At 43.0% G+C, this 139,218-nt stretch overlaps 14 protein-coding genes across 23 annotated transcripts; 7 read left to right on the top strand and 7 right to left on the bottom strand.

The window, feature by feature from the left end:
* Window positions 1-7,432: 7,432 nt before the first annotated feature.
* LOC105894160 (4F2 cell-surface antigen heavy chain-like) lies at window positions 7,433-13,692 on the bottom strand. The gene is made up of 9 exons (XM_012820634.3): window positions 13,567-13,692; window positions 12,643-12,834; window positions 12,360-12,550; window positions 11,133-11,306; window positions 9,982-10,073; window positions 9,730-9,872; window positions 8,960-9,269; window positions 8,509-8,577; window positions 7,433-8,229 (listed from the first exon to the last, which is right to left on the bottom strand). Exons 2-9 carry the CDS (start codon window positions 12,822-12,824, stop codon window positions 7,882-7,884), a joined length of 1,509 nt encoding a protein of 502 aa, XP_012676088.2. The 5' UTR covers window positions 12,825-12,834; window positions 13,567-13,692; the 3' UTR covers window positions 7,433-7,881.
* Window positions 13,693-19,425: 5,733 nt separating this feature from the next.
* snx15 (sorting nexin 15) lies at window positions 19,426-27,230 on the top strand. Its single transcript, XM_012820645.3, has 8 exons — window positions 19,426-19,664; window positions 20,155-20,190; window positions 21,592-21,712; window positions 23,027-23,142; window positions 23,679-23,991; window positions 24,493-24,654; window positions 25,169-25,375; window positions 25,912-27,230. Exons 1-8 carry the CDS (start codon window positions 19,560-19,562, stop codon window positions 26,040-26,042), a joined length of 1,191 nt encoding a protein of 396 aa, XP_012676099.2. The 5' UTR covers window positions 19,426-19,559; the 3' UTR covers window positions 26,043-27,230.
* A 2,960-nt stretch (window positions 27,231-30,190) lies between these two features.
* prox3 (prospero homeobox 3) lies at window positions 30,191-36,132 on the top strand. Its single transcript, XM_031585204.1, has 5 exons — window positions 30,191-30,550; window positions 31,678-33,364; window positions 33,657-33,764; window positions 34,440-34,640; window positions 35,258-36,132. Coding segments are annotated over exons 1-5 (2,187 nt in total). The 5' UTR covers window positions 30,191-30,548; the 3' UTR covers window positions 35,447-36,132.
* Window positions 36,133-36,990: 858 nt separating this feature from the next.
* Window positions 36,991-45,786, top strand: tmem179ba (transmembrane protein 179Ba). The gene is made up of 5 exons (XM_012820640.3): window positions 36,991-37,121; window positions 38,162-38,358; window positions 38,856-38,984; window positions 40,361-40,439; window positions 44,093-45,786. Exons 1-5 carry the CDS (start codon window positions 37,026-37,028, stop codon window positions 44,249-44,251), a joined length of 660 nt encoding a protein of 219 aa, XP_012676094.2. The 5' UTR covers window positions 36,991-37,025; the 3' UTR covers window positions 44,252-45,786.
* A 56-nt stretch (window positions 45,787-45,842) lies between these two features.
* On the bottom strand, window positions 45,843-52,804 carry adad2 (adenosine deaminase domain containing 2). 4 transcript variants are annotated; one of them, XM_031585017.2, is made up of 10 exons: window positions 52,710-52,804; window positions 52,244-52,329; window positions 50,972-51,493; window positions 50,556-50,684; window positions 49,527-49,677; window positions 49,139-49,306; window positions 48,522-48,736; window positions 47,810-48,047; window positions 46,930-47,062; window positions 45,843-46,647 (listed from the first exon to the last, which is right to left on the bottom strand). In XM_031585017.2, exons 3-10 carry the CDS (start codon window positions 51,483-51,485, stop codon window positions 46,537-46,539), a joined length of 1,659 nt encoding a protein of 552 aa, XP_031440877.1. In that variant the 5' UTR covers window positions 51,486-51,493; window positions 52,244-52,329; window positions 52,710-52,804; the 3' UTR covers window positions 45,843-46,536. The 4 variants fall into 4 exon arrangements, with proteins under 4 accessions (XP_031440877.1, XP_012676091.2, XP_031440879.1 ...); XM_012820637.3 differs by lacking the exon at window positions 52,710-52,804 and adding an exon at window positions 52,622-52,644; XM_031585019.2 differs by lacking the exon at window positions 52,244-52,329 and having other exon boundaries at window positions 52,710-52,733.
* Window positions 52,805-52,892: 88 nt separating this feature from the next.
* On the top strand, window positions 52,893-58,736 carry LOC105894169 (kelch repeat-containing protein). Its single transcript, XM_031585020.2, has 13 exons — window positions 52,893-53,064; window positions 53,531-53,692; window positions 53,773-53,854; window positions 53,948-54,001; window positions 54,507-54,783; window positions 54,980-55,111; window positions 55,311-55,498; window positions 55,968-56,164; window positions 56,420-56,511; window positions 56,870-56,924; window positions 57,308-57,405; window positions 57,925-58,019; window positions 58,242-58,736. Exons 1-13 carry the CDS (start codon window positions 53,003-53,005, stop codon window positions 58,374-58,376), a joined length of 1,629 nt encoding a protein of 542 aa, XP_031440880.1. The 5' UTR covers window positions 52,893-53,002; the 3' UTR covers window positions 58,377-58,736.
* A 330-nt stretch (window positions 58,737-59,066) lies between these two features.
* Window positions 59,067-65,894, top strand: dhrs4 (dehydrogenase/reductase (SDR family) member 4). Of its 2 annotated transcripts, XM_031585090.2 has the most exons (10): window positions 59,067-59,172; window positions 59,671-59,789; window positions 60,228-60,405; window positions 60,533-60,634; window positions 60,878-60,948; window positions 61,047-61,098; window positions 61,427-61,561; window positions 61,697-61,752; window positions 61,852-61,980; window positions 65,875-65,894. In XM_031585090.2, the coding sequence occupies exons 2-9, from the start codon at window positions 59,674-59,676 to the stop codon at window positions 61,964-61,966; spliced, it is 825 nt and encodes a 274-aa protein (XP_031440950.1). In that variant the 5' UTR covers window positions 59,067-59,172; window positions 59,671-59,673; the 3' UTR covers window positions 61,967-61,980; window positions 65,875-65,894. The 2 variants fall into 2 exon arrangements, with proteins under 2 accessions (XP_031440950.1, XP_012676128.2); XM_012820674.3 differs by lacking the exon at window positions 65,875-65,894 and having other exon boundaries at window positions 61,852-62,472.
* On the bottom strand, window positions 62,560-69,933 carry tinf2 (TERF1 (TRF1)-interacting nuclear factor 2). The gene is made up of 10 exons (XM_012820617.3): window positions 69,665-69,933; window positions 67,303-67,505; window positions 67,044-67,148; window positions 66,689-66,784; window positions 66,466-66,576; window positions 65,993-66,116; window positions 63,939-64,863; window positions 63,630-63,676; window positions 63,159-63,229; window positions 62,560-62,961 (listed from the first exon to the last, which is right to left on the bottom strand). Exons 1-10 carry the CDS (start codon window positions 69,678-69,680, stop codon window positions 62,839-62,841), a joined length of 1,821 nt encoding a protein of 606 aa, XP_012676071.2. The 5' UTR covers window positions 69,681-69,933; the 3' UTR covers window positions 62,560-62,838.
* Window positions 69,934-72,634: 2,701 nt separating this feature from the next.
* LOC116224671 (cation channel sperm-associated protein 4-like) lies at window positions 72,635-76,158 on the bottom strand. Its single transcript, XM_031585198.2, has 6 exons — window positions 76,069-76,158; window positions 75,719-75,855; window positions 74,374-74,542; window positions 74,015-74,229; window positions 73,355-73,517; window positions 72,635-73,021 (listed from the first exon to the last, which is right to left on the bottom strand). The coding sequence occupies exons 1-6, from the start codon at window positions 76,156-76,158 to the stop codon at window positions 72,899-72,901; spliced, it is 897 nt and encodes a 298-aa protein (XP_031441058.2). The 3' UTR covers window positions 72,635-72,898.
* A 4,880-nt stretch (window positions 76,159-81,038) lies between these two features.
* On the top strand, window positions 81,039-84,107 carry cideb (cell death inducing DFFA like effector b). 2 transcript variants are annotated; one of them, XM_012820670.3, is made up of 5 exons: window positions 81,039-81,215; window positions 82,062-82,176; window positions 82,404-82,553; window positions 82,884-83,098; window positions 83,273-84,107. In XM_012820670.3, the coding sequence occupies exons 1-5, from the start codon at window positions 81,190-81,192 to the stop codon at window positions 83,418-83,420; spliced, it is 654 nt and encodes a 217-aa protein (XP_012676124.1). In that variant the 5' UTR covers window positions 81,039-81,189; the 3' UTR covers window positions 83,421-84,107. The 2 variants fall into 2 exon arrangements, with proteins under 2 accessions (XP_012676124.1, XP_012676125.1); XM_012820671.3 differs by having other exon boundaries at window positions 81,043-81,215; window positions 82,902-83,098.
* Window positions 84,108-84,952: 845 nt separating this feature from the next.
* On the bottom strand, window positions 84,953-93,751 carry homezb (homeobox and leucine zipper encoding b). Of its 2 annotated transcripts, XM_031584942.2 has the most exons (3): window positions 90,810-93,751; window positions 90,533-90,675; window positions 84,953-90,328 (listed from the first exon to the last, which is right to left on the bottom strand). In XM_031584942.2, the coding sequence occupies exons 1-3, from the start codon at window positions 90,895-90,897 to the stop codon at window positions 88,475-88,477; spliced, it is 2,085 nt and encodes a 694-aa protein (XP_031440802.1). In that variant the 5' UTR covers window positions 90,898-93,751; the 3' UTR covers window positions 84,953-88,474. The 2 variants fall into 2 exon arrangements, with proteins under 2 accessions (XP_031440802.1, XP_012676127.2); XM_012820673.3 differs by having other exon boundaries at window positions 90,533-90,904.
* Window positions 93,752-94,767: 1,016 nt separating this feature from the next.
* Window positions 94,768-105,217, top strand: LOC105894159 (NEDD8 ubiquitin like modifier). Of its 2 annotated transcripts, none has more exons than XM_031584572.2 (4): window positions 94,768-95,969; window positions 104,241-104,288; window positions 104,412-104,494; window positions 104,594-105,217. In XM_031584572.2, the coding sequence occupies exons 1-4, from the start codon at window positions 95,232-95,234 to the stop codon at window positions 104,697-104,699; spliced, it is 975 nt and encodes a 324-aa protein (XP_031440432.1). In that variant the 5' UTR covers window positions 94,768-95,231; the 3' UTR covers window positions 104,700-105,217. The 2 variants fall into 2 exon arrangements, with proteins under 2 accessions (XP_031440432.1, XP_012676087.1); XM_012820633.3 differs by lacking the exon at window positions 94,768-95,969 and adding an exon at window positions 103,605-103,825.
* Window positions 97,224-103,423, bottom strand: gmpr2 (guanosine monophosphate reductase 2). Of its 2 annotated transcripts, none has more exons than XM_042710355.1 (10): window positions 103,126-103,423; window positions 101,477-101,599; window positions 101,260-101,379; window positions 101,036-101,119; window positions 100,298-100,471; window positions 99,919-100,000; window positions 99,530-99,636; window positions 99,098-99,140; window positions 98,845-99,004; window positions 97,224-98,283 (listed from the first exon to the last, which is right to left on the bottom strand). In XM_042710355.1, exons 2-10 carry the CDS (start codon window positions 101,561-101,563, stop codon window positions 98,097-98,099), a joined length of 1,044 nt encoding a protein of 347 aa, XP_042566289.1. In that variant the 5' UTR covers window positions 101,564-101,599; window positions 103,126-103,423; the 3' UTR covers window positions 97,224-98,096. The 2 variants fall into 2 exon arrangements, with proteins under 2 accessions (XP_042566289.1, XP_031440431.1); XM_031584571.2 differs by lacking the exon at window positions 103,126-103,423 and adding an exon at window positions 102,736-102,947.
* A 238-nt stretch (window positions 105,218-105,455) lies between the features above and the next one.
* slc7a8a (solute carrier family 7 member 8a) lies at window positions 105,456-122,842 on the bottom strand. 2 transcript variants are annotated; one of them, XM_031584570.2, is made up of 12 exons: window positions 122,522-122,842; window positions 121,831-122,025; window positions 117,713-117,917; window positions 116,400-116,551; window positions 112,609-112,734; window positions 111,603-111,756; window positions 110,904-111,027; window positions 110,425-110,528; window positions 109,808-109,904; window positions 109,200-109,349; window positions 108,421-108,598; window positions 105,456-108,279 (listed from the first exon to the last, which is right to left on the bottom strand). In XM_031584570.2, the coding sequence occupies exons 2-12, from the start codon at window positions 121,967-121,969 to the stop codon at window positions 108,134-108,136; spliced, it is 1,575 nt and encodes a 524-aa protein (XP_031440430.1). In that variant the 5' UTR covers window positions 121,970-122,025; window positions 122,522-122,842; the 3' UTR covers window positions 105,456-108,133. The 2 variants fall into 2 exon arrangements, with proteins under 2 accessions (XP_031440430.1, XP_012676093.1); XM_012820639.2 differs by lacking the exon at window positions 122,522-122,842 and having other exon boundaries at window positions 121,831-122,240.
* Window positions 122,843-139,218: the final 16,376 nt, after the last annotated feature.

Here is a 139,218-nt window from a genome sequence, read left to right as displayed (position 1 = left end):
GTATCATGTTTTTTCTGATTATTTGACATGATTGGTTCATTTCACTGTTGTCAGTATGGAGTATTGCTTACTCACGGTTATGCAAAGGAACAGGTGAGCATCGCTGTGCTTCGGCCTTTGAGTCATTTAATGAGCCTATGTGGATACGAAACAGCATCGCATCAGTTCTGCATCCAAAATCTAGTATCCAAATCTAGTATCCAAAATAGTAATTAGTAATAGTAATACAAATAACTAAAATCATACAGTGTGCTGAATTTGAAAGTCTCTCCCATGCTTATGCCAAAGTTATAAAATTATATTTTATTTGGTCGATTTTGATGTACTGCACTAAAGAGTGCGATCCCGTATTTCATTGTTCATGTTTTGGGATTTTTTTTCCCCTTACTTTGGTTTTACTACTGTGTTCCATTACGCTACGGTGGCTTTACTTGTGAAGACTTGAAAGTGCAGCTCTGTTGAAATATACTTAAATATGCTTAATGCTGGCAACATAATTCCACTACTTTGGTTTGCATATTTCATTCATCAAGGAGAACCTTCATAGAAAAATTACTCTAGCTAAAATGTTCTGTCCTTGCAGTCCCTTTACCAACATGCACACAGCAAACACTATTAGTTTACAACTCACCCTGTGTTTCAACACATTTGGTTCAATGTCAACAACTTTACCAATTCAACCAACGTATCGTTAATCTGGAACATAGCTAGTTTTTGAATATAGCTTAGTCTTCCCTATTCATGTGTCATATATCTTTCATTTCTATATTGAATGCTTTTTAAGCATCACTTTACTAGACTACCAAAATCACTTGTTGCGAAAGTCTGTACTTTGTTAAGGTACACACTGCTTCCTGTAACGTTACGTTAGAAAAGCCCTTTGTCATGTCCAGCCGGCTTTGCGAAGGCTGCAGTTTCACAGTCAAGCAATTCATAACGGTAGAAAAGACCAGACATAGTGGACATAGTAGACAACAGCTGAACTCCATATACTGCATGTGTATTGACATCCACATCTATGTTTCTGTTATCACATAGGTCTTTCTTTGTTCCTTAATGGTTTGTTGCACTATGTGTTTCACCCTGGACCTCAATGTCAAGGCTGCTGAATGGGCCTCTCCGATACACCAATAACACACAAAGCGGATAAGTCTAGCCAGAGCTGTGTTAAAGTGTTCTAAAAGCAAATGATATGCATTACAGTAGATGGGAATGTACATTTTTACATTTTTAACAAGCAAAACACAACTTGAGACAGAAAAACTATGATTTGCAAGATTTGCAAAGGACTGCAAGGTGTCAGTGTTACGAAGTGCCAGCTAACAAATGTAAGACATTGCATTTTTTTACTATTTTCTAACTGCCGTTTTCACAAACTTTCTACTCGAGTTACATGTACGTGAGGCCTTTGATGTGTGATGTTTCTCAGTGGCTGCAACTTACCATTTCCTTCTGTCCAGACGAGGCCACAAGCAACCAATAGCTCTGTGACGGAACTCCACAAGGTACGAGTGTGTGTGTGTGTGTGTGTGTGTGTGTGAGAGAGAGAGAGACAGAGAGTGAACGAGAGAGGGAAAGACAGACTATGCAGGGGCGGGCGGTGAGGTTTGTTGGTTGGCTTTGCCGGAGCTGCCGGTATCTCTGTCTCTGTGATCTCTCAAACACTTTGTCATTGTGATCCTGGAAACAGAAAATGAAGAGAAAAACATCGCAGAGGGAAAGGGCAAATGAAAACACACACACACACACACACATACATACACTACTCCAACCCAGACCTCACGCACACACTGCTCCGACCCAAACCTCACTGACATTTTTCATTCTGAGTAATCGCCTGCTTTCAGACACCTCTCTCTTCTTCACATTCTCAGCAAGTGCTTCATATGCTTTTTTTTCATTTTAGACTATTAGAAAGAAATGTGTGCATTGTGTGTCACTTTGGTTACACATGGCAAAAGCAGAACAATTGTAGTGAAGTACTCACAACAAAGATTCGAAAGAAATAAAAAACCACCAGTTCCAAAGGATAGATGTAGGTGCAGCTCCGTCACTCAGTAATTACACAACTTCAATGACTGACATAATACAGAAATCAGTAAAGATGATGATGATGATGATGATGAAGAAGAAGCTACTTCTGCTACTGCTGTTGCTGTTGCTGATACTATTGATGTTGATGGTGATGATGAGGAGGATGATGATGATGATGATGATGATTGTTATTATTATTTTTATTACAAAGAAAAAAGAATGTTTTAATAAGGCCAGTGATGGTGAGAAAGAAAGTCACATGGGAGGATCAGACTTAAGATGGTGACAATAGACTGAGATGGTTGCGTGTTTCTTGAGGCCGACTCTTCGAGAGGTAAAGATGAAGATGAAGATGATAAGGGTGATGAACCTTGCCCTGTGCTGGAGGGGGCGTTTGTAGTAGTGAAAGCCGGCGATGGGCTCGGCGATGCTAACGCTGATAACAGGGTTACTGGCTGAATGTCAGTGTTTTTGACCTAGTAAAACTGAGAAACAGGCATGACTGTGCACCGCTGAAGACCCAGTTTCACACCGGCAGAGAGAAAGAGAAGAGCGTGTGTGTGAGAGAGAGGAGGGGAGGGGGGGGGGGGGGTGGATACTCATTCACTCCATCTTCTTCTGAAATCTGGATGGTGTGAACATACAGCAGAGCTCCTAAGGAAGAGGCAGAGAAAGAGAGAGAAAGGGGGTAGAAAGATGGACAGAAAGAGAGAGGTGGGTAGAGAGACAGACAAAGGGAAAAGGGAGGATGTGGCAGTGAAAGAGAAAGCAAAGCTTGATCTTAAAACACTTTTATACATCTGTGGTATATGTGGAGATTCTGGTGCCATTTTTTGCTTTTTCATTTTTATCCAAAGAAATGTAAGTTGATGGTCACTATCGGATATAACTGCCACTGTTACAATGACATCTAATAATAGAAAGCTTTTGAGTAATTCGATGAATGGTTGCAATTTAGGTCACACATTCTTTGGATGCCCCCTATAGACATCTACAGATGCTCCGATTAGATTAGGGTTAGGAACTGGGTTTGGTTGAGGTGATGTTCAAAGAAAAACAATAAGAAAGACTGAACTTGAATTTCAAAGAACCATCTGTAAAGTCTCTGTAGGCAGACTATCCTATACTATAGTGTATAATTTTCTTTTGGTGACACTTTTGTAACACAAACTATGTAGACATTCTAGAAACAGAGAGTCAATCATTTAACTCTCAACTATCAACAATCGACCACTGACTCTTAACCTCCTGTCATAAAAACTATCAACTATCCCTAGTCCTCACCCTTAATCTAAGTGTATTGATCATCAACTATCAACAATCGACCACTGACTCTTAACCTCCTGTCATAAAAACCATCAACTATCCCTAGTCCTCACGGCTAACAGAGGGCCAACAGAGGCAACAGATCAAAATAAAGCAGGACCTTTCTTAGAACATTTGTAACTTAAAACACAGTCTCAGCTGACAAACGCAACGCACTGACACTTAAAACATGAATGCAAGTCATTCTGGACAATGTAGACTAATTCAGGTCCATTCAAATCGGGACATGCATTATCTAAACACAAGACATTTGCACATGGTGCTCCATTAGAATATGTAAATTGTATAGTATTCTTCTCTAAACGACTTGCTCTAGTCGATTGGATTAAAGCTCCACTATGTGATTTGATTTGAATACACAAAGCTTTGTTTACATTCATGTGTCAACAATAATTCAACCAATCTATGTTTAGATCATTGCCTTTGTGATCAAACATGTATGTTTTGCATTGTATTTCATTATGTTTGGCATTTGCATTCGCAAGTGCATTGTGTACATCTGACTAGCTGACAAAAAAAGTAATTCAGTAGTTCCCACCCCTCCATGTCACTAACATGGTTAAGTAAGTAAGAAGAACTAATAGTTAGGTGGATGGCTATCTAACTGTTAACTTACTACACTCACCGCATGGGTTTTAGTACAAGGAAACTACTTACATGCGGTGACCCATTTTACATTATGCTAAAACTGAGTCGACAAAAACAACATAAGATTCCTTTAACATTTGCTGCCAATATGGGGCAAAACAAACAAGGCACACGTAGAACTTTTTTTTATGAATGGGGTGAATGCCACTCAAAAGAAGAAAACTTGTGCTTGGACACTGACAAACTTCAGTGAAAATATGACTTAGCGCTACTAGACAACGCCTGACCCCCTACCATTTCAGAGAAAAAGGTACAGGCAAGTCTTCACGAAGTCAAGTCTTCAATTTGTCTCCATAACGGCACCATAAGAGATTCAGAGATATATGGAGCCCAAGAACAGTTTGCTGCGTCACAAAGAGGTTTTATTTCCAGAGGATATTTTGAGGCTATGGGGCTTTACAGCTGTTATAAAGTAGTTGTAGATGTGGGGGTTTGAGTAGCCTAGAATGTATTGCTATTAAAAATGAACACAAAATGAATGTTGTTGGCTGCACACTGTAACTTCTATGGTGGGTGCAGCGCATGCTCAGTCAGGCAAACAAAAAGAAAAATTCTCTGCCGTCAAAAGGGCCGCAAGTCATATTGAAACCCACTCCAACATAACATAGACAGAGCGAGCGAGGGAGAGAGAGCGCGCTCCGCGACCACATGTTGTCATAGCGAGACGGAGGTGCTGCGTTTTACCAGAACTCTACTGCGCGCTCGGTAGTAAATCACCCACCTATAACATTTGATCAAATATTCATCCGTATGATTACAGTAACAGTTGCGCTTACAAATTTTGTGGCCATTTATTTTATTTATACACGGTTTAATGGACCTATTTGATACGTAATTAATCAATTAACATAGAACATGATCAATGATCCATAATTTCAAGAACAAATGCCCAAACACTTCATTATGAAATAGACTGAGTTCTATTATGTTACACTTAAAAACATTTCAAACCCAAACCTCAGCCCCAGGTGATTAGAGATACTTGATCTATAACAGCTTTTATTATAAAAAATATATCCGGGAAATAAATTCCTTATAGCCTGACGAGACACCATCACTCAGCCAGGAAACCTTCAGTAGCCTGTAGCCTTTCGGCGCCGATGGAAATAAGCAACCTATAACATTGGCAACATTAATTAACTGTTAAAACCAAAAGAGCATGCACACGTTTTATACTTAAAATAGCAGTAAACTGGAATTGGTTATACAATTAACATGAATTTGATTTAACCCTAACTGATTTTCTGACATAAATGTATAGGCTACTTGTATTTGGATTAGCTGATAATGTGTGGAATGCTATTGAGAAAATCAAATGTAGGCCCACAAATGCAATCAATCATTACATGTCCAGATAACTGATATAGTATGTATATCATATAGTCCATATGACTGGACCGATAGCTTATAGGCCTAAGATGCATATACGCCTCATGACATTAAGATTTTCGAGTGACTGAATTGTGAACCAACGGTGGGAACCCGGCAGATTGGCCTTATTCAAGGTTGACTATGCATTCTTATGAACTCTTAGGCAACCTCAAGCAAAAACGTACGCGACACGTATGGCTACATTCAATTAATCTGAAGAACTGAGAAAGGCAAGCGTTCAACATTAATATGTTTTCAAAAGAAGGGCAGCAGGAAAATGTCTAGGCAAATCCCAAACTCCCTACTGTCAAACAGCCAAAATCATTTAATTCAGTTAAATGTATTTCAATAAACACTGGTATCTTAACTTATATTATATTATATTATATCAATATATTGTGTTCTTACAACCAATCATAGCCAAATGTAATTTGAGGATAATATTTGTCGGACGCACAAAGTGTTGCTTGCAAAGAGAATCATATCATACTTCATACAATCCAGCGGTTCATAAGAGCTTTGGCCTACGTTTTTAGTCATATGCATAATTTCAGAGAGCCGTCTTTTAGCAAATCAAGAACAAAAGAGATTTCAGGTTATCAAAGGCACACCTACACTGATGAAACTGCCATCTTATTTTCCCAACAGAAACACAAACTCACATAAATAGAGGGTTTGATCTGCTATCATTAAGTGGGTCATAGAAGCCAAATGGCTTTTGGGTTTCTCATCCATTTTGTTGAGTGTACATAAACAGCTTCATGTCGTGAGGGATCAATGTCAAAAGTAGATAAGTGTCATGTTTACCTCAAAGATCAATGAGCCTTTGTCTAAAACTAATGAAAGAGCATTTGTATTACCATAGACTGGGAGCAGTCAAGCTTGCAAATATGGAAGAAATGTTAAAAGTTAACAATGAATTGGCATTGGCATAATATGGCGTTGACCTGCAGAAGTGCATATACTAGATCAATTTGAGTCTTCAGTTTAAAAATCACACATAATAAATGAGGCTACTTGTGACTTTAACACAGTCGTTTGTCTCCTCCAGATTTAAGACCGGTGGTAACGGGGGCTGTTTCCGAACTTGGGGAAGTTCACACACACATAACGTTACTCGACGCAGGCGACAAGATGCGGGAGCGGCATGGGTAGGCGGAGAGCGACGATCTGACACACACGTGATTCACACACACACGAGCAGGAACTGCATGTGTACATATGAACATCATGTGGCTTTATAGCTGAATTACGCCATTTGGTTTCTTTGGGTTTATAAAGGATAATATGTACAATCTTCTAGATTTTCATTATTTTATAAATCAGAACATCTAACATCCCATTGAATAAAAACAATATGCTTGCATTATTACCATTATTATGAAAAGGGTGTGAAATATACTGCTTAATGCTTAGTAAACATATGAACAGTAACGATGATATTCATTTCAATTAGCGGCTCTTCACGGGTTTTACGCAGCACCTAGATGCGTCAGAATATTTTCTACTGTTACTTATAAGCCTATGAAACTATTCAAGGAACAGAGTTGTACATTTCCATAATTCAATTGTAGTTTAAGGGAGACAGAAATGTACATTTCCATAATTCAATTGTTGTTCAGATGTTCAGATGACAATTTTGGTCTGAACACAAACAGTTCTGAAGGTTTTATAGTAGAAAAGAAAGAAAATCTCTGGTGTGTATGTGTGGTGGTGTATGACACACTTTAAGACACCTGTAGCTCTATTCTTCTTTTCCGGCTTTGGGATGATGAGAGATAACGGCACATTGCGTTAAGTCAGTGCCACACACCGTCTTATCTCCGTAGGCCTGAACACATGCATACACACGCACGCACGCACACACACAAACACACACACAACCACACACACACACACACACACACACACACACCCACACACACACACACACACACACACACACACACACACACACACACACACACACACACACACACACACACACAAACACATACATACTGGTGTATTGGTGACAAACAATGACAGGAAAACAAGCCGGAAAAAACAGTGATCATTTGTGCCAGTGAGTTTTTTTTATTTCCTCTGGTTTAACTGGGTGACACAGGCCTTTCTCCTGCTAACTTTGTACCAAGGTAAAGTTGAAAGTACAAGGGCAGTAAAAAAGTTGGCAAATTAATATCGCTACATTTTCCCCTTCAATCGCTGAAACTTTTTTAAAGCGGTAGTTAAACTTACTACATTTTGATATTAAAATATAACCTTTTGTAACTCTTTCAATAAATGCTCTTTTTGTCATTCGCTCAGGAAACATTTCAGACATTTAAAAGGCCCAGTACAAATATGGCTACAATTTTCAGTAGATGCTCACTCTTGTATTTATAAAAGATCCCACCAGTAGATATCTTTAACTTTTCCAGAATCTTCTAGTCCTGTATGCCTTTCACACATGTCTAGCCTGCATCTATGTGTGTTTGCCTATGTGTGTTTTTCTCCTGTACCCTATCCTAAGAAGGGATAGGACAGCAGTAGGGCCTCTCCTGGCCCAAGCTCCAGACCGTCCAGCTCCACCATGGCTTCCTGGGCGTGCTGGTCCGGCTCGGTGGTGACGCGGACCTGGGCTTGCGCGGGCAGGTCCTCGTGGCTCAGCTTGAGCGTGACGGCAGCGGAGCCCCAGTTGAGCGCGGTCAGGAAGCGCTCGCTCTGGTCCCAGAGGCGCACGTACGCCAGGGACGAGGTGCCGTTGTGCAGGGCCACGTAGTCGCCGTGGGCCAGAGAGCGCTCTTTGCCACGCAGGTCGCTCAGCTGCCTGAACAAGTCCCGTCGAGAGTTCAGCTCCGCTTTCAATTCCTGTGGGTGAGGAAGCAAGGAAGAAAGAAAGAAAGAAAGAAAGAAAGAAAGAAAAAGAAAGAAAGACAGTGGGCCAGTTAAAGAGAGAAAAGGAGTCCAATAACAGACAGAGAAAAAAAGCAAACAGCGCAAATACAGAGTTAGAAATGTGTCCAACATGGATAGTCTCAGCGGTGAAAAAAAGTGAAACATTTAACATCATTAATGCCACAGTATTCCAAAATGTGAGTGACAGCAGTTGCTGGCCACTAAGGCAACAGAACAGAACCGCTCGAGCACCTTTGCTGTGGCGTTGTTTTCATCCGCAGGCTCCTCATAGTCCCACACCATATTAGGAACAATGGAACCCTAGAGAGAGAAGATCACACCATGACGAGAATGGAAGAATGTCATTTGGAAGAAGACGCTCTGTCGCCGATGGCATTGTCTAAGACCAACACGACAACAGAGCAATAGACTTCACAGCCTTGAGCTCCACTCATAGACCTCTTGACTTCATGATTTCATTTTCGCCCGCAACGTTGTTTTTAACCATTCATCTCACCCCCTCACATCCCCCCCCCCCCCCGCCCGACCCCAACCTCTCTTCTCTCCCACATATACGCTATCTGTCACACGTTTCCACCTACCACTTCTCTCCATCTCCCCCGTGACACCCTTCTCACCTCCCCTCTCTCTCTCTCTCTTTCTTTCCCCCTCTTGTTAATCTCTCCCCCTCTCCTCTCCTCACCTGGTCCTCCAGGCCGATCTCGTCGCCGTAGTTGAAGACGGGCGTGCCGGGCAGGGTGAACAGCATGATCTCGTACAGCCGCAGCTGCTTGGGCGTGACGGCGGTGGCCAGGTGGCCCACGTTGGCCCTGCTCAGGGACCAGCCCAGGCTGGTCTGGGGGTTGCCGGAGTACAGCGACTGGATGTCGGAGGCCCAGGATTGGCCGCTGGCGCTGGGGTCCAGCGAGGGCAGCAGCAGGTGAATGCCCGTGGTGTTCAGCAGCTCTTCCGTCTCGGCGATCGGGAGTCTGTCGGCGACACCGATCAGAGCTCTAACGGGGCGAAAGGTGAAAGACGGGAGGAAGAAGGAAAGAAAAAGTAGATAGAAAGGCAGAAAGAAAGAAAAAAAAGAAAGATTTAAACACAGCCTTGTATACACTTAAAAATCCACTGAACACTTCACACTTAAAAATATTCTTCCCCCATTCTGAATATTAGGAGTGTCATATATAGCACTGCTACTTCATTACCAACAGAGGGCACTGTTGACTATAGATCTGTGATTTGACCACAAGGCGTCAGATGTACGACACGTTTTTCCCTTAGCAACTATTTTACTGAAGTCAAGCTGGACACCAGTGAAAACTGGGCTGTGGTGATGAATTGAAATACTTCACAAACCGACTTTTCATTTATTTTCATATCAGAACTTCCCCTAACAGAAAGCCTGAAGGTTTGACTATTGTGTGTAGGTCCAGAGAAGACATGTAACTCAAGAGACGAGAAAACTACCTTTTCCTGGCCCCTTCTGTCATCTCCACCTGAAAAGCAGCTTGCAGGGGTTCCCACTGGGCAGGGTTAGCAGGGTGCACACGATCCAGTGAATGCAGCAGGATGCCATCCAGGCCTTTGCCTGTCCAGTATTCCGCAGCGGCCTGCCACACAAACAAACCAGGAAATGGAGTGACACAAGCTCAATTAATTGCTACAGCTGCCAGGATTGCCATCCTGTCCCCTGGCTCCATTCTGCATGCCTGCACTGACCTTGAGTTTGTCAGCCACTTCGGTAAATCCACTGAACCACTCATTGAGGCTGCTTTCATAGTTAGGGGTCAGATCCAAAATGATGGATATACCTGAACCAAAAAAGATGCAACAACATAAATAACAAAAAAAAATTCAAAAAGCTTTAATATATTACATAATGTCAGTGCTAGTCAATGTTTTTAGACATGGGTTAATATTTTAATTTGTGCCAAAAGTGCCATATATATATATACGTATGTGTGTGTATGTGTGTGTGTGAGTTTATTTTAGTGTAGTGTTTTTGAAAGCATGTTTGCTAGCTAGGACTATCAGGACCTCAGTTTGACAATATGGATTCACACGGGCAGAATCACCATTCTAATCCCAGGTGCAGAATCACCATTCTAATCCCAGGTGCAGAATCACCATTCTAATCCCAGGTGCAGAATCACCATTCTAATCCCAGGTTACTGCCCTCAGAATAGAGCCGACACTATCAACGCTGGTTTATAACCCAGGCCAATGACCTATGTCACTCATACACCACTGACTGTTCACCTCAGATTGCATGAAAGGCAAAGAAATATATATTATATACAAGGTCATTATCCAGACATTCCAGGTATTTTTCCTGCATCGCAAGCATTTTCTCCCAGTGACTGAACAAACTAAGGGCACAGCCAGCAATCCTAACTACTGTCCGTGCCCTCCTCCCATCTCGCCTCGCCTTTATATCTATTTATGTCTGTATGTCTGTATGTGTGTCAGTGTGTGTGTGTCAGTGTGTGGGTGAGTGTGAGTGTGTGTGTGTGTGTGTGTGTGTGTGTGTGTGTGTGTGTGTGTGTGTGTGTGTGTGTGTGTGTGTGTGTGTGTGTGTGTGTGTGTGTGTGTGCATGAGTGGGTGAGTGTGTGTGTCTGTGTGTGAGTGTGTGTGAGTGTGTGGGTGTGAGAGTGTGTGTGTGTATATGTGTGTGTGTGTGTGTGTGTGTGTGTGTGTGCGTGTGTGTGTGCATGTGTGCCTGTGTGTGTGCATGTGTGTTTGCGTGTGAGTGGGTGAGTGGGGTTGTGTGTGTGTGACTTTATTACTTGTTATGGTTATTACTATGAGAAAGTGTGAAAGATGATGTCGTGGCATCGCAGAGGATGGCCATCCGAGGCTGAGGCCTCACCCTTCTTGTGAGCGCGATCCAAGAGACTCTCCAGCTGCTCCAGGGTGCCAATGCTAGGGTCAATGGTGTTCAGGTCCAGTGTAGCTGGCTCGTTGACCTGAACGGTGTGGAAAGGACCCAAGATTAAGCCCTTGACCTTCAACTGATTCAGGCTGTCCAGCTTCTCCTCCACGCCTGCGAAGAAGGGGAGACGGAGACAGGAGAGAGAAGAAGAAGGAAGTGAGACAAAAAAAAATGCAACGCAAGAGTAAAGAGCAGGTCAGGTGGTGTCAGGAGGTGGAGGAGAAGGGAAATCAGAGAGAGAGAGTGACAGAGTGACAAGAGTCAAGAGATCGACAGACAAAACACAGTGTTAGAGAAAGGAGAGAGAGAGACAGAGAATGCAAAAGAAAAGAGAGAGAGGGAAAGAGTGAAAACATCAGCCAATTATTTTCAATCATTAAACCAGGTTAATGGCAAGGTTCCCAAGGACAAAACAGTATCTAGTCATAAAAGGGCGCTCAGAACATTTAGTTCCAGCTTTCAATCGGCCACGAATCAATGAGAGACCCACGCACACACACACACACACACACACACACACACACACACACACACACACACACACACACACACACACACACACATTCTTCCTCTCCAGAAGAGGAAGGAGATGTGCGCCAGAGGTCAGCTCAGCACGTGGCATGTGGAGCAGGAGGCAGTCACAAGACAGGCTTGAAGCGCTGACCAGCCTTCCAGTGTGATTGGCTGGAACACAGACATGCTTGGCTATGCTTTTTTATACATTTCCCTTTTTACAGTTCCTGGAAAATATATACTTGTCCTTGAAATCTGACAAGGGAAATGCTATGCTGTACTGTGAAAAGACAAATATTATAATGCCCCAGCTCTGTTTATTTAACTATACGTCTAATTTAGTCATTATTAACACATAACCTCTTATAAGCGCATTGTGTTGCCTCTTGGTATGAAATGCACTGTATAAATAAAGTTTGATTTGATGCTTTGATTTGATTAAAGAGTCTGTAGACATGGCTGAAGGATGTGTTGCTGTCTTTCACAACACAAAACAAATGTATAATTTAACTTATTTCCTTACGAAATGTATAGCTACATATTTAACACCAGCTTGCAGGTAGCATACCTTTTCACATAATTTACACATTCACCTTTTGGTGAGGTTTGAACATTATGGAAAATTCAGTCTAATGGTGGAAATGAACCAACCTGCCAGGCCCTTGTCTCCTGCGAAGGCTTCTACATCTCTAATCTGGTACAGAGGGCCCTCATTCCACCAGTTCATCTCGGGCAGAGGCTTGCAACGTGGGGCCTGGATAATGATCACGATAGCCCCGGCCAACATGCCCAACCAGCCGAGCCAGAACAGAACCAGCAAGAGCCAGCGAGTTCGAATCCATCTGTTTGGGGAAAATAATGGGTTTCATTACGTTTTTATGATAATATGCTGTACATTTCAATCCCATCATGATTTAGGCTGCTTTGAACTCACCCTGCAGTACCTGCTACTCGCATAAGTTCATCTTTTGACAGACCGGTGAATTTCACTTCTGAGGACTCTGGGACCTTCACTTTAACGGAACCGTTTTTCTCGGCTGAACCATCTCCGGTCATCGGTTGTTTCTCTTCCAACTCGTTGAGCTCCACTTCCTTCATCTCAACGTCTTTACTCATGGCGAAAAGGCTGAATAATGATGGCTGATTACATTTTTGGACATCGGAATGAACCCACTTTTATACCACAATACCCTTTATCCTGTTGAACAGGGAGCCAATATGAGACACGTCCTCCTACCTAGGCTAATTACAAATACGCTCTACTGTTATAGGCTACTCATATCTTGGAGCTCTCACCTGTTCTGTTGCCAACTTCTTTGTTAAATTCATTGTTACGTAGGCTAATGTTAGGTAGCCAACGTTATTGCTGGTGTGGTGAAATAAGCAACCAAAACGGTGTTGAATAAAAGCCAAGTTACTCTGAAAATCTATAGTCTATAAATATCAAACGCAATGCAGCATAATCTAATAATAATTGCGCAATAATTGCGCTAGCAGTAGCGATAGGTGATATCTAGCTATGTGTTTTTATGTGCTAATTAATCCGATTTATTATGGCAACTGTTTGTATCGAAAGGGAGTAATGTTAGCCAAGCAAATCTAAAGTTAGGGAATAACTTCAGACAATGTTCCTACGTCTCATTGTTGTTGGCCAAACAAAAAATAACAAGTGGCTGTCCATTAAAACGTATCAATAATCTATCATAACTAAATTAACTGTTATTAACTGTTGCATCAGTTTGCTCATCACTTTCAAATCAAAGCACCTTCCCTAATTTTTTTCGATTTTAGTTAAAATAACATATTGATACTCCAGTCCATCTCACGTAGAAACGATTATTGCGCAATTCTTGCTTACCTTTTTATAAACGGATAAATTGAAGATAGGTTTCCGTGGTGACGACGTTATACCCGCTACCAGGGCGTCAGTCCTCTGCAAGCTCAAGGTGAAACAACCCGACCCCGCAACTATCCAATTTATAAACTTCAGGGAACTCCGACACTTACGCTCCGCCTACTGAACTATGGCGATAGTGATAACTAGAACTAGATAAGGTGCTTAACTGATATAAGTTTCTGCCTATACATCTGCCTATACAATGTCAGAATGATTTCACACACACGTATAACTTGTATAGCCCCACAACCTTCTTATTTAATTTTCATGACAGAATGGCAGCCAGCCAGACAGACAGAAAGGGAGGAGGGGGAAGGGAAGGGAAGGGAAGGGAATTAGCATACTGCATTTGACTTATAATGTAGAAAGACTTCGCACTCGAGACACTTGAAAAAGTAAGATGTTTTAATTTCCGTAACCTTCAATAGGTCTGCATTGTTCATCAGCTCACACATATTGCCATGCATAGACCCTTAGACTGCTTCAAGAGTGTTCGATCTCTACACTGGTCGCTTCACCCCGGCTGATCCTCGTGAAGTGTTCAGGAATGTCTCAAACAAGCAAAAGGCTTAAGACGAGCATGTTTGAAACTGGTACTGAAGTGAGAGAAATATCAAGTCCATGTTTGGAAGAACGTTTGGTTTGAGTATAGCCTATTTAAGCAGAACTGAATGGAGAAAAGCTTTTCAGGGCTGTATGATTACTGTGCTGTCACAAGAAATACAACTGTACATTGTGTAACCAGTCATAAAATGCCATGCTGAAGCCAAAGTTCAAGAACAACAGAACCTGAATCAGCGTATACTGTATTTAAAAAAAAAAGGTTTTTGGTGATAACTGCCTTATCTACATGTAACCTTTCACAATCACTGAAACTTATCAGATGGATGCAGAATGCTATACTGTGTGTTGCCTATCTGGAGAGCCATGCAATAGGCCCATGTCATCGCCTTTGCCACAAAACAGCATACACTGTAAATCAAAAACATAATATACCTGTTTTCATTAGTAGTGAAAGAAAACTGTCTGTAGAATAGAATAGGGAATATATGTCCATCATAAAGTAATTATAGGTAATATGACAAAGTCAAGTTCAGTATTCGATCAGGCAGGAGCAAAGATGAGGAAAACAGCCTGAACTCTTCCATCAAGTTAAGATCAGGTCATTATAAGTTACGTCCACCATGCACTGAAAAGAAAGAAAATTGGGCATGGCCATGTTACAGTAGGATGCCAGAGAAAGCAGGCAGCCTATTCCAGATTAGCCTGCAGTGACCCGTGCCAGACTTCCAAAAGGACACCTTGAGTTACAATTCAGTTGAAAACACTCACCATCAGCTTTGGATCTGAGTTAATACTGCAACAAAAGCATGAAATAGCATGAATGTGACCTACTCAAGAAAATCAATGTAGCAACGTATAGTTAACTAGGTCAGGATGGACAATGGAGCCTAATGATTTTCAGCAGTTTCCTGCATGTCTGTCTAGAAACATACTTCTGGTCTTTAACAAAATGGCATTTGGCCATCCAGCAACAGCCATTTTGGGCCTCATGGCCCTCCAGCTGTATCCATAAAACACCACCTGCACGTTGTTTATTCTCGGCTGGAGCAGGCAAGAAGAACTACAGAATATCTCCCCCACATGACACACAAACACACACACACACACTGTGTGTGGGACAGAGAGAGAGAGAGAGAGAGAGAGAGAGAGAGAGAGAGAGAGAGAGAGAGAGAGAGAGAGAAAGAGAGTTTAGACAATATTCTTGCCCACACTGAACAAATGTCAATGCAATGACAGCTGCATTGGCAGAACATGGACCCATGACGGAGAGCACAGCAAAAGCTCTTCTGATTTGGCAGATAGATGATGTAATGGTAATGGCAGTTGTTGAAGTTGAAGTGGTCTATTGCTAAAGCTCAGCTGTGTGATTGTGTTAACCAGTGGTCGGTATTTACTACTCTTGCACATAAAGGCTTTCTTCTTTATGCACATCAGGAGTGCTGGTAGAAAGGCATCTGAAATCCCTCTCTCTTTCTCTCTCACTCTCTCTCCCTCTCACACATACACTCAAAACTATTCTTATGCTCTTATCTATGAAAGATTAGTGGTAACTGATTATGGATGTTTCTCAAACTCAAATGAAGTTCTAATCCTGCATAAAGGGGTGATTGTGGTCTCTTAGTCTAGATTTAGTTCGTGTATTATGTTTTAGTTTGTATGCTATGTAGTTTCATTTCAGGAAGCTGAACCCTAACTTCAAAAACCTCTCTCTCTTGTTACTCACTCAGTCTGTCTCTCCTTCCCACACACAAACACACAAACACACAAACACACACACACACACACACACACACACACACACGATTGCCTTCCCCCACCCGACCCCCCCCCCCCCGCCACACACACAGACACACACAGACACACACATACACGCACACACAGACATTCACACGCACACACACACAAACACACATACACACACACACACACACACACACACACACACACGATTGCCTTTCCCCACCCGACCCCCCCCCCCGCCACACACACACACACACAGACGCACACATACACGCACACACAGACATTCACACGCACGCACACACACACACACACACACACACACACACACACACACACACACACACGATTGCCTTCCCCCACCCGACCCCCCCCCCACACACACACACACACAGACACAAACACACACATACACACACATACATACACGCACACACAAACACAAACAAAAACACACACACATACACACAGACACGATTGCCTTCCCCCACCCGACCCGAGTGAACAACAGTAACCATCCAGCTTGGAGAGGAAAAGGCTCCGGGTCGAAGCGGCCCATCTTGTTTTTCCCACAGTGCAGCAGGGGGGTTGCTGGGTTTATGTGGACTAAAGCATGCTTTAGGGGTGGAGGGGATGATCCCCCTCTGTGAACTCATTTTCAAAGACCAGCATGGACACAGAAAAACATTAAAAAAATCAAACAATATGAAAGCAAAGGGGGAAACGAGGGGCGGTTGTCTTTGTGTGATAGTTTCCACCCTTTTCTTGCATGGGCTTTTCAGATTACAACACAATACCTTCTTGATGTCACTATTGTTATTTTGTGTTTATATGACTTAGTCTAATGATGCAAAAACATTATGATTTGTTGACCTTTTTTGTCAAATTCGGTGAATTGCTTCTATAATAGTCCTCTATCTGTGTGTTTAGAGTGTGCACTCATAAAGTCTCACTTACAGTCCTGTGTTGGCACACAGTCCTGGTTCTGTAAATGGGAAACATAGTGGCTCGGACGGGGCCATGAACAATTCCAGCCAATCAAGACATTTCTTCAGGAGCACAGAAGGGAGGGGTGTAGTTTGATTGGCTGTTGAGCTCACATTTCACCTTTTGCCAGAATCAGTGACTGCATCTTTAATTCAATGTCCTATTTCTGAATGTTGTAGGAAATTTAAAAAAAAACAGTAAAAGCCATTCTTCCAGTGGCAAACACTCTGTCCATTCAACAAGTCTGCCAAGTGAAAATGAACCACACACAGCGTCATAAATCCGGTGTCTTTATCTCTGAGTGTGTGTGTTGGGTGTGTTGTTAGATTATGTAAGAAATCTGAACTGTCACTCTCACAACTTTATCTTACATCTTCACCTCTCTCACTACTAACCGACCATTGCACTTCGGGCTCTACAGTTGGACACTGCACTGCTCCCTCTCACACATTCATCTCTCTCCTCTTGCCTCCTCTCCCCTTTTACGTTCTGTCTGTCTGTTCCTGGCTACCCCCTTTGAATATTCATCTCTCATTTCCAGTTGGAGCTAGGCAATGAAGCACTTGATCCCTTGTTTCTCTCTCTCTCTCTCTTTTTCTCTTTCTCTCTCACACACCCACCCACCCACCCCCCCACACACACACACACACACACACACACACACACACACACACACACACACACACACACACACACACAAAGAGAGACACACACACACACACACACACACACACAAACACACACACCCACACACTCACTCTCACTCTCACTCTCACTCTGCTATTCTCTCTCAGGACGGGAACAATGTAGGAGTGTTTTCCCGCGTGACAGAGCACAGAATGTTGGCCCCTGCGGCGACTCCGGTGAGGAGAATTTCAAATAGTTTGAGGGGCACCCGGGGCCATGGGGATTACAATCAGCGCCTCTCCTTTGGAGCCGCACTGCCCTCAGGCAGCGATTTTAGCATAGAGGGCCGGGAGGGCTGTTTCGTCTGCAGGTTCAATCCAAACGTTATTACTTCAGTTATTACTCACGATCCAGATTAAACACACAAACAACGGGAACATACACTGAGCACATAAACACACATGCAGTCACGGATATACGGGTGGCTAGACAGGGAGAGTATTATTCACTTGATATTTACTGCTTTAAGCGTTAATATCATAATCATCTTCATATATGCTTAAAAATATAAAAAAGATATAAAGTGGATGTACATTATCCCCAATTTCTTTACATACTCTCCCTACACCACGGCCTGCACAATGTATTAGGGGTCGTGTTAGCAGAGCATTATTAGGGGTCGTGTTAACAGAGCATTATTAGGGGTCGTGTTAGCAGAGCATTATTAGGGGTCGTGTTAACAGAGCATTATTAGGGGTCGTGTTAGCAGAGCATTATTAGGGGTCGTGTTAACAGAGCATTATTAGGGGTCGTGTTAGCAGAGCATTATTAGGGGTCGTGTAAACAGAGCATTATTAGGGGTCGTGTTAGCAGAGCAGCTGGTATGTGATGATGACCAACTGAGAAAGGTGGCTGCTACTGAAAGCCCATGAATTGTTGCCTTTTCCCCCCTCCTCTTTTGGGCCACTTTTTGTGGAGAGCTCCTCCCACCCTCCTCCTGAAAACCACCCCATTCCCATTCAGCACTCTCTCCTCTAAACTATAAAGGGCTCCTTGTGTACAGCATTTAGATGTTATAGTCGGCGGTGCCCTCTGTGGTCATTATTGAATACAGCATGTTTTGTACTTAGATGAGGGTGCCAACAATTCCCCATCTACATTAATACCGAGGTGCACAATGTGGTAAGTTTTAGCATTTTATTCTCATATTTGAAATATAGTTTTATGTTTTAGTTTCCATATATATGTATATATTTATACTTAATATACTATATTTTACTTAATATATGTGTATATATATATTAAGTAAAATTATGGAAGCGGCAACTGTGACATCATCACTACAGCAGACTTAAGAGTCTGATACGAACAGATACAAGATACATGTCAGTAGTAAACAACAAACAAATACTGCCAGGTGTGAGAGACAATAGACTCTCTTTTAGGGAAAATTACTTTTTGTTAAAAATCCCTTTGTATGGGGGGGGCTGTGGCACAAGCAAGTAGAGAGGGTCCCTCCCTCCTCAGAGGGCAACTGTTTACTCTCACTTACATACTAAAACTGAACTAATATTAATAAATACACTATGTGTACATACAGTGCTCTTGTGTATAAGCAAGTGTGTGTGTGGGTGGGAGACCTAAATTAAAGGGCTAAAATAAATTGCTAAAAATCGTGCAACAAGACATTTGAAATCTAACATTTATTGTTGAAATAATTATATAAACTAAATTAAACTAAACACAACTATTGTCACAACTAAATAAAATAAAAAAAAGTTTAGAGAAAACTTGGCTAAATGGCCTGCTGCCACATCTTTTGCAACCTGCAACCCACTTCACCCCAGACCTCACTATGCTTCGTTGTCTTTTAAAGGAGGCGTGGACTTCTGGATCTGCGCACGCGTTACTCCAAACAGGAAGTAACCCTGACAGAAACCCAAACACACGACCGGTGACAGTCAGCTACGGAGCACGCCTGTATGTCTGCCGTTGCTAACTCAATTATTATTATTCCATAATCTTATTAATGAACAATGTCCAGAAAGGCAAGGGCAAAGGAGGAGTATCACCGGTTCTTTTCCGTGACCGATACACGCACCCACGAGAAAGGACATACGGAATATAAAGTTTTGGCGAGGGTCAGTCCAGTCAATTAACGTTTACCTAGCTACATCATACTGCTAACATAACTGCACGATACCAATGATTATTTTGCTACAGTAGGCTAACTTGCTGATCAGTAACGTCTTGTTGGTGTTAGTGTTGCATTAAATACGGCAATCATGCAGCATGTCCTGATTTCTGTTGATGGTCAACTTAACCTATCAAGCAGGTTCTCAGGTTTATGACCCTGGAACCGGATGCAACTCTTGTCCCTTTCAGCTTGCATAATAAATCTTTCTTTTATTTTTGATGCATTTACATAGTAAATACTTAACCTTACATTAGCCTGCTGCTAAAATCTTAAGTCGGTCTTAATAACGTATTGTTCCCTAGCATGATTCGGTGCACCTCGTGATGCCTCGAGTTTGCCTCCCCCCGCTCCTTTATTGCTCAGTGGGGGGTGGGTCCGCATCCCCGTTAGAAGTTCCTCACACACTCTTAACTCTTCACCATCTCTGTCCACAGTTTGTGTCAAAGAGAAGGCCTGAAGATGTGAAAGAGGTATGTTAAAAGCATGTTGTATATCTATTTTACAAACTGTCTGTAGTGTTTTGTACATTAATCCAAAATAATTCACAGCAGAGTTATGACTTAAGGTTCAATTTGTCAGCTTGTGTTGATTAGAAATTCAAGGCTGGTGTCAACAAGCTGTACCCATGGGCAACGGAGTACATTTCCTGTAGATAGACTACAGTACACAACGGACTTTCACATCAGCCTATGTAGGTCAGAGAGGGATGTTCTGAATTATGAAAACTAAAGAATTGATATTATATTTATATTTTTTGAAAAGTGTGTGAAAGAAAAGCACACAGATACGGCAGTTTGTTCCAGTTGTTCCTTCTGGATCCTTCTGGAAGTATACTGCCAAAGGTTTTCATAAAATATGATATCAAGACTCCTATATTAGGCCTTTTTTAAAATAAAAAATAAGGTTATTATAGCTTTCAATTTTTTTTGATAATATGTTTGTATTCAATCAAATTTCCGTTTAGTTTTAATTAGACTCACCAGTGGTTTCATTAGTTTTGGTTTAGTTTTTATTTCATGGACTTTTCATTTCACAAAGCCAGGACTGTACGAACACCAGAGATTTTATGACCGCAAACACTGAACAGACAGCTAGAGGACTGTGAGGAGCAGTTTGCCGAATTTGACAGAAAGTGTATGGGATTAGATTAGCAGATAACACCATCAATACACATAAAAGGCAGAAACACAATTAAAGATTTCACCATTTGCTTCAATCTGACATGGATTTTCAGTCAACCCTACCCGTATAGTCGACCAAAACCCCCTAAAACCTCATGTGTGAATTTACAGGTCGTTAAAAACATTACATCACTCATACTCACTGTCTTTGTATTCCCGTCGATGGTTACGGTGAAAGTAAACTTTAAGATTTGGGGGATTTTTCCCTTTTTTTCAAAGCCACAGATGCTGTTTCCTGAATTTAGCATGCATTCACTTGTACCGTACCGCTTTCACTATTACATTTGAAATAGTCCCATACACGACTCACAGTTCTCCTCCCTGACATATCTGACTTCTTCACTTGATAATAACTACTACTACTTTCATTAGTTCACTAGTGTAGGTCCTTCTTAAGGTCCATCTTAAGGTTGTCAGCTATAGCTACACACTGTAGCGTACACAGAAGTGTGGGAGTAGGACACCCAGCGCCTTGAATAGATATGACGTCCGCCGTCTTGAAACAATAACGACAATCATTTTTTTGTCTTTTCTTATTTAAGTTTTTCAGCAATCATTCGTTTAGTATTAGCTTTACATTTTCTCAGGTAAATAATTCAATTTCAGTTTATGAAAGTGTCTCGAAACCATAACACTGATGAAGATGGTGATGATGATAAATTGAAAAGTACTTGCTGCGTTGATTGGCAGGTGGTGGTGTGGAGAAGGTACTCCGAACTGAAGAAGCTGCACGGGGAGCTGGCCTACACCCACAGGAACCTCTTCAGACGACAAGAGGAGTTTCCCCCCTTCCCCCGCGCGCAGGTTTTTGGTACGCCCCGCTGGATGTCCCATATATGTGTAGTGTAGAATGGTACGCCCCGCTGGATGGCGCATATATGTGTAGTGTAGAATGGTACGCCCCGCTGGATGGCGCATATATGTATAGTGTAGAAGGTTGAAATGTAGTTGTATGTACTGTTCCAAAACAACAACTCATAGGCCGTAATGCCAAATTCAAACACGTAATGATGTATAGGAGGAAAGTAAATCTCACCTGTTTTTAGAGAGACGCTAGGGACACTACCTCGTTGTTTTTCTTGACGAAGTTGTTCAGCTGTTAGCACAAAAAAATAACATGTAACAAGCTGCTGTCACTCAATTTTAGAGACCAGAGATTCAGGCGTTAAAGCTATTTTTGTGCATGTGGTTCAAATGGGTCATATGGTATAGGTTTGTCATGTACTATGACTCTCTTTTACAGTGTCTGTTCGAGCTATACTGATAAAGTGGTTAGAACTGTGCTTGCAAGTGCTGGCTATAAAAGAAATGGAGAGGAGGAAAAAAGAAAAGAGATTTGGTGACAAGTTGATTCTATAAACATCTGTGCTGCTTTAATCCATTCCCACTCTCTTTTCGATGTAATTATTGGAGATAATTGAATCTCCTGGATATTATTGGAGATAATTGAATCTCTTTATCCTCCGCGTTACACTTCCAGTGAGAAGCAGTAATAATAACTTGCATGCATGAATCATGATGTGTAAATAGAACTGACTTACCTTGCCTCTCTCTCTGTCCCTCTCCCCCTCCCTCTCTCCTTCTTTGTCCCTCTCCCCCTCCCTCTCTCCCTCTCGCTGTCCCTCTCTCCTCTGTACCTCTCCCCCTCCCTCTCTCCCTCTCTCTGTCCCTCTCCCCCTCCCTCTCTCCTTCTCTGTCCCTCTCTCCCTCCCTCTCTCCCTCTCTCTGTACCTCTCCCCCTCCCTCTCTCCCTCTCTCTGTCCCTCTCCCCCTCCCTCTCTCCTTCTCTGTCCCTCTCTCCCTCCCTCTCTCCCTCTCTCTGTCCCTCTCCCTCCCTCTCTCTGTCCCTCTCCCCTTCACTCTCTCCTTCTCTGTCCCTCTCCCCCTCCCTCTCTCTGTCCCTCTCCCCTCCCTCTCTCCTTCTCTGTCCCTCTCCCTCTCTCTGTCCCTCTCCCCCTCCCTCTCTCCTTCTCTCTGTCCCTCTCCCCCTCCCTCTCTCCTTCTCTCTGTCCCTCTCCCCCTCCCTCTCTCCCTCCCTCTGTCCCTCTCCCCCTCCCTCTCTCCTTCTCTCTGTCCCTCTCTCTCTCCCTCTCTCCCTCTCTCTCTCTCTCTCTCTCTCTCTCAGGGCGGTTTGATGAAGCTGTGATTGAGGAGAGGAGGAAGGCTGCTGAGTCCATGCTGCTTTTCACCACCAACATCCCAGCACTGTACAACAGCCCTCAGCTCAAAGAGTTTTTCAGGGTCAGCCTCTCTCTCTCTCTCTCTCTCTCTCTCTCTCTCGGCCTTCAGCCTTTCAATTCAGAGATAACTTTTTGTTGAGACACACGGACGGACACACATAGACTCTAAATGCAACACCCTTCAACTAAAACAAAACATACACACTGCCACAGCCGAAAGCTAAAACATCCTTTTCAGTGGCACAAGCACGAGGACATTACTCATCTTCTCCAATACACCTTTGCTATATACACTCACATCCTACTCCACCACAGTCAGCAGGAAGCCATCAAGGAGGTTGAATTCATTAAAGCACAAATGCACACTACCTGTCCAAACATACTGAATCCAGCCAGCCTCCATTAACTTTTCCATTTTCTGTCCAAGGAAAGGTGTTTCAAACCAGTGCTGGAATGTGATGGACCTGAGAGCTCAGGTCTGATTCTCATAGACATACTGTCGCTTCTACAACTCTTCCTTTCTCTTTCTTTCTCTCTCTCTCTCTCTCTCTCTCTCTCTCTCTCTCTCTCTCTCTCTCTCTGTGATCTGTTACTCAGGGTGGTGAGGTGACCAGGCCGCTGGATCCCTCCTCCGTCTCCTCCTCCACCGTCCTCCCCGCGCCTCTCATCCCCCTGCCCGAGGGCTCCCCTGCACTGCAGGCCGAGGAGGAGCAGGGCAGGGAGGCGCCCATCCAGCCCCAGGAGCTGGACTCCAATCTGGGCTCCGGGATAGGCGAGCCCGAGGTCGGGGTGGAGGCGTACGGAGAGATAGAGAGCGGTACGCTCCCGGCCTCCCCAGCCAAGGAAGTGGTGGAAATGCGCACAGAGAGTCCGGAGAACAACGGCACAGAAGAACCACCACCTGCCAGGGGTAAGGAAAGAAACCTCCACCTGTAATGAGACCCTCGACGGGCACTTTCATCTAAAGCACAGAGGGAGCAGAACTTTTGTTCTGATTAAGCCTGCGCTCTCTAGAAATGTCACAGTTTAGCCACAGATGATCAGTTCAATTATTTAGTGAGTTAAGAGGTAAGACGTTAGATAAGATAAACTTTTATTAAAAAAGTCAAAAGTTGGGGGCACTGTGGCGCGAGCCAATAAGCCCCCCATTTACGGGCTACAATGTCCGCGGGGACACAGGTTCGATTCCGGCCTGCTGTCGTTTCCCGATCCTCTCCCCACCTCTTCACTCCTCCTCACTTCCTGTCCAAAAATACTTCACTGTCCTATCCAAATAAAGGCTAAAAAGCCCATAAATAAATATTTAAGAAAAAGTCAAAAGTTGTTGACTCATGCAAATTTGTTTACCTCAGTAATATAAATACAATTTGTATAATTAATATGATTCTAACTCTGTTATTCACTCCTCCAGAGGCCTCGCCCCCACCACCCGCCTTGACCGCAGAGAAGCCGGACGATTCTCAGGAGGAATTCGATTTGCTCTTCGACTCGCCAGGGGAGGGGCCTGTTGACAACGCCCCGCCTCCCCTCTCTGACACTGACCTGGCCATCTTTGACCCATGTGCCAAAGAAGGTGCAATTCTTCCCCACATTTCCTGTTGTTGCTTAGGGCCACACCAAGGTCATCATTACATCTCTCACGTTACAATAGTGTTCAATACCTGCTTGTATTTCAAAGCAACACCTCAGATAATTGAATCATACAAATCAATAAACTCTCACAACAGTATGCAATTCCAATTATTAGCCAGTAGAGGGGGCATGTAGGTGATCTGAAATGTCCATGAACATATCCATATGATGTTGCCAGCTTATGGTGGGCATGATTAGATGAATAGCTTGTAGGAGAGTGCTGTTATTACGCACTGAGATTGCTCTCTTTCCATGACTGTCTGCCGTGTTTATCATCATGCCCAAGCTTTGATCTTAAAGGAAAGGGGAATGGGTGACAGAAACCTGGCAGCCATGTTTTAAACCTCTTAATGAAGACCAGCACTGTTTTACAGAGAAGAGACACAGCAGTGTATTTGTTCAAGGGGGGGTATCTCTGATAAGAGCACTGACAAAGTGTCTCTTCTTCCTCACAGACCTACCCCACGGTTTGGTCGACAACGCCGAGCTTCTCTCCGTACCTGTGGCCAATGAGAGCGGCGAAGCGGCCGGGGAGGCGGGATACCTGGCCCAGGCGGCCAATGAGCTGAACGCTGCCCTGGAGAGGGAGAAGGATGGGGACTTCAGCACGGCCATCCTGCAATACAGAACAGCGGTCGATATTCTGATCAAAGGTGTACACGGTGAGAGCGAGAGAAGAGAGAGAGAGAGGGAGGGAGAGAGAGAGGGAGAGAGAGAGAGAGAGAGAGAGAGAGAGAGAGAGAGGAGAGAGAGTGGGCGAACAGATGGCGTGGAATAGAAACGAGTGTGGAGGGCCTCTCAAGGGAACTCATTGTAGTGCCACTGCGCTGGTGGACGGATATGGACTCGTTATGTATTATTCCGTTGGAGAAAGAGAGGGTTTTGTTTAGCTCCGGTTTTAAATGTAATGTCACAGGCACGTACTAATAAGTCTGTTTCTTTTCAAATGTACCCTTTTTCTGCACTTCACTCTTTTCTTCACCACCCCTCACTCGTTTGTCCATGCCTGACCATCCCTCGTTCCCTACATGTGTCCAACTTCACTCTTGCCATCCATATCCTTCCATTACCCTTTGTCCGTTTTGTCCCCCCTTCAAAATGTTGCCCGTTCCTGGCCTCATATTGGGCTACTACTTACCTTGTCTGGATCATTATCACCATCATCTCTCTCTCTCTCTCTCTCTCTCCCCCCCGACAGGAGACCCAGACCCCCAGCGCAGGGACTCTGTGAAGAGGAGAACGGCTCAGTACCTGCAGCATGCAGAGACGCTACTCAACCTGCACTCCCCCAAACACACTCCCACACACACTCAGGACCAGGACACATAGAGCTGCTCCTCTCCAGACCCCACTTACGACCGTGGCACTCCAACACACACACACACTCACTCACCCACACACACACACACACACACACACACACTCTCTCTCTCACACACACACGTGTCTAGCTTTAAGCAAGAAGAGAAAAATTTGTCACATATGTATGTGAGATTAATCAGCTAGATTAATCAACGCCCATTAAATCAAGATTACAAAGCCCCTAAACACACACACACACACAACAAGCTCACACAACTTGGACATCTTTACACTCACAAGTCACTACACACACTTCAGATTACGCTCTGCTCGTCCGCCAAAGTGCATACACCCACACGATGATTCTCACACCCATACACTCGCTGCCTCTCAAACACACCTACCAACACTCACCTCATATACTCAGTAACATAAATATCACTATGCAGGCACCGTTAAGCCCAAGTGACTATTCCTTGTGCACAAAGAAAGACTTGAGTGGAATCAGTACTTTAAAAACTGAAAACATTTACTGTGACTTCCATACTCTGAAAATGCCTTACTAAGAGTGTCCTTCCAGCGTCTTAATTTATCTAAATCTTAATTTATATTCCCTTGTTAAATTCCTATACATTGTGTATAATGGCATTGTAAATACGTTCTCGTCTCTGTGCTGTAAGGTATTTTGTAAATAAGAGAAGTAGACTGGAATGATCAGAGGCTTTGTACCGTGCTTGCTGTTACTTTAATCTACCACAAGGTGTCTCTGTGGAACAAGTGCCTGTTTAGGCCAAATTAGTTCAGTTGTGATCAAGACATCAAAAATGGATGAATCCTCAGTGCCCTTCAAATCTACACTTAAGAGAGTACTTAGACACCTGAGCTACTATGCTGGCCCAGACAAAGTGGATAGATGGAAGGGTGGATGGGTGGATGGAGGCTGTTGATAGGAGCGATAACAGACCATAGCCCGGGAGGGAAAAAAGCGAAAAGAGGTGATTAGAGGATAAGCATGGATGATCTCTTCATTGTCTGCAGATGGAAAAAAAAAATCCCCTCCCTTTTTTCCTCACCTCCCACTGTCTTTTTTTCTGTTTTGTTTTGTTTTTCATGTATGTGTGTGTGCTTACATGTTTGTGTGTGTGTGTGTATATGTGCATGAGAGAGATGGAAAGAGTGCAGCCAGAGGAAGATAAAAGAGTTTGGAAACTGAAAGGGTTGTGTCTCTGTGTGTGTGTGTGTGTGTGTGTGTGTGTGTGTGTGTGTGTGTGTGTGTGTGTGTGTACGCGTGTGTGGTTTTGCTGTGTGGGCGTATGTGTGTATTTTTCGACCAGAGAGATGGAGAGTGAGAGAGAGAAAAAGGGAGGTGATGGTGGAGAGTGTTATGGCATTAGCATGCTGAGAGTGTCAGTGCTCAGTGTCCCTCTCTCACTCCCTCTCCATCCCTCGTTCCCCCACTCTCCTACCTCTCCCTCTCTTCGGTGTCCATGGCAATTATGCCATCAAAACACTCCAGTCAAAGAGGATAATTGCAACCTGAGTGTTGGAGAGAGAGAGAGTGAGAGACTGTGTGTGTGTGTGTGTGTGTGTGTGTGTGTGTGTGTGTGTGTGTGTGTGTGTGTGTGTGTGTGTGTGTGTGTGTGTGTGTGTGTGTGTGTGTGTGTGTACGTACGTGTGTGTGTGTGTGTGTGTGTGTACGTACGTGTGTGTACGCGCGAAGAGAGAGAAAGAGCACATTGTATGTATGATGCTGTTAAGAGTCTCCAGTCCTGGGCGACAGTCATTTTGGTCAGAGTTCAAAGAAGCTGTTTGCTCTCGTGAGAGTGCTCCAGGATCCTCCCTGATAAACCTGCACGCCATACATCAACTTTACACTCACACTCTCTCTCTCTCTCTCTCTCTCTCTCTCTCTCTTTCTCTCTCTTTCCTTCCCATTCTTTCACTCTTTCCCTCTGTCTGCTTCACACATGTAATCTAATAGACTAGTTAAAATCCTTAAGTATTTTTTTTTTTTCATTCTGAAATGCATACACAAGACAGATGACATCCATCTATCCATCCATTATAACTCACACCCAAATGGAAGCCTTTTTTTGAGCATCAAATAAAAATCTACAATATACATTTACTTAATGCATACACATACAGCACAGGCCCTATGGAGTATCACAGGTGTAAGAGTGTATTATATGCATTTTAAACATAGCTATACTATGGAAAAATGTAGTATTGTTCAGCCTAACAAAATATATAAAATAATACAAAAGTATACAAAGAACCCGGAGGCAACTATGCACGGTATATGCCACTTTCATATGTATATATAGGTTCCATATTTCCATAAATATATATGTGGAGATGCCATTATTTGTATGTCTTTTGTTAGCAAGCTAATAGGTAACTGTATATATGTTTGAAAACATACACAGATCTGACTTTGCACACATCACAGATGTGAACTGACTCCATTCCCATGTTGTATTCATTTGATTTCCTGGTAATGTGAGCTAAAAGCACGCATGCTCATGAAATGTATTTACAGTGCCTTCCACGCTCTCTTGTTCAACCATCAACCATCCTTTTTTTCTGCCATTCTCTTCTCTTCACCCTTGCCCTCAATCACTTTTTTATCTCTATAGCTCTCTGCCTCCCTTTCTCTGTCACCTTGCCCAAGGCTGTTTGAGTTGCCTACTCTCTCTCTCTCTCTCTCTCTCTCGCTCTCTCTCTCTCTCTCTCTCTCTCTCTCTCTCCCTCCCTTACACACATACACACACACACACACACACACTTCCTCTAACATGAAATCAATGGACAAACACTTTTGCTGCCCATCGATCCCTTCAACACTCTCTCTCTCTCTCTTTCTCTGGCCATTCCTATCCCTCCCTTTATCCCCTTTTCCCCCTACTGTTCAGTCCTTCCCTCTTGGGTGCCAGTTTTTTTTTATTCCAGACACATTTTGAATCGCTTAAAAATGCCAAATCGTTACTCATAAAAATTAGACATTTTGTGAAATGTGAAAGTATCATCAGCCTGGGGCTCCATCACAGCGTGTCATGGCCATATGCAGATGAAAACCTTAGATGGTTGGTCTCACGAAAAACGAATGATTGATAATAATTATTTGTTTCACAAAATTGGGCCTTTATATTCTTAAATGTTCCTCAGATGCAAATAATCAGTGTGTGTACCTTGCTCTTTTGAAAGGTAACCGGTTTCCAGTCATGGAATGGCCTGTCTGGCTACCTGCATGTAGTCATGGTTTTGCCAAGGTTGATTTAGAGAGTGGGCTACATCCCCAAAAAAGGACAACAGAAGATTTGTGTTCTCAGCAGCTGAAGTTCCTGTCACAGTTTCCCCTTACACGAATGAGTGACGAATAGATGGAGAGAGAACATTTGTATGGGGGGATAGGCTACATTTTGCAGTGCCCGTTCAACCTTCAGACTGTCTCTGTCCATTTACATGTTAGTTTATCCAGATTCCCAGTTGTCAGCTCTCTGTCGCTTTATTAAACAGGCTTTGTTACATCTCTTGTTTCCATAACAACGACGACCTCTTGGCTATCGCAGGTTGGTTGTTTTCCGAGGGGGTAGCTGTTTCAGCGAAGTGGGGGGGAGAGAGAGAGTGAGGTATTGTGCCAACGAGAGAGGGGGCATTGTAGAGTGGGAGAGAGAGCGAGAGAGAGAGAGAGAGAGACAGACAGCGCGCACGACGGACGCGCACTGTGCCGAAATTAAAATAACCCGTGTATGCCACCTTCACACAAAGTGCACGTTTACATGAGACAACACAAACATAATCTGATCCCCTGCATTTAGGCCTGTCGGGAAAAACAGTAAACAATTATTTTGCGCTGACATTTTAGACTTTCTCGCCTGGCTCACCCCAACCTAATGTCTGAAATAAACGGTGAGAGAGTTATGCGAAATTCTCTGTCTCTGTTGCCTGCATAACTGCCAGCGGGGCCGCGAAGCGTCCGCTTCGGCGATTCAACATTACCCAGCCGTGCAGTGACGGAGCAGCGCTGGGAAAGGCAAGCAGTTTTTTATGAAGTTGATTCTGATTGGAGGAGGCTTCCCATTGCCGGGTTGTTACCCCACGTGGAGTGCGTGTGTCTATGTGTGTGCCTCTTTGTGTGTGTGTGTGTGTGTGTGTGTGTGTGTGTATGTGTGTGTGAGAGAGAGGGAGAGACAGAGTAGTGTGTGCGTGCGTGTGTTCGGAGGGAGGGTGTTCCTGTGATGTATGGTGTGGGATGGGGCCACACTCAGATACAGACATCCCTCGTCCGCACCTCTACGCATGTTCTCGCCCACTTTGCAGTTACAACGCGATAGTAAACGAGGATGGGAGATGGATAACGAGAGATAGGACAGATAGCAATAACAGGAAACTCGACAGCGCTTTCCGTGTTGACCAGCACAGAGAGGAACCAACAGCGAGAGGGTCAGGGTGACAGTATAGGTTAGAGGAATATAGAGCTCATTTAACAAAGCTTCGGAGTGGAGTTGTTGTCGGTTTCCTATAGACCACATGTGAGTTTTCAAACCCTACTTTATATTTGATGTGAAGGTTATTTGTGCGTTGTTTTGTCTGTGCGCTTAAAACGGGGTTATCTGTCTCTGGCTATCTATCCATCTGCGACATAGGCTATAGGCTTTCATTTTATGAATACCCTTGCGTCAGATAAACGGCATCAGAGTTCCGTCGCAGATGTGCGAGCGAGCGAGGAAACCTATAATATGTTTAAGGCAACTTTGTGGTGTCACCTTCCCTTTTAAAAAATCAGTTTAAACTTTTCATACGCCAACGTGTTTTTTTTATATGGTCAATCATATGTGAATGTGTGTGCATCTGATTATTTTTTCACGTCCGACATTGCTGGTAATCTACTCGTAATCGCACGCCATCTGTGTTGTATTAAATGAGAAGTAGATGATGTTTGAATAATTGATATTAATCTATTTTGGGGCAGGATTATTGAGTTCATTTTGTAACGGTATTATCCCATATGTCTAAATCTCCTTTTTTGCTCAAGTGCCAAAAGAACGGACCATGATTATCTCTGAAGCATTTAACTTAAAGCCAGTTTAAGAGAGATCTATCTGCCCCTGCGTCTGTCCGTCGGTAGTCACCCAACCATCCTCATCCATTCATTTATCTGAATGACCTACTCAACCACTCAGCTGTTCGTTTGCATGCAGATGCACAACGGTGTATAATCGCCAAACCGCTGTTCTTTTTTTTCCACGGTTGCGCATTTTCAGTAGTTTTTATCACCACTTCAACGGTTTTATACGGTCATATATAACGTGGAAAATATGTCGGCTACTTTTTAATAGAACGAGTGTAGTGCATACAATTTCAAACAGTTGTACACTAGTGGGCTGTGTTCTAGGACTACAATAATCTCATTAAAAATATTTACTCTCCTTCACTCCCTCCATCTGTGTGTGCCAGAGAGAGAGGGAGGGAGAAGGTGATAAAATAAACAATCTGAATAAACAGTGGACACAGCTGTCCATGGTCTGATAACAGGAAAAGAGGACAGATAGAGTGGTAGATGGTGCTGATAATGCTGAAATGGTTAGGACAATGAACTTGAACATGCCTCATACCATTATTGTCTTTTTCAAATGTGAAACAATATGTACTTCCCCAGGAATTTGAGAAGTGGAGGGGCAATGGATTCCCCTTCTGATCTGTTCTGTCAGCAGTCATCCCCAATGTGCCCTTTCGGCCTTTACCGCAGTCCTTCTGGGAGCGCACCGTCAGCACCTCGCTGCCCAGGAGGTAGCCCACCAACCTACCCCCTCATGTCCCCTCTGCTACACCCCAACAGCGCCTCTCAGAGTTGGGGTGGCTACCGGCAGCGCCCAGGCCTTTTCCAGGCACCATCCTTGGAACAGGATCTAGAGGATGGTATGGAGGATCAAGAGCAAGAGGATGACCTGCTGGTAAGGGGTCAAGCTGCTGCTATGGCAGGGCCTACCCTGCTTTCTCACCTCTTTCCTGGGGGTATGAGGAGAGGGGTTGTCTCTGAGCCAGAAGAATGGTGCCAGGATGTCCTTCAGGTGAAGAGGCTGAGGATGGACAATATGGGCAAGAGAGATGGAGAAACACAAGAGGGAGAGGATGAGAAAAGAGGGAGAACAAGGAGTACACAGCGTAAGGATGAAGAAGAGGCGCGAATCGGAGGGCAGCCACGGAAGGGAAGCAGAGAGGGGAGGAAGCGGCAACGGCAGGAATTGAAACTTCAGCTGCAGGAGACCAGAGAGAAACTTCTTGAGCTCCAGAAGAAAGTGTGGAAAGCTTACGACAAGCAACAGACACAGGAGGATCAAAGGAGGGATACGGGGAAAAGTGAAGGAGAAAAAGGGATGATGGAGGCAGAGGAGATGGAAGAAATGTTTTTAGAGGAGGGAGAGGAAGATGATCATGCTTTCAACGCGGACGACCTTCTCCCTACAGGCCATATCTCCTCCAAGAAACATTCCCAGCAAAATATGAATGGAACCGGGGATCTTTCCCCAGATGAAACTATAGACTTGGATGTTGATTTGGACCAGGACCTGGATAGAGGGAGTGTGTGGGTCGGGTGTGGTCTGGTCCATGGGGAATGGGAGGGTCCGGGTGGGGGACAGAAGTTTGCCCAGGCCCTCAAACAGGAGCTGGGTAGTGCTGTGGCACGAGTTATTGACCGGGTGATCCGCCTCTACGCTGACAGTGAAAACATCCCCCCACCCAGCTCTGCCGCACTGGTCGTCCATGACCAGCGGAATGGTGGGTTCGGCTCGGGGTTGGTGAATATCGAGGAAGAACAGCGAAGGCCAAGTGGGGCAGCCTTGAGTCAAGCTCTAGAGCAATCAGAGGCCTCTTCACTGGTTCCCAGCAGACACCAGGAGAAAAGGAACAACGGCCACTCAGGCTTCCCACCCAACATCCACAGAGGGCCCATGCCACCCCACTCCAACCCCAACCTGCCCCATCTCCCTCAGCCCCCTCTACAAGCTCTGTTACCCCCTCGCGCCAAAGAGCCCTTCCTGCCTTCTTTTCCCTCCGGTCCCCCAGGCGTGCCCCTCCCACTCCTCCACTACACCATGCAGCACCTGTTCGCCCGCTCCCTCTCCAATATGCCTCTGCACAAGGACTCCATGCCCTCTGAACCCTTCCTCGACTTCCGTTCTCACGGCCACTCCTTTCCACCGCTGCCACTGCTAGGGCAGCTGGAACCCCCTCTTTCATCTTCCGGCCGAGGGAGAGATGGAGGGATAAGAGGAGGAGGGAGCGGAGGAGGGATGGGAGGGTTGGACGGTGGAGACGGATCCCTTTACCTTGGCGCTGCATCCATATCCTTTCCTGGAAGGGGGTCGGGATGGGGTATTGGGACGTACTGATGCGTTTAGAGCTTATTATGATTGTAGGATTGGCAGAACTCCTTTATGGAGCATTTAAAAATGGAAAGGTTTAATCTAGGATCTGGTTCTCCCTAGCCATAGAGTAACCCGATTCACCATTAGGTAAAAGGCCAAGATTATGCTAGATTGATCTGCGATCCAAAATGATTGGATCTATGTTTGTAATTCAACTTCCTTCGTGAAAGCAAGTTACCTCTGTTTAAAAATCCTTGACTGTGTCCACTCTCAAGAGGGCCTGTCACCGTGCCACCTGAAGAAAGCTAAGCTGATGTTCTTTTACGCACGCTACCCCAGCTCTAACACACTCAAAACCTACTTTCCTGACGTCAAGGTACCTCACGTGAACCCTGTGAATACAGTCCCCTATACTACAGATACACACTGTCTGAATATTTATCTATTAATGGATGACCGATACACTGGGATGACCCTACCTGTATGCTGGTCATACATTAACTTGCGTATACACTGCAGCATTCTTTCCTTGCAGTGTTTCATTACATTTCGCATCATTACGGCTGAGCAATGTGATGAGGGAATGTATGATAATTTCACCGATTTACCTCGGTGATGATGAATCCACAACAATTTCTCTGTTAGTTTCAAAATACCACTTAATAAATAAATACCTCTGCGATACAAACATCAAACATCAATAAGCATCTGTGGGAAATACTAGGATCTGTTTAAAAGGCAGGAATACTCTAATTTATTATATTTGTAATGTAGGAATTTCTCATTTGTATGTGGATTTCATTTTTTATTTTTTTTTAAACAATCCAACCTGACATACCTTATCTATCACAATAAATTAATAAATTAAGAGGTTAGGAATCTGTACATCTTCAGTTATTTATTATGATAACATATTCAAGGATTGTGAAATGTATATATATATCACACCAGTTGTACACATTTATCCTAAACCTCTTTATCCTAAACTTTTATAATGAATATACTGAGACATCTTTCTCAAAACTAACCCGTTGTATTCTTACCTTTCCAGTTCAACCGCTGCGTCACCTCCCAGCTCATCAAATGGTTCAGTAACTTTCGTGAGTTCTTCTACATCCAAATGGAGCGTTTCGCTCGACAAGCAGTCAGAGACGGGGTGATGGCACCCAGGGAGGGTCCACTACGTCTGGGTCGCAACTCAGAGCTCTTCCGCATCCTCAACATGCACTACAACAAGAGCAATGACTATCAGGTGTGTGTTTGTACATGTGAGCCTGTGCAATTTTTTACTTGTGTATGGTGTATGTGTAACTTAAGTGCACATTGAATGTGTGTGTGTGTGTGTGTGTGTGTGTGCTTGCATGCTTATGTTTTCTGTATCTGTGCAAGTGTGTTCTTGCGATTCGTGAACATTTGTGAATGGGCCCATTTTTTCTTTGCAAAAGCAATCAGAGAGGGGGGGGGGCACAAGCAAGCCTTGAAACAACCAACTACCGGTCAAATTTAGTATGGCAGGGCTCTTAAAGCACAGTAGCCTATAACAAACCTATTTAGTTATGACTTTAAAGCCTACTTTGTACATGTATAATGTGGTAAGGGCCGCCTACCATTTAGCCCATATGTTAGAAGGAAACTGTTAACTGTTCAAATGTAGAAACAATGTTTAAGGAAAGGTATGCAACAGCTGATTGGCATCTGTTTTTTTTTTTTTTAAATGAAATGCCAGGTCATCTTTGCATGGTAGTGGTGGTGGTGGTGGAGTTCTTTTCATTGTCAAACTGTCAAAACTGTCAAATTGTCAATTGAAACGTTTGGGAACCACTGATTTAGGCTCATGTTGTCATCCCCCTCCCCCACACACATACACAGGTCCCTGAGCGGTTCGTGGAGGTGGCCGAGTTGGCTTTGAGGGAGTTCTTCAATGCCATCCATGGTGGACGTGACACTGACCCCTGCTGGAAGAAATCCATCTATAAGATCATCTGTAAGCTGGACAGCCCCATTCCTGACAGCTTCCGCCTGCCTGGGTGCCCCGTAGACACACATCGATCGGTGTGAGGCGTGGGAATGTACACAAACCCCTGGCCGTGTTATATGACACTTGTTTTAGCACACAAAAACAATCTCTCTATCTCCTTCTCTGGCATCATTACACACACACACACACACACACACACACACACACATACGTATACTGTACAGGCATGCATCTTCACATACTCTTCTTGTCAGATCACAATTTTAAAATGAATTTGTCTCTGACTTGACTCAGTATTTCTGCGAACAAGCCTATGACCATCTTAAATCTAAATGAACAAACAAGAAGTTTTAGGCTGAAGTCAGTGAAACTTTTTTTCATTCAGTCCTGCTATATAACAGCTGCACACGGGGCTCGGGCATTGGATGTTGAGTTATGGTGTTGCGACAATGGTCTTATTTCAGCTGTTGAGTGTTGTGGTCCTCAAAATTTGAGCTTGCACTTTCTATCCCTTCACTGAAAGGAGTGGAAAGACGTTGTTGTATGCTATTTTGCATCATCACAGCAAGACGACTGTCGGATTGTTTGCATATATTAAGGATCGTTTGTGATTTGGCAGGCTTTGTATGTTTCAAAAAAGCACATTTTGTCATTTTGTCAAAAAAATAATATGTATGGGTGTTTCTATTCCAAGTTTTTGAGCCTGATTTTTTTCTGTGAATTTTGATGTGAAAAGTCTGTGTAATAAACATACATTTTAAAAGCGTATGGCTTCTATAGGCATTTTTGTGTGTAGACATTTTGAATGTCATCTAATCATACATTGTAATATATAGCTATACGACATAATGATGGGTCAATTTTCCCACTTACATATTTACATGCATAAATATATAACCCTGTACAGTATAAGCATGTATCTCAGTCCTGTCCACAACTCATTCACAACTTCATGCTACTGTTCACTGCCTTATTTAAATGGAACGTGAAGAACTCATGCTACGTGAAGTTACACCATGACTAATGAGACTAGACCCTTGAATAAACTCCTTAAGAATATCACCAAAGAGCGCCCAAATCAGGGCACCTGATCCATAACTATAATCCGTGACAGGGGCAGATTGAACTAAGTCTAACCGCCTGACAATGAGCACGAGACTCTACCATGAAGGCATGGTCTCTCGGCTGTAATCTGATGGATAGGCTATAGGACAGAGATCAATAACGTCTAACCGCACAGAAGTGGTCTAAAATACTGACTGGTGAAAGTTCCCTTTGACTTTCAAGACCAAGGTTTTCATAAACTGTTTTAATTTAAAGCATAACGTTAACAACCAATGTACTCAGGCCTTGGTTAACAACAAAATGAGAATTAAAATACCCGTTACACGACTTGCCACAGCATGCCACTCTTGATAAAACAGATGACTGCTACATAATACAGTACAGCTTGTTTCTAGTGTATGCGCGGAAGATAACCAAGTGAATTGAAAACCTGACGTAGCCTATGACACGAGTTATTATTTGGCCATCTAGTCCACAGGAGGGCTTTGTGGGGTTAACATACCGCTTCTACGCAAACTGTGTCGAAAGCGCGCTGCCGTGTTTATGATGTGAATAAGAGAAAGTACGCGCGTACATGTGACCCACTGTCCTGCAATGGCGCTTCCGCTGTTACTACTACTGGAGCTCGCGATATACACTAGCTGCTTTATTTGCGGGATTGTTACAGCTGCTTTGGTAACAATTGTGCAGGTAGGCGGACACATTCATTGTTTTTTCCCTGTACTTTTGTTTTAGCCGAATTAGTACTTCTTTGAAACTTGATACGCGTTGGTGTGACTTGCTACCTTGATGACGACAGCTTTCAACTTTTGCACATGATCACAACTGTCCAGTAGGCTAAATCTGAATTACTTTTTTTGCGATGTCACGTCAAGTTATTGAGACATAACTAAAACCAGAGCTTTTCACTAATGTGCCTAATTTACTTTGAAAAGAATACAAATGATCACTGATGGGTTTCCCGAAACTTACTATGAAGTTTCACTTTTACTGCATATGCTAGTGGTGTGCTGTGTAGAAGACAGTCAATACATCTATGAGCCATGTTATCTGAAGTGGTCAATTGTATTAGAATGACTATTTGATATAGGAGAGAGAGGAGGTGATACACTCTAACCGACGCTGTCAATCGCAGAGGACAGCTTGGGCCATCGTGTCGTGTTTGCCTCAGTATTAAAGCTACAAGATTCCACGTCTTTATCCAGAGAAGCCTGGACTAAAGAAGGCCTGTCTAAAGAATGTTAAATGAGGTGCAACAAGGATTTGTTACAAGTTAGAGGAAGGGATACAAATGTGGAACCAACTTCGACTTCCATCCCCGTAGTGACTCCACGCTCATGTTCGATCATGTGACCAAATGCCTCCTCCTACCCAATTAGCTTTTCTTATTGGAGTCAGATGAGGCAGGAGCAGGCGCGTGGGCAGTGGTGAAAGTGCGAGGATGGCAGTGAACCGTCAACGGTTTCAGAGGGGGATTACCCATAATGTTTTTTTTCTTTTGTCTGCCAAATCAGTTGTCTTTGCAGACTGTATTTACCCACGTAGATTTTCTACACTGACGTAGTTGGCCTTCAAAGCAAACGATCAAAGCAACTATAGCCTAGTTAGTTTTCAAGACATGCAGATGAGCAGTTTGACAGCTTACTTTCCTCATAATTAATGTACATTTAAAAATAATAATGAATAAAGTGAAAATAATGAAATAACAATCCTCTTATCTTTCTCTGTAGGGCCACAGCGGGGGAAAGTGCTTGCTGTATGGTACGCTACAGTACAATGCATCTGCCAAGGTTATCAGTGTGACGTCCTCTAGTCACCCATCTCTCTGCTACTTTGTGTCGGCCATCTCTGTGTGTGTTGCCATCTTTTGTTTCTCACTCACCCTCTACTGGGTCTACTCCTGCTGTCTGGATGGAGAAGTCAGTAGGTGAGAAGGCTTTTCCATTGCCATACTCAGACATGTGTGGGTATGTTTCCTCAAGTATATTCTATGTACAGAGGCTCTTTGCCCCAACAGAACTAAGAAAGGCCCTTTTGTTGTCTGGTGTTATGGTTAAATGTTAAATGCCCATGACACCAACGGCCCACTGAATTCAAACTAACCTAGGTATATGTTTCTTAACCAGTTGGACCAGTGAAAGTTGTTAACTGTAATCTGCAGACAATATGGATTTATATTTATATGTGTAAGGTATATAGAATGTGTCAATTCCTTGTGAGTAATGTGTTTGCCAACAAAAGCAAGGTTTTCTTTAAATATAGGAGTAACATTCAAGTTGTGTTGAATCTTTGGACCTTATCCTGAGCATATTTTGAAACATAAACTCATGGAAGTGCTGAAGTCAGTCCAAACGTGGGGTATGGGTCAGTACAGAAATGAGGTGGATGACGGTTTAACCTTCCTCCTAACCTGTGTGTCATCAGAGAGCGGCTGTGGTTGAACGTGACCCTGGGAATGTGCGGAGTCTTCCTGTTCTTCCTGCTCATCACCGGATGCATCCTGAAGATAGGAACAGACAAGTTATGCGACTCTATTCAGCCCTCCTATCCCAGGTGAACTCGGGACTCTATCTGATTGGTTTTGGAGCGTATTTCTGGGAAGAGCTTGGTTCAGATTGATGCTTGGAATGCAGGGTTTGATTGGAACACTGTTTGTTACTAGAGGCAGTGTTTCTATATTGGGTGTCTGTTGTCCTCCTTTTGTGGATTATTTCAGAGGCAATGGGGTCAGAATTAACAGGAGGCAGTATGAAGCAATGAATCAATGTCCAAATATTTACCCTATTGACAGAGGATGACAGTTGGTCACTTTTTCATCAGATAATAGTTAGTTATATGATTGTTATAAAATAATAGTATATATGGGGTTTGTGGCAATATTAAGCACTGTTAAGTATAATGACCTACCTCAGCCAGGATGAAATATCAAAACTGGTTTATGGGCGTATATTGGAGTATGAAAGTAGAGATGTTATTTATTCATTCTCAACATTCCTTTGGTAGGCGATATCAAGAAGGAACCAGTTTTTGTGAATACAGAAAGAATGTAATCGCGGTAGGGCCTTAGGTTATACTTACTCAAATTATGTACCACATCAGGCTTTCTCAGGCTTTAATGATGCAGTACATAGTTTTTGGTGTAAAAAAATAATAATAATAATAATATATATTGTCACGACTGCCTTGCTCAAGGCAGCCCTGACATTAAATGGGTCGACCACAACCTAGCGATTAATAAAAGGGTTTATTGACATAAATAGAAACAATCTGTATAATGAGTTAAAAGGAAGGTGTCGTGCAATGTGTCGAGGGGTAGTCAAGTAACAGACAAAAGTGTAAAACGCGACGAGGACGGAGGGAGTATCCAGCATGGAGTTAGGCAGTCGGAAGTCTCTCACCACTGGAACAATCCACAGACTACGAAACGGCAAGGCAAGAGTCAAGAGCAGAGAGAAGCAGAGAGAGGAAGTCCATGGCAAACCCCAGCCTCTTATAGCCCAGCCCATTATCTGCTAGGCACTCAGCACCCTGCAGGATAGACAGACAAGCAACAGACGTAGCACAAAAGGGGCAGAGCCCCAGGCCAGATCAGTAGGGTCGTAACAATATATATATATTATATATATATACTGAAACCATTCCAAAGACAAAAACAAAATATTGTGTATTCCATCACATTCAATGCACCTTGTGTCTGTTAGGCCCTTCTAAACAATCATTTACACCTTTGTTGGAGAGAAAATGTTAAACAAATGCATTTAGAATTCCATTGTCACTGGAAAAAAAAACCAACAAACAAATTACACGATTTAAAAGGAAAATACAACAAAAGGTTGAGCACAATGGTAAATCTGGAAATCTGTCTAAATCAGAATCTGTATTTATTTATTTAAGTGTCCAGTCGTGAATAAGTATGTGCATGTTTGCAGTTGTGAAGATGCACAGAACATCCCCTGGGCCAGTCCTGACAGTGGGAGCAAGTTCTACAGCAGTCTGCGCAGTGCAGAGGTACGGCTCCCTACAGTTCTTGGTCTCTCTTCTCTGCACTCACCCTGACTGAGCAGGAACTAAGTTTAATGTTATGCTACGCCACACTTTAGTTCTCTCTCCTCTGCACTTACCCTGACTTAGCATGAACTATGTTTAATGTTATGCTATGCCACACTTTAGTTCTCTCTCCTCTGCACTCACCCTGACTGAGCAGGAACTAAGTTTAATGTTATGCTATGCCACACTTTAGTTCTCTCTCCTCTGCACTCACCCTGACTGAGCAGGAACTATGTTTAATGTTATGCTTTGCCACACTTTCTCTGTCTGTTGGCCGTCCACTCAACCTGGCCAAGCAGGAACTGTTTCTCATTATCTTTCAACCGCTCTCCCAGTCTCTTCCTTCCTGTTCTGTTGCTTTTTGTTCCTTCATCTATTGCCACCTTATTATTTCCTCCTTCCTTCCTGCGTTTCTTCTCCCGGTTCTCCATTTCTGAGTTCGTTTATCGTCTATCCCTTCAACATTCCATTGTGTCATCAAGGTTACATTTGAGATTTGTGCGTCAAAATGTATGATGTTCATTTACATTCGATTTGAAAGATATCAGTTGTGGTTCTATCTGTGGTGTGCATTCAGGGAACTATTGAGCTATAATTATTAAACACAGTTCACAGAGATAAAGCCAACTTGCTTTTCGATTGACAGCATTACAAGGTTGTTCAACCTCTCCTGAGACACCGCTGATCTCAGATAGCTCTTGATAAGTTTCAGTTTCAGTTTGCTAAATACCCTCTCTCTGCTGGCAAGGGGAACTGGGAGGTGCAGACCATTCTAAGGGCAACGCAAACCTCTCCAAATGCTCTGGAGTTGCATTTTATAAACTGCATTCAGGAAAGCAAAAAAAGGTACAGTCAGAGGGTTAAAATTGGCAGAAAATTATTGAGATGCCCGATTTCACTCTCTGAGGTATGAGGTCCCTTGTGACACACAGAAGTTACGGTCACTCAACGCTTAGCCACACATTCTTAGACAATATTAGCTTTTCGTTTCGGGACCGAGTGTCTAAGTCACTTACGCTGTGTTATGAAATGTTGTTTCTGTCCTACCCCTCCTGACCTGTTACTCTAGAGGTCTCATCATGGAACCTCTTCCTCCTGCTCTCGCCAAGTTGCTTTTTAATATGAGGTGGAACCCTCATTTGATGAGCAATCAATGATGCCTCAGAGTGGAGAGCATCCCCCTCCATTTTGAAGAGCAAAGTGCTTTTACACTGGCTCCCTCCACCTCAAATGAGATTTCCCCTGACTGGAGGGTCACATTCCTGTCATCAATACATTGCGATACTTCCAACCAAATGGTGAGGGGGACGAGGGGCATCAAGTGAAATAAAGTACTCACTAAAGAGACTTGCATGAGCAGGGTACAGTGCTAAGGGCCTCAATGTCATCAGGATCAAGTGTTTTGCTACAGGTTTCCCAGCATCATTCGGGCACTCCAGTGAGTGTCAGATAGGGTTTGCAGAGAGCAGCCTGTTTATATAGCCCATCACTGTGGGCCTGGGACTTGCACACATGTGTGAAGGCGATTGGATGTAGCCAAAGAAAATAGCTGACACTTCAGTGCTTGACCCTGCAGCATGTAAACCTACGTGATTTAACATGTGAAATGCACAAGGTGATAATATAGCAAGTTTATTACTTTCCCTGACACATTCGCTCCATTATCATGCCCTTGCCCCCTGCAATCACTGATGCAAAAGGACACAGGCCCATCAGGAACAACTGTCTCTGAAATGTTATGGCTGAGCCTATGACACTTAGCTGGCAGCAGCGGCAAGGATAGCCCCCAAGTCAGCAGCGACGATGCAGAAGACCCCCGATCTGTCAGTGGCAACGCTGCGTCCCTCGGGCCAGTGGCAACGATGCAGAACACCCCCAGGCCATCCGTGGCAACGCAGAACACCCCCAGGCTATCATCAACGATGCTTTGAAAATCCCCCTTCTCCAGCGACGACGATGGCATCAGCAGCAGCGAGTGGCAGTGGCCTACCCACTGGTTGACGACACAGAAGCAGCAGTAGACAGCAGATCACAGCATCCCTGGTCTCTCGGTTGCCATGAAGACGCTGTGCGCCGGAACCGTCAGGACAGGCCAAGAAATCTTTATAAGCTGCTTCGTCCTCCGCCAAGGCTAGGCCATCGACACGACAGAGGTCGGTGTAGGTCCAGAGTCTCTTCCTCTATTCCTCAAGGGGGGCACTAATCCCACTGGAAGCAGGCACAATAATCTCAGGTTTAAAGGCAAGTCCCGTGCCCCATAAACCGCACGGCCCTGGGAGTTCCAAATCATTTTAGTGACATTAACCTGGTCATGATAATTATAATAATAATAATAATAATAGTGTTCTGCGAGGATCCCCCGTCAGTGCTGGGCCCATGGAATCATTCTAATCACCCCTTACATACAGTCCAATATGCAAAAATCATGCCTTTTCCTCTGGCTCGAGTGACTCTGGATCTGTGATTAAAAGGCCCTATACATAGAGGGCACGTTTGCTTTTTTTGCACAACTTCAGAGTTTGTATAGAACGATGAATGAATGACATGTCCGGCCGTCAATATTTCCCAGTGCGTGAATTCACAAGAAAACACATACCCAATTACCAGAGCATCCCATGGCACAAAACCCTGGCCACCATCAACAGCTTTAACCCGTTGACACTATATGCAGTCAATGATTTAACCCTCTTAGCCGAGGGGTGGTCTCATACTTTTACGAGACTCCGCTAATCCAAAAATCCTCAGTACCACAGACAGGCAGGGGCCAATGAGCTGAGCAAGGAGATCAGTGAATGGCTCTGGAAACAATGTCTGGCCAACATAAGTGACTGTTCAGTTAACATCAGACAGAACTTGATACAGTTTAAAACACTACATCTTTATACTATTGAAAGACTAAGGTTCATAAGTTTGCTCTAACGGTATCACCATTGTTTCATAGGTGCAATATTGCTGAGGCTATGCTTGTTCATTCCTTTTGGTCTTGCACAAACTTGTGTCCTTATTGGACTGATCTTTCAATGCTTATACGAAGCCTTTAAGAAGAACAGGAACCCAAAAACAGTCATATCCATCTTAGGAGGAATTAGGATACTACCCACGGCCAACACATGTGAAGCTCAAGCTGTATCTTTGGGTATGGTCTTGGTGTCATACATTTTTTTTATTTTTTTTATATGTGGAAATGTGACCTATAAAACATGGCTGAGAGAAAATTACACTTAGAGAAGATCAGGTACAATAATTATGACAAATTAAAGAACTTTGATAAGACCTGGAACCCTCTACTGTCATAAATGGGAAGGACTGATTTACTCTTGCCAATGATTACATTCGTGTAGATTTAAATCACAGTATCTTTCATGTTTTTTTCCCTTCCTTCCTGAATGCCTGATATGTCAAAACATTCATGATTGTTTGACACACTGAGCTTTGTTCATTCTTCATTCAAAACAAGTTTTGTCTGGTTTAATAGACACGGTTAATCATTTTAAATGAGGTGTTGCTTGAAGGAATAGTGGATTACTACGGAACAGTGCTTTTATTACACCTAAATATGAGCTACCATGTACTGAGTATGTTATAATATATGTGCTTTCTTTTTATTACCTCAGGCATCGGTGTGGGTGAACTTCTTTTTCTGGCTCATCATTGGCGGTCTAGCGTTTGCCCAGCGGAGGAAAGGCAACGCGGAGTACCGTGGTGGGGGAGAGGTTACTGGGGCAAGCCCCTCTGAGACAGAGCCCTTCCTGCAACGCCCGGGGCAACCCTAGTGACCCCAACGCCCCACCTGAGCCTTATTTGCCGACATTCCCTCCCCCCCAGCTCCTCTTAAGCACAAAACTGCTCACACTCGCACAAATACCCCCGTGATGGCAGGGTCTCCATGGGCTCAGATTGAAGGGGGTTAATGTGACACAGGCCATGGCTGAATCACAGCCGACATCTCTCTGGTTTTCACCCCCGCTGTCGCTGCCAAACTAGGGCCTGTTGCCATAGTTACTGATCTGGGGCTGGCAGTGTGCATAGCTGGCGGCATCAGTGCACCTCAGCTAAGTGCCAGCCCTCTGTCTCTCGACTGACCCAAGCTCATTGGAAGCCCAGCAAAAATTCAGTGTTCTTTTGAAAAATACACTGATACACTACTAGCGAGTTTTACAAGGCTGTCCAGGTGAAATGTGGCAGCTTGTTATCATTTGTGCATTTTTAATACAAATTTAGGATTTAAAAGAAAAAAAAATTAAAAGAAAAAAAAAACATTTGATAGTAGGACAATATTTTCTGCCAGCGGCAGATTTAGATGCGGTACTAAATAAAGGTCTTAAGTCAGTTGGTTTGGTTTGCCCAAAAAAAGGAAAAATCACCTTATTTCCCAGACCGTCTGTTGTTCTGGAGTTTACATGTTTTCCACAATAACCTACCACGGACTACACTCCGCTCAAGTCTCTGTGGTCAGATACGGATACATATGCCGTTTCACATAACCTGGAATTTGACTTGTTTTGAAAATAGGATTCAGTGAACAATTATATAGGACAGTGCACCAATTATTTTTTCCCCCTTATCTGCTTTTCATGTTCACATCAACCTGCCGTGCCATCATGGTTTGTATGTTTTATATAGACTGATTAACACCTCCCCCTGCTGTCTAATCACGTAACAGTCCAGCAGTTTGTCAGGATTTTTGTTTGAGTGAGTGAGTGAGCCTCACTCATATCTTACACCATCCCTTTGAGCTTACTCTTGATGCGCATGCAGTTTGACTCCCTGTCATCTGTATTGTGTTAGTAAGACTCCTCAGTTCGTGAGAGATGGGAAAAGAAGGCAAACTGAGGACAAATAAAATGCTCCATATTTAAACCATTGACTCCCATCATCCCTCCTTTTTTTCTCTAAAGATAATATGGTTGGTCGATCGGGTTTGTTGATAATGTTCGATGGGAACCTTTTTCCTTCCAGGTGCGCCAGGCTTTTGACCCAAGCCTTGTAGCCTCGAAGGCAATGACAAGTGGATTTCTTTGATGCCTTCATTGGTTCTCATTGTGCTTGTGTTCTGACTCCTTAGTCTGTTCCTAAGACCAGGAAAACATTTTCCTCTTAACTTGCTTCACCGATGCCAGAGTGACGAGATTCATACGGTTCTTTTTTTGGGGGGCATAAAAGACATTTTCTTTCTTGCAGTTACATTTTGTACTGAAAACCCACAGTAGATTTTACACGTGTGGTTTTGTTACACCCACATTTTTTTGTATTACAATTCTGATGCATTTCAGAAAGCTTTCCAATAAATTGTGTTGTTTCATTTTGATATTGTCTCGTGTCTCTATGTGAAATTATACGTTTCTTCACCACACTACACAGAGCCTCCGTCAACATTATTTTATTTTATTTGACCCAAGTCAAACAACCCACAATTTAAGTCAGTACAGAAGCAACTACAAGTATATTCTGTGCTTTCTTCACCCAGTCAATGTTTGTGTGAGTATGTGTTGTCATGGTGATAAATGAGCTGAATTGTCTTGAGGTTCAGAATCTGGTCTGGGTACAGCAGGTAGGGCCACACACTGAGCTACCAGCTGCTGTGGGCATTAAAAAAGAAAACAAAATGTGGGATGAACCTCTTGAGTCAGCAGTTGGGCATCATAGGTAGCAGCTCTCCAAAAGGGGCAGCTCACTGCACAGAGGGTCAAGGGAAGTACTGGAACATTTGTAGGTTGAGATTTGAGTATATAGGAGTCTAACTAACCATGGCTGACTACCAATTCTAGTCCTCTGGAATGATATAGTGGTTATGCTACAGTAATGACACTTTTACTCAAACAGATCTCCCAGATCTTCCATCTTTTTTAATCCTTGAGGTTTAAAAAATATATAACCTAAAACAGCAAAACACAACACAACTGACCTTAATAAAAAAATGTAGCATTCTTGAGCTAGTTAAGAAAAGCTTCTTCTGAACATGTAACATAATCATAAATGCAAACACCAACACGACCCTCCTTAGTAACTGCTACTACTTCTTGGTCAGAGCTACATGGGAAAGACAGAAAACTGGTCGTCAGCGTTTGAAGCTGTCCACCAGCTGCTTGGAGTTCCATGGTCCAGCGTCGTTTGTCCTGAACTGCTGGTTGACCACAGCTTTGGCCTCCTGGTACAAGTGAGCAGCCATCTAAAAATATATCCTCTGCATTACTTCCACATGCATGCACTCAGCGCTCAATTTAACACGGTAGCAAGCCACAGATAAACCTAGGGTAAACCTTCATCGCCTTACAGTGATTGTGAATGTAGAAATGACACGCAAATAGCAACGACAATAGCCGATCGCCTACTGCACAGCTTACGTCACGGTGGTTGGTAAAGAACTTCTTTACTGCACAATAATCTGCTCTATAATCTGTTCGAATATTGGCAATATGTCTGTTATGATTAAAACAAAAAACACAGATACCTTGGCCCTGCTGTAGGAGAGGAATGCCAGCAGATCCTGCTGGCCAGCCAATGAGGCTACTTTGCGAAAGCTGAAGTAGAGAGCTCTCTTACACAGTCGACTTGTGAGTCCAGGTCCGCTCACAAACGGAGAGCTGACAGACCACAAAGAGAATTGAGAAGAGAGAGAGAGAGAGAGACAATCAGAGATAAAGGGATACAAAAAAAACCCAGCACTGACACATCAGAAAGGGCCCTGCAGGGCTTTATTCACTTCTGACCTGAGCAAAGCTAAACGTTTTTTTTTTTATTTTTGTCCTGTCTCTCTTTGTACTTGACCTACTTTCTAAAAGCTATTTGAATGTGGAAAGTCATATATCAGTATAATAGACACAGTGCAACCTATTTGCCATCTTTGTGCAATCGTAATGGAAATTATAAAAAGATCTGACTGTGACCTTGAAAAGTAGGGGGCGCTTATCATCAGGTGGTAAACACTAATGGAAGAACACTAATATTGTTTCCGACCACACAGACTTAGTAGTAGGCATTTTCAGACTACCATAAGTTTGGCTGTGATGTCAGGTATCCAAATAAATCATGACAAATCTGATGTCAGATCAATATCTGAAAATCTATTATTTACTCTATACCTGTTTTGAGTCAAAAAGTCCCAAGTTCACCATCAGCGTTTTTGATACAAGGCTGACATAATTTGATACAATGTTCACACCAGTTGACACATGCATACATTTAACCTTAAGTTTCTATCTTTGTCCTTCCACCCCAGGTATACTAAACCTAACTATGTGAACACCACACTTGCATCATTTGAAATACACTAGGTATATAGCATTCAATTTCCCATGGAGGCACTCTTCTGAAGCAGCCCTGACACTCACCAGTCAATGGTGTTCCCTGTGATGCTATCCAGAATCTCAATGCTGCCGTCGCCACGGCACCAGTTGATGCTGAGGTCTTTGCACCTATCAGAGGGGAGCAGGGGACCAATGTTGTCTCCTGGCAGGAAGAAGATGCTGGTGGCCTTGTAGGGGGGCAGCAGAGTTCCCTGCCAGCCCTGGCCCAGACGCTTGTTAATCGTGTCCGATGCATGCTGGTAGTAGCTGCTGGATGGCCCCGCTGACCAAATGCAGACAAAGTCCAAGTTTAGACATAGAAGATTCTGACATCCATACACCCACCTAGGTTACTGTTAAACAGGTTAAACCTTCTGGTTTAAGCATGGTGCCAGTTAGCATAACCAGATGAGTGGCATAAAGGTACCCAATCATAATTAATAAAACAAAAAACCATGTATATATTGTGACTTCAGGAAGTGTAATCAAACCACATTCTTGCTCCAGCCCTGCACTCTGCCACCTGATTTCCAGCGCTATTTCGACCCTAACTCAACAGTTGACAATACGGCGCTGGTACGGACCTTAACATTGACCCCTAAAGACTCAAACATGTTTTCGCCCTCAAACATGCATTGAACCTGCCAGCCAACTCCTAGTGATGTCTGGCACCTCCTGGCTTCAGCCTGACTTCACAACACCACACCAATCCTGAAGGACAGACTACTGCACGCGGATGAATGTCTACTGGTCTCACCGAGGGTCACGCTGGCGATGTAGAGTGGCTGGATGAAGTGGCTCAAGAGCGCCCCCTGTACTCCTGTGACTGCCCAGCGGGTCAGCTTGTCGCCGTCAGCCATGCTGCAGATCCGGGCCTCCCACACGCTGATGGGCACCAGCGACGACGGGGTCAGGGAGCCTTTGGCGTAGCAGTGCAGCTTGAGCGACTCGTAGTTGCCACTCTTCAACTTCCTGTGGAACAGACCAATCACGTGTCAGTTTGGTGAGTAATGGCCCATAAGAGCAACCAATATCTACAGTGATCTGGTTGAGAATAAACAATAGTATTTCAAATATTACTTTTCTTTACACGCTAATAGCCATAAATGAAATAAATGTTCTTAGACATCTCCTAGCCTTCTAGAATTCTAGAAATCTAAAAAAAGTCTGCTCATGGAAAATATATCAAACACATTCTGAAGTAACTTTCAATTATTTGATTTAATGCTTCAAAAGAGACAGGCATCCTTGTATGCCAATAACTTTATGCACTATGAATGTAGAGGACGGACTCCTGCTAGGATGACTAACTAGGCACTGCAAACATGGCAAGCAGGCAGCAGCAGCAAACACGCCTGTAGCTCGTGGCCTTACATCAGAGGGCACTGGGCGGCTCCTTTAGGGCTCTGGTTGGTGTAGAGGTGCAGGTAGATCTTTGGCTTGAGCTGCAGAGGCTTTCCGTCTGTTGAGCTCTCGAATATGGAGTGCTGACACACGTGTGGATCAGCACTGTAGAACAGCAGAAGCTGTTTGTAGATATATCTGAGGGGGGGGGGGGGGGGGGGTGAAACATCTTCAATCCGGTGTTCAATGAATTCCAAAATTCATTTTGTTTGCCTCTTTAGGCTGATATGGATGCTGCTTTGTTACCTCAAGACGGCCGATGAATGATGAAAAAGATGCAGTATGAAAGAGATTGAAAAAAGAAAAGAAAACAAGCAACAAAGCTACCAGGAAAATACAAAGGAAGGCGAGGGGGTACCTTTTGAGAGCGCGCCGTGCCATGACAGTGGCATGGCAGTCATGAACCACAGTACCAGTGTAGGAGATCCAGCCTGAGCAGCAGCTCTGACCTGTACCCAAGGCCACCACCTCATACCGCTCACTGCGCTGGCCTCCTGCGTCAGTCACCTCTGCACATCACACACACGCACACACACACACACACCATCAACTTACAGATACTGTGTACACACCCATTCACTCTCCATCTACTTTGCACTCACACACATCAATGCACCGGCCTTTTACATCAGTAAACTCTGCACTACACACACACACACACACACACACACACACACACAAACACACTACCTTTATCTCTCTGTCACTAACACCCCCCCCCCCCACACACACACACACACACACACAAACACACTACCTTTATCTCTCTGTCACTAACACCCCACACACACCTCTTACAGCTCAATGCATATGTTCACAAATTTTCTTTCGTCCTCTATTTCTCTCTCTCTCTCTCTGGAGAACACACACCCAAAAACACACACATTTTACAGTTCATTGCTTTAGCTTTCTGCATCAGTAACCTCTGTAACACACACAGATACACACATAACAACACTCCATACACACATTCACTCTAAAAGCCAGCTGTACTGGCTTCATGCATCACTACCTTTTAGAAAAACACATACAGATTCTCCCTCACACAGAGCTCTGCACTAGGGGGGTATTCCAAGTATGTGGTTTAGTGACAAACCTGGGTAAGTCTCAGAGGCTCAGAGTAGGCCTAAGTGGTAAACCTCCTAATAGAAGAGCAAAACAAAGCCATGGGGATCTTCTATTAGGAGGTTTACCACTTACTCTGAGTTAACTTACCCAGGTTGGTCACTAAACCACATACTTGGAATACCCCCCCCAGGTGTCCTGCAGGACTGACCTCTACAACACAAGAGACACTGCAAACACTTGCACTTTCACACTCACAAAAATACATCAATCCATATACATGCGCTCTCCTATTATGTATGCAATGCAGTTGGAAACGGACCTTTCTCCAGTATGAAGGCTGCTACACAGCTCTTTGTGCTCTTGTAGTTTGGGTACTTCTCCAAAAGCTCCTCAAAGCACACACTGCTCACTGCTGCCATGCGATTCTTGTGCCAATCAGCGACATTTACTTCGGAAAAGAAAATACAAGAGAATCAGCGGTCCCTAAAATTCACCGAAAATAAAGAAGACGAAGAGGGTATACTCCCATACATCAACGGATATTTTGAGGTGCAAATATGTGCTTTAAAATACAGACAGATCTACTGTGGAAGATTCTGTAATTATAACATTAGGTTGCAGAAGCTGATTCTAAAGTGATGCATTCCTCTGCTGCAAAATTGAAATTCTGATTGGGTTTATGTCGAGCCTCATTCCTGTTTTTTACACATCCAAGTAAAAATATGATCTGCTCACCTTCGCTCATCTTGTCTCTCTTTGAGGAGGCGTCGCGGGCGGCATCCTTCTGCTCCGAGCAATTACTCTCCTCATACATACTTTTGGGAGACAGAGATGGGAGAGAGAAATTGTCTCCAAAGTCTTCCTCATCGTCATCTTCAAGCCAGACCGAGCGCTGGGGGCTTTTGGGGCTGCCCTCCAAGGAGATAAGGTCTGGCAGCTCTGGGCTCTTGACGCCACCCGTGTCTGAACACCGACCTGTGGAATCAGACGACTCCATCGTCAGCGACGGCTCTGGTTCCAGGAGGTCCAGGGTTGGGGTCCTGGGACTTGGGCAGTCTCCACTAGGTGAGTCGTACCCCTCGCTGCTCTCACTGGCAGGCCGCACAGTGGCAGAAGTGCGGGCCACAGACAGAGCCCCTCGGCCCAGGCGTCGCTTTGGCTTGTATTCTGAGGAACCACGCAGCACCAGGGTGGCAGCTATCCTCCTCTTGGTGAGGCCGTCTCCACTGCCAACTTTGAGATCTGCCATTTTGGATTCTGTAAAGAGTATGAAATATAAGTAAGTCCAAGCTTCTAGAGGTTTTGATCTGAAAAGTACCTTGTGTTCAATTGATCTGTTACATTTTATGGAGTGGACCAGTTCTCTGACTATTAGAAGGCAAACAACTTCTGCTTTCCCCAAGATCAACTTTGCAGCATGGTAGGCCTACATGAAGACTTCACGACCTAAGGTGAAGGCTCTGGCACCACTCATTGGTAGGCCTAAAACATGATATCCTGGTGAGATGCTCTCAGTAAAAAACAATGCATTTAGTGGTTGTTGACCTCTACTGACTAGGGATGACACTGCCACATATTTGCTAATTAAATGTCCAGTTGATGAGATTCTTGTGTTTGTCAGGTAAATGAGCATTTAACGTCACTTTACTGAATAAGCTAACCTAAAGCATGGGCTAGTTAGCTAGTTACCATCTGGCTGCTGAAATAGGGGAAGATTCCTTGTGGCAATAGTCGGCTATTCTACTTTTAGATAAACTTTTTTTTCGGTCACAACATCACAAGGTTTTTAAAACCTGTGTGAACATTGACTTAGACATCCCTATTTACTTAGCTACAGTACTGCTGACTAAAACACCCTCGAAAATGCTTACCAACGCTAAAACATGCTGACAGGTTAACGTGGCTCGCGCTAGGTGTCCACGAATTATCGGATGCGATGCCCTTTGAAGTCTGACAGTACTTTTTTTACTCCAACAATTGATTCAGTTGTTATAGTTCATGCTTTACCTTTACTGGTGCTTCTCTGATATTAAGGTGAAATTCCTACTCGGTCAAGCACACGGCTACCGCCCTCCAATGAGTGGCATTGGCAACTAGAGATGTTCGGGAGAGGAAAATTCCAGGATAAGAAGTTTGGGCAACCTGGCTGTACACTACTCCAATTTCCAGATAAGGAGAAGTGCACGTTCCATGATATATTTAAATAACTCTGAATTGTGGTTAGTATTCATAATGGGATTCCTGTTTTTAAATGAATTAATTATGCAATTACACGTTTTAATGAATGAATCATACAGTTTCTGATCAAATTAAAAATTTCAACACAGCTTCCAGACTAAGGAACGCATTTTATGTCACAAACAACGTTGCCAAAATACAGCTTACATGTAAATGTATACCAACACAGTGGAAGAGTTTGTACCCCCCCCCCCCCCAAAAAAAAATAATCAAAATCAATGCATTTTCTTCATACCCTAAATAGACGAATTCTCTGGTTCCGCCTACTCCAGTACGCTTTCCTGGTTGGCTGAGCCAGCTATCTTAGTCGCAGTTCTGATTCGTCAAACGAAAACCCCGCCTTGTGAGTGTTGGGTTATGGCGCGCAATTCATAATTGTAAAGTGACAAGCAAACCGCATTAACTACATAGTTAACGTTAGCCAGATATATTAGTTGCGTATTGAAATATCATCGATTTGCCTTTCGTTTCTGGTTTAGTTTGTAATTCTTAGTGCATACTGCACGCCTTTATCGCGGATTACAAAACATGGAAGAACTGAGTGTCTACGCGGTTTTTGGAATGGATGAACCACCCCGTGAAATTCTTGGGTAAGGTTCAGATTGCTTCCCTAACCTGTGTTTTGAACAATATACATCGGTGGAAGTTCTACATTACGGTTGTATGTTTTCATTTACGTTTGTATCTCTGATTGTACCCAAATAGCACCAGCTGACATGCAATAGACAGACGTCCGCATTATAGTGGAGTGCTGCGGCTGAAAGAATTCTAATCAATTTACGCGGCATCTCTTTCAAATGATCAGATAGTTTTCCCCCTTGTGCCAGGGCAAGTTCATTTATAATCCAGGACAGGCACAGACCCTACAATTGTAACGTCACGTTGTTTCAAACTTGCATAACGCAAGTCAACGTTAGTCAGGAATTTGTGCTTGTGCTTACAAGAAGTGCCATATTAATAGTTATTCAGCCATCGGACTTAATATTCAGGGCTTAAAAGTTAATCAGCAATAAATTGTGAAGATCCATACTAATTAAAAGTCTTTTGTCTTTTTAGTCCGACAGAACCCGGCCATAAAACCATTGCAATACCTGCATTCGTGCAACAGGTGGTGCTGTTCACCAAGGGGATCTGGGGAAAACACTCCAGTGTCACTGTTGAAATAAGTGATGCAAAGCCAAATCCTGTAATTTATGGCAAACTGACCCCTAAGAATAAGTAAGTTTTTTTTTCTGTTTAATATGGTTTAAAAGCATGATATCTCACCTGTCAAGCCTAATTGGATGATTCTTTTAAAGGTCTCTTTGTTGGGAGCACGGGGAAGATGGCATCTGGTCCAGTGGGGCTACACTCTCTGTTAAACTTGACAATGAACTGATGGTCAGTGTGATGAAGGCATACTTTTGACATACATTTTTTTTAAACTGTTGTGGAATATGTTGACATCTCAAATAACATGCACTGTTTGTGTAGACTACGGGTGATCTGCTGATATCAGACCTGACCAAGAAAGAGTTTACACCAGAGGTAATGTATTTGAAGGTGACACAGGTCATTGTGTGTTTATCTCTGTATTCATTTGTTTACACATGCGTATGGTCTATTAAGAGCCTTTCAAGGAATATGCTTCATACTTGTCCCTACAGTGTACAGTAGGGGTGGGAATCTCTTGGCATCTCACGATTCGATTCCGATTCAGAGGTCAACGATTCGATTCTAAACCGATTATCGATTCTAAAACGATTATCAATTCTAAAACGATTATCGATGCATGTCGATTTTTAAAACATTTGAGTTTGAGTCTCAAATCACTTCCTACTTTGTGTTTGATAATTAAAGAAAATCAACAGATGAATTACCTTCTCTATTTTTTTATTAGAGAAAAAGCTTTTCCTTGTCACAATTATGACTTTCAATGAACAATGCAATAATCGATGCAGCTTGCATTTCAACACAAAATGGATGTGTAAAAAAAAAAAAAAAAATTTATAAAAAAATCAATTATGAACTTTTCTGAATCCCCCACCCCCAGTGTGCAGTGGCCCCACTGGTCATGCGAGAGGCCCCTGGGAAGAGGAAAAGAGGAGCACTAGAGCAGGAACAGGAAACTGCAGATCAGGAGAACATGTGCCCTAACAGCCAAGCCTCTGAGAAAACAACTCCGAACAGAAGGGGCCGAAACGTCCCCCGCGGTAGCCAGACGCGCCTCTTCCCCCAAAAGGACGAACAGCCGCCCGCTCAGGCCAGCACCCGCGCTCCCCCAAATCCTAAGCCCAGGGGCAGACCGGCCAAAACTCCACCCCAATCAGGTGGGCTTTTAGTGCACCATTTTGTACCTTGGAGTTTCTGTAAACCTGTCAACTGCCATGAGTATGTTGATTGAGTTCATTATTTTAAAGTGTGTAATATTTAACATATTCAGATTTAGAAATATGCACTGTTATAGTACAAAATTGTAAAGCAGTATTGTAGTTCAGGTTGATGACATGTTTGTTCTCTGTGCAGCCCCACTGGATCGTCCCTCAGGCCGATGGGGTCAGAGTCTCTGCCCCATTGATCCTCAAACAGCCATTCTGATTGGTGGACAAGGTGCAAAGATGCAGTTCTGCAAGGATCCTATGTGGAAGCTCTGTACAGGTGAACTCGCCTCTTTGATTGTCTCACCTATTTATTCGTGTTTTTAATAAAAAAAAATCCCTCTATCTAAATATGATGTAAATTTTTAACATTGTCTTTTGCTATGGTCCTGTACGTAATGCATAAACTCTGAGATTTTGAAGCTAAACTGCAGTGCTGTGCTAGCAAACTTATCTGGCATTATGGTGGTCTTCTCCAGAGGACTCGTCCTGGGTGCCCGCTGAAACACTAGCCGAAGGCCCCACGCCTGAAGCCAGGATTGGTCACTCTGCGACCTACGACCCCGAATCCAAGCGGATCTTCATCTTCGGGGGCTCCAAGAGCAAGAAGTGGTTCAACGACGTGCACATCCTGGACACCCAGAGCTGGCGCTGGAGCACGGTGGAGGTAGGAGACGCCAGGTCTAGCAGATCACGATGCATTAAATGGCACTAAAATTGTACTTCTCTACCATTTCTTATAGAGATGATTGTTCAACAAGGATGATGTTCAACCAACAATGCATTTTAGCTGTGGTTGGGAAATGTCAGTACCACTAAGCAGTGTAAATGAACCGCTTCATTAGCACAGTTAGGATGAACTCAAATAACTTGAACAACTATTATGCTAGTGCTACTATGCTCAGAAGTCCTTTCCATAAACATGGAGTATTGTTGTACCATTACACTTATTAAAGGGACAAAATGGTCTGCATACTTTACTTGAGAACGGAAAGAATAAAATGCAAACTCTACATATCATGTTGAGTACTTAACAAAGTAACATTTGTCTTACTTTAACTCTTTTATAGTAAATACTTGTTTTCCTCAGTATGCATCATCACAAAGAAGTAATGAACTCCATGACTTTCTCCCAGGCTCAGGGCAAGGTGCCCCCGCTGGCCTACCACAGCTGCAGCTTGTTCAGAGGGGAGCTCTTTGTCTTCGGCGGGGTGTTCCCTCGCCCCCACCCTCAGCCCGATGGCTGCAGCGACTCCATCTATATTTTCAACCCTGAGATGGCCATCTGGTACCAGCCCATAGTGAACGGAGACAAGCCTGCACCTCGGTCAGGGTAAGTTGGCACAGACGGTGATGCTCATACAGGCACGGTAATTCTGTGGTAGTTCTGATTATTTCTGTAAGGCAAAAGCACTGATGAATATAGACATTCCTGCAAGATGTCAGTTGCGAGAGGTTGGTTCAATAGAGGCAACATACAATGCTTAAAAGTTATGAGGAATTCATTTTGTATGTCTTTAGAAAAGGGGATCGTTAGAAAAAAGGTATATTAATGATTGGAGTCTCATCTCATGCCAAATCTCCACAGACACTCTGCTTGCGTGGTTCAAGGGAAGATTTTCATCTTTGGTGGATGGGACACGCCTGTGTGTTTCAATGACATGTACATGTTGGACCTGGGTAAGACTGTTTTCTTGAAAAATGTAAACCCATTTTACTTTCCTATTCTTTTCTTCACTCAGGCCTTCACTAAATGTACAACTTTACAGAATTTCTATCATGGAATTGAAGCTTATTTTCATTGGATTCTCCTTAGGCTAGTGTCACTTGGGTTGTATTGTGGCTCACTTGCACATCTGTCAAATGAATGACTAAATAATTAGTTATAAATGTAGCATCTTGGCAGGCATATTTGCAGTGCAGATTAAATGACAGAATAGTTGTGCCGAGTAACACTGGAGGACACGGTGCTGTTGGCGTGTCTTGATGTTATCTACTGCCAATTTAAATAAAACTTCTGTTTTGCCCAATATATCAGGCTTGATGGAGTTTTCTGCTGTGAAGACAAGTGGAAAGCCCCCTTCTCCAAGAAGGTAAAACGGCGTTCCTTTTCTCGTTATCCCTATTACCTATTATCCTGGCTGTAAAGGGCTATCCCTGTGGCTACTGATTCCTATACTATAATATATATGATATAATGAATGCTATGAAAAATGCTCCAACCGAAAGGGGGTTGTTTTGCATGTAGTCATTCCTGTTATGCTTAGCTCTACTTGAATAAAAGCGTCTGCGACCTTTACCTATAATTGGGTAACAAAATTAGGAAGTCTTGAGCAAAAACTCTCGTCCGACACTTATAACTGGACCTCAAGCAGCCTGGTTAGGCACACTTGCTGTGCATGTGCGGATCTCTTCAAGTAAACTATGTCAATGACTCTTGTTTGACCATGTGACCTTTGACCCTGCTGTGTCCCAGCTGGCATGGCTGCACTCTTCTCTCAGAGTCGCGGTTCGTGGTGCACGGAGGCTACAACGGCAACAATGCCCTCAGCGACTCCTTCATCTTCAATACAGGTAAGAGATTGGGCTTTGACAAAGTCTTTCTAATACAGGGCAGGACTTTCAGTTAACAATACGCCATGTTTAGCATTGTGGATTCCCTTCATGATTCTTCATTAATGTCTCCCTTATATGTCTCTGGTATTGAAAAACACAGGGATGGAAAGTTAGTCTGATCTTTCAACTCTTTTAAGTTCATGGACTACATCCAAATATTCTGCACAGTGATGATGATGATGATGAAGCTGTCTCGACTAGGGTACTGAAAAACCACCCTTGACCACAAATGGTCAACTTTCTAGCCCACATAAGCTAACTAGCTAACTCTAGGTCAGGGTTGTTTGTAGAACACTGTGGCACAGTAGGGATGACTGGATAGGGTCTTCTATGGAGCGGTCACTTTAGCATTTAGATCCAGCCTGTGAACTTCCAAGTGACCAGAGCCAGTGCGGTCTCACATCCAGCCCTCTGGAAGTCTTCATGTGTCATGTTTACAGTGAAGTGTGCTAAGTTGGAGGTGTGTTTGTTTTGCAGAGACCAGCTGCTGGACCACTGTGGTTCACCCCCAGCTAACTTCAGTCCCACGCGCTGGACATTCCATTTTCACAATGACCACAGCAGACTCACAGGTATAGTCTTCCTAGTCTCATTTATTTTAACTGTTCATCACTAAATTGATTAAAAAAAGTATTTTCTTGCAGTTGTTAAATATAAACAGTAAATTCTATGGATGATAATAATAATACTAATAATATTGATTAAAAATGTCAGGTCCCTCATAGGTTAGTTTGGATTTGTTTAATCTTTTTGAGTATATTCTCTTTCTTAAGGTGTCTGTGTTTCTTTTACAGAGCTCCATGGATGAGGAGCAGATTCAAGATTCAGATGGGAGTCCCAAAACATTGTTCATTTTTGGAGGGGGGGACAATGAAGGGAGTTTCTTCTCTGACCTTTTGACCCTTTCAGTGGAAGAGCTGGAGGATTAAACTGGTGTCCTGGGGAATAGTGTACAAAATGATGAGGATTACATTGTGGCCTACTGTATATATTTACGTATTATAATTACGAATTGGATATAATTCCTGTTATGTTGGTACTTTTCCTCTAGTAGTAAATATCAGACGATCCTCTAAATTACACAGAATTATTGTATCTCCATCTCAGGTGAAGAGTCAAATGTGTCAGTTTATAAATGCTTTATTTTGTACTACATAGCTATATATTTGTTTTGTTTATTCTATCTTATTCCTTACATAGTGGTTTAAGACAACTTTACAGTTTGAATGTTTTTTTTTTTTTTTTTTAATCCTTTGGAATGCTTCTGTATATATTTTATCCCATGATTTTACAAAAAAAGTGTGTTTTAAATAAATGTGGTGTGCAACCTTTGTGCTGTGTCATTTCACTGTGTCATTTCACTGTGTGTATTCCAGGTCTGTCTGCCAGGGGACATGGGTAGAATACAAAATTATTATAGAAATGAGCTGCATTGTCTACCCAATTCATTTTTTCATAGATGAATAAATTGGCATACATAGTAGGACTTGAAATCCAATTTTTGTCAAAATATTTTACCTCTGCCTAATGTAGATGTTACTGAACAATGGTTGCTATTAGTGACTTTTATTCTGACAACTTACAAAAAGGTCCAGACTATTTGCGGTTGTTGTGTTGAGTCTATGCGCAGATGTTAAAGGTTGACTCCGCCTTCCTTAAAAGTTAGGGTGCAAAACCGAATCTCAACCCTGTAAACGGTAACCGGGCTTGCCAGTCTAGAAAGAGGTGAACATTTATAACCTACGTTCTTTAACAAAGGCGATCATGATTTACATGTATGACTAAGTGAAGAAATTCAGTCCGCTGTTGTGTTCGCGTATGTGACTTGCACAAAAACTGTTATGTTGGTGCCTGGGTTAGTCATTCATTTATAGTAAAGCCACAAGCTAAGGCTAGCTAAGAGATATCTAGCGAGGTTTTTTTTTTTTTCAGGGATAGTTTTAGTTTTCTCGGAAGTTTGTAGCGTTCTACTCTAGATATATATGCTACAACACAAATTTAACATTACGCGTTCGTGACCTAACCTATAAGTTTTCACATTGCAATCACGTCTCGTAACTACCTACACAAGTATCCTGCTGTCACCTTTGCCCAACTAAGCGCTGATACGTCTGCTGTTTACCACCAATCAATCATAAAAGCTTGAACTTGGGCAATAATATCCCACGTTGGTAAACTATGTTATTTGTCACCCTTTGAAACTTTCTGTTTGCTTGTCTGCAGGGTATGCTAAGGTCTGTGACTAAGTGCCTGCTGACGAATCCTGTCAGTGTCTGTCGAAGAACAATGTCACACAGCAGCTTAGTAGGAAAAACTGCCATAGTAACTGCATCCACAGATGGGTATAAATGTTATTGACATTGATCGTTTAGTAATCCTGTTTATTCTACTCATAAGTATAACATAACCCACTACGGTTCATCAGATAGGTTTGAGTCAACTATAATCAGTGACATACACATATGCATTATATTTTTATTTGGTGAATTGGGAGGCTTCTTTAACGATTGGTTAATCAATTAATGATTGGACCATTGCATACAAAACACACAGTAACTCGGTTTAATTTAATATTATACTTTGATCTTTTGCACCTGATTTGATTGAGAGATCTGTAATAATCCATTTAAATGGGGCAGAATGTGTATTTGGCTTAAGTATTGTTTAGTCTGCCTAATTAAAAGAAGAAAAATGTGCCGTTTCATGATGTATGTTTTGTAGGATCGGAGTGTGTAAAACTAGAGGTCCATTCTCAACACACCTCTTGTCTTTCCCATCAGAATCGGTCTGGCTGCAGCTGAGGCCTTGGGTCAGAGGGGAGCCCATGTCGTGGTGAGCAGCCGTCGCCAGGACAACGTAGACAAGGCGGTGTCTCTGCTGCTTAGTAAGAACATCCAGGTTACTGGCACCACATGTAATGTTGGCAAGAGCGAAGATAGAGAGAAGCTGGTGCAAATGGTGAGGCTTCATCACGGTCTAAACTGGCATAAGAACACAGGGTAGAATTTGAAATAAACATCCTTTACAACAAACCTTTATAACTGCTATACAATAGGATGCAAGATGTTGTGTTTCTCTTGTTAAGACAGTGGAGAAATGTGGGGGCATCGACATCTTGGTCTCCAACGCAGCCGTCAACCCATTTTTTGGAAATATCATGGACTCAACAGAGGAAGTCTGGGATAAGGTATACATGACCCTCCACTGACTGATCTAGGCCTGGTTCTAAGCATGTTATCTACGCACGCCTTCTACACCCACATTCATCCTCAGTATATTGAATGCATCATTTATTGGTTACCATGTGAAAGGCTCTCTTGAGTATTACTGTGAATCGATCTGAAAAGGAAAACATAATTTACCTGGAGTTGTGGGAATAGTGCTATGAAGTGTAATGTTTGTCTTTTAATGCTTAATTGTCTTTTAATAGATCCTGGGTGTAAATGTGAAAGCTGCTTTCCTGCTGACCAAACTAGTGGTGCCCCACATGGAGAAAAGAGGGTGAGAATGTGGGGAAATGGAGCATGACAGTGGAGTGGTGTACTCTTAAATTGATGCTATTTTCATCCCTTTCTGTTATTGGTTCACCACATTCATAGGGGAGGATCTGTTGTTTTCGTGTCATCTGTTGCCGCGTACCAGCCAATGCAGGCAAGTGTATTCTGATTTCATTTTTAGGAACCAAGAACTTAATACTGTCATTCTAATTGGATTAGAACAACCCTTACATTACTTCTTCACTCAGTCTCATCACCCATCAATGTCTGGGGCAAAAAAAACCTGCAATCTAAATGTGTATGGTGTCCATAACTACACTTTAAGGGTAAATGGGAAATTAGTTAAAACAAATGAGAACATGCTATGTGGTGTGTTTTCCTGTCGGTGCAGAGGGTAAAGGTTATCTTCCTTGAGCATTACCTTTAGGGGAGACCAGATCTATTGTTAATCCATTTAAACTTCTTAACTATGTTTTTGTCAGGCTCTGGGCCCATACAGTGTGAGTAAGACGGCCTTGCTGGGCTTAACACGGGCGTTGGCGCCTGAACTGGCACACAGCAACATCCGGGTCAACTGCGTGGCACCTGGCGTCATCAAGACGCGCTTCAGCTCTGCGGTAAGGATTCTAGTAGTGTTGCCAGGCAACCTCCCTCACAGTCGCTGGTCATGTTGACTAGTGCCTACCTAAACATGTATATATCAGTCACTAAAGCATTTGCAACCCATCTTCCCACCTTGACATTTGTTCCAGTTGTGGCAGAATGAAGACATTGTGGATGAATTCAAAAAGCAGCTGGCCATTAAAAGGTAAATTACTAAAAACTCCTTAACGATCGGACGTTCTCCCTTTTCAAAAGCAATATTGTGATAGTACCATGTGACTGCCTGCCTGTTCTGTACCTCCAGGATTGGCGAGCCAGCGGAAATTGGTGGAGTCATCGCCTTCCTCTGTTCAGACGACGCCTCCTATATCACAGGAGAAACCATAATGGCCACTGGAGGGATGAGCTGTAGACTCTAAGTGTGTGTGTGTGTGTGTGTGTGTGGGCGGGCTAGAGAGGTGGAAAAACCAGCTCAAATGACATCACTCTGGTCAGTGTATCCAGCATCACCTTCTGTAGTAGGGTGTAGCTTCATGCTACCAAGGCTGTGGTCTAAATAACAGACTTGGGATGTTGAATGTTGCCTTGTCAGTGGTGACCACTCCACGTGGACATGGAGCCACCGAAAAATGAATCACAAGAACTTGAATGAAACATTTCAGGGATGTTTTTGAACTCTTTGTGGATGATTACTTTTAATTTCCGAGTATGAACTTATAACATTTTCAATCAACCTTCTGTCCATCCTCCAAATCCATCCTCCTCACAGATGTCAAAGTTGATTAATAAACAGTTTTTCTTGTTTTGTTGCACTTGAAGTAAGGTAAATGCTCTAATTTACTAAGTATGCAGCAGGCACAACGTACTCCTTCACTTTAACTTCAATACAGTGTTCATTAAAATAAGTCTACTTCCTGTTGTAGATGATAAGATAAGGGCCAAAGTGATTTATTTTGTTTGTGTGTGTGTGTGTGTGTGTGTATGAACAATGCAATGCTTAAAAAAAAGAACATTTAAATAATGAATTTATTTATTCAGATTAATATATTAAAAAATGAAGGTAGCTTAGAAATTGGAGGTCAAATTAAAAGTAGTAACAAGGAATATACTATTAAATAAAGCACCAATAACCAAGTTTAGTAGCATATATACAAGTAAAAACAAACAGGCAGCCATCGCTTCTTAGTCAGATCCAGCTCTCTGGGTTAATGCTGATTACTGACATGATTATTTGAGTGCTTCCTGGACAAGCAAGATGTCTTACTGCAGAAGAAGCCATTACTGTACATAATCACTGCCTTTGCCCTGTGCCGGGAGACAGCAGGTCCCGTCGACCCACACCTGGTTTCAGGTACTCCTCCAGCGTCGGCACGAAGGTGTTGTGCTTGGTCCTGTAGTAGCCCTTCAGAAAGTTCTGGAAATAAGAGAAGAAGCTCACTACTCCACAATATCAGATCGCTGCACTTTATGTCAGCAAATTACATAGAGCCATGAAGGCAAGATGTAAACTAAGCATTCATTAATGCATTTGAATTACTGTACTGTTCCAATTCACTGAGATACTGTATAAACTAACAATTACATTTGCGCCATGTACTGAATATTCATTACCTTGAAATGGTTTGGGGATTCATCCTCTGAATCGGCAACCATCTCCTCTCCGGATTCAGCAGGTGGCTTACCTGGGAGAGGGGAGGAAGGTCTCGAGTTGAGGAGATTGATGGGCCAGTGGAAGACATTATTTTCATCCGGATTCCATGTCCTTCTACAGGACATATACCTTGTTTCTGTATTTAGTTGCAACTCATACTGAACTGTTGTGACTTTGACAGTTCTAAACCTCACAGACTCACAGGTGTTCTAAGAAAACCTGCTGGGTAGATCTCCAACAAATGGACTGGGGAGCCCTGCTTTACATGCTACTGAAAAAACAACCAAATATGCAACCTGAACAAAGGGGAAGCTTTAGATTGAAAAATTCTTGTAGCTCAAACGGTAAAGATTACCATGGTCAAAAGCACTCCTACTAATTTGAGACCTTACTCTTGAATAAAGTTGCTTCAAATAAAAATGGATTGTCACCTGGGCTATTTGTCCTTTGGGAAATAATTTGGGGTCCTTCAATGTTCCTAAGGATTACAAAACAATCAGTTTATTGACATATTTTATAATCACTTCACACACACATACATACACTACATAAATTACATTAAAAGGCTTTCATAAAAAGAGGTCATCGAACCACACAGATTTATCCTCACCAGTGTTAATCTGTGAAATTATCTATAATCTGTGACATTATAGATAATCCCCAACATGAAAACCCAAAGCAGGATTTGAAAATACTACGTGATCAGTCAAAGCCATACAATGAGACCCCTTCAGCCTTACTCTTTGTTTTCTGAGCTCAGCCATGTCTTTGCTGGGGAGGGTAGGCAGTCGCTTCTCTTCCTCTTCCTCACAGTCCCACCTGCTATCGTCTCTGTGGAAAGACTCTTTCTGGGTTCCGACGCGGCTGCAGGACGTCGATTTAAGAGCGCCTGAACGGCAGGACACGACAGGTTTAGCCGCTGGATGGTGACCCTGAGCTGGCGTTTCGAACAGGAGCTCAGTGCAGAGGACGAGTTGTTCCGTTTCTGCGAGATGTCAGTGACACCACTGCCTCTCCATTCGAGCAGCTCAGACACATCCAGGTGACGGACAACCACCCTTGGCTGGCGTTTCAAACAGGAGCCCACTAGAGAGGTCCAGTCCTCCCTTACCCGTGGCTTCACACCAGTGAAAGTGCCATCTTTCGCCACGTTCTCCTGACGTTCCATTTTCCCTGTGCCGCCCTTTGCATCCCGATCACGCTCATCTCCTTTATGTGCTCTTGGCCTTCCTCTCTTGCTGGATACCCTAGCCTCTTCCTTGTCAAGGACTCCGATTGGTTCATTCTCCCTCCTGGCACCTTCCTCCTCTTCCGCGGTAGCCTTCGCATGCTTTGAACAAGTTTTCTGTCTGATTTTGGTGAAGACTTGGGTCGATGTGGCAGGTTCCGCATCACAGTGTGAGGTGACCTCAGGCTGACAGCTTTTCTCTTGCAGCTGGGCACCGGTCACAGCTAATTGGGTATCCTTTAGCGATATGGAGCCAATCACGGGGTCGATGGGTGACCGGGTTCGCCTCAGTCGTCGCTGATTGGACTTTTGCGGTGACATATCTGAAGCTGTGGTCTTCGCAGAGATTTGGTCCGATCCAGGCTGATGAGTCCGGCCAGAGGGAGGGAGGGACAGGGAGGAGAGGATGTTGTCCCCTGTGGTGGGAGGTATGGATACTACCAACAAGAAGAGAAGAGGTGAGGGAAAAGAAGGAGAGAGAAATATCAAATGTTAGTAAAGTAAAAGACAGGTTCAGAGTCAAATATGAATCACTATTTAAAAGGAATGTCATTTAAAAATCAATATACTGTATATATAGATTATTGATCGGCACATTATTTAAAAAAAAAAAAAGTTTTTCAGGCATCGATTTATTCAAACATTTAAATTAGACACATTAGTATGTGTGCTTTCCAATTCACTCAGTTGGCCTTCCATTTAATTATAAAAAAAAATATATTATAGATTGATTGTAAAAGGTGCTAAATAGATAAGGCGCTGAAGGTTTTTCCTCCAATCAAGCTAGAAAGCCTACCAATAAACAAGAAGCTTATTAACACGATATATGCGATATGAGACAATGTTTATGTGATGCAGCCCGCATCAGTTGACATGTCGGAGCCAGTAACATCATCATGTGTTGTTAACTGTTAAAATGACTGTTCAAATTTTACGTTGGCTTATGATAACGTCTTTTTAACATTTAACATAAGCAGCGGCTACTGATATATCTAGGCTACACAAAACATCTCTCATGGGAATGTGTATGAATAAACTATCTTATTTTCATCCATATGCCTACTTTTATGATTTGATGAAAATGATTAGCTTAATAATTATGCTATGTAATAAATATGATGAATCTCTATCTAGTGGTGCTTCCTTATGACACTGAAAATCGGTAACCTTCACAGCTTTTGTGATACATAATTCATTGTAGCAAAGACACCTATACATGTAAAAAATTCTATATATATTGATATTCACCGGAAACATTTTCTGATTATCGATGAAAAAGACATCAATCCCAAGCCTACTTTTTTTATTATATTCATTATTTAAACGTTTAAATGTAATATGACTTTATCTCAACACAGCCATATCCATACCCTGGCTTCTGGGTCAGACTAAACATCCTGCATATTGGGGAAGCAGTAGTAGACAGTGGGGTTGAGCCAGTATTGGAGTGTGTGTGTGTGTGTGTGTGTGTGTGTGTGTGTGTGTGTGTGTGTGTGTGTGTGTGTGTGTGTGTGTGTGTGTGTGTGTGTGTGTGTGTGTGTGAGCACAAGGCACATCTGCACCTACCTCCTGAGCCAAGGTGGCCGAGGCAAATCTCATGCTGCAACAGTTTTCTGAGAAGCTGAGGCGGGGTAGACGACTTTGCACACTCATCCAAGAAAGCAGGGGCATTCCCGAGCCACAACACGGTCTGCACACACAACAGAGAGCAACCTTTGAGACAGACAGTTAACACGGGCGTATAGGGTGACCAAACAAAAAGGCCCTTTAACAGAAAGAAAAAAAAATACAACTAAAGAAAACACACTACACATAGATTGTTACATATATCAATCAAAATTTGCCTTGTATATGATTTTAATGCTTTCTTATTATGGAATAATGGCATTCCACAAATGTGTGTTATGCTGTAAAGGGATACACTTCACCTACAGATTATTTTTGCCCAAGTAAATGATTCCCTGAAATGTAAGTGATGCTCTCTCTCCACTACAAATGATGAATGTAGCGTATAAACATATGCCGAGCATGCATCATACCTGTGCCAAATCTGGAATTGGTAATAGTTGGTCTAGTCTGGTCAAAAACTCCCACATCAGTTTCTCCAGGGCCTTGTCATATTGTGGGCCATACTGTTCTGGAAAGTCTTCCTAAAAATGCAAGAAGGGAGTACAAGAAATAAAATAAAAATGTGTTGGCACGTGATAGAGGGAAATAAAAGATATTAATTATTTCTACAGCAGAGACCGCTTGTAGTCCCACCTGGAAAAAGATGTCTCGCTCTTCAGGGTCATCAAGGATGGTCTGGACTAAGTTCTGGAAATTGCTTACGGTCATTTCAACCTTCAAATCCTTTCTCTAAAAGAAGGCACAAACAAAAATCTTATCGTCATGAACTTAAATCCTTTGCCTTTAGCTTATAGATGAACACAGATAAATGGACATTAAAACACTACAGACTTTTCAGTTTCAGTCAGACAGACATCATCATTTCATCCTTGTACTACATGATACACCTTCAACTGCCACTTTGTTTGGTTAAATTAACAAATCAAAGCTATTTTGTAATTGCAGTGCACACCAAAGGAAGATGCTGCAACCAAAGCCAGTAACTCACCGGCCTGTTAGGCGAAGACTGGACCAGGGCTGGTATCCTATCTAGATGTGTGAGGATGGCTGTGGGGTCCGGGGCTTCAGGGCCCCGACACAACTCCAAAATCAACTGGAGACATCAAGAAAATATTTTAGTCGGACAACCTCTAGCAGCCTATCAAGGGGTGCAATCATACTATGACATGGTAATCCTACAGTGATTATAAAAACTCATATTCTTGGCACATGCCGAAAACACACACTCACTATACTCAGGGACTTACCCGAGACCTCAGGCCAAGTGCGAGTTTAACATAGTGTCTGTAGTCCAGCAGCCCAGGAACACTCTCAGAGATAGAGGTTATGAACTCCTCCAGCCTCCCATACTGGGTCACATCCCGCTGCAACATCACCTTCCACATTGCTGCCGACATCAGACGCAAAGGAGGGGCCAGAAGGCAAAGGGAGTGGATGGGTACAACTGAGCCTATGAAAAGAGGGGCACATTCATCAGGCAGCTGTATACATTTACATTTAGTCATTTAGCAGACGCTTTTATCCAAAGCGACTTACATATGTGCGACTTACAATGTATACACACTTTACATTTACACTGATGGCACACTGCACATCAGGAGCAATTAGGGGTTCAGTGTCTTGCTCAAGGACGCTTCGACAGGGAATCGAACTAGCAATATATAATGTATAGGTGCACCCCCAAGGGATGCAATGAAACACCACTGTCCACGTTGCACTGCTCCACCCCGACGGTATCAGTCAACTTCAACAAAGCATCTAACGCGAATGAAAATTCACTCTCGCTTTTTATGTGATAGCCATTTTAAACTAATTATCAAACATAACCCTGTATAGGATGACACAACTGTGGTGATTCAATATTTGCCACCACTTAGCGTCTCACTGATGCCGCTTTGTTGGTTCAGATGGGTCTGAACCGAGACAGTGGCTAACAAATGTCGCTAGCAAAGTTACTAACCTTCAGTGGCGTTTCTACGTTAGGGGCAGGTGGGGCACTGCCCCACCAGATCCAGATGACGCTGTTGTGCAAAAAGCTCAATACATTCGTACTTCGCGGCAAAATATATATATTTATGCAAAGTAGCGTGAATATGTGTGTGAATAAACTTGACTCACAAGCATTATAGTCTTGTTTTGTAATTTGATTCGTATGTTTTTCTGTCTGTGCTTGCTCTGTGAAATGCTGCTCCCCGCTGTCCCTCCCTTTCCGGGGGGGCAACAGCCCACGCTGCCCCACCGTTACCATGGAAACACCAATACGCCTGAACCACACAGGCCAAAGTTAACATTGAGCGGTGGGGCACTTTCAGATGTGCCCCACGAAATCTGCCTGGCAACTAGACTGGAATAATGCGAAAACCGCGAGACCTGTACCCCGTGACTAAGAAAAAACAAACATACAGTCAGATCAATGCCAGTAATGGCACTGCTATTTAGCTATCGCTAGATTCCGACTATTTTGGAAGTGTTTTTTAATTCATACAATGAATAACGTAGATTATTTGTTGAGGGTGCAATTTTGTACATTGCCGCTGGAAGAAAAATTAGAAATCAAAACGTTTGGGACCACACAGACCAGACGACTTGATCCTGCTGTAGCCTGGTCAGAAAGCAACTCGAACTTTCAAGACGGAATGGTATGACAGAAAGACATGGCTAACAGCTAGCACATCAAAAGGAGCACTGTTCTGTTTCCCATGCCTTATTTTTGGAATTGGTACTAATGCAGACTCCGTTCGGACAAGGGATGGATTCAAAGACCTGAAGCATCTGGCAGAAAGAACAGTGAAACACGAAAGCTGTAAACCCCATAATCAATTGCGCCCTGCAATTGGGACTATTGGGGCAGGTAAACATCATGGCACAGCTAGATAGTGCATATCAGCGGAACATTTTAGAGCACAACAAACAGACGGAGGAGAATCGTTATGTACTGGGGAGGCTGATATCGTGCATAAAGCTCAGTGGGAAGTGCAAACTTTGAGACGATGTGCGAGGGCGACACCAGGCTGCAAAGACACTATGATTCTGTGAGTCCATTTTTTTTTTGGAGCTGATGGATGTATCAATGCAATCTGCAAGAACAAAGTTTCGTTCATTTAGCAGCATGTTTTGTTGCTGTTATTTGTTTCAGTTGTGCCTTTTGCTTCATATTGTATGCCACACGTGTGCCACAAGCTTAATAAATTATGCAAGTTATTTGAGCTATGTGTGTCTAATCTTTTTACTTTGTTGCAATCATTTTACTTATAATGCTGTATTATAGGCAACATCTCTGTGTCGCGCGGAAGCTTGTGAAATGTATTTGAAATAGGATTTCTGCTCCCTGCTGGCACTCAAAATGCAGCCCATAGCATATCTTACTGGTCTATATAGGCCTACTGCTTATAATAATCAGCTACCTCTATTTTTGTGACGGTGACATAACGTCATACAAAATTGCCCCACCAGAAATTCCAGGCTAAAATCGCCACTGCTAACCTTGTATAAACGTGACGTGAATGTCACGCTTTTCTACCCCACAAAGCAAATAATGCAAATAAATGTGCTAAGGATATTTATGTAATACAAATAAATCTGCAAACGAAGAAAATGTAGATAACTTACCCTCTAGATCCATCATCGGTCACGGAATGTTTCTGTACCCTAACACAAACACTAGTTACCAAGCTAATATGAGCCGAAAAATAGAATACCATTAGCTCAATCGCTTACAGTTATAGGTTCTAGAACTTGTCCATTTGTTTATCAACAACTTTTCCGATTCCAAGGGGAACCGAGAGCGTTACTAACTTCGTTTATTTGAGCGCTAGAAATGAAAACAAGCCCAAATATACCGGGAAACATTAGTTCCGGTCAGTTGGACTTCCGGCTGATATTTTCACTTTTTCAAGATAAAAGTCTGTACTTCATTGCTTACACCATAGACGTATATATGTCTATGCTTTACACTGCAACCTTCGTGTCTCCATATGTAGATGCACAACGTCAAGTCAACCCCTTCGTCATTTAACCTAGTAGCTATACGGTCCGAAGGGCATATGAGGAATATAATGTCTGCTATACAATTATTTTTGCATGTTCTCCCCGTGTTCACAAGGCAAGGCAATTGTATTTGTATAGCACAATTCATACACCGTGGTCATTCAAAGTGCTTCACATACATGCACAACAATGTGCTTCACATAAAAAAATAAATAAAAAAAAAGCAAAAGGTCAGTGCATGATCATAAAAACAGTAAATTATAGAAAATAAAAGCATGAGAACATTAAGGCATAAAAATAGTAAAATATAGGAAATAAAAGCATAAAAAGAATAATAACAATCACTACTCTATTAGAGTAAGCAATAATACTTCAAAGGAACTGTTCATGGCCAGTTAGCAGAAGGCATCTGATAAAAGTTTGGTCTTTAGTCTAGATTTAAAACTGAAAGTAGTTGGAGCGTTTTTAATGTCTTCTGGAAGTTGGTTCCAGAGGTGAACCGCATAGTGGCTGAGTGCTGCTTCACCCTGTTTAGTTTGGACAGTGGGTTTTACTAATAGAAATTTATGCTGCGATCTGAGAGATTTGAGAGGTACATACTGCTGAAACATGTCAGATAGATACTTTGGCCCTATCCCATTAAGTGACTTGAAAACAAGCAGTAGTGCTTTAAAGTCAATCCTGTAACTTACTGGGAGCCAGTGCAGGTATTTCAGTATAGGGGTTATGTGGTCAGTTCTTTTTGTTTTTGTAAGAATTCTGGCTGCTGCATTTTGTATCATTTGAAGCTGTTTAAGGTTTTTTTTTGGGAAGGCCTGTGAACAGCCCATTGCAGTAATCAACCCTACTGGAGATAAAGGCATGAATTAGTTTTTCCAAGTTTGGCAATGTTTTTGAGATGGTAGAACGCAGATTTAGTAATTGCTTTCATGTGGCTGTTAAAATTTAGATCACTGTCTAAGAGGACACCAAGATTTCTCACAGTATCCTTTGCTTTAAGTCCTTTTTTGTTAAGAAGGGTGGCAATCTTACATCTTTCCTCCTTTTTACCAAAAACTATTACTTCAGTTTTGTCTTTGTTTAGCTGGAGAAAGTTCTGAGACATCCAGTGGTTAATTTGCTTAATACAATCACAAAGAGATTCAAGGGGACCATAGTCATTAGGTGTCAAAGTTAAGTAAATTTGGGTGTCATCGGCATAGTTATGATAGGGTATGATGACAAGGGGTTTCCTCCACCAACAGAAAAACATGCAAAAGAACAGAACACATGTCCATCCCTGACCGAAGATGGACAGTTCACTACACTTGGTCCCCGGGCGCTGTCAATTATTATATATAAAAGTATTTTAAGGTGTGTGCTGCAATAATTTGTATCACACACGTATAATCAAGAATGTTGTCGTGACTCTTCAGCATATTTGACTGTGAAAGTATATGATTCGCTCTTGTTTACATTTGAAATGGTTGCGATGAGGCCTAAAATTCAGTGTTCTCGTCATGGCATTTGGGAAGTCGATGTTGAAGTCCACAGGTTGTTTAGTAGCCTACATAGACATTTATATATGTCTATGGTTTAGTAGCCCAACGCAGAGACATACGGGTTATCGCATTGTATATAATTATGTGTTACTGCTAGTCAGGTCAGTTTTCCTTGTTTTGTTACCTTTGTTTATAGCTTAAGCGTTATGGACTTTTGGTCTTAAATTAGCTACCTACCAAGGGCGTTCGTAGCTATTGAAAAGTCCAGTTTGTCTGAAGCATGTTTTTTTGGGGGTTTTTTTCGAAGGGAGGTTGGGTTGGGGAGGTAGCCTACCTAGATGTTAAGATTACGTGCGTTAATAAATATATCCAATATGTAGCCTACATATAGCCTATGTGATTGTTTCCCAAGCATGCTTCGGCAATATTGTTTGTTATGGTCATGTCAATGAAGCAAGACTATTCGAACTTAATTGAACTGAGAGAGAGAGACCTTCACTTGACAGACTTGGCCGTCAGTTCACCGTAGGTCTACTATTGGTGTAAGGGCTTGGGTTGCTTTTTTTTGTATCAGCATAATTTGATACATTGTATGATGCCCAAAATAGCCAAGAAGGCTAAATTGTTGAGGCTTTTTTTCAAACCACAGCTTTTTCAGCTGGATGCGCGCTGCTTCCAACTTTGAGTGCACTGTCCTGCGATTCATTACTACTCCCTCCTCCTTTGGACGCTCAAATTCCACTCTGTTGAACAGTCTGTCCGTTGTTTGCAAGAAACACCTCCGTTTTCAGGGCGAAAATACTCGGGGCTAAACGTAAAATATTCTGATTGGACCTAACGACGTAAAAACCGTGCGAACTCCATCAACAGTCCAGTAGGCACTGATGAAAGCTTACTAACAGGGTATACCTGTCCTTCACATGACCATATTCCATCAACATGATGGAGATGCTACGACAAGTAGTGGCGCATAAAACAAACACCCCAAGAAGTGGCAAATAGGTGCAGAAGTATGGTGTGGGAAGTAGGCTAGATGTGCCAGAGTGCATGAAGTGCATGGGTGTGCTTCCTGGAAGGAGAGACCGTGTTTTTAAAGACCAACAGAGACTGATTGTGATGTAAACAGATTTATTGTGGCTCCTCAATATAAACAGTACTCTGTAAAATGAATAATGTCCAAACCATAACATTAAATCCACATAAACATCTTCAAGGAGTGTAGTGTGTAGTTTCACACCATGTACCCTATCACAGATGTTGTTAACCCAAGTACATAAGATATCACGAGTCTATAGTATATTTTTAGTGAGGCGGTAAATCTTGCAACAGTGCCTTATTTGTGCCTGGTTGTATCTTTGGGTGCTGGGTATTTTGTTTATGAGGAATGCGGGACTGCGCTGCTGTTTGTTGAGTCCATGGACATCCGCCGCATAGCTTCATGGCGCAAGCCCCTCTGGAACACAGCTGGGGAGTCCGTGCCTGAGTCAATGACATGGGCCTGTGAACAGAGAATGCACACAACCAGATCATCAGAGGACATCTGAACCTGAATCTGTCAGCAAATCAGATCAAACCAGGCAAGACGATTAATATAAATGCCTCTATCCATTAAACTAAACATGTATTGAATACTATAGTGATTATAGAATAACATATACAAACTTTAATACTCAAAACCCAAATTTGATTTTCTATTGTAATGTGAACAGTATCCTGTCTAGTATAACTGTTTTCTAGACCAAATAAAGACATACATACAAAATAAACACAACACATACAAAAAATAAATCAATACTAAATAATAATGATAGAATCTCTCTTAGCCCCTCACCTTCTCCAGTGCTATAAGAGTGGACAGCATGTCTCCAGTGCGTCCCGTGGCGACCTCATTCTTCAGGAAGCTGTCTGTCATGGTTGCTGCGTTATGGTCTCGCATGAGCACAGCATTTTCCTGTTCTCTGTTGAAGGGGAGACTGTGCACCGCCTCAACAATCCTACAGTCAATGGCCAGGAAGGAAGTTAATCATTCACATTGTAATGACCATGCTGTGCAACCATGACCTTCCCACAAACATGACCCAAAATACAGGTCTCCATTTATTTTATCTGGTCAACAGTGAGTTGAGGGAAATAGATATACTTTTTTCATCCTGGAGGAAAATTAAGAAATGCCCAGTTGCGCTACATTGATTGTTTCAGGAAATGGAAGTGAGAGTAGAAATAAGTACAATTTGCACAACCAAGGGAAGACTCGAATTGGAAATTGCATGCAGACTAATGTGTCCAATGTTCTCTTTGTTTTTCAGTGTTTTCTTTCCCTCTTTTAGCTGTGTATTTGGAGAATGTGGATTCCTTACAATTCGATCTAATTACTGGATTCCTAAAGAGTGGTAAAACGTCAAAACGAAGAATTGGCTTGTCAATTCAACTCACATGAGACTACATTCATTTTCCCTGATGCAAAAGATATTTAACATGCAAGACAACCTACTTCTCCAGCTCCTGCCGTATTTCCTTGTACTCCTTCATGTTCTTTTGCATAGCAGACAGGACAAGGGTAAGGTCCTCAAAGGTGTCCACCCTCAGGTTTTCCAGGCAACTTCCCTTCCATGGCTTCTGCCTCTTGGTCATGCTGGTTCTGGCCACAACTTCCTCGCAATGGACCATTCTAGTGTCCGTTATACTAACACCGTCCTCAGGCTGGTTCTGTTAGGTGGTGGCATGGGTCAAAGAGAATAAGACAGAGTGTAAAACATAAAATAGGATACGGCTCAGAGTTAAATTTCCTGATTCAGATGTCAGATTTTACGCCCAACATATGGCTCTGAATTGTGTAGCAGAGAGACCCACCAGCGCAAGCGCATTATCGTTGCCACTTTTTGTTTCATCAAGTTCTGCCATGCACATCTCTAAGTTGGTGGTCACCACCGCGCCGAAGAGGTTGCCAAAGATGAACGCGCCAAGAGTGAGGAAGATGAAGAAGTACAATGAAGCACCGTATAGCAGTGTGGCTCCACTCCTGGAAATACCATCCGCAATAAAAGGTAAATACACATACAAATCAGAGGTCAAAATGGCTGCTGTCATAGAACAGCTTTTTTAGAAAGAACTTGGATATTATGGCATATTGTTGAATAACTACACATTTGCCAATTACCCATCTTTCAAAGATGGAATAGTTCCATACATTTCCGCACTTCACTTTCAGCAACAAAACACACTGTTCAATCCAGTGAGGAAGTACACGACCCCCCACCTGATTAATATGGTCACTCTGGACAGATAAGAAATTAAGCCTCTCTTTAAAGGGTGCTACTATGGAACAGGTAAAAGAAGTCAAACTGTTGGGTGTCACTATTGATGAAACACTGTCATGGTCCACTCAGATTAATAATACAGTGGTGAGAATGATTAATGGTATCTATGCCATTAGAAGGAGTGCTCATCTGCTAACTAATACAACAATTAGACTAGTCATACAATCTCTAGTTCTGTCAAATCTGGACTACTGTCCTGTTATCTGGTCTAGTGCATCAAAGCAAGAACTCAGTAAACTTCAGCTTGCTCAGAACAGAGCGGCAAGACTAGCACTTCACTGCTCAGTTAGGAGTAGTGTGGATGCTATGCATGCCGAGCTGTCATGGATGAGGGTGGATGAAAGACTGGCATGTAGCCTTATTCTGTTTTTTAAATAATGTGTATTCCTCACAGAAACCTGTCAGTTTATCTTTACAGCTATCACCTGCAAATGAGAGACATGGTTATAATACTAGACAGGCACTAAGTGGTCACTTTACTTTTCCTCTCCCCAGAACCAATGCACTTAAGAAAACAGTAATGTACAGAGCCATTGCATACTGGAATGTGCTCCCCTCATATGTGACTCTAACAAGAAATAAATGTGATTTCAAGAGGAAACTTAAGGCAGCAATAATCAGAAAGGAAATTATAGTAGATTAGGTTATTATTTTAGGTATTTAAGGTATTTTTGTATTATTTTACTTTTAATGTAAATGTTGTTTTCTAAGTCTGTGTTTTTGTGATAATTGATCATGCTGTACTGCATTTTATGTATTTGTATTGTATTGTAATGTTTTTTGCCTGGACCCCAGGAAGAATAGTCTCCACTACGGTGTAGACTAATGGGGATCCTTAATAAACATAAACATAAACATAAACATAAACATAAACTTACTGCTGGAACTCCTTATAGATAGTCATCCATCCGTCCTGAGTGATGCAGATGAAGAGGGTATAGAGGGCTACTGTGAGGTCGCCAAACGCCGATGGCACAGAGGCGCTGAACAAATTCACTCCGAACACAGCAAAGACCTGTACCAAGCAAAGACCAGCACAACAACGGCAAGTCATGACACACGCCAACTCACCGAGCACCATGAGCACCATGAGCACCATGCTCTTGAGAACTGCAGTGTGCACATGATAACAGAAGATGTGTGACCATGTAAAGTAGAATGGATGTATGCATAGAGGGACAGGAGGACGGGTGGATGGGCATGGCTGAACGGATGGGTGATGTTATACCATCATGATTATGAGGAGAAGCAAGAAGATGTTTGCCAAGTCGGGAAGGGACTGCATGATGACGTGCAGCATCACGGCCACACCCTGCATGGTGGCGAAGCTGCTGAAACAGCGGACCACGCGCAGCACCCTGGAACACAACACAATGCACTTACAGTAACAAACAACAACACAATGCACTTACAGTAACAAACAACACCCTGGAACACAACACAATGCACTTACAGTAACAAACAACAACACAATGCACTTACAGTAACAAACAACACCCTGGAACACAACACAATGCACTTACAGTAACAAACAACACCCTGGAAGACAACACAATGCACTTACAGTAACAAACAACACCCTGGAAGACAACACAATGCACTTACAGTAACAAACAACACAATGCACTTACAGTAACAAACAACACCCTGGAAGCCAACACAATGCACTTACAGTAACAAACAACACCCTGGAACACAACACAATGCACTTACAGTAACAAACAACACCCTGGAAGACAACACAATGCACTTACAGTAACAAACAACACCCTGGAAGACAACACAATGCACTTACAGTAACAAACAACACCCTGGAAGACAACACAATGCACTTACAGTAACAAACAACACCCTGGAAGACAACACAATGCACTTACAGTAACCAACAACTGCCCCCATTATGCTGAGAATCTACATCTTCCTGCACAAGAGAGGACAACAGGACACCCTATGAAGAACCACTGTTAGATGATTATTACCTCATGACTTTGAAGATATTTGCCCCTTGTGGAAAGATCCCAGGTCCCACTAACAGACATGCTGTTACTAGGCAATCCAGAATGTTCCAGCCATTCTGAAATGGCAGAAGTATGTTATTGAGACAATTTACCACTCTTTGTATAGGCACATTTAAAAAACTGCGTAATTTCATCAGTCAAAGGAATGAGGCATTCTCAAGTGTTCTACGCATTTGCACTTCATGCATCCAGTGCGTTAAGAGCTGCAGTGATTTGAACACAAACATGCACAGTACCCTCCAGAAAATTGCGAAGCCGTAGAACCACTTGACCAGGATCTCCCAGGTGAAAACAGTGAGGATGATGTGTTCACACACAGTGAATACAATTTCGTATTTCTGCAAAATTATCAGGAGCAAAAGGCATCATTTTGAAAGTATAATTAAAATGTTTTACGTCATATTAAAGCACTTTGAGCTGCATTCTTTTGCATGAAAGGTGCTATATAAATAAAGTTTTATTATTATTATTATTATTATTATTATTATTATTATATTGCCATGGCATATAAATGCACCGTGTCCTCTAAGCAGGTTATTCAAATAAAAATAAAAAAGACAAGAACACAACATAATATTAAAGGTGTAGTAGGGAAAGGCTATTGTCAACAAAAAAAAATCACAGTTTTTCTGGTCATACAATCTGATTGAAAGGCCCTGGCCTAACCCAAGCAACTGTGCTACAGATGTTTGACACTAGCCTTGGTGATGGCTGGAATGGACGTCTGGATTGAGATGATGATGGCATTGCTGGTGATCACGAAGAGGATAAGGCACTTAAACAGGACGTGCTCGAGCAGAGTTCCCACGAGCACCTCAGAGACGTACGTCTCTGTTTCTGAGTCATCCCCCTGGGAGCACGGTAGGGGAGATAAAATAGTCACCTTCACACAACTTGGTCCTTAAAGAGATGTTAAGCTCCTGATTAGAATCAGGCCCACCAAATACAGCAACATACTGATGAATCAGAATCAGAATCAGAATCAGAATCAGAATCAGAATCAGGTTTTATTGGCCAAGTAAGTTTGCACAAACAAGGAATTTGACTTGGTAAAGTGACTCTCAGTGTGCTTACACAAAATATACAACACAATACAATACAATACAAACAAACAAACAGTGCAACAGTGCAATGGACTAAGGAGTTTAAAAAAGTATGTATTGGCATTAGTCATTTGCAGGATTCTTGCTTCAGTTTTTTTTTTCTGTAAACAACTGTACCTAGAGGCAGTATGTATAATTGTGTAACCCTTTACACTTAAATCCAGCTGTTTCAACTGTTTCCTACCCCCTATGCCTGCCATCTAAACCCTTAAACCCTAAGCATAAACCTTGGATGGATTTCAATTGGCCTAATATAGATTTGCCATGGGTGAGAGGTAGTCTCCTTAAAAGTCTGTTTGATTAAGGTGCAATATTTTGCTATCGTTACATACCTGGTACAGTGAAAAAAAAGTAATGAATCTCACTGTGTATGGGCTAGCATAGCATTACCTCACACTGGGTGATTTCTTTCATGCTTTCATTGTCCCCAGCATCATCACTCCCTAAGACATTCCAGTGTCTCCCTGAAGTATCATGCTAAGGGATGACGGGAGATTTGTAATGCATTGTTGATGTTTACATTAGGCTAAGCAAAATTATCACTACATCACGTTATACTACAAGATTAGGGGAGACCAGGTACAGTTGTAACACAGGGACATTGTAACACGCTTCATTTCTCAGTTCGTGTCAATCATAGTCCGCCAAAAGTCATTTGTGGGCACATTTGTAGCTAACTTTTATATTTGTGCGCATGATTTTGAGCGCACAATTGATGCGTTTTGACAGGAACACAAGTAACAGGTGATTGTGCTCAGTGATTTCCAATCTAGATCCTAATATAATTATTCGATGCATACAATGTGTTACATTCCAGTTGTCAAATATTAGGAGAGGTCGGCTGAGGTGTTACAAGAGTGTTACAACTGTAGTTGGTCTCCCTGTGATGATGATAATAATAATAATAATAATAATTAGGGCTGTCAGCGTTAACGCGATAAAATATTTTAACGCAATTTAAAAAAAAAAAAAAAATGTTATGCCTTTATTTGGATAGTTATGAAGTTATGACAGGAAGCGATGCGGAGAAGAGGTGGGGAGAGGATTGGGAAATTACATCAGGCCAGACTTGAACCTGTGTCCCCGCGGGCAATGTAAGTAGGGGGCTTTGCCTACCAATAGCCCCCCTTGTTCAAAGTGGGGAATGACAGAAAAAGTTTGAGAACCACTGCGGTAGTTCAAGATGGAGAGAGCTGAGGGATTGTTGGGCGAAAGGTTTCTGTTTAATAGGCAAAATTACGGAACAATCGACAAAACTAAAGTTGTATGTAGCATTTGTCAATTTGAATTTAGCTATCACAGAAGCAGCTCGTCTTTAAGTTATCACCTTAATGCAAAGCACCCGACAGAAAGCAGTCCCAGGTTAGATGGTCGCCAACCCACACTCTACGACTTCTCTAGTAAAATAACTAGACCAGTCCGTGAAAAGGTTACCAACACTTTAGCAGTTTGGGTTGCCGGTGACTGTCGGACTATCAACATAGTTAAGGACGTTGGGCTGACTGAGGTGATTCGAATTGCTTCAGGAGACAACTCTTATGATTTACCGTCGAGGGGCACCATTGTGTCTCGCATACATTCCTTTTATGACGGCGAGAGAGCACGAAAAATTCAGCTCCTCGAGCAAGCTGCCACCGTCACCCTTACTGGTGACCACTGGACATCAGTCAGCAATGACAATTACCTGGGTGTCACAGCTCATTTGATTGACAATGTATGGAAATTGAGATATTTTTCATTGGAAGTAAAAAAAAAAAAACAGACAAACAAACTTTTAATCGCGATTAATCTAGATTAATGAATTTCAAAATGTGAGATGAATTAGTTAATTTTTTTTAATCTATTGACAGCCCTAATAATAATACAACATTCATATAGCGCTTTTCAAAGTTTGTGATCGTAGCCTGTAGCCTAGGTCATGGCGGAATCAAACTAAATACATTGTACTTTGGTAAAATTCGATATTGTGTAGACATACCTCTGCTAACAATGAACGTCTCTTTGAATCCATCTTAAATCACTTTTAAATATCTAGCCTACGGGACGCATCGGTAGGCCTACCAAGCTACGAGAGAGAGAGAGAGAGAGAGAGAGAGGGGTTCATAACAAGTAACATTTCATGAGAAGGATCTGCATACAGAGGAGTATAACTATATAAAAAAAAAACTATAACGACGAAACCAAGATATTACTGCTTACACATTTCTTACCCATAATCATATTGTTTGTACGTAATTGGTCGTACAGCTTCCGGCAACCAAACTATTTAAGACAAAACAACTAGGCGGTTTTACCTTTAGAACTGTGGAATTGTTCTATGGTGTGATGTCACAAAGATGACACGCGACTACCTTGTAGAGTTTGATGTGTTGTCAACCCTGTGACGACTATCACATTCAGAATCAGAATCAGAATCTGAATCAGAATCATGTTTATTGGCCAAGTACATTTTCATATACAAGGATTTTTTTTCTGGGTTTAGTTGCTCTCAATGTACTTAAACTGAAAATATGCAGTATAACAGTTTAGGATAAAATAAATAAATATAATATATAATATAATATAATAATTTGTAAACTGTTCATTAGAGTGACGGCAAGGGGGAAAAAACTGTTCCTGTGTCTGTTGGTTTTGGTGTGCAGAGATCTGTAGCGCCTGACAGAGGGGAGGAGCTGGAACAGATTATGTCCAGGGTGTGAGGGGTTAGTTCAGTTACCTTTGGTGCTGGCCTTACCTAAGTAGCTAGCCTATATAAGTTAAGTTTACTACTAAACATTTAAGTCTTCAAACTTATTTTGACGCGTCATGACCTACCTCAGCTTTACACTGCAAGACTTGGAGGACTGAGTCGTGTTTATAAAATCAGCGACACTTTTTTTTGTGCTAACCTTAGGTAGCCTAATGTTGGTCATAGTGGGGCAGGTCAGGATATGGGAAGATCTATCAACTGTAGCCTATATAGAGTTATTGGGTAGATCACCTAGTGGAAAGTATTTACCTTCATCACCCAAGAGACCTCCCCCACACACTCGCACTTATCATACTAACGGACTTCGCCCTCTGACATCTGTCTCTGTGTTATCACATCAGCTCTTCCAAAGTACAATCAGTTTCGCAGTTAAGAATCTGATCAGCTTCAAGACGTATTCACCGTTCAAGAGAAGCACAGTCTGAAAAAAGCAACAGGAAGACAAAGAATAGCCAAGGGAAGCTCTGTCCAACAGAAATATGGAGACAACGTCGTCACTATTAAAGTGAGTAGCTGACCGAAACTAAACTAAGTGGTTTGTGTCTATAAATTGTGTCTAGAATTTTGTTCTGATACAACGTTTAGCAAATGTTTTCAGATGGCATGGCTTTTAATGTTCATTTTAATTTGTAATTCTTCATAAGCTTAGCTCATAAAACATACTACTTTAAACAGGCCTACTACATATTGTAGTCTACCTCATACCAGATCTCAAAATCACTTTCAATTTGTAATAGATTTTTTACTTTTCAAACTTCCATCTGTTTCCATGTATTGACTCCTGGGATGGCCTTCCCACTGTCTGGTAGTGTGTTGTCATGATGTTTTTGTTGGAATTAGATTAGATTAGATTCAACTTTATTGTCATTGCACAGAGTACAAGTACTGAGACAACGAAATGCAGTTTGGCATCTAACCAGAAGTGCAAAAAAATAGTAAAGTGCAGAGTACGTGGATATGTGGGTAATGTGGAGACAGCACAACAACTGACATATCAGACACAGCAATAAGATGACAGATAACAACAATATCATCTACTGTAAACATTTTCTATTTAGACATTCCTAAACATTGCACTTTATTTGTAATAAGAATACCACCCCATCCTGTGTTTTGTCTCGAGTCTTGGATGGATTGGCTAGGAGTAATTCTGTGTATTTTTTTTATGAATGACTCTGTTGCTCAAACACATACACAGAGACTAGACCCACACATACACAGACACTAACTAGACTAGACCCACACTCACACAGAGACTAGACCCACACATACACAGACCCACACCTCATCTCCCTCTCGTTCCATTCCTGTTTCCATGATTCAGTCTGACTTTGGATTCTACCTCCCTCAGGTCTGTGTCCCGTATGGTATACACCCCCCCACAGCGGCCATTCAAGGTGTGTTCCCATGACAGAGGAGTTAGGAAGGGCGTCACCGCGGCAACTCTGCAGCAGCTGAAAGAGAAGGTGAGAAGTTAGAAGCTCAAAAAATTGTAAATGTTAGTTGAATAGGTCAGATTTGTAAATCTGGGGGGGGGGGGGGGGGGAGTTTGGCCAGTAAAAGCTGCATTGCCTCTAGACTACTCAGTCAGGTCACAGCTGAAATCACATTCATAGCTGCTGTCAATGCATCCAACCTTTTTGATATCAGAAATAGCCATGTTTGAGGAGAGGCCTTCCTGACTGTGTTGCAGGTGGCCGAGGTTCTGATGCTGTCCTCGCTGTTGTCTCTGGTGTGTGAGGAGGATGGGACAGAGGTCGACTCAGAGGAGTTCCTAACAGCACTGCCAGACAACTCCGTGTTCATTGGACTAGAGCCTGGACAGACTTGGACACCCCAAGCTGTATGTGTTTAGCATGTTTACAAAAACAGTGTGTTATGAGCTAAGCAATGGTATAAACACAACAAAGATAGTTATATTCACTATGGTATGTTTGTTGTTAAAAAAGCATCAGGGCATAGAGCAATTTAAGTCACTGGCTCTATATGTCTGTGTAATCATGTGTTATACCACATGAGTGATACGAGTTGAAACCTGTACGTTGATTGGCACAAGCAGGGAATTCCTCAATAATTACAGTATAGTCATTATTTGTAATTATGTTTTTTTCTGGCTGTCAAGAGTAGGCTTTCAAATAATGTTCAAGAAAATTCAAAAAGTACCTATTCAAAGGCATCAGCCACTTTTCAGACTGTCCAAAGGAGCAATGGTGGCAAACCATCAGATTGCAAACCCAGGAAGGGGCAGGACATTGCTCGCGTCGTCCTGGACTTCTACCGCATCAGCCCACATGATTTGTTTGGCTCTCTCAGCGTCATGGCCACGTTCCAAGGCTTGTACTCAGTCGGGGCAGACTTCCAGCTGCTAGGGCCCAAGAAACTTCTGAAGTGAGTGTAAGGGCTATGGGTGGGTGTAGGATTGGCCTCCACCATTTTAATAGATACAAAAGAGAAGCTGTCAATGAGGTATATGACTGGTTGCACTTCTCTACAACCATACTTACAATACACACAATATGAAGACAGCCTTAACTATGTCCAAATAAATGTTCATTTTCTCAGGGAAACCCTCCGGCTGGCGTCCATGCTCCTCCAGGGTGCTGGTCACATGCTCATCACCTGCGCCTCCATGATGAAGCGAATCATCGAGGGGGCAGACCTACTGCAAACTCAACGGGGCCCTGTCACCTACAGGGCGCAGTGGGATTGATGCCTTCAGAGCCTGAGCCTGACATGCCCCCACCTCTGCCACATGGCACCAGTCCCTGCCACTATGCCAGCATGAATCACACGCCATGCCAACTGCTGTGTATAGATACATTAGGCGGCATTGCCCCCATACTGGTGTTGTGGGTGTCTAATTCAACCCACTGGAAAGTACACCACTGTGTTATTTGTTTGTTATTTGAGAACTTGATTGTTCTCTCCTTTGTACGTTGCTTTGGATAAAAGCGTCTGCTAAATGACTAAATGTAAATGTTATTTTGAGCACTATGTTAGCACAAAATGCTGCTTATTGTACGCCCTGCCTTTCATCAGGTTTTAAAGTAATGTAATGCACTAATGCACTGGTCAACGTGAGTTGTTTTTAAATGTGCTTTATAAATAAATTTGACTTTGACTAATGTAGAAATGCTGATGCAATTGAATTTAGCACAATTCTGAGAGTTTGTCATTAAACAGACTAACTTTCTAGATAACTAGAAGTTTGTTTTCTTTAACATTAGAGAGACATGATGACAGCATTCAAAGTTTAATTTGGATGCTAGGTCATGCTAGCATGAATGAAGTGTACGCAGAAGGGACAAAAATTATTGTTTTTAAGCTACAGGTTTGTCATAATCCTGGGTGTTGTATGTGTATTAGCTAGGACTGTAATAAAAGATCGATATATTGATCGGTGTGTTATTTTCTTGATGTTTGAGGCATCGATATATCAAAATTAGCCAACATTTAAATAAGACACCTAGTATGTGTGCTTACCAATTCACTCAGTTGGCCTTCTGTTTAATGTAGTCTGGAATAATAGCTCTCGGAGACCAGAAGGGGGGGCCTCAAATCTAGGCCTCCTGTAAGTAACCTGAGTTGTGTAGACAAGCATAGTCCCACACAGGACTTAAATTTGCAATCTCAGACATGGGAGGCAGGCTTGCTAGCAAGAAGGCTAAAACCCATGGGTGCTAGCATCTGTTGCTAGCACATCTCTTGAGGTGTCGGGGGAGTGAGGTTTACTAACTGCACAGCACTGTACCTGCTGAGTACCGTTACTGTAACTCTCACCCCCCTAAACTGCAAGATTGTTTTTTTTTTTTCATGGGAGTGGTGAAGAGTGGGACTGAAAAATCCTTCCTGTGTTAACGTCCACCTGCAGAATTTTGGGGGGGGGGGTGACAAAATATTACTTGGGTTTGTGGGAGTGGGACCCAAAAAAATCAGTCCCGTGCAGACCTCTACCTGATAACTACTCAATTGCACGTTCACAGTCAGGTAGGCTAATACGGCTCCACCTAGTGGCGCTTCCTTATATGACACGGAAAATCTGGTAAGCCTTCACAGTTTAGGGGTCCATTGTAGCAAAGCTGCCTATTGATTTCTATCTGAAAAAATGCTGCTATTTTCTGATTATCGATGCCTTTTTCATCCCAAGTCTAGAATGCACATACATGATGTTTAAAAAGAACCTCATCTGTTGAAGCTTCTAGATCATCTTGAACCGACAACTTATCACAGATTTGCTCACACTTTTGCATTTGTAATTTAATAATATTAAAGTAGAACAATTATACAATACCATTATTAAACTAAATATAACCTTTAAGACACACTATAAATATGCTGTTCATTTAAAAGAGAAGACATGAACCAAATCAGCTGTGATATAAAAAGAATTACCTTGGCTTCTTATGTTTACAGTCATGGGGAAAATTGCGATATAGCTGGCACCCTTAACATTCACAACTGAGAGAAACATTAAACAGAAAACAGAACCCTCAGCATGTATACAGTAAGAGGCTTCCCCAATATCAAGTACCTCAGAACAATGCTACATTACAAAAAGAAATGATTAGACACACATAAAATAATGTAATGCTGTAATTTCAACACCATACAAGAGGATTGCACACTCAGAAAAGAAAGTGTTTTATGGCCTGGTTTTAAAAAAGGGCCTGCATACAATTAGCACACACACACACACACAAACTTAACCAAATCAAAAGAAGGGTCTTTCAGGGCTGTGGAGGTTCTCAGCTGAAAATTGCTATAAACCTGGGATGGGGTTCTACGGAGCCCTTAAGGGGACCACCAGAAACTATCCCATGGGCATGAGAAACGTTACCATTCTCGAGAAAGTACTGTGTGCCCACGAGAGATCTGGCACGAATAGGAGACCACCCAGTCCATTTCTGCTTGCTGTGTTAGTTGTGCTGTGTCACTGTGTGTAAATGACAGTATAGGCGTTAGTTGTGCTGTGTCACTGCGTGTAAATGACAGTATAGGAGTTAGTTGTGCTATATTTTAACCCATATCTCTATGGTCTTTTGCCAGCTCTGGAAGCTGAAGACCCTGAAGCTGAAGTTCTATACTGTCATTTCCACACAGAAACATAGCTGGCTGAAATACACTGGGTGGCCTCTTGTGTGTGCCAGATATCACATGCACACGTAATACTTTCAGTAATAAGTAATATGTTAACCCTTAGGGGCTCTGAAGGTTTCCACATAGAGAGGCTGATGAAGGTGTTTCATACTTAGAGCTCAGAGGAGATATCCATGGTTCGTTGTTAAAGGTAAAGGTCTAGTATTTAGTACTTTAGTAAGCGCCATACAAAGGCATCTTGTAGTGGCCAGGAAACAAACTCGGGTCAGTGGTGACTTTAACCAATCTAACCACCAACACCAAAAGTTGTCAACTTCAGTTAGAGGTGTGATGAAATATCAACTCCCAGATATAATAAGCAGATACAATAGACAGTGGTCAGACGCCAATCTTCAAACATTCAAAGCAGCTCTAACTCTACATGGCTATTTACTTTGAAACCAAACTTTACTTTGAAAGTCAAAGAGGGAGCGTTATTAATGTTTTACTGGTCCTTTCTTTAAAGATTTTTCTGTGGAGAAACCCTGCAAAAAAAACCTTGCCCAAAGGCCTCAAGTTTGTTTTCTGAAAGTGAAATGCCTGAGACAGTGTACCAACAATTACAATCCTCTCTCAAAACATTAGAGGACATCTTTTAACCGGTTCTGTGACAATAGTTTTGGCCAGACAAATGGATCCAAAGTATTGCTTTCACAAGATCTAGGCTGACTGAAATTCTGAGGAGGTCGTTTGAAAAGCAGCTTGCAGCAGAGGTCTAGATATTACGGTAAACTGTGTAACCCAAATGAACTGGAAGGTAACAGAGCTCTGACAATACTGAAATGAGGCTATAGATGACCTGGGGAGGCACACACAGTTCAACGCCATTCATTTCAGACACCAGACAACTCCAACCGTGACCTAAAAAACCTAACCCCTAACTCCTTCATTTAGCCTTCTCTTCCTTCGAACCCTGCTTTAAACAGGTATTTGGACTGGTTTAGAAATGTCAAATTCCATTAATGCCATTAAAACATCAAATGCCATTAATCATTCCCACTGACGTTCAGGCATTTCACCATGGTTGTCGTATAAGTTAAAACACATCTGGCTGAGAAAGACTCATGACAGAATTAGCACATGCCACATTATAAAAAGGGTCTAGATGTTTAGTTTAGTTTCATAAACACAATAGGCTAAAAGGATTTTGAGATGGCTACAAGGCTAGTGTTTACGCGTAAAGACGCAAAGCCAGCAAAGAACTGGGGTGATCTAGGCCACTTCGACTGCACCTCAAACCAGAGTAAGTTAGCTACATGAAGCATCAAACCAGAGTAAGTTAGCTACATGAAGCATCAAACCAGAGTAAGTTAGCTACATGAAGCAGCTTTGTGGCCCCTTAGCTGGAGTGCAGGACGACAAAATATTGGAAGTGACGCAGTAGAATGCTTGTCTTTTCTTGTAAACAAAATCATTTTAGGGACTGAATTTGAGCCTGAATGCTTACTATGTTCGTTATTCAGTGATACAAATCTGAGTGGTAGGATAGATCTTACATAGGACAAATGGTCTGGATTAAATATTCTTGTTGTGGCTACGTCCCACGGTACATTTCAGTCTAAGGAGAACCGTTTGTTCAGAGGTACTTAACCATGGATGAATACTTAAAGGTTCAGTCTGTGATTCTAATCCAATACATTTACTGTCAACTTCAGCACACTGCTCCTCACGGCCCTCTACCTGTCTGTCCTGTTTACACACAAACAAACAATATGGCTCAGACTGAGGGACACACTATTCCAGCCAATCAACACATTGCTTCAGGAGCACGGAAGGAAGGGAAGGAAGTAATTTCATTGGCTGGTGAACAGCATTGGGGACTGGACCTTTAAACAAATAAATGTGCCTGATCTATAGACTATCTATAAACTGAAGCCTATAGAATAGCAGCGTTTCCACTACCGGGCCGAATAAAGGCGTGCCAGGGCCAGTTGCGTTTTAACTCCCACTTCAGGGTCGTGCCTCCTCGGAACAGAAGGCCTTGGGGATCAATGGCCCAGGACTTTTGGTCCACCGATTACCCTTGGGCTAAAGAAGGCCAACTTGAGCTTTAGGTCAAAGGTCAAAGCCTGGATTTTGACATTTACATTACATTACATTTAGTAATTTAGCAGACGCTTTTGTCCACTTTCATCTGTGTCAGGTCAGAGACAGTCAGTCTTCATAATATAATGAAAAATGGAGGGTAGTTAGTACTGGCTTACAGACAAAATAAGGGCTCTACGAAATATTTGGCCAATGGAATTTGGGCAATAATGTGCAATGGTAGACCAATCAAGTAGGAGAGGAAGAACCGGCTGTAACAGTGTACTTCGTGATTGTAACAACACTTAAATTGTGGATCTTGCAATAGTGTAACGATTGTAACAGTGTCTATCATGATTGTAGCCTAACATTGAGGCCTGAGGCTATTTAGATCCGGCTGGCCCATGGCCTAACCGTGGTAACGGAGTGATAGTGGCTCACACTGGCCTGATAGTGGAAACGGAGCTGTTAACCAGAAACCGGAACACCTTAGGTTGTTGTGAAATGCATTATAAAATGTTTAAATTATAAAGTGATCCCACATGTAGAAAACGAACAAACAAACAAACAAACACTGTCTTGCATTTTGGTCAGTGTGATGCTTCAGAGTCCTCCAGCAGTAGCCCCGCCTTGCCCCTGCACGGCTCCATCCCACAGCTCGTACCACCTGTCCAAATCCGCTCCCACCATGCCATCCAACGTCTGCATGGAGCTGGTGGAGCTGTTGCTGGCGTCCATCCAGTTCCCAGGGTTGGGCTGGGGGGGGCAGTCAATCCCCAGGGTGGGCCACTGCTTCTGCCTGCGCACCAGCCAAGCACGGCGGGCGTCCAGCTCGAGGCGCGTGGCGATGTTGTGGCGCTCCTCGGGGCCGATCCAGCGCAGGCGCGAGTGCTTGAAGGAGTAGCGCGTGTCGCCGAACCAGTGGATGATCTGCGTGCGTGGCAGGCCGGTGAGCTGCTCCAGCCGGTTGTAGTCCTCGGCCGTGGGCCACTGGCAGCGCAGGAAGGTCTGGCGCAGCATCTCCGTCTGCTCCAACGTCTTCTTGCGCATGCGCGGGTGGGACACGGGCCCGGGTCCGGGCACTCCCGGGTAGCCAGGAAGGTACGACGGGGAGGGCGACGTGGAGGTGGAGGGGACGACAGAAGGTGCCGAGGAGTTGGATGAGGCCTCCGAGTGTCCGTTGAGCATAGGGGCGGCTTCCCCCGCGGCTATTTTGGCGTGATCATCTTTGGTCCGGCTAAAGATTCTCATGGCGTCTCTATGGTCCTCCTGCTTTATCACCACCTCGACCTCACCCCCAGGGCCCGAGGCACCAGGCGGCTGGCCGTCACTGAGGGAGGTCCTGGGGAGGATGTCCAGGGGAGCCAGTCTCCAGTCATGCGCTAAGGGTGCGTGAGCGCTTTTGGGTGGCGTCCTTTGGTGGGCAGGGGGGTCGCCACCGCTCCTGCGCAGCTGATAGCGGCTGTCGGCGAACCACTTGCGGATTTCGTGGCGGCTGAGCCCGGTGACGCACTGCAGCCTCTGCAGCTCGCCTTCCGAGGGCCAGTTGCTGATCACGAAGCTCCGCCGGAGGACCATCAGCTGGGCGCGCGACTTCTTTGAGCGTACGCGCCCTTGCTGGCCCGTCAGTACAAAAGGAGGGTTGGACAGGTGACCGTCGGGCCCTGGCGGAGTGGACTGGAGCGGGGCGAAATGGTGGGACTCTGCCACCGCCCTTTGGAGGCTGCTGGCACTCTGAGGAGGCGGCTCCAGCTGGGTGAAGGGGGGTGTGGACCAGAGAGCCGCCGGCAAATAATCCCGCTTGCTTTCGGCGATCATTCCGTCGCTCGCGCCGAAGGCACGCATCATCTCCTCTTCCTCACCGTCGTCATCGTCGTCATATTCGTCCACCATCACCTCCTCCTCCTCCTCAGGCCTCGCCGACGACGCAACCACCCCAGAGGCCGCGACCACCTCCTTGCTTTCCCGCCGCTGGAGCGCGTGCAGTTTGTGGCGCGTCTCGCGGATGTCCTCCTCCGCCCAGCTGATGCCGTAGCGCACGCGCTGCATCATGAACCAGGTCTTGACGTCGTCCGTGGGGAGGCCGCACAGGCGGGCCAGGGCGCCCGTCTCCTGAGAGGTGGGGTAGGGGAAGTCATTAAAGGCCTCCACCAGGGCCCTCTGGCCATCGAGCTCATGCACGGGGTCCGACCGCTGCCACGCCAGCTTGAGCTTCTCCGTCACCTGAGGCAGGCACACCACGTGCGGCCGGTTAAGGCCACTGGTGGCGGTGACGGGGACGGCGGGGTACGAAGGCAGCTGCTCAGCTCGGGTCTTCTCAGGTGGAGAAGGCGGAGGTTTTCTTTGGGATGAAATTGCGGCAGACCTGAGAGATGCCTCTTCTTTCTGCGCTTTGGTGACTTCTTTAGGTGGGGTGCCCGCTGCGGAATTTCTGCTTCCGTCATGATCCTCAAAGCCCTGGCAACACAGAGGAGACATCGGTCTGATATTATATACATGACATGGGTTGGATGACATTAAACACACATAATATAATACACACAACACTCGTTTGGTTGATATCATTATATTGGTATATAAGAGCATTGCTTGAGCAGACAACTGAAATACTCACACACACATGGGTATTATTAAAAACACACACTTGCACACAACCCTCACCTCCCCGGCTGCATCTCGATTAGTGTTAGGATTCCTCTCTCCAGAGATACACACAACTGACAACTGTCTCCTCCTCTCCTCTTGTTCTTCTTGCCTTTGGTCATGCTCATCATTGCTTGCATACTTTCTCGGGTGAGGCTGAACTGTGGTGGGATGAGATGAACGCAGGTGAACACTGAGACTACCGACATCTCCCGCAGTGAAGCCACAGATGTGGCAACGGTGCACGTCCGACAGACCCCTCCAGTCTCCCCTCAAGCTTTCCGTATCAGCATACCTTCTCTTTTGCCCGTGGGCATCCATTTCCCTCGCAACCCCTGCTCTTTCCAGTCGCCCCAAGTCACTAGAGGACTCTGTCTGCCCATTCAGCATCTTTAGAAGGCACGTAATTTAAAACGGTTTGGTTATTAGTTGCTAATAATAGGGAATGGACTAACGTTAATTGCATATGCTAGCTACAGTACAACATTCCTTGCGACAGCGTCATACTAGGCAGACTCAAAGGCTAGCTGGAAAAAGAAGGCAGACATTGAGAGAGGAAATCCTGGGGTCTAGCCTGTACTTGTTGGAGCAAATCATTTTCAGAGTGCCCGTCGTTTTCGCTGGAAACTTGCCTTGCAACGTACACAAAAACAGAAGTCTGCTGGTAAGCCAGGTTTAGCACCTAACTGGAAACTACGCTAGCTATACTGTCAGGCTAGCTAGCTCAAACACATAACAGTGAAATGTAACAAAATAATCGCTCCTGTTTTGGTCTGCATTCAAAATCGATGAGGGCCACGGACTTGAAACAAAGGTTGGCTGTTCAACGTTGCAGTACATCCATAGGCTATTATCCACTGGCTTGCTACCCAGAATTAAGTGGTTGTTTTTAACGTCATTATGCTCTCTTTCGAAACAGTCACTGTAGACCTTTCTTGAATGCATTCGTTTCTTATTCTTCCCTTGTTCTGTGAAGGTCTATCTCTGCCCTCGTCGACAAAAAATGTAAACGTTACCATACAAACATTAAGCATGGGGTTTAATTTGATCTGCAACAAATCTAGCTATGATACGAGTTTTGCGACTGTGTCGTAAATGCAAGCTTGTGTGGACCGCCCATCAAGAACTGCCCCCGTGATATGATTTGTCATCGATCGATGTTGCCTGTCAGTGTCTGCATAGCCCTTGTACGTTTACATTCTCTGTTCCAGTAAAACATACTGTTAAATACCTTGGAATTCACATAACTAAGAATTTAACAGATAGACAGCAGGTAAACTATACAGCGAAAATGGCCAAAACTAAAAATATTTGTAACTCTTGGTTGCAAAGAGACTCGTCTATGTTTGGTAGAACTCTTTTATCCAAGGCAGACGGTCTCTCCCACAAATAAATCCCTGTTTTTCTCTAGATGGTTTGAGAATGGCATTTATAATAGTATTTCTTTGTTTGATAGATCTGCCACTATACTGACATATGATCAATTTCTGTCACGTCATGGCCGCCCATTGAGGGAATTTAACTCACTCACTAAAGCTATCCCTATAGGGGTTAATCCAATTTATCAAAAGTCACCTTTCTTTTTGTATGGACAATGCAACACAACATACATTACTTTTGAATGGGATTGATGTGATAGACAGAAAGTGTGATAATAAACATATTCGCCAGATCTTTCAATACAGTAAAAGAATAACACCTAGAGGGAAATTCTACTGGGGATCTTTGATTCAGGACATTAACTGGCAAAAAACTAGGCTGTTATCCAGTAAATACTGTATCACAAATAAAGTAAAGGAAGTTCACTTCAACATTCTGTATAAAATAGATCCAGTGAATGTCAATATAGCAAAATATACTGACATAAGCTCTGCTTGTTCCATTTGTGACAGCACAGACAGCATCTCTTTTTTCAGTGTGAGAAAAGACAAAAACGTTTCTTAATTACTTAAATAATCATCTAGGCCTATTTGAATAACCGTATTCCCTTACTGCAAAGCACTTCTCTGTGTATGTTTTAATGTACTGCTCTACCAATATAATGTATGCATTTCTCTGTGCTGCTGTATTGTCATTATGCATTAATAAAAAAAGGAAAAAAACGTTTAAATTCTCTGGGTGTCAGAGAGTATCGGCAACTAACCCCGAGTCATGCCTCCATCAGTTTAAACAATTTTGATGATTGATACTTCACTGCAGCTGCAGTGGTTCATGTTGTTGCATGACAGTCAGTGGGTGAGTAGTCTGTTTGGGATACGTCCAGTGTATCCAGAGAGTTGAGCCATGAACAAAATATAAGAAGTCAGTAGGAACTCAGTCATAGTAAGGGCATACACTCAAATATGAACAGAAAGGCCTGAAGATATTAGGACATATCTTTGCCTAACAATAACCTAAATATGCCAATTAAGATAACAAATTGTAAAAACCAGACAGACAGACAAGGTGTTAGACATAAAAAGAAGTTACGGTGTGAGTAATGCAGTGGCCTAATTATGGTTGCAGGTTCGGTTATTTTTTATCCATTTCTTAAATTTGTTTTTGAACACTGAAATACTGGCGCACTCCCTTACATCAGTAGGGAGGGTATTCCAGTAATTAGAGGCGTGTACTGCGAAGACTGTCTGTCCAAACGTACTATGTCTAAACTGTATAACACAGTCTCCCCTGGTGACTGCCCTAGTTGCCAAGCCATTGCCATCCTTCAGCTTTATAAACTAATTTAATGGTGGAGGTGCCAGCCCATTTAATATTTAAAAAATGAGACAGGCATCCAAAAACTGTAAGAAACTGTCACATTTGAATAAGTTATACTTTGTTGTTATATGGCAGTGGTGATAGCTGATAGGTTTCTGGTCTAGAGTTTTTAAGGTCTGCTTGTAAAGGGTCTCTATTGATTTCAGAGTTGTTGTACTTGCTTGTGTAACAGTACGAGATGTGAGAAAAGATCATGGCATGCATAAAAAGTTTGGCTGCCTCTGTAGTTACGGCCTTACATGTCTAAAATTAGCCAAGTTAAATTTAATGGTATTGGCCAACTTTTTGACATGTTTTTTAAATGTTAAATTGCAATCTAAAATGATCCCCAGATATTTAAAATCAGATACAGCTGTGAGCTTTTCTCCTTCAATAAAGGGTGCTGTGCATTTGATGATTTCTTGGAGAAGAACATACAGACTGTTTTATTTGTGTTCAAGTCTAGGGATAATGTGGGACTGTGTGTATATGTGTGTGTGTATATATATGTATGTATGTATGTATGTATATATACAGGGTGCGATTTGTAAAAAAACAGAGGGGGGATGTTCTTTCTTTTTTTTTTTATCATGAAAAAACATTCAATAAATAGGCCTAATTCTTTTCAAGTTAACAGTAGGCCCTATTAGGTTACATTTTGAACAGTTGAACATTTAATGCAAACTAAAATATATAAAATACATGACATTTTTTTGTTGTTGTAAAAAACAGAGAGGGGGGGGGGGTGTAAATCCCCCCCATCCCCCCCAACAAATCGCACCCTGTATATATATATAAATATATGCATATAGTCCTTTAAAGATATATAGGTTATAGACCAATAAAGAGTGCTGTCTGAAGATCGATTTTAAACAGGGGTAAGTTGAGTCTTAACTTCTCATTTCATTCCCTTGTACCTTGTTCCGCTTAAATAGTCAGCAAGAGGAGATAGTCCTTCCTCCACCTCTTCTAACCTGACCTATGAGAGGTCCTATGAGATACGCAGGACATTTCCCAGATTCAAACAAATAGCATACATTGAAATAGTGACTTTCTGTTGAATGTGTTGAAGACACTTCCATTCCAAATGGGTTACAGTAAACATTGTGTAAATTAAACATCTGTAAACCTTCTCTACAGCATCCAAAAGAGATATACATCATGTTTCAGATCTGTAAAATGAGACAAGGTAAACTGTTTGTTTGATGTCGAAACCAAACTCAGATCAGATAGCTTACATCAGTAACATTTTAGACACAGTGATATCGACTGAACATAACACCTTAATGTACTATAACAGTAGACTGAAATAGAGATTGGAATAATATGCTGCTTTTATTTGTCATTTCAGCCCTTCATTCAAACAAACTACACTTGGTTATGACTTGGTTAAATATTAACTTGATATTCAGCTTTATTGAGATGTTGTTAACTTTATGATTTTCTCCAGGTTCCTGATTGGTTGCGGGAACAGTTTACAGATTAACTCAGTAATACTGTGCACTCAACACAGTTGGCTCAAGATCTGGTATTAACCAATCATTAACTAATAATACTTCCGTGGAAACAGATTGTTTCTCTGTTCCAGTCAGGTGACTGGTCTTAACCAATTAACATTACATCCAAACTGTCAGTCATAAGACAACACAACACCTGAGTACTAGACGACGCCATTCCCACCATTGGAATAGAAGGCAAAAACAAGAGAGAAACAACGGCGGAATTTAAGAAGCCAAAGAATATTGAAATACTAAATTGACCACTAAAGGCAGATAACAAGAAGAGGTTGAACCAAAATAACAGAAAAGGAAAACTTACCTGGACTAGATTCAATCAAATAACACACACCAGGAAATACTAACCAGGACACATAAAGAAGAGGTTGAACAAGATTAATAGTACCAAAAAGAAGAAGACTGCATTACCTATCGGCTCTCTCCGATGTCTGAAGACATCAGAATAAAAGGATCCACAGGACAGTATGTCAACTGCACCAGAGATCAAGCAGGAGTTCCAACCAGTCCTTTGCGACATGTGTCTGGACAAGCCGATGCCTGCTCTGAAGACTTGCCTCAAGTGTGAGATCTCCATGTGCGCTCAGCACCTGCAGGCCCACCTCACCACGCCGGTCCTGCTGCAGACTCATCCCCTGACCAAGCCCATTACGCCTGGGGGCCTGAGCTCCGGTGCCGTCCGCTGCCCTGAGCACGGCAAACTCCTTGAGTACTACTGCTTGGACGACCGCACCTGCGTCTGCGTGTCCTGCTCCATCGAGGACCGGCACCGACTGCACAACATGAAGACCCTTCCCAGTGCTCACAAGGTGCTGGTGGAGAAGCTGAGAGAGGAACTAAAAGAGCTGCCTGAGCGAGAGATACAGGGCGAGGCGCTGAAGAGCTGGGAGACCGAGAAAAGGAAGGCCCTGAGCGTATCTAGCGAGTGCCTGGTGAAGGGTGTGTCAGCGTTGCGTGATATTGGCTTGACCAAAGTGCAAAGCTCGGTCTCAGCTCGCCTCGGAGCCATCCAAGCAGCTCGACAGAACATAGAAGCGGCCCTGTCCGAAGAAGATGCCCACCTGTTTCTGCAGAGATTTGCAGGGGTGCACGAAGCTGTGGAGAAAGCCCGGGCTGTAGACTTCATCCATGGACTAGAGGAGGAGGCAGAGCCTGGAGAGGTCGTTGCTGAACTTCTCAAGAATGGTCATCAGGCCATGGAGAAGGTGAGAAAGCTGCAGAGACATCTCCTGGTCTTGGTTGACCCAGATAACCAGTACTGGGGCAGAGGTAACCCTACAAATGTGATGTTTGACCACCAGACCACAGGGAGGGGTTGTGTTGTGTCTTCAGATTTTAAGATGCTGTTTTGTCAACCTCACATACAAGATATCTCTCAAAGAGTTTACTTCCAGAATAGCACAGATGATGATCTGTACTGGACAATTCAGTTTTCTGAGAAATATGATTGGAGTGTTGGCATTTGTGCTCAAAATCTTCCCAGCAAGGCTCCTGCTGGGAATACTCTGCATGGTCCACTTTATGGGCTGGAGTGGAAGAACAAAAAGCTTTCAGCACTCTACACCAGCACAGACGCGCACAACCCGTTTAGTCTCGTTTGCAAGGTTATTGAGTGCCCACCCAAACCCAGATCTACTCCACAGAGCGTGGACTTTCCAAATAAACTAGAGGTCCAGTGGGATTGCTCCTCTCAGTCACTGTCCTTCTTCTCAAGGGGGGAATATGATGAGCTGATTTGTCTGCACAGTTTAGACATTGACAGCAGCAGTCTGGCACACAAGCTACGCCCCTTCGTCACTCTGGAGAAAAGACAGGATCCAGCATCCAACAATTCTTCTATGTCCTCAGGGTCTATGTGTATGCCCTTTGGCCAAAGTAGAGGGAGCTCACCGTGTATGGATTTTGTGTGTGCTCTTAATGAGAAGATTGGATCTGGTCCACCCACAAAGAAAAGGAAAGTGATTTAAAAAGCAGAATGCATTTTATTTTGTTGCTGAAAAAAAGTTTAGATTAGCATACTGCACCTTTAAGAGGGATTGGTTATTGATCTTTTACAACAGAAAATCACTGAAACAATCTAAACCATATGAAGAATAATGGTTTAGCTTTGGGGACATGAAATAATTGAACCAATCTCAGATGTGTATGTCCTGCTGTCTGCTGAGTTGTGTTGTATTGCTCATTACAAGTTTAAGTGTTCTTTACCTTGTTGGTCACTATTAGTGGAGAGTTCAGAACTGAAATCAGGGTCTGAACCCCTTTTCCTTTTTTCTCACTTAAGTCGAAGTGTTATACGCTTATCATAACACATTTACAAAGCAGTTAAATTTGTATCCTTTGAAACCGTATGGAAATCTGATGAATGGAATGTTGGGTCTTCATGCTTATGCCATAATTATCTGTTTAGAACTAACCAAGAAAGTACTGTCCGTGCACACTGGGAAAAAATGTACAAAATGTAAATCATCTCATGGAATGTTTATTTCTGGATTGGAGTACCAAGACGGAATCATGAGGAAATTATGACTCCAGTGGAATGAAGTCATAATGCAATAAAACAAACCAAAACTGCATAAGAAAGGTGAAATAAAATCTCATTTGTGAGTCAGTAGTACGTAGTATAACATCAGCATACTCTGAACACATGCATGAAATAATTCTCAAAAAAATTACTATTTATGGTCCATATCACCATGCATTTCTACCATAACACTGTAGAGTTTTACAGTCTTAATAACATCTCTTAAAATGTAACATGTCTGGTTAAATATGTGACATATGCATAGTCAACAGTCTAAAACTTTAACAGAGATAAAACTTTAAAACTTAAAATGGAAAGATAAGGCGCTATTTTGAAGATTTGGCTGTTTGAAAGGTGACTACTATAGTACAGACTGTGATGACTTTAAGCACTGTCTGCTTGAGGTATGTTCTCTTGTCCCAGGTGTAACAACTGAAGTGAGGTGAGGCCTGAAGTTTCAAATTACTCTGACTGGAAAAAAGGAGGCTAGACAAAAGCCCAGGAGACGGGATGAAACCTTAAAAATACTGACAAAGATTAGAATTCACTAGTTTCATGAGAGAGTCAAGGAATTTCCAAAAATAATAAGAGTGGGACAGATGTGATAATAATGGGTATAATATACGGTTGGTTGGTTGAAACCTGAAGTCTTAGCTCTTGCCTTAACTCCCTTTCTTTGGTGTTCAAACACGTTTTGCTAAACCAGTCCCCCGGTCTCCTCTGCCTAGCCTCCAATCGGTAACAGATAACATGGTGGCGCGGTGCGGCGCGGCACCACCGTCCTGGCGCTCCGGCTCCAGACTCCCGGGGCCTAGCTGTCACCGAAGACGGTGTTGAGCTGCTGGGTGACGCGGATGAAGGTGGTGCGGCGGCTCAGCTCCTTCAGCTTGCCCGCGCCCACGTAGGTGCAGGTGGAGCGAACGCCGCCCAGCACGTCGCGCAGCGTCCCCTCCACGGGGCCCTTGTAGGACACTTCCACCGACTTCCCCTCAGATGCCCTAGTGGGGGGTGGAGGGACGGCTTTTAGGGAGCCTATCACAAGCATGCTGCCATCACGGCCACTGTACCCATAGTTACGATGGCATGGAAATGTAAATCCACATTTAAAAATATTCTTATGTACCTATTTACATGAAAAAACAACAACAACAACAGTTGCTGTGTGTTTAAGATATTGACACACTTCACTGCCTACTTTTTTTGATAAGCTCTGCTATGCTAATCAAGTGGACACTTACTAAAAATGAACAGTTGTTATTACAACAAGCCTTCCTGTAAATAACGTATTACAGCACCTTTGTTGTAACATTTAGTTCAAAATACAACGGTAATATCATACAATTCTCCTTCCATATTGTATTTACACACATTTAAGTTTTTGATGTCGTACAAACCACCTCATTAGATAACGTCTTCTGATTATTTCACCCTAATCCACACAGTCACATCACACAGTTTGTCATCAGCGACCTCTGTCTGATGAAATCTTACAGTGCACTGCTTAGAGAGTATCACCAGAGTCCAATAAGCTCCTGGATGATAACTGTGGGTGATCTCACCTATACTCTGCCACCCCTCCGGCATGCTTCTTCATGGCTGTGTCGGAGCTCATGCCGTAGAACAGCTTGTACTTCTTGCCGTTCTTCTCGATGACTTCGCCCCCGCTCTCATCGTGGCCAGCCAGCATGCCACCGAGCATGACAAAGTCTGCCCCCGCACCTGTCAGTTACATGATACAGCCAATCAGATATCGTGAAGGAGATGGGGCCTATCATTGGGACGATTATGTTCCTCTGAGGAAAGCAAACTCACCAAAAGCCTTGGAGACATCACCAGGGCAGGTGCATCCTCCATCCTTCATGGGTGGCAAGCAGGGAGAGGGATGACATAGATACATGCATACAGACATACATACATACATACATACATACATACATACATACATACATACATACATACATACATACATACATACATACATACATTCATTAGGTTAGCCTGTATATCTTACCTGTATAAACAAATTCACAATGTAACAGGTGAAAAATGCTGTTCTCCTGTCATTTATCAATGCAACATGGCTACCCACACATTTTACATATACAAACACACGCACGCACGCACGCACGCACGCACACACACGCGCACACACACACACACATACACACACACGCACACACACATGCAGACAGACACGCACGCGCGCACACACACACGCACACATAAAGACACATGCAGATTTACAGAGATAATATGTCCTCCAAGTCCATGGGCAGCATCTGCACATTCAATAACCGCACTCAGCTGGGGATAGCCCACACCGGTCTTCTTTCGAGTAGTGCACACGGAGCCTGGACAACACCAGAGACAGGTGGACACAAAAGAAAAACTGGAATTAGGACATTTACACTGAGATAGGAATATTTTTAATGACTGGTAAACAGAGTCCAAGACACAATACAGTTGTTTAGCCTACAGGACAATATGCATGTTGAGAGTGCACAAATACAGAGAGGGATTCACAGATTAAAAGGATCTGAAAACAGACCATTTTTAAGTGAGATAGAAAAAAAAACAGACAAAGGTGGAACAAAGACCACACCACCAAACAAGTCCTGCTCTGTTGACCTCACCTGGTCCAATGCCCACTTTGATGATGTCAGCACCAGCTAGAATGAGTTCCTCCACCATTTCCCCCGTGACCACGTTCCCAGCCTAAAGAAAAGTAAAACATTTAAAGACGTGGTGATCAATGATCCATTAGCTTTTCAATGGCACATTTACTTCAGTCACTTGATCACAGGCATGGAAAACACTGAAATCATCAGTTGTGTTTTAAGATTTAAAATCCTTTGTGTACAACGGCTACAGAGGTCACACCATCCATCAATATTGCTGTAACTCTCTAATGTAAATCTCTATTATAAATATAGCATGCTTTATTATGGATGTCGGTACCAGTTTTGATTTGTTGCAGTCATTTCAGTTCAACACATACAGAGGCCCACTGACCATGATGGTGTGAGTGGGGAACTTCTGTCGCACATCTTTGACAAAGTGCACAAAGTGCTCGGAGTAGCCATTGGCCACGTCCACACAGATGTACTGCAGCTGAGGCACCGCTTCCACTATGTTCGTCAGCCTCTCAAAGTCCATCTCACCTGTACCAGTACTGACGGCCAGACTCTGCAGAGAGGGTTGAAGGAGAGAAAAAAGATATATTTAAAAAAAAAGACAAAACAGAAAGTGAAGTAGGATGAATGCCAATTACCAAACCTATTTCTAATATACAGTACAAAGCAAATTACTATTGATAGGATATGATTTATACCATATATTGGAGACCAGTCTTGGATTTTAGTCAGTCATGATCCAGGTTTTAATCTTATACAATGGCTGCCACCAAGGGAGACAAAGCCTGAAGGTCCACTCATAGCTTCACCTCAGACTAATCTGAATTATTCCTTGTAGGATTTGCTCTTAAAAGCTGAGTTTAGGGGTGTTACCGTCTATTCAAATAAGCCCTGGATAGAAAGCTTTGTCCCGACCTGGGGGGGAAGGTGAGACCAATGTCGCACCTCACTCCCCTGGTCAAAATCAAGTATATTCACCCAGGAACTGTCCACATTCTCGTGGAATCCAAACAAAAGTAACAATTATAACTAGGCATAATAAACATTGAATTATTGACTATGGCATATTCTTATTAACTATACCGGTCCCTTCATTTTAGGCGGTCATGTGTTGTACCTGGAGGCATGCTGGATTTTTGGCCGCAAACTCTTTCCAGTCGTCGATAGAGTAGTGCTTGTGGATAGCAGTGAAGAGGGTGAACTACAGGTAGAAAGGATAACGAGTCAGGGAGCCTTTTTCACGTGAGTAGATGGACAATACGGACAGAACTGGATAAAGCACAGTAGCTACTTTGAGTAGCCATACACCCATTATCACACAGCAGAAACTGCGGTGCTAACCTGGTGCAAAGCCAGGGCCATTTCAAAGGTGCCCACAGTGTCCATGTTGGCCGCTATGATGGGAATGCCACGGTAGTTGCCTTTTGAGTTTCTAAAGCTAAAGCTGCGCATGAGGTCCACCTAAGACAGACAGACAAGGAACAGTCAATACTTTCTATGGCGTTTGCACAATTATGAAGTGATAAAGTGTTGCGTGTACTTTAGCTCATCTGTGTACCTCACTGCGGGACTTCAGAGTGCTTCTCTTAGGCCGGAGCAGCACGTCCTTGAAGTCAAGCTTGATGTCATTCTCAATACGAGGCATGGCTGCTTCAGCTGATGTCCTTAAGACTTATTCGGTCTGTTTTGGAACCAAGTGTAAGAAAAATAGATATGTAAGCTTCCAGTTATGCAAATAATTCATCAACGATAGTAGAGATATGTTGAAATGCACAACATAACCTACTAAATAACGGCTGTATTGAAAACATGCAATTGTGAGGTTTAATAAAACTTGTATGAAAGTATGAAAATATGAAAGCATTTTTTGAAAGTTGTTTTATGAAAGTTGTGTTTTTGTCATACTGTACTAACCTTTTGTATGAATTAATCAAAACTTACATAGTTCGAATAATTGTTTTATTGACTTTTAAGTCACATGGTTAGCATGTGTCAAGATCAGTTTTTCTAGCTAGCACATGATGTTTTGATGTTGTTGCAACTGTCCCCAAGCTCAGCAGCCAGATCAAAACACACCACGGAACCGTATTCTTCAACATTTTTAGTGCAATATGTGTCTATTTTTACTGCTTATAGTAAACAGAGCAGGAACATATATTATAAGACCATGAGAGGCTAATGATAAATTGTGGACTTGGAGCTGGCGGCATTATTCCGAGAGCCAGCAGAATCGTTGGGGGAAGGGGGATGTTGTTCGTTAGGAATCTTTCACATGGGAAAGAATGGAGGGGGGGCTTATTGTTATGTCATTTTGGGATGTTTGTGCGCCTTTTAGGACACCTAGGGTGCCGTTTACATTCACTGGAGTGACAAAAATCATAAAACAGTTGCAGTTTTGTACAATAAGAACTCGTTTAATAAAGGTTTGTTGCACTGCAAATGGTTCCATTCTTCTCACACTGAAATATAGAGACTGAATATCATTACGATCTGCACCACCAACCTGTATCAGTTGCAAACTTTGACTTCCTTCATCAAATAAATATTGTGGTATGATATGTCATCATCTTTTAATGGTATGGGTAAGTAGCCGACAGATGTAAGTTTAAAATACATAAAAAAAAAAATGGTTTGTCTAGTAGTCCAAATAGTCTCTGAGTAAAAGAGAAATGCAAAAAGTGCAGCCGTCCCCAATCTCCCTCTAAGTGTCAAAACAAATGAGCTATTGCACTCTCCTACGTCTATCGACATATGTCCACGTAGCACTAACCGGGTGTAAACATACTATTCATTTGCAGACATCACATAAGATTGTACCTTAGACGAAAATCCGTCTGTCCTGGAATGTATGAAGAAATCCTGGATCAAGTTTAAAAACGCAGTGCGCACACGTCAAGCTCTATTTCCGCTATCGCATGCATGTCGCTAATGCATGCATGCAGGAACAGTTTTAATGCGGGAGCTTTTACCATAGATATAGAAAGGTAGATACCCCATTGGCCGCGGTTGTATGTCGCCACCATGCGTCTGCGCGTCCACCATATTGGAGCGGACTTCTCTGCTTAATCGACTGTAACTTGCTGAAATTCATAACATTTGGTTTGTTTTAAACGTGAGACATTGAACACGATACTGGTTACTTATTGGAATTAAAGTCAGTTACTGGAGGCGGATCAAATCAGCTCTATGCCAAAACATTAACCTTACCTTATGAATGGCCACAACTTCCTCTGGGACATGCCTCTGGCTCCGCGATATCACTAGGCAACATAGAATAGAATGGAAATATAATACTAATAACTAATAAATATAAATAATGAAATTTCACGAAAATTGGTTCAGAGTTAAGTATCTCTCAATGTACATTGTATTTGTTCACATGTATTTATTGAAGCGCAAACGCGATATCTAACTTTTATATATATGGCTTTAACTTTTAATTTCAAGTAGTTCGTTATCCAACCAGCGTTATGCTCAATACAGAAATGATGTTGTAAAAGAAACTACAAAGACGAATCATTTGACGGCCATGGTCGTGGTGTTTTGTGGGTATTGGTGACTGTACCGCTAAATAATTAATTATCTATAATCAGTGTCCACAGTTTTTGATGGAAGTGTTTTAACACAGTTAAAATAAGTTTACATGGAATATGTTGATAGTATTGACTATTTGCTATTTCCACTATATGCTCATTATTCTTTGCGGAACTCTTTTATTTCCAACTCGTACACAGTAGGACATATTTTTGTGTAACACAGAAACTAGGTTCACGATTTGCGACACTGAAGTTGGGCCAGAATTCTTTCAGTGGATTAACCCGTTACATATTGTTCAAGTTAACTACGGCTTGTTTTACATTTATGTGTTTAAGCACAACGATACGGCATTATGTTGATCAAAGTTAAGGTAAGACAAAACGGCGTTTAAACGTTAGGATTCAGACTGCCAGCTAAGCTTGCTAGCTAAATTAGCTAGCAATCCATTATGAGGTTATCATTGGTCCAAATTAATGCTGAGTACAGGACAGAATAACACCTAGCCTAGCCAGTGGCAAAAGTTACAGGGGCGGACGAACATGAAGGGATTTGTGTAAAGTAGTCATGTTAAGTAACCACGTCGTAGCTTTGTAACCTTGTAATCTTAGATATTGTTTCAATCGTTTATTATTTCCTGAACTTCTAATTCACTAGTTAGACATTATGCTAATGAACATAGCTAGTTTCAGCCTTGTTAGTTCTATAGAGTTAACGGAGTAATTAATAGTTTATGGAATACTGTTTTGTATGTTCCACACTTAATTATCACTTCATATGTTTTCTAGACCCTCACTGGTAAAGAAATTGAAATCGATATAGAGCCCACAGATAAGGTACGTTTGCAGTGCACATTATATCATTGTCTGATCATCTCTTGATTATTCCACTCATGTTGCCCTCCACTAGTTCATGAAGTATCTGTGTGATAAGATGTCTGGGCAATCTGTTTATTTTAGGTGGAGAGGATCAAAGAGAGAGTGGAGGAGAAAGAGGGAATACCCCCTCAGCAGCAAAGACTCATTTACAGTGGGAAACAGATGTAAGCTTGTCATTCTCTAATGGTACAGTTAAACTGTGATATTTTCATGGTGCATAATTGATCTCCTGACTGTCTGGCTTACCATGACTTCTCTTTCAGGAATGATGAGAAAACAGCGGCCGACTACAAAATCCAGGGGGGCTCGGTATTGCACTTGGTCTTGGCCCTACGAGGAGGAGTGGTCTGTCTGAAAAATCCCAAATGACCTCCGTGTTTGCCTTATAATCACTAAAGCTGACTAAGTCGCTGCAGAAGTGTTGGAGTGGACACTTTGCCACTTTATTTTTGGTCTTGTCTAAATTATTGTTGATTGCTGCAGCCAGTTGCAGGATGTCCAAGTCAGCACAAAAGTGCGATACCTGTGATTTTGTGCGATACCTGTTGCATTTAATGTTCTTTTTTAATGCTGAATGGAGTGGTTAGAGGTTTATATTGAACTGTAGAATTACACAGTGCTTTTGACCATTTTTTGGCGGTGTGATCTGAAGTTGAGTGCCTGGTTGAATTCTTATTGGGTCTAATGTGTAATGTTTTTCGTTTGTATTATGTCTGTTCAATTTAGTTTGTTTGATGCCCTCGCAGTAACATCTCTTTCTCACGTGTATGAGAGGTGACAGTTTGTGGTATTCAATTCACGCAATCACAGTCAGTGACATTGGCTGACTGGAGAGTGGAAATGGCTGGACAGGTGTCTTTTGTCAATAAAAAGTAAAGAATGAAATAGCTTGATGTTTTTTTTTTTTTTTTTACCTCATCTGATGGGTTTGAATTTTGGTGTGGCGGGACATTGTAGTCAAATTCTGAATCTTCCTTAGGTCCCTTTTTTCTGCTTATGTGTCAGTGTGATTTTTCTCAGACCTTGTCTGGCTCATTGTCATGCCACTTATTTCCAAAAGGGGGAGCTCTTTTACCTCAAACTCCTTGCACACTACAAGGTAATCGCACACCACAGACACTTCCATACGTTTCCATTTTCAGATTTATTGATCTATATACAGGACATTTAGGTGAAAGCAATGATCTCAGATACATTTTCTATCCAAATAAAGAGAACATGACTGGGAACAACATTCATGATTTCACACACCTCTTACATCATTCTGCGGTGAGTCACAATCATTTTGTGAAGGGGTGGGTGTGTGTGTGTGTGGGGGGAGGGGGGGGGAGGGGTCACCTACTTAACTTTATTTGAGTACTACATGGCTTTGAAAGTCAAACAAATTAGTGTCAGGCAATGTGTGTGTCCTTAGCACCCGTGTTGGCTATTAGAACCGTTGTCTGCAGCATTTGTTTGGTTTGTGAAGGCAAGTTATCGGTGTGCAGTCAGGCTCCCTTATAGTCAGCACTATGAGTGCCCTGTGGCTCACCTTGTCCACCCAACTTAAGGTGATTATCTAGCATGAAAAGTTTCACAGTGACACAGTACATTTAGACAGGTGTACATAAGATGCAGAGGGGGGAACAAATGTTAAACTCCCAAGAACAGTGGGTACTCTGTGGATGCAAGATGAATATAATGCAAATGAAAATAATCAGATCGGGATGGATAAAATCAGATCTTAAAGAGTACTATGTCAAGAGTAAATCCTCTGTCACAATTATCTATATTGCTAATCATTGGCAAAGTGTGGCTAAACACTTGGCCTTTCTCAGATGTGATCCATTTTTGCATAGCATGTGAGGGCATAAGCACAAGAAACAATTCATTTCAATCCAACAAAACCCTGTGACCCTGATAATCACACACCTTTGCACAGACAATATCAACCAGTACAAGACACCTTTGACCTGTGGCTGAGTCAGTTGATTTTGAAGTCTTACACCCAGTAGTCATAGCTTTGATGCCTTGACGAAGATATTCTAAATCTTGGTGACATTGGTGTAACTGGATTAAGAGGAGTCCTTAATAGAGGATAGCTTTAAAAATAATGTATTTGATTTAGTTTGGATATGCCCACTTAATGATTGAAGTGGGACCTAACTCTTTGGAGGTGTGGTTTCAGACAGTGTTTCACAACAGTAGGTCCACTACAGGCAAAGCGATGAGGGCCTGCCTGACGACAGAGGGCAGCGGACTGGCAGTGTCGAACTACTGAGTAGCTTCATGTAAGTGTGTAGCTGTCTCTGAGTCTGGTCAGGCTGTCAAACTAGTGAGTTTCTCTTTAGCATTAGCATTAGCATTGTACAACCACATACAGTATAACTACATCCATCATCAACTACCCAGTATGCTTATACGATTGTTTTAATATGTACCTTTATACTTGTTATTCTATCAGCTTGTAGTCTAGTACAAATTAAAAAAGAAATGTATATGATTTACTGTATATACTCTTTATATACTGTATATAATAAATGTATTGCTTTGCATAGAAATTATACTTATTGACACTGATTCCATCCCATGAGAAATCTACCCAATCGTTTTGACATGTGTGCCATATTGCACATTTAGTAGTTCTCTCTCGCCCTGTCTGTGTGTCTGTGTCTGTGTCTGTGTCTGTGTCTGTGTCTGTGTCTGTGTCTGTGTCTGTGTCTGTGTCTGTGTGTACAGGTGTCTATTCACAATATTGGTTGCTACTGAGTTTACTTTGGCAGGAGTTCCTATTTTGACAGTGTAACCTTGTTTCTTAGGATTTGGTTCTTCCCCTGCTGGCTAGTGTGTAATTCATTGCTCCCCTCACCTGGATTAAATTTCACAACCGAACCATTTAATACTCTAAAATTGTATCTCTTCAAAAATCGTCTTTCAATAGCAATAACAACAATAAAACTAATACCTAAGTACAGATTAGATCATAATTAAGGCAATTAAAAGAGCTGGAACTGCTTTTGCACAGAGATAGGGTAGGTACCAAACCTTACCCCACACAGTTATAAACATTTGCCCCTGAAGCATTACAATTAGAGCCCAGAGTTGACCATAGATAAAAAAAAAAAGAAACAATGACTGAAAATGATAATAAAATAATATTAACAGCAATAAAGCTATAATGATAAAACAATTATCACAATTATAAAAAAATATTTTGGAATCAAGGTTGTCAACATTGAATAATACCTATACTGTTCTTGATGTGTTGGTGACATGACATTGATCACAAAAGCATAATACTAGAGCTGAAGGATCTTTGGGAGAGCAGTATTATAAAAAAAAAGAAGGAAGAAAACAACAAAAATAACAAAACAAATGAAAGTGAAGTCGATCAGGCAGTTGAAATGTAGTGGGGATGCGTCTACACTGGAGTGTGCTGGGAGTGTGTGAAACACAGGATGAGAGTGGAAGCGATGGAGAGGCGAGGAAGGTGAGAAGAAAGTGTCGTGTGTGTGTGTGTGTGTGTGTCTTGTGTGTGTGTGTGTCTTGTGTGTGAGGAGCTGACTGTCACATTCAGGGGTCACAAGAGGATGCTGGGGAGAGTGAACCACTTAGAGGTAGTGTATTCAATGAAAAGATCCAGCCCCTCCCCGCCCCCCCCCCCCCCCCCCACCCTAAAAACCTCGACTCTCAGTCCTCCAACAGGACCCTCCTCATCTGTGTATCGATCATGGGTATCGATTCAGTTGAAAAATACTAAGTATACTATTGGCGGTGCAGTGCCTCGTTTGTGTGAATGAGTGAATGAGTGGATGAGTGAGGGTTTAGCAGTCGGATTTCTGCATCTCTTCATCCTCTCCGGACAGAGGGGACTTCTCCTCCTTCAGTTCGACTCCTGCATCGTCGTCTTTGTGGTCCTCCGCGGGGTAGACCACCATGCAGAACTTCTGTCCGACGTACGTCATCTTAGCTGTGGGATTTCACGACAGAAAACAGACGTAAGTACTAGAAGGTGATGAATAATCCGTGACATAAAATGCTGCGTTTTTGGGTGAAATTGGTGAAAATGCAACAGTGACAGAAGCGAGAGGACACAAGATGGCTGGCGTACCAACTAAGGTGTTGAAGCACTCGGGCTTGTTCTCCCAGTATACGCCCAGGAAGTAGACAGGGACACCGGTGAGCATGATGGCCATGCCGAGGCCACACACCACAGGTTCAGAGTAAAGGCTGAAGATGAGGAGGAAGGCCCAGAAAAGCAGGTAGATCACTGGCCATATCAGACTGATCTGTGGGCGTGACAACAAACAAGAGCAAGTAATGAGCACAGGTCATCACCAGCTGAGCCTTTTAAAACCTAACAAACTTAAGTATATGCTTTAAAACCTAACAAACTTAAGTATATGCTTTAAAACCTAACACACTTAAGTATATGCTTTAAAACCTAACAAACTTAAGTATATGCTTTAAAACCTAACACACTTAAATATATGCTTTAAAACCTAACCAACCTAAGTATATGCTTTAAAACCTAACACCGTTAAGTATATGCTTTAAAACCTAACAAACGTAAGTATATGCTTTAAAACCAAACACACTTAAGTATATGCTTTAAAACCTAACAAACTTAAGTATATGCTTTAAAACCTAACACACTTAAGTATATGCTTTAAAACCTAACAAACTTAAGTATATGCTTTAAAACCCAACACACTTAAATATATGCTTTAAAACCTAACCAAACTTAAGTATATGCTTTAAAACCTAACACACTTAATGCTTGCTATGTTTGCTGTATTCTGTACACGTCTTCAGCGCAAGCGTACTTTGCTGTGCAATAAAGTATTCCAAAAAATACTATACATCAAAATGTTTATGCTCAAAGCTCACCTTGATTGGCCGATGCATGTCTGGCTGTTTGAAGCGCAGGACGATCTGCCCGGCAACAGTGACCCCGTAGAAGAGGTAGTTGATGAAGCCCACGTAGTTGATGAGAGTGTACATGTCACTGGTGCACAGCATGAGCAGGGTGGACAGGCACTGTGTGTGAGGAACCATAGCAGTCAGATGGGTCTGTCCCAACCCACTATGGAAATGTACGTATAGAGATCAACCAGCACTGGGGCGTACAGCATGGACTAATCTTGTGGCACAGAACCCTGTGGTTTAGCAGCCAACAGGTACACTAATATGTTCCATTTCCAAATCTAATAGTTAAGTCAGAACAGTAGGCTAAATCACTGGCTAAACAAGACAGATTTTGAAACTCAGGTTTACCACCTACGCTGAACAGTAGGCTAAATCACAAGCTAAACAAGACCATTTTGAAACTCAGGTTTACCACCTACGCTGAACAGTAGGCTAAATCACAAGCTAAACAAGACCATTTTGAAACTTAGGTCTACCACCTATGCTGACTTTTGTACTGACGTTCACACAGTTTAAAAACAGTGAAAAGTGAACTGTCTTGGCATGTGGGGCTGATGTGGTGTGCTTACAGTGAAGAGGAGAGCTGGGATGGGAGTGCAGCGCTTCATGTGGATCATGGCCAGCAGGCTGGGGAGGTGGCCCTCTCTCGCCCCGGCGAAGAACAACCTGCAACAGGCACCGGGAAGAGAAGCATGTGGTCACTGTGGAAGATGATGTCTCCCACACAATGGGAACAGACAGGACAGAGGCAGAGGCAAATCAAGCGACATCTATATAGATCCTATTCAATGATCAAATGGGTGATGGGTCCGTGTTAATGGGGAGACATTGGCGGGACAGTGGGATTAGAGACAGAAAAGAGACACTTGATTATTACAGCGGGATTAGAGGCAGAAAAGAGACACCAGAGATTATTACAGCGGGATTAGAGGCAGAAAAGAGACACTAGAGATTATTACAGCGGGATTAGAGGCAGAAAAGAGACACTAGATTATTACAGCGGGATTAGAGGCAGAAAAGAGACACTAGAGATTATTACAGCGGGATTAGAGGCAGAAAAGAGACACTAGAGATTATTACAGCGGTAGTGGCCATGCATAGGCACAAAGTGATCAGACAGAACTTCCAGACTGGAGGACAGTGGACAGACAGACAGATGAAGAGATGGCAAGGAGAGACGACTGACCGGGATGAGGTGAAGAGGGAGCCGTTTACTCCCCCGAAGGTGGACAGAGCCACAGAGATGGGCATGATCCATGACATCACTCCCAGCAGCTTCTCACCAAACGTCTGGGAGCGAGAGACAGAGGGGTGGTGTGAAAACACACTCTCACGCTCACACCGGAATACACGCACATACACACGCGTGCCTTCTTGTAGACACAGACTCATGAATGATACACGTATCCAATGGCAATGGTTTACCACAATGGTTTGAAGGAAATGCTCGTCAAGGAAAATTCTGTATTAAATTCATTTTAAAATAAATGTGGCATCTCTACCTGATTGATCAAGGTATGTGGTTCAAATGATGAATTGATACCGAGGCAGAGATGGTACAGAATGTTCCATTAATGGATACATCATATGTAATATCAGATGAAGTACGTATCTAATGACCAGATCAACTATTAAGTAACAAGACCTGTAAAACAGGTAACTCACCACAGCGACGGCGTTGGACGCCAGCAGCTCCTGTGGACTCATGGCGGTGACGTAGGCGATGTTGGCAAAGACGTAAACAAATGTCACCAAGGGAATGGAGATGAAGATGGCACGAGGTAGGTTCCTGTTTGAAATGGAGAACAAAAAGCACTTAGACATAACTTCTGTTAAAATAGCTTGGGCAAATGTGCTCTTGTAGCTTGACATAAAACAGCAGATGGAGACAAACAATACATTGTATTCAGTGGGAGAACTGTAGCTGTTTATGTGTACACTTCTCTGGACTGAAAGAAACTCACTGAGCAAATCACTGCTGTTATCACAATGCCATGTTCTATGTGGCTACACGATCAGATGCTACTCTTTCTGGCTTTGTTTATCAAAGTGTGTTGTTTACTTCAGGAAGTGTTCTGGCCTTGTGTGCCCTTTTTCTGCATTCCTGAATGTGAGTTAAGCCATAACCAGGCCTAAATTGTGTTTTGGCTGCTGATCCTTCAGTGTTGTTTGTTTGTTTGCGGCTAAACACTTGTGTTCTTGGTGCCTCTCCCAAGGGACCAGACCATGTCTGTCCCTGGGTTCTGTTCATGCTCTTCCGGATGGATAAGTATATCTATACTCTATATATGCTCTATCTAAGTATATAGACTCTCGTTGTGGAATTGTTACACACTGTATAGTGGATGGGAGATGGTAACTTACACATAGGGGTCAACCAGCTCCTCGGTCACGTAGTTGAGGAAGTTCCAGCCCCCATAGGCAAAGCTGCCTTGTAAGAACGCGAGAGCAATCAAGCCCACATCATACTCCTGGAAAGGCTCAAAGGCATGGGCCGGCTCCAGCCAATAATACTCTCCTACACAGACAAGGAAACACAGACAGTAGGAGCGGTCATAATCATAATGAGAGATCCTTTGTTCATTACATATGGTCTGTAAAGTGGCCTTTGAGGTGACAAAGTGGCCTTTGGGGGCGACAGTGGTACAGTAGGTAGAGAAGTCGTTTAGTAAACAGAAGGTTGCTAGTTCGATTCCCTGTCGAAGCGTCCTTGAGCAAGACACTGAACCCCTAATTGCTCCTGATGTGCAGTGTGCCATCAGTGTAAAATGTGTATACATTGTAAGTCGCACAAATGTAAGTCGCTTTGGATAAAAGCGTCTGCTAAATGACTAAATGTAAATGTAAATGAGGTACTTTTGTCTGCCATGTAGTCTGTCTGTCCAAATATGCTGTCATATCTCTCTCTCTTACCCTCTCATATTCTCTCTCTCTCTCTCTCTCTTTCTTTCCTTCTCATTTTCTCTCCCTCTCTCCAACCCCGAGCACCATATCTCTCCTCTGCATTCCAGTGAGCACTCTCTAATGACCCTACACATGACTGAGTGGGTCACCTGGTGGGGTTTAGCATGAGCGCCACACCAGCGTGCGGTCTCTGTGCATCCCGCTAATGACCACAGCTGTCGCTGAGGCGCATTATCGGAGCCTCGCGAAACAACGGGTCCTCATTGGCCTTATTATTTCTGACCCGCTGTGACATGCCGCTGGGCAAACCCGAATTCTCATTGTTGGCTTTTTTTTTTTCCCCTCTGGGCTAGTCGCTTTGAACCCAGTGACTTTTGCTCTGAGCAAACAGCGAGAACTCTTCCAGACTCAAAGTGCTGCCATACTGTATCTCACACGGGTGCAGAGACGGACCGGTGGCACCTACCCTTGCAGATCTGCACAATGCCCATGATGATGATGAGCAACAAGGCCAGGAGCTTCCCTGCGGTGAAAACGTCCTGGACGCGCGTAGCCCAGCGCACACTGGAACAGTTTATCCATGTCAGCAGCACTGGAGAGAGAGAGAGAGAGAGAGAGAGAGAGAGGGTCACATCCTGAGACAATATGCACAATGGCTGTAAATGGGCACCATAAGGAATGATCATGTGCTTTGAATAGCTAGCAACATAGATGAGTGACTGAACTCCATGAGTGGTCCACTACTGGAGTAGTACTACTAGAGAAAAAGATACTATTCACTGAAAAACAAGACAATGATACAGTGACCTCAAATAAACTCACAGTTTGATATTGGCCAGAGGTGACTGAGTGAGCTATGTAATATATAAAAAACGGAAATATCAAGTGCAGATAAAACACAATGTCAGTGAGATAACACCGTAACAGAAACTTGAACAGTATGCAATATATATATATATATATATATATATATATATATATATATATATATATACACAGTATATATATATATAGGATGTGTGTTTGTGAGGGTTTTACTTTTGCAAGTGTCTCAGCAGTAACATGAAGGGTGTGTCTGATTAGACACGGGTCAACATTTACTTCCAACTGTACTGTCTGTTGGAACTTTGACCCCTCTGTTGTAACCGTCATGTCTTTTCATGGCCCCTCTCCTTTTCCCTTGAGCTGCAATCATGTCTTTCTATTATATTCTTACAGCAATGCTAAAACAGACTTCAGAATCAAACTATTAGACCAAAATACCTTTTTCATAATGACATTTTAGTCTGTGAGAAATGAACATGATAACTGATTTTGTGATGCATTTGGCAATAACACACCCAGAGCTGTGGTGTTTTTCTCCTTCTAATGAGGGAACAAGGGAACAATCTCTTCTGCCAAAAAAAAAAAGACCTCAAGCGCATCATCAGCTGAACTGAACAGCTGTTGTGCAAGCATGTTGCTGTCAAGTGATCACTTGCTGAGCATGTGTTCTGTGTGAGAACTTGCAAGTATTTGAATCTGGCTCGTGTCTAACAACACCACAGTTGCTGATATAACAGTGGCTGTCTGGGGCTATTTTGTTGCTTGTAAGCAAAGCTCAGGGTCTAGAGGATATGGACATTGAGTCATGTGAGCTGACGACTTCATCCTTTCGAGCCTCAACATACTCCGTTGCTTAACTATAGTGCTGACAAAGCTAGTGACATTCCTGAATAAGATGCACACATAGCTGGGTCGTATTGAGTCATCATAGATCATCAGCAGATTTTGTTAGCCACTCAATTCAATTTGATATGCCTAGCACATTGCTGTTAGGCTACTTCAACTCAAGGTATCAATGCCTACAGCAACCGCAAACAATGAAAACAAACCAATTTTAGAGAAAGAAGGAACCCCTTCTAAAAAACAAAATTGATTGCGCCTTGGCTTCCTTGCTGAAATAAACAGGTTGAGAAGAGTTTTCTCTCTGAAGTAGTCAGTTCACTTGTTCAGGGGATGGCACAAGCCTGTACTTGACACCCAATTATAGGACAAAAAAACAACATAGACTCAGGTAGTGAAACTAGCCAGAAGCCTTGCTGTTGGCTATACATGTGCCCCAGATTGAACTAATCCAGCCCTCTGCATGCAGCAAATAGGGTTGTTGTTGGGTGAGTGGGTGGGTGGGGGGGCTGTTCCCTCCTTTCCTTCCATGAATTGTTACTTGTAGGCTCATTCGTATTTGTATTTAGAGTATAGATTTAGATGAGATGGGACACACACACATACGCAAAGTTATAATCAGTTACTCTCACTATCAGTTACTTCCATGAACTCCACTTTTACTATTACTATATGAGTGGTTTCTTGGGCTGTGAGAAAAGTGAAGTTCTGTGGTGCAGTAGTTTTTTTGCAAAAACTCTAATGCCGTATGAGAGGAAAATACATCATCCTCTGGCTCCCCCCCCCCCCCCCCCCGGTCTCGAGGTAACAACCATGTGGGGACCACCCCATAAAAAACAGACGAGAAAGAAAAGAATGGGAGGGCTGGAGTGTAGATGGCATAATATTTAGTCTTAACCTTTCACCCACTTTTATCGGATTAGCCAAAACACTGAAACCGAACAAAAACATGACAAACCTACCAAAAAAAAAACATCACCGCTCTGCTTTTTTCCCCACAATCTGCCTGACAACATCTATCCAATAGCCTAACACAACTCTTTCTCTCAGCAAAGACCAATCAGAACGCAGTGTTCAGAGGCTGTGTTACTTCCTTGATACCAGAATGTTTGAAAACAATACAGAGCGTTGCCTAAGCTTGCTAAAATCTAGTGCAGACCTCACACACCTAACTGCATTGCTCAGGTAGTTTTAGCCCATGGCGTAAACATCATGACAGACAGTTAGGGTTAAGATAATGCTATCTGACAAAACAAAGAGAAGGTTTTGCAAACCAGTTTAGAGGATCAAACAGAACTGGTCCAGACCAGTCAAAAACTACTTACCGCCCTAGACAGGATCCATAAGAGAGATTATTGACAGGCCATCTGAGTGCAGAAGCACACAATTTGGAAAGAGTTAGCCTGACGTTGTCATACTCATAATTCTAGTCAGAATATGAGTCTGATACTGCTCCAATGGGCTGTAAAAAACATATTTTTGATTGACAAATGCTTTGATCGCATTTCTCTGTTCCTCTTTCAAAATAAAGGGCTGTTGATGTCTTCTAAAACAGACTCAATGGCAGAATCCACACATCTCAGCTCTCCAGCGGCAGCCATGTTTGTTGAAAACGAATTCAACCCAAGCGCTCTTTGGTGACGTGGTTGATTACGTTACTGTTGATCATCTGTCCATCATCGTATAAAGCCTGCCCTGACAATTTGTCAAACAGCTTTTTGTTCGGGCATAGTTTCTCCCCGACGGAGCAATGCCAGACCGAACTTCCCGACCTCAAATGTTGTGGGCGGGGCTAAGTTCGGCGGGCACCCAGGCTAGGAAAGAGTATTGGTTGTGTAATTTCAACCGTTCTCAAAAAGGGTGATGGATGTTGCGCTAAAGTCGAGGGTCTTCGCACCCACCTCCCACCCCTGTCTCTCTGTCTCGGTGCCTCCGTCTGTACACATCTTGTAAAATGTAGGACGTGCATGCGAAGGTTGTAGGGAGGCCAAGCCCCGGCCCTTTTTCGACGCCGCATAAAGACATTCGCCCATTCGTCTTCACATTTGGCTTCTTCCTCTATCTCTCCTTCTCCTTCTCCTTCTCCTTCTCCTCTCTAAGCATCTTCTCACAACCTCTCCATTCTGCCCACTCCTCGTTGTGTCATCTCTTGATCATTCACGTGTGCCAATCCATCTCCCTCCGCGCTGCGGTTTTTTGTCGCCCCTATGCTACCGCACCCCCCTTTTCTCACTCTGTTGCAACTCTATCGGAGTCACACCGTCCCTGGCTGACAACATATAACACACAGCCTTTGGCACTACAGCGAGCTACTATTCGAAACAATGTTTGGCATGTGCAGGGCGACAGCTGATTGACCTTCACATAGGTGTCCCTTTAGACTCGTGCAAAGGGGCACTCAACTCAGGCTTGCCCCCCCCCCCCCACACACACACACACACTTTTTTCCCACAGATACTCTCTTACGATACACTCGTTCTTTCCCAGACCTTCCATTCCCTAATCTCTCCCACCCCTTCCTTGTTTTTAAACACTGATACGTTGTGTGTGTGTGTGTGTGTGTGTCCCTCCCTCCACTCCACAGTTACTCACACAGGCAGACTCCAGCCAGCAGACGCAGGCCGTTCTCCGGGGGGAAGCAGGTGGGGAAGAGGGGCTGCAGCACGTAGTTGGAGAAGGTGAGGGCGATGACGGCCTGGTTGGTGGGGTAGATCACCAGTACGGCGATCCACAGCCTTAGGAATCTGAGCAAAGCACAGAGGTCTGATTAGCGTGATGCTAGCGACACACAGCACAAGCACACACCCATTCAAACACACATGCACATAGAAACACACACACACACACCCACACACACACCTATTCAAACACACATACACATAGAAACACACATTTCACAATGTGGCATCTGTATTCAAACATTGGGATAAATATATTATTAAGGGGGGGGGGGAAACAAATAGGTTGGTGTTTTGTTACACTTTTAGCAGAGTCCTAATGCTTTACTCTACACCTGATCACGGCACTAATGAACCTAGGAATCCAATGATCCTCTGGTATGGCCTCATGACACAAATACCCCCATAGCTAAAGGTCACCGAGTTCTCTCTTTTCGCTGAGGGTTACTGGAGTTCATGATCATATTAGTGTGTATTTGCTGGGGGCGAAAGCAGCAGGACTACTGCATGCTTTTGGTCCTCTGACTCTCCGTGAGCTGGCCCGGCCCGGGCACTCTCCTCACGCCTCACCACTTCCACTACTTCATATTAGCTTTCCTGTCTCTCAAAAGGAATACCTCGTGGCCACCCCAAGTAGGCCTCCAACCTTTGATTAAAAAAGGGAATTCCACAAAAAACATTCCATTTTAGGTTGCACCTAAAAAATGCAAACATGTAAGCCAGCATGTCTTCCCGAGGTCAAAAAAAAGCACACACTCTCTCGCTCCCTTTTTGCTGCTTTGTAAAACTAGCGCTGAGAAACTGCTGCAGGTTATGTCTATTTTATGAACCAGTCACAGCATGTCTATTTCACCTTGGCTACTTTCCCACTCCCAGGACGACCTCTTTCTCAGTGTGTTCTGTCTAGAGTAAAAGACAACCCAAGGCTCTGCGGTCATTCTTTGCCAGAGTTTGTTATGTGACCACACACGGTCAGGGTTGTTGCGTGGTCTCTGCTGACCAGCACCAGAACACTCAGGCACTCGAAAAGAAGACGAGAAAAAGAGGCCCCCTTTCCTGAAAACAAGATAACAGGAAGTGGTAGTCTGCACGTGCCACCACACTACTGTAGCTCGTCTTTTGTATAGACCTTGGCTGACCTATATTCTCAACGTTAAAACAAACAGCTTGTTTTCACATAAATTCTGCTTGCTTTCTCTCAAGTCTCATATCAACTCAGCAACTTACCCGGCCAGTCCACCGAAGATGTCCTTGACATAGGCGTAGTCACCTCCAGACTTGGGGATGGTGACGCCCAGCTCAGCATAGCAGAGTGCACCGATGGCAGTGATGATGCCGGTGACGATCCAGACGATCAGAGCCAAGCCCACTGAGCTGGCGTTCTCCAGAACCCCCTTAGGGCTCACAAAGATCCCGGATCCGATAATGTTACCTAGAGGTGGGCAACAGATGAGGGGACTATTAGCTGCAAGCATCATTTACAGTAGCTCACAGCACACAAGGCAGGACGAGGAGAACCTTTCAAAGTTAAGTGACAGGAACAACATTGCAAACCTGATGTCAAAATGATGATTTCATGATTTCATTAACTTCATGGTCAGTGAATGGTCTGCAGCCAAGGAGTCGTTACTTTAACAGCACTCGAACAAACATAATGGCGTGGCAGATTCACTACCACAGGAAAAACATTCTAATACCCCTTAATTACTCAGAACTAGAAGATACTCTGAATGTGAATAACTGCTTGGGGAAGGGACAAAGGACAGGGAGGGAACCAGAGAACACAGTCGTGAAGAGGAGATAGAATTTGCTGAGTCAGTCTTGTCTGACCAAAATGTCTGACCACTGTGAAAAGGGAAGGGGTGACTGGGTGCATCAACTACAGTGGAACGCGAAGGGGGTCAGGGGGCTGGATTATAAATCTTAATAATGCATTGATGCCCTATATAAGCATCCCAACCCCTGTGCGTTCAGATCTAAAACATACAGACAGAGAGAGAGAGAGAGCAGTCTGTTCCACATGAAGAGATCCATGTACATCTCTGTGCTGATTCAGTTGACAGCTTCCCCGAGTGGTGCCCATGTCAGCCATCACACTAAGCCTGGATCAAAGGTGAGGAGCCTCACCACTGGATTTGGCTCTGTGTATTCTGGAGCATTGTACTTGACCCTACCCTGCCACCACCCCCGCAATCTCCCCTCACTCAGCCCTTAGCGATGAAACGAACAACTGGGGCAAAGGTTGGATGTTTGAGGCCGACTGGGCAGATTCCAGTGCAAGACTGCGGAGGCCTCAGTCACTGTACAGAGTTCAAAGGTGGCCCTTCCTGCATGCTGAGCGACCATGTGAAATATCTGGATCGTGAAGGACCCCTTGGAGAAGGTAAATCTTTAGGGGCAGTCCCTGCAGACAGGGGGGCCACCTCCAACTAGCTGTCAGTCACAGACAACCACCACTGGAGGTGACCATGTGTTTGCTCAACATGTGTTCTCCCTTTGCTACAGTTGACTTGCATGTGTTTTTACCGTCTCTTATACTGCTGGGATACATTACACTGGACACAGTTTGCATAACCAGGGACTGGCAACTCTTTGTAATATTCATGCATTTGTTCATTTACAGTGTTTTGGAGTGTCCTTTTTGTGTGTTTTATCTAGACAAATCCATACTAAACCTCCCCCTTAAAACCTCGAGTCACTTGTCTTAAAGCTTACCATATGCACCAGTGTGCTGTTGCATAACATTTTATGGTCACAGGAATAGTGTTTCATACTCCTTGGCTGGCTGACGCTCGAGGAGAGGGACTGGTGTGAGCTGGTTTGGTCTTGAGCTTGAGAATACGACTAGCCAAAGTAATGTACAGGACTTACTGGATCAGGCAAGATGGCCACAGCCTAAGATCAGCGGAGCAGTTTGGCCCAGTTATCTTTCCTGGGGCCTTATGGGCCACTCTCTACCGGGTCAAAACAGGGTCTGGTGTGCTGACTCGTGTGAAACACAATGCCCATACTTGTTGGTTTCCTGTCCTCTTTTTGAAGCCAACTTCCTTTTAGGCATGAAACTACCAACGAGGGAAACGCTTCTTTCTGACACTTTCACTATAAATCAAGATTTTTCTAACTCCAGTGGAAAAGAGCCCCCCACTTAATCCCCCAACGACCCAGTATTGATCTTGCTTTATCGACCCCCTTCTCTAAGAGCCCTGTGAATTAAAGCCTGTGTGAATCAGATCACGTGAGGTCGACTACAACATACATCTGCCTCTGTGGGGAGCTGGTTCCGACAGTGGGATCCATCATGCCAACGAAAGAGATTCCTATCATTATGCTGAGCTAACAACAACACTGATGAATTTCAATAACTTTAAGCATTAACTAATTGCATTTGCAAAGGTCTGTAATATGGCCAATGAAGAGTGGAACTCCAACAGAGGATTTACACGCTGCATGCTATTCTTGGGCTCAATCAATGCCACATGCTGTGGTTACAAACCTGGCCACATAAAAGGCTCACGGGGAAACTCCTGGTAGTCTACGAGCTAAAACCTGGTTTCCAAGGCTGCAACTATCAAGATTTGCCAATTCTGCGGAATCAAGCAGGGCTTGGAAGTAAAAGCCCAGCAGAAATCCATGGCGTCTAGCTATGATAATGCAGCTCAGCTCAAAGTCCTAAGGTGCTGTTGCACAGGCCTGCATGTGACAGGGGGGAAGTGGAGTGGCATGCAGGTAGTCATTTCCTCAAAGACCCGCTGAGCTGTGGCACATTACTACGTGAGCTTGGCGCCGTGCTTCCATTCAGACCCAAATCCCACTACGGAGCGCTGCTGCTGTGACGCAGCCCGGACGAGCCTGCGCTTGGCCATCCTCCAGACACCCCACGGAGGCTGCACCATCAGCACTTCTGCAGACGGCCGAGTTTGAGGCTAATGGGCTCCGGTGGCCGAGGCAGGCGTCAGGAATGCCCGAGCCGGGAGTCTTCAAATCCCGTCAGTGTTAGCTCCTCCTGAGCCCTCATGACTGCATTGCTCTGATTAACACTGCCTCTCCTTTCCCTTTCATCCTGGTCCAGAATGCACCTTCACGTAAGCTATGGGCGGCTACCCTACCACACCCCCACCCCCCCCCACCACCCTCCCAAACTCCATCCTTTTTTTAAAAAAAGTTCCCAAAAGCCTGCTTATGACCCCACCTCACACACTCCTGCCACCTATGAGATGTTAAACCCCACGTGGCCAAGCCGTACAGGCAAGACTGCAGCCACCGAACGGAGCCAACGGAGGGCATTATCTGGGCAAAGGTCTTCTTCCAGCCAACCATGGACTGCTGGAGATTTATGTGTCAAGGCTGATAGGGAAGAAGATTGTGTTTGACTGCTCTTTCTTGGCTTCTGAGAAAGCCCACCGGAGCGCACTCAGAACAAAGGCTTGTCGTGATGATGGGCCGTGGCAGTCATCTGATAAGACCATTCACGTGAGGCAGGTTTACTGCTGTTGAATGAGTGACCTGATCAAGGCCGCTTATCACTCAGGTGACTTGCATGAAGGCTAGGAGTCTATATAGCTGAGCAGCACCATTTAAGTCAATTAACATGCCAATTCAAAGGAAATGGTCTTCATTAATGAGTCACTATTACAAGGGAATGTGAATATGATGTAGTGCGCTTTCTGATGCTGCCTATAGGGTTAGGGAGAGTGATGCATTAAGACATCACCGGCTGCCACAGAGATGACACCTGCAGTCCTTGTGGATGCCTCCCCATGTTAATCTGTCTTGGTTTCCATGGTAACTCTCTATATGACATCACCTTCAAGGTCAGAGAATCTCCTCTCATCAGACTGGAAGCAGCAGGAAATATAGCCTTGATTAAAGACATCTAAGGATAATCTGAGTCTAGTCTAGCACAGCCACTGCCACACATTTACTAATTGTGCCTTTTAATCATGATAACTACACCTGGTGAAACATGCCTTCTCTGACACCTAGGCTAGGTTGTGTTGACATTAACCTACTGAGACATTGGATCCTAGAAATCAGAAAATAGATTATGGGTGAGGGCTGAACTTGACCTTGCCCTAACCCAGGCAGCCCTTACTCGTAGAGACTAAGCAAATGGGGTTTCCTCTCATGTTGTTTTATTATATATGGTTGTTCATATTGTAGATTGATGTACAAAGTATAACTACACCAAGAACCTTGTGAAATACAGTGCCAGAAAGGAGGAAAATAGTACAAAAGGTTAAGGGACACAAAACTTGCCCGTTGCCATGGGCTACTATCAGTTTTAGAGATAAAGAAAGGGCGATTGGCTGCAAGATGGTTGTATCACATCACGCTTTTAAACTTACCGACGATAATGCCACAGGCACTGACGAGCCCGATCTCTTTCTTCAGGGCCACTCCACCACCCGAGTCCTTCCCGCTTTCTGATGGAGCGTCTCCAGACGACACTGCTGTGCCCGCACGCTGCCTCGGCCCATCACTCATTGCGCTGATTGAGTTGTTGAATCCTTACGACGGCACTTGCTGGTTTATTGTAGTGTCTGTTGGCGTGTGCGTTTCAGTGTCAGGGCAGTGACTTGCCAGCAGCTTCGATCAGGTAGCACCGAGGATGTTTTGAGTAGCCTATATAAAATTCTATGCAATTGTCACTAACATAAAAACACGTCAGGACCCACGCTTATTTCGCTAAAAGGGATGATTTGGTCTTTGTAAGTAGGCTACTTCTGTTGCAAAGCAACAGCAAAGTCAGTTCAGCGAATGCTGAAATAAATGCTAAAATAAAAACCTATTTTATAATAACAGCATCACGATTGCACTCACACGTAATGCTGAGTTTAAGACTATGAGAGAACGGAGTGAACGGAAAAATATGTAGCAGTCATTGCTGCTATATTGAACTAAACTAAACACCTTTACATGAATTAGAGAGACCAGCTCGACATTTCCCGTCCTAAAATACACTAAAGTTAACACCTCTTCTACTTTTTCTCTCAGTCTTCGGACATGTGCAATCAAGAGAAAAGACAAAATACATACAGTGTAGTTGCTTCCCGAAATGTTCTTAGATTGTCCTTATTTTAAATTGACATCAGTCTCCAAAGGCAAAAACAGTCAAAATTGGAATGCTCCTATTTGTTGTCAAGTGTTATTTTCCGTTTCAGAAATGCTGCTCTTCCGTGTCCCAGGTGAGGAGCCGAAAAGGCACGAGCATCCTCACCAAACAAACAAATTGACTTGGATAAACACCGGGTAAAATAGCATCCGTTGGACCGTACCGGTAGTCTCTTTGGCGTCCTGATTCGGATTCGATTGATATGTGGGGATGTATTTATCCGATATTCGTCCACCCCTCACATAAGTACAGTAACACCTCCCCTTTTTCCGCCCCCCGCCACCACGAACGCCAACCCACTCCACCACCACCAACCTCCACACAGCTGAAGACTTGTTTTTTGTCCGTGACCCTCCCCCAGTACAAAGACAGACTTGCTGTTGTCAACTATTAGTGCCCCATCCATACCCATTGAAAATGTGATCTGTGATTAACAATTAACACAATCAACAATCAAGATTGATTGATTAATCTCTCTCTGATTGGCTTTATTGGCATGACTGTAATGGTATAATGTTGCCCAAAGCAGAGAACAATAGTATAATGACATAATATATAAAAGTAGATGCCTCTCTCTTTCTCGCTTGCTTTCACGCACACACACACGCACACACACACACACACACACACACACACACACACACACACACCCACACACACACACATACTCAAGTTATCAGGCTCTTTCAACCACTCAAAACAAAACATGGAATGAAAGGGGGCCTTTTAACTTAATATAAAACATCATCTGTCAACCTGCTATGTGAATGTCAACAAGCACTTATCACTTTTCTAATTGAAATAAGCAGTGTCTAGTACTCAGCGTCCGGCCAACTGTGTTGTATATGGTCTTGTACAGTAGGTGCTGCTGTGACCTTGTGTCATTTGTGCAGTCTGTTCACTCAGTATGAATGCTAATGCTTATGGCTGGAGATCCTGGGTCGGATGGGGGAGGGCCACCACTCTTTGTGGGTTTATGTGGCCCTTTTCTTAATTACTAGGGGGGCCTTAGTGCACACAAAAAAATCCATGCAAAAATAAGGTTATAAGGATGTGAAATGCAGTTTATATGGCTTATGCCTTACCGAGGCTCTGTCAGACTACAGTGCTGGTCTTGAGCCCATAGATCAAAGTGCGGGGCTCAGGGAGAGATATGATAGATGCTGATATGCAGAAGAGATTTCCTCATCTGTGAGAACAAAGACCATAATGGCAATTAGAGTTTTGAGTCAAAGTTTGATAAGGGGTGGGGCAGGAAGGTGCTTGTGTTCCAATATGGGCCCTTTGTCTGTATTGAGGTCTAAAACACCCCAAATGATATGACAGTATCGATATCGATAATTCTTCAGCAGTCAGTATGGGAAAGGGCCTGTGCCCATTTGAATGGTAATGTAAGCACTGTCCTGGGAGAGCTCTAGACTGCAGGACACCACTAGAGCATGTGGGCGAGAAGGGGATATCATCACATGACATGTCTGTTTGTGAACAGTTCTTTGAGTCAGCCACTTTGGTATCAAGTGCAGCGATAAAGAAATCAAACGGAGGTTATTCAGGCCAGGCAGATTGTATACGGATATACAGTTGGGGTCAAGACCGACAGAATAGGACACAATTGTCATTTTGTATTAGTTAGCTATTGCAGAACCAATGAATGCTTACAACAACATGTGTAGGCTACTATGTAACAACATAGAAATAGTTGTCCGCACATAACTAACAACATAGATTCAATATTTATTTTGTTACACTTAATGTTCACTGGCAACCTTTGAGTGGTGTACACAAGAGCAAAATTAGAAAACAATGTATTGTTAACAGATGATGGGCCTTAAAATATTACAGTCCCACAAGGAATGGAATTTAGATCACTACTGAAAACTAAAAACAGCTAATTATTTGTTTACAAGCAGGAAGATGATGTTCTGGTAATAAAGCCATGATATTACTTCATAACCATGTATTTCTGAATTTCAAGTGATGGGAATACTCTAATCTGGGACTACTTCCAAAATCCAACAGTTTTTTACCTGTTAAGTGGTACTGATAATGATATGTGATACTGTAAAAAGAATTGCTGGAAAAAAGCTATTTACACAGACCCCCCCGCCCCAACCCTTTTTCTCTCTCTGTCATATACACAATATTTCCAATAAAGGACTCTATTATTGACATACACGTGAGAAGGGCTAAGAGAGAGATAACAGAACCCCCCCCCAACACACACCACCTACACACACACACACACACCATAGTCATGCCTCATGTCGCTGGCCTATCCATGGGGCCTACTGGCAGTGAGTGAAAGCAGGTCATCAGGCCACGTAAAACAGCCAACTTAGTCGTACCTCAGCAATCACCCAGAGGCACCAGACACTGGGGAGGCTCCAGTCCTGACGCTCGTGCCCGTGTGAGAGAGCCCAGTGACGTAATCAGAGCTGCTTTTTCATGTCATCCTTTTCCCTGGAAAATTAATGTGTGTGTGTGTGTATGTGTGCTGAAGACAGAAACCTTGTGTTGCCATCAGCATTGAGACGAGTCGTTATGCGAAAATGGCCACTTAATGAAAGTGCATTGAGGTGTGGAGAGAGAGGGAAAGAGAGAGGGAGGGAGAGAGAGGTATGCATCTCATGCTGTTATTTCATTACAGAAGTTCTTATTATAATTATTAATTATATTATTATTATATTAACTAATTATTGGAACTCTAGTTTTAGCTGGACTTCCAATGATACTGACAGCGGTAGATGTAGATGTTTAACAATACTCGTCTACTCAACAGGAAAACGATGTCTGTGCTCCGATGAGTGTCTTGCTTCCCAGCGCTGTGTGTTTGATCTGTCCTCTCCACTGTTTGAATAAGGAGATAAGGGGAAAGTGTGCACGCTCACAGCCCAAAGAGGAATGGGAAGGAGAAAAGAGAGAGACTGTCTGGAAAAAGAGGATGAACACAGAGATGCACTATGCTGTGGGTGCATGCCATTCTCATTCAGTGATCCTTTTTCACCCCTTTTTCAAGAAGTTTGTGCCGCTTCAAAAGAGATGTATATTTGCCGAAAATATTGATTTAGTTTTTAGGCACTATAAAATGATATATGAATACATATCAATGGCCAGGGCAAACACCATAGCACATTACAGTAATCAAAGACCTGAGAAACCCTTGCTATGCCTTATGGGTTTGGTGGGTTTTCTCTGGTTTAGACTGAAATGTCAATATGGTTTTTATAGCACAAAAGCAGCATAAATTGACTAGCAATGGTTTCATTGAAACCTTTTCTTAAACCCAGGATCCAGCTTCTCAAATGCCTTGTTTTTTTCTCGTTCGCCTAAACATCTTTGAGAACAATGGATGGGAGCCGAGGGGAGTGACCTGGGGATGGGGAGAGGAGAGCCAGTGAGCAGCGATGGGAGGATAGAGTCGAGGTAAGGAGGGAGGGAAGGAGGGAGGGAAGGAGGGGGGCAGGGAGGGAGGGGGCCCCTTCATGGTCTGAGTGTAAACTCCATAGTATGGCCCCACACTGACTCAGCAGCTTTCCACAGAGATAAAACAGACGCTTACAATAGCATGGCCACATTCCACACTCTTACACACACACTCACACACACACACACACACACACACACACACACACACACACACACACACACACACACACACACACACACACACAGACACATACATACATACATATACACACACACACACACTCACATACACACACACACACGTGCACACACACAGACTCACGTTTGGACAAACATATATGCACACACACACACACACACACACAAACAGTGCATTTATTACTGATACTGATAACACATTCAACATGCATGCACTAAAACACACGTAGCTCATATATCCACATATAGTTGTGCACATTCAGTAAAACAGATTACACGTGCACTAACACAAACCCTAACCTTCACATACACACCGACACACAGACACACACACAATTACTGGGACTCCATCTGTAGATAGAGAGTTAATGAGTAACTGCAGCTTTTCTGCCTGTTTGCTGCCCAGTGGCTGGAAAACGGGAGCAATAACATATAAACATTGGGTAATAGCACATTTGTGGCCATGCCAAAGAAGCCCTTAGACCTCCAAACCCAATTAGAGACAGACGGCCACGGCCTGAGCAGAGCCCAACTAGGACCGGCCCAAAAGGCCCCCTTTCATTCCATGTTTTGTTTCAGTGGTTGTATCTGTGTGTGTGTGTGTGTGTGTGCGTGTGCGTGTGCGTGTGCGTGTGCGCGTGCGCGTGTGCGTGTGTGCGTGTAAGATAGACAGCGAGGACAGTGTTCCATAAGGTTCTAATGTCCTGCATGTGTTGGTTCTCAGTGCGGGGTCTTTGTGCTCTGTCGTCCCTCAGGCCACCCAGCTGTAGACCCCCGTTCACACTTTAATCTCGTCCACCTGGGCCCAGCAGTGCAGGCGGACTGGGATGAACAACACTCATAACACCCACCAGCAGGACTAACCCCACATCCGGAGACATACACATTATAGGACTAAATAGTGAGGGGAAAAAAAACATTTGATGGTTATAGTTCATATTTGGTGGAAGAGGTAAACATACACCTGGGTTGTTGAAGTGCAGGTTGGAAACAGTTGTAGGAAGTAGAGAAACCACACACTCAAGCTTCAGTGCAATTCTTTATTTATGAAACATTGGTCTTTTTAAAGAAATAACGACTTTTACTGAAGCTGGAGTATGGAGTGATATTCTTCCTACTAAAGTTAATGTTTGCAATTAGTTTGTGAACATGTGAATGGGGGATGTTTATGGATTTGCAGTTTAGCAGCATGAGTCAAAATAGTAAATGTTTTGGAGTGTCTGTGTTTTTTTGACCGTGCAGGTTGTTGTATGAACTGCGTGGCCTGTGTCTGTGGGTTGTTGACTGTGCAGGTTGTTGTGTGGACTGCGTGGCCTGTGTCTGTGGGTTGTTGACAGTGCAGGTTGTTGTGTGGAATGCGTGGTCTGCGTCGAGATTCAAACTCTATTTACTGCAACTTGAGCAGGAGCTGTACCGCTACTTCTTGGAAGTTGAGCAACAGATTGGTGCCTGTGAAATGGGAATGGAGGCAGGGAGAGAGAGAGAAACAGAGAGCGAGAGAGAAACAGGGAGAGAGAGAGAGAGAGAGAGAGAGTACGAGAGTGGGAGACGACTGGGAAAAACTGAAAAAAAATGTCTTCAGTACTGAGCCAGCAAGCAGAAGGAATTCTTGGGAGTGCGGGAAAGAAATATGGTGACAAAGATCATCTCGAGACCGCAGCATGTGAAAGAGGAATGTATATATTTACAGAGAGAGACAGAAAGATGGAGGGAGACAGAAAAGGAAATTTGTGAAGGTATTGTGAGAGAGGGAAGGAAAGAAAGAAAGAGAGAGAGAGAGAATAAAGGGGCGTGTGTGACGCTCAGCCTTTTGGGGGGGAAGTGTAATCTGAGACGACTGTTTACCATGCTGAGAAAGACACGTGGAGTTCAGGAACAATTTGTTCAGGAGCAGGAATGGGGATTCCTCCCAGACATTTGGGCCGTACTGCGTCTGTCTGTCTGTCTGTCTGTCTGTCTGTCCATCTTTCCATCAGTCCATCTGTCTCTCTCTGTCCATCCGTCAACCCTAGAAAAGCTACCTATCCACTGTCTCTTCAGATGTCCATGTAAGGTGTGTAGGGATATCTGGTGGGTCATTGGGGTTGTTCCTGTTTAACCCCCTCCTTGTTTTCATGTGTTTGTGTGTCATCATGTTCCACATTACATGAGTCAACTGCCGTTCTGGTGCTGCCAGTTCTGCAGGGCAATAATAGAAAACTCGGCCGGCACCGGAGTGTTTGTGTTTTCATTCTCCAAAGTCCTGTGTTTTTTTCTGTGTGTGTGTGTTTCTCTGTGTTTGTTTTTGTGTTTGTGTATGTCTTGTTGTTTTCTTGTTTACTCATTGGTCTTTGGTGTCTTTGTGTTTGTACCAGGTGCTGTTGTTAAGACATTCCCTGGAACAATAAGAAAAGAGAGATTTGATCTACCTAGGATGTGATTACATTTTTACTTAACAGCAACCAGGACAGCTAACATGTTATCATATCAAGTTGAAATGATCAAAGTCAATCAGCTTGCCCATTCAAGGCCATTCACACTAATTGTGGGTGTTAATTGGTTTTGATGAGTTCAGGGAGCAGAAATAAGTCTCTATCCTTGCTGTCCACTTGTTAAAAAGATTTGATTCCTCAGTGTGGTGTTGAACTTCTCTGGTGTTGAACTTCTGTGTAAAGCAGCCTGGGCCCACAGAAGACCTCTTGGGTCATGTTTTATTTTGCCTCATGGTATCGATTCCTGATTCCTTGAACTCCAGGTCTGTTTTCTTCAGTTACACCCCCCGCCCCACCCTGCATCGTTCCCTTAAACATGTCTCGGCTTCCATTTCTGCACCCCTCCCGGACACACAGGGCTTGACGTGACTGTTTTTAGGGAAGTCTGGCTCAATCCAGTTCATGCCGCTTCTACACAGAAAACATTCCTTCTCCTGCTCTCTCTCTGTCTTCCTCTGTCCCTCATAGTCATATACTAAGTCTCTCTCTATCTATCTATCTAGCTCCCCTCTCTCTCTCCCTCTCTCCCTCTCCCTCTCTCTCTCTCTCTCTCTCCCTCTTTCTCTCCCTCTCCCTCTCTCTCTCCCTCTCTCTCTCTCTCTCCCTCTCTCTCCCCCTCTCTCTCGCTCTCTTACATGCCGCCTCTCAGTCTCTTCCCTTCCAACTTTCTCTTGTCACTGTGTTACTTTTGCGTTGGCATGAGGATTGCTTTGGTCAGCAAACTGACAAATTGCTTCATGTGAGAAGGAGCATAAAGGCAGCATGTTTTTACTCTCGTGGTGAAGGACTTAAGGTGTGTGTGTGTGTGTGAGTGTGTGTGTGTGTGTGTGTGAGTGCGTGTGTGCGTGTGTGAGAGTGTACGTGCGCAGGCGGGTGTGTGTGCGTGCAACATGTGAGAGGGTATTTTGCGTGTGTGTGTATGTGCTAAATGTGAAGTGTTCATGTCTGCATGTAGGCTGCAGAGAGCTGGAGAGATTTCGTGTCAAACCAGAGCGACTGAAGTCATCCCAACACCAATTCTCCTGTGGGCTTCTGAGATGAATGGCTGTCTCACAGTCCCACAAAATCAGCTCCATCTGCAGCGGAATGTGTCAGTACACCTCTGTATGGACTGTCTGCCATGTTTCCTATCTACAGCCTTTTCCTTCACTCATTCCTGGGTTTGCCTGGCCTGCAGGGTGGAGTCTCCTACTGCTATGATGGCTGTAAAGGTGGTAAAAAAAATTTTTTTTTGCTGGTGTGGGTGATTTTATCTGTGAGTCCACGTTTATGACCCACTGGCGGTTGTGATGACTGAAGGGTTTTTGGGTCTTCTTGTCAGCCTCTGGCAGGGTGACGTCATGTGGAGCATTTCATGGCCGCAGACCTTATGAAATATTCATGCGAACGTGAAAGAGTGCCTCTAAAAATATCCCAGAGGCCGCTTTCCACTACCATGAGCACGTGCCCCCTCGAACACCCTGCTGTCTCGCTGTCTCCCGTTCTCCCTTCCTTCTCTTGTTCACTGTCAGGCACACACACACACACACACACACACACACACACACAATGAAGAAGCTGATAGTACAGTAGTACAGAGTCCAGCATTTTTTTAATCCAGTTCAAAGATAATACTGATTTGGGTGGATGCCAGTCAGTGAACAATCGTAGTAATATCCACCCTGGAAAAGGCATCTGGGTGTCGACCTGCTCTAACTCAAGTCCTCGATTTAGTTTGTAAATCTAGTTCTGTTTTCCTGCATTGAATTGAACCAGTTGATGTCATGTGAGTTTTTGGACATTTGTGACCTTTATTGGTGTTATGGTTAATGGTCCATCTGATTCAAGATATCAATTTGAAATCCCAATATTATAATGCAACCATTAAAATCAACAAGGCACCAAACCACCCACCAAAACAGTCAAACAACCAAACAACCAATTAAACAAACCAACCAGTCAATCCGTCTATCAACACAGTTAATCCTGTCCTATATCCTGTTAGCATATCATTTTGTATTTTTTAGTTATACAGAGGAAAATCTGTTAAATCTGTTGAGCAATTGGTTGGGGACTTCCCAAGGTGACCAAACCTCTAACTGTCACATGCAAGTACTCATACCCAAATACCTAGCCCAAGTATTATATCAGCAACCATCATACAAATACTCAACAACAACAACAACAACAACAACAATAACAACAAAGATGCCTTCGTGAGCATTTCACTAAGGTTGTCACCTCCCTTCCTCAGTAAATTCTCTCGGGGGTACAAATCTGGGTGAGGGTAGGATTTTGATATTACACCCAGGTTACGGGTTAGGGAAGGAATTTGATGTGTGAGAGCCCCTTTGGGATTATGAACCAGATTAGGGAAAGGCATTAAAATGGGATACCAACCCTGATCACCTTAGGCACCCAAACATTATGTGGTTCATTCACATGTAGTCTGTGAGTGCTTGTGAGTGCCATAACCACCGTCTCACTTTTTCAGCAGTCTCAGACAACTCCTTTAAAGCTCCTTTGAGTGACAGTTCTTAAAAAAACAAAATCCAACATAAGCATTGTGGTTGATTTAGCAACACCCATCTCGACTGGTCTTGTGTGTGCTTGCCAACCTTGTTCCCTGGCTTCTGCTACCAGTTCAGATTCAGAATCAGAATCAGAATCATGTTTATTGGCCAAGTACATTTTCATATACAAGGAATTTTTTTCTGTGTTTATGTTGTTCCACATACTTTAGCTTCTTCCTTTCTAAGGCTATTTCAATCGAATCTTCAAAGGGATTCATAGTAGTCACAACAATACACCGTGTAACTTGAAGTTGCCTTCCGCCAGCCAGCAATCTCCATTCCCACACGTCCATACCCCATATGGACACTTTGCTTCAAACAGAGGGTTCAAACAGAATCCTTGTTGTTATTGGTGGTGGCCTGTGCTGTACTGTTTGATGCTTTTGTATCAAAGGTAATATATAGTAGAACCTATTTATACATTTATTCAAAGAGTTTCATTTCGAGGGCCTGTACTTTTGGCAAACAGCCACGTTTCCTACACGTTCGTTGAGCATTATGCTTTGTGCCTGCGTGTCTTTGAGGAGTCCTGTGATGCTTGCCTGAAGGCCCTCGTGTGTGTTCTGAGATTAAGTTCAGCCATATTGGATACAAATAGGCTTCTGAGCCTTTGCTTTCTAATTAGCTGGAAAAACAGAAATAGAAATTTCTCAACTAGAAATGAATGGAGATGATAGAAAAACATTTCCTACTACATCTCTAGGGCTAGGAGCTAGAAATACAAGTCTCTACAAATGTCTGTGTCCCTTTCACAGTTGCAGACTTGCAAAACACAGTTTTCATTCCAGCTCCTTTATACTCTAAGAGCACACTTGGAAGTTGAGACCTCTGGTACCAGATACTTAATTAAAAGACCTACTGCTCGCTGCAATAAGGCATTTTGACCCAATTTTCACCATGAGGATTACAGTCGATGACAAGAACCTCCTTTGCAGCAAGTCACAGCGGTGGTGATGAGGAAAATGCTCAAGCCTGATACGATCTGTACAAAGAAGCTGTTTCTGTGCCCCATCTGTGTGGTAGGCAGCGGGTGTCTTAGCCAAATGAGTTAGCGATACTCGCCAAGGGCGATGACTCACTCATTATCAGCATCTGACTGTGGAACAGATCTGGCTCTGATACGGCACAGATCTGCCGAGCCTGCACCACATTTGGGCTCGGTACGCTAGGCTAGGGCCAGGTGCCATTTCCTTTGTAAAGTATTTAAATCAGGCCAGACTAAAATCTCATGCAATTGCTCTTGCCTGTTGTCATGGTGGCCTCCTGTCCACGCCTCTTCTGCTGCATCCTGAATGCTCATTGTGATCTTATGTTACCAGCTCGTGTCAGGTAACATCAGCTCTTTCCAAACCATACTCTGAGCTTTTATTGTGCCTCTGTTTGAGAAAACAAAGCTATGCTTCACTGTTTTTCTTGTGTAAATGCATGTGATAGCCTTCGCAAATTCCTTACCACAAAAATGACTTGGTTTTGAAATGTTCTTAATTAGAGCGTTCCTTATCGGCTCTTCTTGGCTCTCTTAACTGGAAGTAGTGACGGTTCTAATGAAGCCTTGATGACACAGATTGCAGATCAGGGCCAACTCCTACGCCTGGCTCAGAATAAGGCACAAAGTACGGGTCACATAACAGGGACAGGTCGTTTTATTGAACACTAAATAATTATAACCAGATTAGAGCATGCACAGCATTTGATAACTGAAAAAAAAAAATGTTTCACTGGGTCCAAGGCAAGGAAACAAGAACTAGGTAAAATCTGCAGAGCCCCACAAGCTGCTTTAGCGTTCCCACACAATACTTTTGCATTACCTTGCATTGCGTTACCTTGTAATTGTAACGCAAAAATATTGCAAGATGATGCAAAAGTATTGTGAGGGAACGCAAGATTATTGTGAAATCCCTTACTTAGGGTACCCCTTAAGGGTCATGATGATGATTTTATTAATGAGCAATTATGTAATACTTTTGCATTCCCTCGCAATACTTTTGTGTTCTCGAGGTAAGTATTACGAGGTAATGCAAAATGTATTGAGTGGGAACCAAAAAGCATTTCATTTCATTTCAAAAGCAGCTCAGAAAGAAAATCACCACCATGACCCTTAGGGCACTCCGTATTAGGGGGCTCCGTACTAATCCACACACAGACTGAAAAAATTATTGGTTGGTCATGGTTTCCCCTCACGCTGATGTGTGTCTCCATCTACTGGACACATATACCCAACACATACATATTCATATGTACATATATTATGATCTACGTATATAATTTATATATACTTAATGAAAATTATTTAGGATTTTTTTTTTTCTGCTAAAGGCAATGAGTTATCAATATTTCTCAAAGAGGTCATATCCACATTGTGAAACTAAGCAGTTCATGAAAATGTTTCATGTGTAACACTAAAGTTGAACATTTTCTAGGCCAAGGCTAAGGGAAGAAACAGGAATCAGCCACAGCAAGAACACTAAAACTAAAACCTGAAATTGTTTGTTCATTATTATCTCATCTGTCAAATGAGTAAAAAGACTATCATATATCAACAGGGTTCAAACCGACGAGTGAACCGACCAGTGAAACGTATGAATGATCAGCCAAATACAAGTTTAATTGAATCTGATCTTGCATTACATGCAAATCACATTATTGTTGTGAGACTTCATATGTGAGAGAGGCTTAGGCTATCTGTTGATACCGCTTTTGCCTGGTGTGCGCCATCGCACAAAGATGACTGTGTTCTGTGATCAGAGATAATGAGTAAAGCTGTGATCACAGCAGTTGTGGACAGTAACGAAGTAGATGTAATTCGTTCCTGTACTTAAGTAACATATAGATGTATCTGTACTTTACTCACGTATTTCTATTTGGTGAAACTTTATACTTTGACTCCACTACATTTCAAAGTGAAAATTCGTACTTTTTACATTATATTTAGTAAAACCTCTCGTTCCTTTTTACCAAAGCGAATCAAATGATGAGAAGTCAAAGCGATTGCACAATCACACCAATCAGGGCTCAGCGCGCGATTTGCTCTGAAGTCCTTTCGATTCCGTCAGTTTCGTTCGTTCGTTGAGCGCGAGCTACGTTGAATTCGTTACAACACCCGTGCAGCATTTTGAGGATGTTTTATGCTCATGCTTACTTAACGCTATATAAATGATGGAAGAAACGGCTGACACTTACTTGCCTGAACACCCTTGGCCTTATTTGGGCGAACTTTTTGAATTGGAAGAAAGGAAGAAGGACTAAGCACAATCAGGGATGGATTAATGAACGGGCCTACCGGGCCCAGGCGCAGGGGCCCATGAGCTCAGGGGGCCCCTAGGCCAGAGCCTCTGCGTGAAGTCGCTGTTATGTATCTCTTATTTGTGGTTGAAAAAGGTGTATTTTATTCATTTGCTAATGGCTTTAATTGAGTGTACCTGTGCTGTGTTAGAAAAAGCTAGATTAATGCGACAGTGATCAAACCTAACTTTTTGGGACTGCTCTGGATACCTTATGGTATATATCCCCTCAAAATGGCAAACCTGTCTCTGTCATGGTTTTCATCATTTTTAGGGGGAATCGTCAGTAGCAATCTATAACAAAATTATACTGTATGCTTATCTTACATACACTATAGAAACTATTAAAAAACGATTCAATTAAATTAATAATTTCTTATTTTCTTTGTTATTTTTGTCATATACAGATATGCAATGATGATTGCTGGGTAATATGTATCTTGTCCAATGTCAAGTCTCTATTTGATCATGTGATGAGACGATACGATATAGCTAGTTTAGGCGCAGAATCTGAAAGTCAAGACCTACAAGCAGGCACAGTAGGCTACACCTGCCGGACGACGCCTTTCAAACATAAAAGTGGTGATGATTAGATTTTTCAGTGGACAGGATAGCCAGCCCATTCAGCCTCTCCTGCCCCATGCTGCCCCTCAGGTAGGTCTTAATCCGTTTCAAGTTGGAAAAGAATCACTCGGCTGTTGCCCTGTCACATGTAATGTCAGAAACAATAGCAGGGCAGTGCACACCTCACCGAAGGTGGATGTTACAGAGTAAACTTTGACCTGTTTACTTTCCCAATACAATAGCCAAAGTATCTAATTCGACCGTAAAATCCAACACATTGGGTTGTGTTTGTGTGTTTGTGTGCGTGCGTGTTTTGCGGGCGCACAATTTTTTTTTTCGCGGGGGCGGGGCGGGGGGGGGCTTCAAAATATCCAGGCCCAGGGGCCCGTGGTTTCTTAATCCGTCCATGAGCACAATACAATATCACTACATACTTCTTTACAGTCTTCGGTGCAGACTGGTATGCTCTGTAATTTTGTGGAATTTAGTAGTAGTATAACACCACATTCTCTGATTTTGTGGAAATAGTTCCTGTAATGGTATTTATCATGCTTTGAAACATAAATCTGGATTTATGAGTTTAAGGGTAACACAGAGATACAAATGTGATATAGTAAAAGAGTTTGTGTTTTACTGCACATTTTTTTATAATTAAATGTGCAACTAAGTTACAAATAAATGTAAAATGAAATAATTGTTCTCTAGTGCTGTTCATTTCATAAACACTTGGTCTTACCTAATGGCAATAGATAGCTTTTAATGTTTGTGCTTATACTCTTTTTAATAGACAAACGTAAGACACTATTTGTGGCAGAGTGGCATTAGTATTTTCACCTTATACCAGTTGATTGAGCAGGAGCTTTGATGTGAAAATGATAAAAAGCCATTAGAACCATAATTCATCAAGGTATATATGAAGGCAAATACTTTTATGCTTCTACTCAAGTGGAAATTCAAAGTGCATACTTCTACTTTTACTGGAGTAATATTGTACACAAGGTATCTATACTTTCACTTAAAGTAAGTAGTTAGTGTACTTCGTCCACCACTGGATCACAGTTAGTGTATAAAGCTTACATGAAGCTGCATTCAAAACAGTAGTAACAGCAGTTAGAACCTTTTCTTCTCGTTCAAGGGTTCTCAAGTAATGTAATATCATCCATGTTACTCAAATTTGAGCCCTTTTGTATTTCACATCACGTGTAACTTCAACGTTTAACTTGACTTGTATCAACCCTATCTGGTCCAGTCGCCCAAAGGTATATGTAGTTCATCCATTTTAGTTCCCCAGAAGAGCACCAGATCTGAGTTGCATGTCCAGACTCAGTGAGATAGTAGTCCACTAGGGGGCGCCACCACTTCAGACATTCATGTCACACATGCTGCTTAGGAGAATGTCAGAGCCAGAGTAGTACTACTGTCTGTAGTACTGGCGCTGTGAACACGTGTAAGGAGGGCTAGGTGATACCATATATGTGACAATATGGGATATAGACAACATGGATGCCCACAGGCATCAGCTCTGCTCATCATCCTGCTACCACATATGCATCACATGACTAGACTAAGCATCTCAAGCTTATGGACAGTCTGCCTATGACGTTCAGTTTTGGCCACGAAACTCAAAGAAGGGACGCAAAAACGTCCAGTCTACCAAGACACCAGCCAATGAAACCTCACCATGATGAAACTGCACTAATTGCAACAGACCAACAGAGGGCAGCATAGCACTGTCTAGGAATCATCAGTAATGGCTGCCATGAATCCATGCAGTTAGAACCCCACTGTGCAGAAGGTCAAGTTCATTTTCAAAGGATTTGTACTACTACACTACAACGGCAGTTATCAAAAGCTGTACATATACACAATGATCAATCAGGGCTTAAATATTCTATAATAGATCAGTGGACAGGAATTAGCCTTATAGCATACTGATTTGTACTGACATTTAAGAGCAAGGATGAGTGAAAAATAGATAAGAGATCCTGAAGAAATAATGGGTGAGTTCTAACAAGCAGAAAGCTCCTGAGTTTCTTTACACGTCCTTCACAGCTAGTCTCTTTTGAACTGATGTGCGCTTTAATCCTGGGCGCTATCCTTTTGCGCTAACTGTGAAATAGGCCAAGACAACCTATTGCTGTGATCCTTACTGTTATTTTATGATTATTGTGGTTATACTGTTACACTGTTGTAGTGTTGTTACATTGTTTGGCAACACACTGTGTGTTGCATGCACTATGAACAGTCACGCTAACAGTCCACATCGGATGCAGAACAAAGTTTTCCATTTGTGTTACCAAGATCATCGGATCTGAACATTCCTTGATGTTTGGTAGGCTTTCTTCTGGATGTCTTCTTAAATGCCTTCTGTTTAGTTTGATTCCATTTGAGTGTGTGTGTGTGTGTGTGTGTGCTTGTGCTTGTGTGTGTGTATGTGTATGTTTGTGTGTGCGCTTGTGTGTGTGTGTGTGTGTGTGTGTGTGTGTGTGTGTGTGTGTATGTTTTGTGCATGCGCTTGTGTGTGTGTGTGTGTGTGTGTGTGTGTGTGTGTGTGTGTGTGTGTGTGTGTGTATGTTAGTGTCATAAAGTAATACAAATAAACCAGTTGTTGCAGCTCTATGGGATGCCAAATTTCGATGATTAGATGATTAGATTTTTGAGTGGACAGGATAGCCAGCCCATTCAGCCTCTCCTGCCCCATGCTGCCCCTCAGGTAGGTCTTAATCCGTTTCAAGTTGGAAAAGAATCACTCGGCTGTTGCCCTGTCACATGTAATGTCAGAAACAATAGCAGGGCAGTGCACACCTCACCGAAGGTGGATGTTACAGAGTAAACTTTGACCTGTTTACTTTCCCAATACAATAGCCAAAGTATCTAATTCGACCGTAAAATCCAACACATTGGGTTGTGTTTGTGTGTGCGTGTGCGTGCGTGTTTTGCGGGCGCACAATTTTTTTTTCCGCGGGGGCGGGGCGGGGGGGGGGGGGGGGGGGGCTTCAAAATATCCAGGGGCCCGTGGTTTCTTAATCCGTCCATGAGCACAATACAATATCACTACATACTTCTTTACAGTCTTCGGTGCAGACTGGTATGCTCTGTAATTTTGTGGAATTTAGTAGTAGTATAACACCACATTCTCTGATTTTGTGGAAATAGTTCCTGTAATGGTATTTATCATGCTTTGAAACATAAATCTGGATTTATGAGTTTAAGGGTAACACAGACATACAAATGTGATATAGTAAAAGAGTTTGTGTTTTACTGCACATTTTTTTATAATTAAATGTGCAACTAAGTTACAAATAAATGTAAAATGAAATAATTGTTCTCTAGTGCTGTTCATTTCATAAACACTTGGTCTTACCTAATGGCAATAGATAGCTTTTAATGGTTTGTGCTTATACTCTTTTTAATAGACAAACGTAAGACACTATTTAAAGAGTGGCATTAGTATTTTCACCTTATACCAGTTGATTGAGCAGGAGCTTTGATGTGAAAATGATAAAAAGCCATTAGAACCATAATTCATCAAGGTATATATGAAGGCAAATACTTTTATGCTTCTACTCAAGTGGAAATTCAAAGTGCATACTTCTACTTTTACTGGAGTAATATTGTACACAAGGTATCTATACTTTCACTTAAAATAAGTAGTTAGTGTACTTCGTCCACCACTGGATCACAGTTAGTGTATAAAGCTTACATGAAGCTGCATTCAAAACAGTAGTAACAGCAGTTAGAACCTTTTCTTCTCGTTCAAGGGTTCTCAAGTAATGTAATATCATCCATGTTACTCAAATTTGAGCCTTTAACTTCACTTGTATCAACCCTATCTGGTCCAGTCGCCCAAAGGTATATGTATTTCATCCATTTTAGTTCCCCAGAAGAGCACCAGATCTGAGTTGCATGTCCAGACTCAGTGAGATAGTAGTCCACTAGGGGGCGCCACCACTCCAGACATCCATGTCACAGATGCTGCTTGAGAGAATGTCAGAGCCAGAGTAGTACTACTGTCTGTAGTACTGGTGCTGTGGACACGGGTAAGAAGGGCTTAGTGAGACCATATATGTGACAATATGGGATATGGATAACATGGTTGCCCACAGGCATCAGCTCTGCTCATCATCCT

Source organism: Clupea harengus, chromosome 18 (assembly GCF_900700415.2).
Source record: "Clupea harengus chromosome 18, Ch_v2.0.2, whole genome shotgun sequence".
NCBI lineage: Eukaryota > Metazoa > Chordata > Actinopteri > Clupeiformes > Clupeidae > Clupea > Clupea harengus.
Note: the sequence above shows the minus strand (reverse complement) of the source record. Positions and strands in the feature narration are given on the sequence as shown.

Excerpts from the sequence above, each read along its gene's own strand:
- LOC105894160 (XM_012820634.3), bottom strand. The coding sequence starts at position 12,824 with ATGAGTAAAGACGTTGAGATGAAGGAAGTGGAGCTCAACGAGTTGGAA. Across the intron at positions 11,307-12,359 it reads AGGAGACAAGGGCCTGGCAG|GCGTGGAGGAGAAGCTGGAC; the intron begins GTTGGTTCATTT and ends CCTTCTTCGCAG. Across the intron at positions 8,230-8,508 it reads AAAACAACGCCACAGCAAAG|GAATTGAAAGCGGAGCTGAA; the intron begins GTGCTCGAGCGG and ends CCTCACCCACAG.
- snx15 (XM_012820645.3), top strand. The coding sequence starts at position 19,560 with ATGTCCAGAAAGGCAAGGGCAAAGGAGGAGTATCACCGGTTCTTTTCC. Across the intron at positions 24,655-25,168 it reads TGACCCATGTGCCAAAGAAG|ACCTACCCCACGGTTTGGTC; the intron begins GTGCAATTCTTC and ends TCTTCCTCACAG. Across the intron at positions 25,376-25,911 it reads TCTGATCAAAGGTGTACACG|GAGACCCAGACCCCCAGCGC; the intron begins GTGAGAGCGAGA and ends CCCCCCCGACAG.
- prox3 (XM_031585204.1), top strand. Across the intron at positions 33,365-33,656 it reads TTTACCTTGGCGCTGCATCC|TCTCAAGAGGGCCTGTCACC; the intron begins ATATCCTTTCCT and ends GACTGTGTCCAC. Across the intron at positions 33,765-34,439 it reads CCTACTTTCCTGACGTCAAG|TTCAACCGCTGCGTCACCTC; the intron begins GTACCTCACGTG and ends TTACCTTTCCAG.
- tmem179ba (XM_012820640.3), top strand. The coding sequence starts at position 37,026 with ATGGCGCTTCCGCTGTTACTACTACTGGAGCTCGCGATATACACTAGC. Across the intron at positions 38,359-38,855 it reads CTGGATGGAGAAGTCAGTAG|AGAGCGGCTGTGGTTGAACG; the intron begins GTGAGAAGGCTT and ends GTGTGTCATCAG. Across the intron at positions 40,440-44,092 it reads GCAGTCTGCGCAGTGCAGAG|GCATCGGTGTGGGTGAACTT; the intron begins GTACGGCTCCCT and ends TTATTACCTCAG.
- adad2 (XM_031585017.2), bottom strand. The coding sequence starts at position 51,485 with ATGGCAGATCTCAAAGTTGGCAGTGGAGACGGCCTCACCAAGAGGAGG. Across the intron at positions 49,307-49,526 it reads GCACGGCGCGCTCTCAAAAG|ATATATCTACAAACAGCTTC; the intron begins GTACCCCCTCGC and ends CCCCCCCCTCAG. Across the intron at positions 46,648-46,929 it reads TCTCCTACAGCAGGGCCAAG|ATGGCTGCTCACTTGTACCA; the intron begins GTATCTGTGTTT and ends ATATATTTTTAG.
- LOC105894169 (XM_031585020.2), top strand. The coding sequence starts at position 53,003 with ATGGAAGAACTGAGTGTCTACGCGGTTTTTGGAATGGATGAACCACCC. Across the intron at positions 53,855-53,947 it reads AACTTGACAATGAACTGATG|ACTACGGGTGATCTGCTGAT; the intron begins GTCAGTGTGATG and ends CTGTTTGTGTAG. Across the intron at positions 56,925-57,307 it reads AAGCCCCCTTCTCCAAGAAG|CTGGCATGGCTGCACTCTTC; the intron begins GTAAAACGGCGT and ends GCTGTGTCCCAG.
- dhrs4 (XM_031585090.2), top strand. The coding sequence starts at position 59,674 with ATGCTAAGGTCTGTGACTAAGTGCCTGCTGACGAATCCTGTCAGTGTC. Across the intron at positions 60,949-61,046 it reads CCCCACATGGAGAAAAGAGG|GGGAGGATCTGTTGTTTTCG; the intron begins GTGAGAATGTGG and ends CCACATTCATAG. Across the intron at positions 61,562-61,696 it reads AGACGCGCTTCAGCTCTGCG|TTGTGGCAGAATGAAGACAT; the intron begins GTAAGGATTCTA and ends CATTTGTTCCAG.
- tinf2 (XM_012820617.3), bottom strand. Across the intron at positions 66,117-66,465 it reads CAATTCCAGATTTGGCACAG|ACCGTGTTGTGGCTCGGGAA; the intron begins GTATGATGCATG and ends TTGTGTGTGCAG. Across the intron at positions 63,230-63,629 it reads CCAAAGGACAAATAGCCCAG|GTAAGCCACCTGCTGAATCC; the intron begins GTGACAATCCAT and ends CCCCTCTCCCAG.
- LOC116224671 (XM_031585198.2), bottom strand. The coding sequence starts at position 76,158 with ATGCAGGGTGTGGCCGTGATGCTGCACGTCATCATGCAGTCCCTTCCC. Across the intron at positions 73,518-74,014 it reads ATACGGCAGGAGCTGGAGAA|GATTGTTGAGGCGGTGCACA; the intron begins GTAGGTTGTCTT and ends CATTGACTGTAG. Across the intron at positions 73,022-73,354 it reads CTCTTATAGCACTGGAGAAG|GCCCATGTCATTGACTCAGG; the intron begins GTGAGGGGCTAA and ends CTCTGTTCACAG.
- cideb (XM_012820670.3), top strand. The coding sequence starts at position 81,190 with ATGGAGACAACGTCGTCACTATTAAA. Across the intron at positions 82,554-82,883 it reads AGACTTGGACACCCCAAGCT|GCATCAGCCACTTTTCAGAC; the intron begins GTATGTGTTTAG and ends ACCTATTCAAAG. Across the intron at positions 83,099-83,272 it reads GGGCCCAAGAAACTTCTGAA|GGAAACCCTCCGGCTGGCGT; the intron begins GTGAGTGTAAGG and ends TCATTTTCTCAG.
- homezb (XM_012820673.3), bottom strand. The coding sequence starts at position 90,904 with ATGCTGAATGGGCAGACAGAGTCCTCTAGTGACTTGGGGCGACTGGAA. Across the intron at positions 90,329-90,532 it reads ATCGAGATGCAGCCGGGGAG|GGCTTTGAGGATCATGACGG; the intron begins GTGAGGGTTGTG and ends CTGTGTTGCCAG.
- LOC105894159 (XM_031584572.2), top strand. The coding sequence starts at position 95,232 with ATGTCAACTGCACCAGAGATCAAGCAGGAGTTCCAACCAGTCCTTTGC. Across the intron at positions 95,970-104,240 it reads GTCATCAGGCCATGGAGAAG|ACCCTCACTGGTAAAGAAAT; the intron begins GTGAGAAAGCTG and ends TATGTTTTCTAG. Across the intron at positions 104,289-104,411 it reads ATATAGAGCCCACAGATAAG|GTGGAGAGGATCAAAGAGAG; the intron begins GTACGTTTGCAG and ends TGTTTATTTTAG.
- gmpr2 (XM_042710355.1), bottom strand. The coding sequence starts at position 101,563 with ATGCCTCGTATTGAGAATGACATCAAGCTTGACTTCAAGGACGTGCTG. Across the intron at positions 100,472-101,035 it reads AAAATCCAGCATGCCTCCAG|AGTCTGGCCGTCAGTACTGG; the intron begins GTACAACACATG and ends CCCTCTCTGCAG. Across the intron at positions 99,637-99,918 it reads CAAAGTGGGCATTGGACCAG|GCTCCGTGTGCACTACTCGA; the intron begins GTGAGGTCAACA and ends GGTGTTGTCCAG.
- slc7a8a (XM_031584570.2), bottom strand. The coding sequence starts at position 121,969 with ATGAGTGATGGGCCGAGGCAGCGTGCGGGCACAGCAGTGTCGTCTGGA. Across the intron at positions 110,529-110,903 it reads CGTCCAACGCCGTCGCTGTG|ACGTTTGGTGAGAAGCTGCT; the intron begins GTGAGTTACCTG and ends TCTCGCTCCCAG. Across the intron at positions 109,350-109,807 it reads TCCCAGCTCTCCTCTTCACT|TGCCTGTCCACCCTGCTCAT; the intron begins GTAAGCACACCA and ends CCTCACACACAG.